Here is a 121,896-nt window from a genome sequence, read left to right on the forward strand (position 1 = left end):
AAATCAGTCTCAGGCCCAGTGTATGCAATAAAGTAAAAAAAGAAATCAAGCTGTGAGAATTCTCTTTTCTCTCCCTCAGAGAATTAGTGTTGAATAGAGATACTTTGGTTGAACAGCACTATTTTCTACAACACAAACATTTTATTTTTAATAAATATTTATGAGGAGTTGGCAGGGGAGAAAGAGGTTATATTTTGTTGATTAGAAAAAGCAGTGATTCAATAAATGACATTAAGCTACTGGCTTTCCTGCTTTTGTTTCAATACTATGAATATGCAGTGAGAGAGTGTGTGAGAGTGTGTGTGTGTGTGGTGTGTGTGTGTGAAAGAGAGAAAGAGTGTGAGACAGGTGGCAGTGGGGTTGCTATAGCAATTACGTGTCACTAATGATAGGAGGGTAATTACTGCAGCAAATTCCCACATAGCTATTCAGCACACAAGTTAGATTATTTCCCATCGTTTCTGTATTTTCAAGATTACCTTTTTCACCAGATGGCTACAGGCTACATCTCTAAAAATTTACAATAGTGTAAAACCAGAAGTTCATTAATTATGGTGTCACTGGAATCAGAATTTAGTCACTCCATCAATTTTGAAAATGGCAGTAAAGTTCTGTCTTTTGGGGTCTACTTTTCTTAAGAGACAACACAAAATTTTGTTCTTCAGAACTCTTTTTTAAAGTTCAATGTCAAAACATATTGAGGTCACTTTTGATGTTGCATTCGAGTAACCGAGAGTAGTATGTGATTGAGTCCGACTCATCACTTAATTGCAGAAGATGTAAGTCAGGGTTTTCTGCAGTGAACTAATAAAATTAAACTATTAATAACTGTGCAAACAACTACAAATCAGGCCATGTTTGAAGGAAAATAGACTCGAGCATTGAGAGAGTCATTGAGAGAGTTTCATTGCAACATGTTCGTCAGTAGAGTTTTCATTTCTTCTCTTTCCATTATTTGTAGCTTAACAGTGGCTTATCACTTCATGCAAATAAATTTTTAAAAACCATACGTTGAGTTTAATTTTTAGACTGATTCATTCTGCGTTTCTATAGGAATACATTTAGATGCAACTTCATTGCTAATAAAGGTAACAAAAAAAATTTTTTATGTAATCATCACTAATGAAATGGTCTCGTAAGATGTGTATCTCATTTCCACAAAAGCATGGTGTTACCTTGGCTACAGTATTTCCTAATGATTCTCTTTTCCATAATGATTCTCTTTATCCTTTTACCTGTCATTTGTTTACTAATGAAAATATGGATTACAGACACTACCTTATCATTAAGTGGTGGCAAATATGTGGAATTACAAACTGCTTTAGAGAGTTCATTTCCCTCCCTCCTCCAGCTGGGTGGACTGTGATGATTTGAAGGGATACACAATATTTTCTGTCTTTTCAAGAAGATGAAGTAATAGATTTCATAACTACAGGCTGTAAAGATAGCACCTAGGTTTCCTAGGTAGATGAGATTGTCTACTAGACCATAATTAACAAATGTTTGATGCATTGCAACTTGTGTATTTCTTTCTGACACATTTGTTAGAAAATTTAAAACTGTACATCTCTGGATACTGGTATTAAAAATAGTGCAAATCTGCTTACCTAAGCTTATTTCACTTTCTACCCTTCAGATAATTTACTGATAAATTCTTCTTTCCCTATTTTCATTTCCCCAACATTACATTTTATTAATGTAAAAAAAATATATAGCTGTTAGTTGGTGTACTAATATTGCTAAAAGAAAACCTTATAAAATGTAACTGTTTGGGGTGTTTTTTTAGTACAATGAATTATTTCAATTCACAGTTAAAACCAGGTTAATATGCTGGAAGATAAAATCCACTTGTCAGCTGGTGGCCTTGTACAGTAATTAAAATAATACTTGCTATAACAACACGAATAATTGTATGTTTAAAGAAGGATTTTTACAATTTCCTTTGCTTTGTTTATGCCTAAGGTGAACATTTCATAAATTGGAAGGTTGGTTTATAATCTGCTTCTAACGTGTGAATCAGTAAATCTTATGAATCAGTTTGTCCTCAAAGACAGTACTTGAATTCCCAAGGATTTCAGGAAAAGCATTTCCCATCTTTATTTCTAAAAATATATAGTTTGATGACAATTAAAATTCAGTGCACAGTGTATCCCGTAACCCTGATAATCAGTAAAAATATGTCAGAGAGCAAGATGGTTTTTCTAACTGAATGGAAATCTCAACAAGCAGTTAACCTACAATAGGAAGAAACTCATTACTGGGATAGCTTGCTGCCGTACAGCACTTGAAAAGCTGATTAAAGAAATAATGATGCAAAACTATATAAAATCCTGACAAAAGCAGTAGGGAGGATAATGACAGGTATTTCGGCTTGCACCAATACTTTCATGGCTCTGAACATGAAGATATTGATTGGACTGCTGCGTTACATTAATGTACAAGAATGACAATTTCTTCTACAAAACCCCACATTGTCTTTATTGTTTCAGCTCTTTGACTCTTGATGACTTGAGTTCAAGTCCCAGATGGACTTCTAATCAGCAGGGTAGTTGATTTCAGAGTAAAGAGAGAGAAAATGTGTAAACTTGGTGATGTTCTCCACAAGCTCCAGCTTGTAAACCTCACAGAGATTGCAGCCCATCCAGCTCACAAACTCTCACCTAATACAACATGCTGTAAGTTGTGAAGAAATGTGTTTAAGTATAAATAGTCTCTATTGGCTTCAGGAAGTAAAACTGTTCCCCTAGTTTAGTCAACACATTGCTTGCTGGGGAAGCTGAGAGGCCAATATCTTAGGCTCACCAGTGATTTCTCCCTGTAAAATGAAAGTTAGCAATAATTGTGTGTATAATATTGTCTATTAGGTGGTGCATAAAGGCTTGCATTGTATGTACATACTGTAGTTGTATAGAAAACATTACAGAGTGAGCCTGCTTTTAGCTTGATGCCTCATACAGTGGTAATTAAGGAGAACAGTCTTTTGATTTGCTGCTATTTGCAGTTCTGCAGGAAAAACTGAGTTTAGGCTATCTTGCGCTGTACATTGTTGCCTTGTTTAATCTTCTGATTTGCTAGGAACAATTACATGCGACACCTATGGGGAATTTAATCGCTTAGCTCCTGCCTCTATGGCAATTGTAATTATGGTGCAGTAGTATTTGGAAAAAAAAAAAAAAAGAGAGGAAAAAAGTGTGGTGGTTTTTAGAACATAGCACTGAGTAATACCAAGGTTACATTTATACAGCAGCATAGCTCCAAGAATTAGCCTCCAGATTTAACACTGTGTTTCTTTTGATGAGAGGCCAGGCAAAATAAAGCATTGGTTTTTGTAAATATCCTCATGTAAAGCTTTCTATTCAAGCCTATCAAATGCATTTATCCTCCCAATATATGTGGGAGTTAGCACAGCTTCTTTTTTTTTCCCCCTGGTCCTCCAGCTGAGGAAACTAAGGCACAGAAATGTTCTGCCTGATTTGTCTTTATGAAAAATCCAAAGGAGAGAAAATTAGCATGTGAGAAATTTTTAATTTCTCACATTTCCAAGCTCCTTTTACTTTTCAGGGATGCAGCTTTGAAAGAAACATAATGGACAAAAGAAATGCCTTTTTAAGCTATAAGCCTTAAAAAAAATAAATAAATGAATAAATGTTGTGGCACAGTATTCTGCCAATAATTCCTGTTGAACAGAGTTGAAGGTGTCGTTGTCTGAATCATCCTGCACGATCCCAACAAAAGGAAGTTGTAGACAGGATTATCCTACTGCATTCTGAGGCAAATTTGCTCCAAAGAGCACTACTGTATTAGAATTTCTTTTATTCCTGATAGAAAAGAAAGAATGATCACTGCTTCATTTGCAGTAAGGCATTTTTATTTCTTTCACCATCTAGATGATTTTTAGAACTGATCTTGATTGCAATTCAGATAGAAATAAAACTCTCATTGGGATGTTCTCCAGTGGCTTCGGAGTTAACACTCTTTTGGAAGTAGTGTACAGACCAAAATCAGGACCAATACTCCACAGAAGTATTCTTCTAGCTGAAGAGCTCATGTCATTTAATAGTAATGTTGCAGTTTATTTGTCTAAAATAAACACCAATAATACAGAAATGAAATTCACTCACAATTTTCCATAAGTTACCTCGTCACCTTCAATGTCTGCTATAGTCCTCTTCAAATGATATAAGAGATGGCCATGACCTATAGATAGCAAAAAGGCAACCCACTCCTTTGGTATAATTATACTGTACAAGAAATATAAGTTTAAGTTAACTACTAGGTTTTTCTCTTTGCAGCCCATCAAATGTAAGTTTAGTCATGCCAGAGAAGGTATAATGCTATAATTGCCTGTATGAATCTTGGTAGCATTTAGACAATGTGCTGCAGAAGTGAAGGTGTGCAGTACATACCTCTGCAGATCTGTTGCTGTGATTAACCTGAGAAATTTTGTATGAGAAAGGTAGTAACTATGAGAAATGTATTTTCTTCAGATAATTATTAACTTCTTTTGATACTGACATCAACAGAACTGACAAGATCTCTTTGAAAGTCAAGATTACTTTTCTGAAAGTTTTGCATTCTTTGTCATTAAAAGAAAAAATATCTACAGTGACATTTTAAGCTTTTCCCAAGTTTCATATTAAAAAAGCAAAGGAGTTGGTGGAAGATCCTCTGAAGGTCAAAGGGAACAAATCTCATACAAAGGCCACTTTAATTTTTATCACACAATATATCCTTTTTTTTTTCCTGTTAGTAACTACATATAGTTATGACAATAGTCATTTCAGCGAATCAGCGGTTCCATGTCTGAACTATCCATATACATTCTCTCCACTTTAAGAGGCTTCTTCTGAACTGATATGAGATAGTCATAACTGATAGTCATGCTTTCCACTGGGAACATAATCTGTGTGTTCAAAGCCAATGTAATAATCTCCCTGAGAAGTCAGCACATGGAAACTGTCATTTGGAGACCTGTATTTTGCCACCATCTGGCCAAACAACATTGGATAAGGGTACTTGAAGTCTGTTCTTCTAATTTCTCATTTGTAAAGATATTATCAACCAATATCGGCAATTTGCTTTGTGCTTCTGTTGTAGGTTTCAAGTCAATTTTGTCTTTACTGTACCTTAAAACCATGTTCTGACTTTGTTTACTCCAAATTTACACATCTAACCCTTAACAAACCTCAGGCTGGTTCCTTGTTTTATAATGTGCAGGCACAGTACAGAAGAGATTCCAAACAGTGAATCTGAATGCACTTTTAAACATGCTTTTACATTGCAGATATTTGTAAATGAAACTCTGTGATGCAGCATTTAATTCCCATGAGAAGTGCTATTCTCATTCTATCTTCTTTCCGTGTACAAGCTTCAGCCGTGTTACTTGTATTGCTATTTTCAGCAGGGACTCAGATGAGAGAAAGGATAGAAACTCAGACAGAATTACTAAACTGTAACACAAAGATAATGAACTCTAATGCAGTAAGACAGCAAATTAAAAGACTGGGGAGTTGTTAGTCCATGTAAAAATAGGAAGAAAAAGAGCTTTATTCCATACTTTTGAAGCATTCTTCAAAGCTCAGAGAACCTACTAAATGAAGCAGTCCAGTTAATCTGCCCAGAGCTCCTCAGTTTGGCTCTCTTTACAAAAGAAATCCAACCAGACATTTTTAAGAGCAATTATTTTTTTTATGAAAAGGAAATAACTAAGTCCTGGAAAGGCACATTAGGGGCTACAAGACACACCAATCAGGAAATGTTTTAAGATCTCCATTCAGCTCAATTTGTTTTAAAGTATTTCAAACCCCCTGAATACAGCAAATACTACGAATAGCCAAGTGGCTGGGAGACATAGTGCATATTGCCAAAGAGATTTAAATGCAAAACCAAGACTCTTGTTTCCCAAAGCTGTGGAAAGTGTTTATAACACTGTCTTGTCTTAAGTCTAGGTAGTCTCTGCTGTTTTTACGTATTTCCCTACCAGAGTCCTAACATTTCTCTTCTGTGAAAATATACCGAAGGAAGAACGAACCTAGACAGAAATTTGGTAGCTCCAAAAATGGCATGTATTTGTCAACATTATATCCTGGTTCACAAAGTTATCAACCACAAGCATTCAGGTAGCATAAAATAATTCTTATCCTTTGCTTTGGGACCAAAGTTATTGTTCAAAAATATGCATTTGAAAATAAATTTTATAAATATACTTTTCATTTTTTAATCTAAATCTGAAAGTCTAAATCATTTATTTATTTTTGTTTGAGAAACATGAATTCTAGGAATTTATATTTTTATTTAAACAAATCCTCAGTTTCCCCTCTATCTAAATAATTTTAGCAGCTGAAACATACAGAAATGCAACACCACCCAAGACCATGATAAAATCTGAAGGATGACAATGTTGGACCCTTGGGCTGAAGTTTACTTCTGTTGCTCCCGAAGTTTATGGGTACTGTCATGTGAAAACCTATAAACCTAGTGAAATCCTAATCTCTTCAAGAAACGCATTCTGCAAATGTTCTGACACTTCTAATTTATAGGATTGGGTGAATTTTCTTTTTTTTCCTAAAGAAAAAAAGAAAAAAAGCCATCTGAATCTTTTCCTCTGGACAGGAACTTGTGAATTTAAAGAAATTAAGGCGATATTTACAGATTTTTGTAGACAAAAGCACTACCACTCAGGAAATCAGATACTTAGCTGTGTCTCCAGGTTATAGAAAGCTACGATGTAATTTTTCAGGAGAATGAGATGTGCAAAGTCCTTTGCAAAGCCTTGCAAGGCAGAATAATTCAGAATATTTCTAACAAGACTATTGATTGCAAAAGCACATTTTCTTTCCACTTACCCACGTTTCTGATTTTAAAGGCCTGCACAAGAATGAAGTATGTGAAGCTGAAAAACCAGTAAAAGCTGCATGCAGAATCCCTGATATCTGATCAAAGACAAGCTATTTGAGACATTTCATAAGAAAACACCACTATATGAAGGATAAATTAAAGCTATCTACTGAGAGATAACATTTGAAACTATGTCTGTTAAATAAAAATTAATAGATGACCATTAAACCAGAATATGAATATAGTCAAATGGCAAAGACCAGATTGTTCAGAAGACACATGGAAACAATTTCAGAGATTTTCAGCAAAGCAGCACTGTAAGACACACAGTGAAAGAAATAAATTTCCAAGTTCAAGTACAAGTTGCACCACACAATGCAAAGAAAAGCAGAAGTGTATTAATAAGCATGTAACCAGAAGACAAAGCTGTTGTGATGAACATGGTCATGCAGGAAAAGATTCTTTCCCGGATCTCATAAAAATCTACAAAACAAAAGTGGCTTTCATATGACATATTCGTGATATTGGAAACAACATAATATTAAAGAAGAATTAGGAATGAATGCTGACCTGGTAGAAAAAATGTGAATTATGCTTCTGCTATGTGTAGGTGCATGTCGCAAATTCACAGTGGTATATTTCTGGAATACTAGCCATTCTTCAGAATGTGAGACAGAAATTTCCAAATGCAAAATCCAAAGGTGGGTTCTCATTTTCTGAAGACAGGATGGGAAAAAAACTCACTTAACCAAATGACATGCAAAAGTTATGGTGTATCGTAATACTGAAAACCCTGTGACATGCCTGTGCTACATATAAGATCTCATAACCATTCAGACCATGGTTGAATTCTGGCCATGATTGAATTCTCTGTCACACAGCTGAAATATCAGTGGTTACCATAATAAAGCAAAACTTGTTAGCTTGTGTTCCTTCACCCTCACAGTAAAGAAGTTTTTCCTTAAGTTTAAGTGGAACTTTTTGTGTTCCAGCTTTTGTCCATTACCCCTTGTCCTGTCACTGGACACTACAGAAAAAACTGTTGCCCCATCCTCTTGACATACACCTTTTAAATACTTGTTAAGTATTAATAAGCATCCTCTTCTCCGGGCTGAATAGTCCCAGCTATGATAGCTACTCTTGCAGATCAGTCTGGTCACACTCACATCTATGGATCACTCCTGCGAAAAGCACCAAATCTGAACAAAACTAAGGCTAATGCAAGTTTTCCACTTCTTTTGGGATACTCAAAATACTACTGTCTATGTTTCTTCACTGACAAATTCTCATCTAATCACTAATAGCAAAACTCATTGCACACACAGCGGACAAATGCTGAATTAATTGTTTGGATGGTAAAGTCCCAAAATTTTATGTTTAAATCTTATGAACAAAGGTCCAGTGAGACACAGAACCACTTTGGCTAAAAATTTGTCCATCTCCTAGTGTGCACTACTAAGAGATTTTATTTAGTATTCAGTGCTATTGTTATTTGGCATTATGGTGGGATTTTTTCATTTGCATTAAATGGTAAGCAAAATTAAGTCTGAACGTCAGTGTTTAATTAGTTTTATTTAAGCGTTAAAATAAATTACTATTTCATGGCTTCATTTGAGTCAGATTTTGTATCCTTTTTGTCAGTATCTTTTCCAATCCTTCAAAGAATGTTTCAAGAGAAATGTTTATAAAAATCTTTTTGTTTTGCTAACCCTGCAAACAAAACAGGTTTCATTTCTTTTTAAATTAAGTGAAAATTAGCCAGGTGTGATAGATAAGCTTTCTATACACAGGTCTAAATATTGACAAAAGGAGACATGTCATTGGAAAGATCATCAGTCTAGCAATTATCACATTAGCATGTTAAGTAGAAAAATATGTGAAACTTCCAAATGTGTCAATACAGATTATTTCATTTCTACCAGCTATCAGCTATACTGTGAACATCAGTGCCTTAATGTATACTCAGCAGTAGGTCAGCTTTTGCAAGAAAATACCTTAACATGGTATCCAGAAGTGTCACATCTGTGGCAAAATCACATATATACTCCTCAGAAATCATCTGCCAATCAAGCATTAGATAATTCTAGAAGGCCAGAGAGTACAGGGATAGACCCAAAGGACAGGAACAGGAAGAAGCAGTGAGCAAAGATTGTCTTTCTCACATGTGGCAGTGACTTTCAGGTCTGAAACTGGATGAAAAGGAACAGAGGAGAAGGAGCTAGTCACCATTTCCCCAGGAAGGAAGTAGCAGTAGATAAAGAAACATACTGAAACTCTTTTTAATTGTAGGTCCTGAACCTAGCTGAGATTTTAACGGATGGTTCTGCCAGACTAAATCTGATGTCCTTCAGTACAGTCCTGAGGCTCTTGCAATTGCCTACCCAAAACTTAAATGGTATTGGAAGCAGAAAAAGATAGCCTTTTCCTCACTTTCTTCCAACTTCTGCTGCTTATTTCAGATCCCTACATATTAATAATTTCTCAAAGAAGGAATGGATTTGCCATGTTCGTAACTTAGACTGTCAAATAACTTCAAATTGACTTTAACTTGTTCTATTGTTGTTGTCCATCAAAGAATTTTTCAAGAAGTTAAATTAACATGCCTTCATTAATGAGTATCAGACAAAGTGAAGAAAGAGGGAATAATGACCCATGTAATTAAAAGGAGTACATTTAAAACATATGCTTTTCCTTACAGTGTAAATAATTTAATTATTTCCAAGAGCCCAGAGCGGAGTACTGCCTACAGTAGGTTTGAAGTTGAAACTCTTTCTCTAGTGAATAATAGCAATGTCAATTTTGTAGCAGTTTATGAGAATCACAGGATGATAACTCTCAGGATACATTATTTTGAAGGAGGAATTTACAGAAAATTCTCACCCCAGTGTGACCTAACAGCATGAGAAAAATACCCTTGAGACCAATTAAACTTCTTTGAAGAGTGTCTCATAGTCTAAGATTTTTAAATACTATTTTAAGGAAAAAAAAATACTTTTAAAAAGCAAACATTACATGACGTGTGCTCAAAACATGAGACATTTGTGGTAATGATTTATCTGATAAGTATCAATATAAGGTTAGCAGCATGGGTAATGCCTCAACCAAGCCTACAGGGACATCTACAGAGCACTGATTTCAGTGACTTTGGATCAGACCATTACTTTATGACTCTGGGCCACATTGTGCAATTTGTATGGGTAGTTTTGTTAAGAGCTACAGTACATGACTATTGCCTTCTGGCTAAATTATGTCACATATTTGCAAACTCCTCTAGGAAGCATTGTAAAACACAAAGAGGTAAGACAGAATTTATGATGCAGCTTGATCACAGAAATCGAGCTACTAAGATGCTGACTTTGTTTATAGCAGCATTCATTGTACCACAGTCTAATAGACCTTTTTAGGTGAAGATGAAACAAAAATTTTTGGTACTGATTTTTCCTTAAAAGCTGTCCTATTTGAAATTGTAAGCCTCTTTTTGCCTCAGACATGCATTATGCAGGCTGGTGGTGGGGTAGTACAAGCATCACTTAAAGCGTGAAACTACTTGCCACAGAAAATAATCTGCAAGTGCTAATTTTAATAAGTGCTGGTGGATAATTAAGATGTATTACCTTTCCAGCTATTTCCTTCAAGAATCTTACTATTCTTTAACTTCTAGGCAAGAATTCCCAAGCATATAATACAGCAACAAAAAGATGACATTCAGATAAATATAACTATTTTAATGTAAAAAGCCTCTATGAACAAATAGTTTCTTCCTATTTTTCATTGCAAATAGTTTGCACACTATTAAAGGTATTGCAATCACCCCATTCATCCCTTTTACTGTGTTCTCAGGAGTCCAGGGCTTGCAATCTCTCAAAACAAATAAGATTTCAAGACATAATTTCAAGAGCTAACAAGAAAGGTATTTTAAGATTTCCTTTATGTCTTTTTTTACTCTCCCTTGGTGCTCAGCATCATGTAAGATTTGGCCCTAAGTCATAGAGATTTTAGGCAATAGATTCCCCATGCTGAAATTTTAAAAGTAGTTGCCATAGCAACTGCCAGACACAGCATATGGTGTGTCTGTTACCTCCAAGATAACAGAGCAATTTCTAAAGAATTTTCTTTACAATATGTTATGAACCTTTGTACATTTTTCAATTTTTCAGAGTGCAGTATAAGGTACTGTTGTTCCCTGACATTCTCTTCAAGTTGAATGCTCATTTTGTAACTCTCTCTTTCATATTAGGCAAATATTTCCCACTCTTCCCTGTCTTTCTATTCTCCCAATATTCAGCAAAACATGAAAGAATAAAGTTGGGAAAAGAAGACATCTATCAAGTTTTGTCTAAAGATTTTATTTAGTTTTGCTACAATATTACCTTACCTTCATAGTGACAATCCAAAAGACAAAACCAGAAAAACACAGATTAGAGAAAGAGACAGAAACCTTTCAAAAACTTCTTGAATCTATAGATGCTGGGCAGTCAGACATTTTGCAGAACTATGCCCAGCTTCACATCTCCAAGGATGAATATCTGTGCAAAGTGGCCTCAAAAAAGAGGAACTCAGAAATACACCTGTCACCACTTGTTTGGTAGGTAGCACATTCTCCTTGAATAGCAAAGACCAATTGTTGCAGACCCTCTTCCAAAATGGCTTAGCTCTACTGTGTGTAGCTCCTGGAAAGAAGTCCCATAGGATAGCTTAAGAGTGGGATGACAGTACTTTCCTTCCTCCACACACTTGAGAAGATTCCACTGTTCAGCAGAGCTCCCAACAGTTAAGCATCTCAGTGCTTGCTTACTTTGTAGAACCACATGCAAATCTGTGAAATAAGGGAAATAGGCCTTTATTCCTCCTTCTGCCCCTTTGTGGTTGTATAGGCTGAGACAAGATTAAAAGAGTAGTTACTAGGATACATAGTAATGTTCTGCTCTGTAATTCTCTGTCCCCTGAGTCCTTCATTCTGACAATTTTCTGCAGTTAAGGCATCTTCTTCACAAATCATCTAAAAAAATTAAAACTCCAGCAAAACTGGATGCAGGAGTGCACATTCAATTCTTCCCCTGAGGAGAATCTAAGAAAAAGAATGAACCACTCATTATACATTTATCTTAATGCACAGCTACAAGGTTCTGACACTGCCCTGATGAAGACAAAATACAGTGTAAAAACAGAAAATATTTTAAAGGGGACTTTGCATGATTAGGGTTTTTTTTCCTTTATTTGTTCTTCATTTATCATAGGAGTAATCATGCTGTAATTGGAAGTGCATGTGATTACCTTCGTGAAATACGTGGCCAAAAGTTCTGCAAAGAAATGCTTGCATTTAATTAACAAGCTGCATGGTTCACTGCAGCAATTCACAGGGAAGAGACATTTTTTTAAACCCTTCTTTGTTGCCTGGGTAAGGGGAGTACAAGCCCAAAGAGCATAGCAGCAGGTACTATTTTTGGGCAAGTGTAGCTTTCAGCAAAGGCTGAATGACTGTGTGATGGGAAAACCGGGAGAAATTTTTGCTCCTAAAGAAATAAAGGTAGCAGTATATTTTTTACAGGAAAAGCAATGGTAGTAACTTCAGGTTTTAGCTGTCAAATGACATGTCATAGGAAGAAGAAGGTATGTGTGCGTTTTATCTTATTGTAGTCATTATCAATTTATTACCCTGGAGCATTTACAAGACTAAAATTAGTTACAGTGTCCTAATTGATTGAAGGATGGTGATAAAATATGATAATTGTGTCAAATTAATAAAAATATTTTTTATTTGTTGTACATAGTTTAAAATTGTGATGAAATGAAAATTCTATCATGTAGGAACATATAGATGTCACACATCATGCTTCACTTTATACTGTAGATAATATCATAGTACATAGATAGAACATGAGTTAACGTCATTTCAACACCCATGAATGTGATGTTTCTCTTAAATTGTAATTTCATGGGTTCTTATGGCTTGGTTTTCCTTGCCAGCTCATGGATGGCATTATCTGTTGCATTAGACACTGTTGCTTGACATTAGGATCATCAAAAGTCCCTAAAGGTATAGTTGATCTCTTTCCTACTTGGTCACTTTTTTCTTTTAAATACAAACTCTTTATACTTAATCCCATTTTTTTTCTACTTCTGCTTTTCACAATCCATCACAATCTCCATGTACACTGGCAATCTGTACCAGCCAGACAACAGTCCACACTATGTACAAGAAGAGGCTGAAAAGAAGTGGGTCCATTCAGTCTTAAGAAGAATAAGCAAAGGGAAGATCATATTGATGTTATTGCTGTTTTCAACTGTCTGCTGGGAGGGTACTGAAGAACAGAGCTGAACTCCATCTAGGGTGCACAGTGATAGAATAAGAAGTGGTGGAAAAAAATTACAACATGCCAATTAGATGTTAGGAAAAAACTTTCACTATTGCCAAACAGTGGAACAGGTTTCCCAGTGAAGATGTGGCATCACCACTGCTCAAAAGCCAAACAAGCAAGGTATTGAGTAATCTGTTGGTCTTGCTTTGAGTGAGGCCAGATGACCTGAAAAGGTTGGTTCTAACCTAAATTATGTGGTGATTCTGTGATTCTACTCAATTCCAGTTCAGGAGAGTGCAACAGGCAGTGTTTGTCATTGAAGAATTCAATTTCTAATTGAAAATATTAGTATCCCTAAGAGAACAGGTCCTTCATATAAGAGAAAGGGTATTATTTCTCCGATTGTAGTTTGTGCCATGGAGGGAAAGTTTAGTATTGTTTCCTTTGGATATATCTTTTCTTTGTTGGTATGGAGCATGTTGACTTTAGTAGAGTTATTCCCGATGAAAAAACAAGTACCACAGAATCAATTCCTAAACACAAATGTACCAAAAATAGAATAAGTGATAAGCTTCCTTTCAGCATAGCTTATTCTGTTTCAGGAAGCAGAGAATCCAATAAGTTATATTCAAAGCCTCTCTACAATTAAGTGTAAGTGAAGTCTATCACTACAATGTATTAGTAAACATATTTTCCTCCTGAATGGTTATAAACAGGCACACTATAACCTCATTTTTAGCTTTTTCCACATTATAAATTCATTTTTCTCTTTGCAAAATGTCACTTTCTTTCCAGCAGGTTAATCCCAGGAGGTCTGGTAACTACAATTACTCTATTTAAATATTCCACATATCTGTCAAGTCTCAAAAGAATTCTGTAGTGTCAGTTTAAATATAAATATATATAATTCTAGTTAATAATCACGACTTCAAGTCTGTTATGAAAATGGTATTATTCATTCAGAGTGTGTGTGATCTTGTGTATGTATGCAGCATTTGTTGCAATATTTTCATTGATTTCTTGGTTAAAATAAAACAACCATACTAAGTGCAAGACATCAATGACATCACGCAGAAAACAATGCTTCACAAAGATAAATTTATCTATAAGTTTTTATTCTAATTACTTACGGAAAAAATGCACCAGAAATTTCTTAGTTTTTATACAGAGAAAACTGAAAATGTCTATCATACTGTAACAGTAAACAGTAGCAAAACATATTCAATGCCTTTCATTTCTGTATTGTTTCTAACCAAACATAATGTTGTTACTTAGCAGTGACCAGAACTTCTTTTTTTCTTTGTAGGGAGTAGGAAGGTTTGGGCAAGTTGACAGTTTACTGCCATCTTATAAATAGCCTGAAGCACTAATAGACCACAGTTTCTTTTCCTTAAGATGAATGTGCTCATCTGGTCTTTATTTACTTAGCCTGCTAGAACAGTCTTGCAATACAGGTAGAAGTGTAACTGGTTTTACAATGAAAGTTTCATAGTAGCAGAATGAATACCCTTATGCCCAGCAAACACAACTCCAACGAACAGTATTTCAAAGCTTTTAATCTCCATGACAACCCACTTCAGATTCTTCAATAAAATGCCACTTTACATGCATCATGCACACAAACATACTCATTTATGCACACCTACGAAGTGTTCATAAATATCAGCAGTTCTGTGCATCTTAAAACCACATATAATATCACTGATGTCATTCTTTTCGAAAACTATCAGTCAGCACGTAGCTAAAAACTTGATTCTATTAACTGTTGAATACACAAAAGGCAAAGAGACACCTACAAAATATAGCTAAAAAGTATAAAGACATACTTTGAGTTTTGGCAAGCATCAGGAGAAATACATGATATATAAATAAATCAGAAGAATTACTTCAAAGACTTACACAACAGAATCACAAATTGCATACCAAGATTATTCACAGTACTTTTTCTGTCTCAGAAAGGAAATAGTTGACTTAAAATATTATAAGCAGAGCACTCACTAAAATGCATAAGAATCTAATTATTGATATGAGTCACGTACTGATGTAAATGTGGCTCACATCTAATACTGGAAAAATCACGACAAATATTTTAAAAACTGTCCCAAGCACAAAGTTCAATCTAAGCCACTCCAGGAAATGGGATGTTACAGACATCTGCTCACATAAAGAAAACAGAGACTGGATGGCATTTGCCCAGCTTGTAAGAGTGAATTCACTGAATTCCTTAATGACAGTCCATGATGTTGCCTGTTTGGTGGTTTTAGGACTGGTTCCCTGAACTGCTCATGCTGCCACAGCTGTAACACACCATCTGGGTGGATGTACTGTATCAGTGCAGAATGGAGTATTGTTACAAATGAAACAAAAATGTGTGATGAGGCCTGGAAAAACTTTCACATGCATGACCTGAATGGTTCGCCATAGCTGCAACTTACATCCTTATCCAGTCTGTGGCTTCAAAAGGCTGCATGGCCTCTGCCCCCACCCTTCTGAAGCCTCCACTCTAGCAAATCTTGACAACATTTCCAAAATACCTGTTTTAACAAATTCTCATATCTAACACCCCTACTCAATCACAACAGGCTTCATTAGTCAGGGTTAATTGCACATATTTCAAGTACCATTTGTACCTCTTAAGCTACACTGTAACGTAATAACTGACAAACTGAACAGATCTTTTTCCTGCCTTCTCCCAGATTGTGTCAAAGGGTAGCCTAGCCATAGTAACAATTTTGGGAAAAGCACTTTTCTCCGCACATACAAAAAAAAAAAAAAAAGATAAAAAAAGTCAGAAGTAGCTTTCAGTTGTGGGAATAGACTTCTCTCTGGCATCCCAGGCCATCCCTCACCTTCTCATGAGTCTGCTCATCACAAGACCTCTTCTAACAACTAGTATGCTCAGAGTACAGCAGATGACATAAAACTCCTGTGAATCTCACTGCCAGCCTGGAAGCACAAGTGAGAAACTCAGCAGAGAGCTCTAAAATACCAGCAGGTATCTTTTGTGGTAGCCATGAACAGAAATTCTCAGCATGCTCCTTCTTCTCTGTTCCTTTCTTCCATCCCTGGACTGACCTCTGTACAGAACAACACTACACATGGGTTTATAGAGGAGCAAAGGCCACTTCAGCATACCTGTACTTCCATGGTATGTCACGGGACCTTAAGGGCTTAGAAAGGGCATGTTGAAGACCTTTAGTGTGCATATGAATGATTTGGTTAGTTGGCTCATGCTTTGCTAAAAGAGCATAACAGAATTTGTTTCACACAACATGAGTGGCCAGCACAGGGGAGACATTTTACAGTCTTTCAGTACCCAATGCTGGACTATCTGGATAAATCTGCAGGCATCTTCAAGCAATAATCTATCAAATATGTTAATCCTGCTGACTCATTTAAGATTAGCTGTGAACTATAATAAAAGTGACAGTTTTAATATCAGCACTAACTTTTGCTGTTGTCTTAGGTGTCCGACCAAAAAAAAAAAACTTTCTGCAGTCCAAGTACATCGCCCATAATATATCAATGCTAATGATGCTGTCTGTCCCAAAAGCCTCCAGTGTGGCCAGCTCTCTTCATATGACTGTCAATAATGAAAACATATTGTGTATTATAAAGTAGCGTTGCACTATACTATAAGATAAAGGTAACTTTCTTAAGTTTTATGGATAAATACCAAATTAAGTTTATTTTTAAACTTCAGTATACAAAGTCCATTTCACTGTAAGGCAACAGAATGAGTCTATCAAGATGTATTTCTCAAAATTTCTTGCTCAAAACTTTCTCAAAACTTCTTGTCGTGGTTTTGCCCAGCCGGAGCAAAGGGGAAGAAAACCGCGACTCCTCCCCCTCCCCCTCCCGACGGAATGCGGAGGGGATAGGAGAGGGAGAAAAGAAAAAAAAAAAGGTAAAAGAGCCCGCGTAAGTTGAAATAAGAACAGTTTACTGGGGAAATTGAGGAGTAACAACTATAACAAAGACAAGGGAATATTACAAAGAAAAACTGGTGAGTGATACAGTTGCTCACCACCCGGAACCCGACGTAAACGACCGCTCCCGACCGGCGACCGACAGTCCACACCACATCCCGGAAGAACTTATTCCGGGGCCAGCCCCCACCTGTACCCTGGGCATGACGGTTAGGATGGTATCGAATACCTGCTGGCCAGCCTGGGTCAGCTGTTCAGGCTGTGCCCTTTCCTGGTTCCTCACGGGAATTAACTCTACCCTGGCTCAAACCAGGACACTTCTTCATATAATACTTCCCCTGCTTGAGAAACTTCAATATGAATTCTTATTGAGATAGAAATTTGTCTGCCTTTTAATTAGACATCTACATTTGTGGCTGTTTAGTCTGAAGGAGACTGAGAAGAGATCTTATTAACATTTATAAATATCTCAATGGTGGGTGTCAGGAGGTTAAAACATCCCTTTTTTCTGTATTAGCTAGCAACAGGACAAGGGGTAATGGGATGAAGCTGGAACACAAAAAATTCCACTTAAATACAAAAAAAAATATTTTACTGTGAGGATGTCAGAGCAGTGGCACAGGCTGCCCAGAGGGGTTGTGGAGTCTCCTTCCTTGGAGATCTTCAAGACCCACCTGGACATGTTCCTATGCAATCTGATCTAGGTGAACCTCCTTCTGCAGGGGGGTTGGACTTGATCATCTCTAAAGGTCCCTTCCAACTCCTACCATTCTACGATTCTACATTCATTTTAAATCTGGTAAAATGACTGAAAGTCTGAAAGGCCATAACTGAATTATTTCCCTAAAGAAGAATTGAAATCTGCCTTGAGAAAAAAAATGCCTTTTTTTTCTAGTGTTTCTTAATTGATGGCCAGTTGCATCACTTTCCATTATCTTCCCTCTATTAAAACGGTCACCTAAGTTACCAAAAAACATCTATATTATACATAATCTTCTTTCATGCATGTTGAATCCTTTATGTAGTCTCAGAATACAAATGCTTGATTGTACTGTCTGTCTAGACTGAACATAAAAATTTCATAGCTAAAGCTTCCCCAAAATACTTTGTTTTGCAAACTGGTGTTAATGGTGACAGGAGCACAACTACATTTTTTAAGTTGTCATTACTCAAACACAACAAAAGGTAGGAGTTACCTTTTATCTGCATTTCTAAGAAGCAGAGAGCCAAAGGTTAGTCTGTTTACCTCTAGAGCACAAACCATTGAAGAACGTAAATATGCAAAGATTAACCTTATTCTTTTTTCATTATTCCTTAAAGGCACTGTTAAAATCAAATTTAAAAGGTGGTGAATTGAACTTTTCATGGTGTCTGGATATAATTCAGAGTAGATCAAGACAGTCACAAATTTAGAGATACTAATTCTTACTAATCATAAAGACATTTTTTGCACTACAGCTACCACATTGGTAACAACTTCATTTTAGATTAAGAGCCCTGTGAACGGCAGCAAAAACCTTTCATTGCCATGAGTGTTTCTGATGGAAATCTAATAGAGGGACCACAGATTCCACATGGAATTAGCAGAGCTTTTGGACTGTCAAGACTCAATGCAGTTTATTAGAAGATCTAGCCATGCAGCCCAGAATAAGCACCTTCTACCTACTGAATGAGTTTAAATGTTAAACCAATACTTCACTTAAAAAAAAAAAAAAAGTTTTCTACATTCATTTTATAACTATTGTATCAGGCAGTTACTTCTCAAGTCAAAAATATTGTTTGTCTATGATCCTAATGAAGTTTTCAGGGCCTACCATTAAATAAACACAAGATACTTTATCATCTCTCAACATCTTGTCCCTGCAAAAATTACATACTATACTTCTACAGAAACATATCTTTTCTTCTGTTTAGTTTATTATCTACAGAGAAGAAGTTTTAGGTATCTTTTTATGTCTTGTAGCTGTAGTCTCTAAACTATATGTAATTACTTGCAATGAAAAAAGAAAACTATAATGGGAACAGCTTTATTGTCATATTTTTACTAGTGGGTGTGAGAAGTGATTTAACCTACAGGTACTGATTATTTAATTGTATTGATACAGAGCATACAGCCTACTATGACTAGTGAATCATTCAGACTGACAAGAGGAGGTGTAAATCTCTTCTTGCTTCTATTTTGCCACATCTTTCCCATTTTACAAAGGAAAAAGCTTTATTCATATGTGGGGGTTAGTAAGCCATTAAAGTTCTTGATACAGCTATGAATGTATAAAGCAAACGCGTCAAATCCATAGGGTATAATTCTGAAATTAATTGGATAATGAAACAAACTATTCTGAGAGATGAGTGTATCAGCAGATACACAATATAGCTGACTCTGAGCCTACATATGGTTTTAAAATAATCTTTGTAAACTTTACAAAGTTAAGTTTATATATAAATTGCTTATTCTAATGTGTTCCATTTCATGTGTTAGTGTATGACCTTTATTCAATGCAATTGTTGCACAAACCCACCTACCTGTTTAGACATGAAAACACAACACAAACTAATAAAGCCTTAGCTACATTATTAAGTGTGAAAGTAATTGTACTGTGCATTTTTAAACCTGTGGCCCTGCAGCAGCATTTGATTAAAAGAATATTAGTCTGCAAAATAATTGTGCTTTGGACAATACTTGACCAAAAATAATTAGCAGAATTTAGATAAATTCTTAGTCTGGCTTTCATCAATCTGAACAGAAAAAGCTACCTATAGAGAGGATTAAATGTGACTGTATGAGTTCTACAGTAAAATTACACAGGCTGACTAGGGCTCAGATTTTAGATGTACAACAACGCACAGGCTTTTGGCTCAAAGGAGTGTGTTTTTCTTCTCTTCCTCATCAGTTTTGCGTCACAAAAAAATAGCATCATTTTTTACTCACCGAAAATCAAGTACGGGATTCACATAAAGTTATTAATTTCGTTTCAGTATCACTTTTTGACGAGGAAAATTACATACAAGATGGGAGTAATCAGTTTTTTTTAAATAGTTATAATTTTGTATAGTTACAGTTGGCAATAGATTTTAAAGTTACACTTTTTTTCATTGTCTTTCTTACAGTATTTAAATAACATATATCCTTCTGTTTGTGTCATTTTTTCACTATGTAGTATATGTATCCAAAACAGCTATTTTCTATTTTCGGTATCATTAATCATTCCTTTATAAGCATAAGTGAATATTTTAAGAAGATGGATAAAAGTAATATCCTGAGAGCATTAACTAGTTTACATAGTAAATATTTTTCTATTACTTTTTTTCTTGTTATTAACAGAAGAAAAGACAAGAGCTGTGTTAGAAGAGATCCAGTGCCAGTAAAAGAGTTCTGAACTGGTAATTGTATTCACTAAGCAATGAGAGAGTTCCTTTTAAGTAATGGCACTTGCTTGTTTTGCCAGAAATTAAGTGGTTTTCTTCAATAAATTAGTAAAAAACTGCATGGTACTTGTATTTCAAGAAGAGTAATGTTGTTGAAGGGAAATTTTTTCTCCTTATTTGTCCTATACCAAAGACAAACTCCATGGGTTGCATACAGGGGAAAAAATATTTTAAAATTAAGACACTGAGAATGGTTTTATTTTCTGCACAAAATCAGAAGTGACACATTAATGACCTATGGGAAGTGAGCTGGTATATCTGGACAACTCTTTGGTGAATACAAGTTATATTTTAAGAAAAAAAAAAAAAAAAAGAAACTTTTGCCTGGAAGCTATACTGTAATGCAACTTGGAAAAAATAATTACAATTTCACTTGGATGACACTTGAAAACAATCCTGGTCTAAGGTGGAGTTTGCATATCCTGACAGAAGAATCTTTGTGCTTGTAAATTTAGCACAGCTTACTTATGACAACTGAGATTTTGTGATTTTTTTATGATTTCCAAGTTGCTTTTCAGAACAGTGATAACAGCATTTTTATTTAAACATGAACTAAAAATTTTAAGTATAGCAATTCACCCTATTTATCAATTTATAATTACTAAAAAGGATGAAACCACTAGAATCAAACTTACCCTTTGAAATGATGAGATTGAAGAGAATCATAAGAACAACTTAGAGACCTGAACAGGGAATGTGAGCATTGAGGATGTCATAATTCCAATAAAGGATTCTATTAAAATACTGTTATTCAGCACCAAATTGTAAAAAATATTTTTAGATGAGGTGAAAAATCATAAAATTGTAAAGCTTAAAGAACAGATAATGCAATTATAACAAGATACAGGTGAGCTACTTAAATTATCATATTCCACTTAACAACTCAGTGATCATAATCATTTTGCAACTCTATTATATCGAGCTATGAAGAATAATTTTAAAAATCATTGACTCCATCTAGTGGTGATTTTCTGTAATTTTCACTTACAACTGCTGCAGTAGGGAACTCTACAGCTTTGATTATAACTTGCTACACTTCTAGAAACAACAGATAGCAACAGCAAATTGACTTGCTGTTGCTATCTCAGTCCACTTGACTGAGATGTGAAACACACTCAAACTTTTTATAATACTGAAGTTTCAAAACCTATGCTTAAGTCTATAAATTATAATCTTAGGGAAATCAATTGATAGTAATGCCCACATTTCTTCCAAAGAAAGGCAACATAAATTTTCATACACTACAGCTTGGGAAGCTGAGACAGAGGAAAATGAGACAGTTTTGGCCAACACCAGAATGTGAAGAAGACTCTCAGCCTCCCCAGACACTTGGCTCAGGGCTACTCCACAGAGAACCAAAACACAGGAGGCACAATCTCTCTCTTTGCAAATCTTTGGCTCAGATCGACACCAGACTAATGGTTACTAATACTCTAATGACGTTATGAAATGAAATGGTATTGTTTCTATAACTTAGAGAAGAGAGCAATATCACTGCAGCTACCAACTTATCCGTTAGAAGTAATCACATTCACAGACTGTTGAGATGATATAAAGACTTGGTCTTAAGAATGTGATCAGCTTACTCCGTCCCCAGGAGTGTACCATTGAATCAAAGTGGCAGCATGATATGAATAAATTTTCACTGCCACTCTCTGGCAATCTACCTGATTCCACATTAAAAACACAGGTCAAGTGCCCAGGGCAATAACTGTCATTTTTCAAAAGCATTTAACCCAGATGAAGTAATTTTGGATAGTCTTGTTTATATAACAACTAAAATGTCAGTTCTGCTTGCAAAGTTTGAGAGACTTGGAAAGCAGTATGCACCAAGTTCCCACATATTTATTCAGGGGTCATTGAAAGGAAAATTAAGTTCATAGTGATCAGAATCAAAGGAAGTAGAGACAAAAGTGATTTCAACATTATGAAGTTTTGGGGCATTGGGGGAGTGTGGACATCAAAACATCAAAAAAGGTTAATTTTAATTTCCATTGCCACAACAATACTGTTCAAGTAATATGGTGGACTTCAGGAAGGAGTCCCAGTATATTTCTCCACTTTCTATGACAGGGCAACAAAAATGTCCAAAATAGTGTTCTATTCTATGTAAAGTCAAATATATAACACTTCCCAATTAACAATTTGGAAATGTATCAATAAATTCTGAACTGGTCCACAGCTATGAGAAAAGTAACAACTATTGATATAAATAAACATCATTCCATAAGCAGGATTACTGGGGTTGAACTCTAGCTTGATCTGACTATCACTACCTTGGCAGTCATAGTCTGTCCACACAGCCATTAACACCTAGTATACTGACAGAAGGATTAGCACTATCATGAACTGTACTTTCAGGGACAAAACTTGAGCATTGAAAGCATTCACTGGTTAAATTATCCAAATATTATTTTGAGTGAGTAAACTTGGCAAAGAGGGTGCTCTCCTAAAAGGAGTATAAATAGTATATGTCAATAAAGAAGCTCACTTACCCTCTGCTGGTGTTAATCAACCACAGTTGATTCACAGAATTTGTACAGCTAAGCCCTCTCCCACTCAAACCTGTCTTCCTTTGACAAGAGTACTAATGAAAATTCACTGAATTGAAGGAATTCTTAGCTACTAGCATTCATTCTCTCAAATCATTATATGTGTTCAGTACACTGCTTCCAGGACAACTAGTATTCTACGTGCCATCCTTGTCAACACTCATGCATGAATAAAGCATCTTTAAACGAGTCTCTAGACAACTGAGAGTAACTCAGTAAATAAACAGGTTAAAAATGCTGGACTTTCATAGGACACTTAAATATACAGGATGATTCCAGGTCTTCAACTATAAACCATCTGCAGCCTAGCAAGTCTTTTAGGAGATATCACATCCTCTAACTAATAATTTGGTATAAGTAGTTGGTATGAGTAAGAGTTCACTTCTCTTCTGTCTGTTTGTAAATAAGATAGAGATCAACACAATAAATGCAGAGCTTGTAACAAATACAGTACTGTATTTCTCACATAAGTGATGCAGCAAGGAGAGGTATAAGAAACACAGCTTCATTAATGTATTTATAAGACCAATGTCATTTACTGGCACCTTTTCATTTGCTTTTTAAATTATACCCCAAAACTGGTCCCCAGTGCACAGTTCTAATACAGTGGGCTTATAGTTGTATATTAAAATCTTCCCCCACTAAACTGTTATCTTGGAAAAAGGAAAAATGCTTAACAGGTTTTTTTAATAGTAATAATTTTCCATGCTTCTGGTTTTAAAACTATCAATTTTATAATAAAATTCTGTATTTGTAACTATTTGCATATTTGAAAAGAATAAAGGCTGTACTCCCTTGATAGTGTTCCAAGAAAATAATGTGTTCAAGGAACTAAATAATCCCTTGCTATTTTTAATCTTTTGTCTAGCCAATTTTCAGATCTTGGGCAATTTGCAGATTGTGAAAAGTCTGGATAATCATGGATTGTGGTAGTGAGATTCAGCTCTATATTTCTGCAATGAGATAACACTCAACCAAACTTACTTGTGTTCTCCAAAGAACCTCTTCCTCTGTAGAATGAGAGGATAATAAATTAAACAGGATGCCTTCATAAGGATACCACAGTCAAATTCAGGTGCATAATATATCATAATCATTTTTTAAATCAATATTTCAGTTCGTCTAGCCATTTCAGAGCTCAGAATTTAACCTCTGCACCTGAGAAGAAATAATAAAGAAGTTCAAGATCAAATTTCCATGTTAACAAATAGAAAAATCAAGACTCATTTGTCACCAGTAAATAATGCTTCCTTGTCTGGTATTAGCTCATCTGTATTTTTCTTATACCTATGCACAAACTTCATGAGAACACTGCACAGTCTTCACCAGTCTTTTCTGATGGAATCCCTATATTAGTATGTAAATCTTTTGAAAAGAAACAAAGTGTTACAAACCAAACAGCAACAAGCATTCTGGATCTTAAAGCCAGGATCTTCATTCACAGTAATAATTCAAAGTAATTTGTGCAGCACAGGACAATTATCTACTCCCTCAGGGTACACCACCGGTTTTGGTCTTGGCTGGGTGTGATGAAAACAAAGGATATGCATGCGGGGTGCATTGAAGGATCATCTACTATTGACCAAGAAGTAAAAATTAACAATGATTGTCACAGGTAAACCCAAAAGTCTTTAAAAATATGTATTTTTAAAACCCCAAATTACTTAGATTTTCTAGGGCAGCTTCCTTTTCGGTGTGCAAAGCTTATTTATTTACAGATACAGTTTTTTACAGCTATATCTGTAAAAATTTTAAGTCTTAACCATCTTAGTTGTGAATAACGTTGAACATCAGTATCAAAGGAAAAGACTATTAGGTGAAAGAAATTTAATGTCAACTCTTAAGTGAAAGTCAACCCTCAATGACAATTGGGGGAGTTGTTTTCATGGTTTCCAACATCTAGGGCTCTTCTGACATCCTCATTAAAGATCAACAAAACAAGAACAAATCCTATTTTATTAAGAAAGAAAAACTAGTACTCATCATATCTTTTGTAGGGTTCTGCATGAGTTTTTAGCAGAAGTAATATGCTAAGGAGGTGACAGAAATCTTCAAATAATTGTAAAAAAAACCCACTTACTTCTACTTATTTATAAAAACTTTGAGATTTCCATAGTAAACTACATATAAAATAGCAGCCCTTAAAGGAATAACCACTGCTGACCTTGAAAATATGTATTTTATTTAAATTCTCAAGAAAGTGTTTTATATTCTACTGAAACTTTATAGATAAGATTCCTGCCTGAGGTGAGTTAGGAATTTCATAAGCAAGGCTATCTATCTCCCAAATTATGTAAAATATTTGTACACTTAACATAACATTTCAATAAACCTCCACCTGATTTAAAGATTTAAGAAATACTGAAGGACTTCAACATTCAAAGAATACCAAAACATTTCTTTTCCTTGAAGCTCCTTATTGTACAAAAAAAATTCAGTTTTCTTTTAGAATATTTTATACCTCTCTGAATCAAAAGAATTTCTTTTTTCAGAAACAAATTCAGAGTGCTGAAGAAGCTATATAAGATCATTTCTCTGCAAGACCTAACAGTGTTCTGTCCTTTAAAAAAATGGGATGTATCTTACTCTAAAAAGATATTGTGGCATCTTAATCAAATACCTCATGAAGTATCATCACCATCACCCACAATCTGCAATTAATAATTCTACAAAATGCTTTCTGCAAGGTCTGTATTAGCTGACATTTAAACATAACTTTCAAGCATAAAACAAAATATAAACTATTCAAGCAAAACAGCACATATACACCTTCAGGCTAGAGTTTGTGTGTTTGGTTTGGGAGATAAGAGGTTTCTTATCTTTCTAGGCTTTGTAAAGAACATTAGAAAGCAAGTGAAAAACCACAGATACATGAGTTACAGCTGGTCATCACAGGTAGAAAGGCAATTTTAAGTGCTTTCTCAGCTTCAGGAAGGGTCACAATGTGTGTAATCATGTTCACCTTGATCTGGTGGTGGTGTCTCTAGGGCTCATCCACACAAGGCAATCACCTTGCCCTTGGCAGAGTGCCAACCAGGGATACATCAAAAGAGAAGCACTATTTAAACTTTTATCTCGGGAAGGAAAAATTATAAGCAATTTAGCTGAAAGGCCAAAGAGGGGAACACAGTGGTATTGCATTTATATAGACACATTAAGCTCCTGGCCTAGAAGGAACAGGGCAATGCAGGTGCAGATGAGCTCTGCAGGGTGAAGCCACGCTGTCTCACAGCAGGAGAAATATCACCCCTAACTACCACTGCTCACATACCTGCTTATTATCCAAGCAACCCAGCACCAGCAGACCTAAAATTGCTATTTTGTGAGGAAATTCCTGCTGCCAAGAGGTGGTATGTTTGAGTTCAAAAGACACGAGAACAGTCAGAAGTGATTTCAGACCAAAACATTCAAACAAAGACCAGAAAAGATAACAGGGGAGAACTAGGAAAACAAACAAAAAAAAGCATTTTGGGGTAAATAGTGAGCTAATACTTTTCAAAGGGTTATGTGAAAACAAAGGAATCAAGAGACTCTGAGGTTTTTTTTAAAAAAAAAAGTAAGCTGGCCACATTTCTCAAAAAACCCCATATAAACAACACGGACACAATTAATTATTCTTTTAATTTTATTGATATATAACCATGCAAATTGAGTATAAAATGCTGCCATCATGGTTAGGTCACAAAAACTTAACAAGCTGTCCCATGACAGAACATCTCTATATGTGATTCTGAGTTCTAGATATCCAACCATGTTTAGATGTTTAGAGGCAGATGCTATTGCTTGTCAGAGTTTTACATAAATACAGAAGAAATGTTTAAGGTTGTCTTATTTAAAAAAAAAATCCTTTAAAAAGCAGCAGAACACACAGATACATTCAAATTTTAATAATTCTTTTAAAGTATTCTTCTTAATTTTAAATTCTTCTTTTGAAGTCCCTTTTGGGTAGGACTACCTGAATGACTGAAAAAGACTGGAAGAAAACAAAAATGTTCAGGCTTCTTCTGACTAATTACTTTAAAAAACATAACAAAATATATCAACTGACCCAACAAGGAATATTCTGTATTTGGAAATTATCAGCATACAGCAAAGGAAATAATGGCATATATTATGAAATATGGAGGTAACATAATGACAGACTGTTACTTGGGACATTTATCCAGAATGTGCCAAGTTGCAGTTTAACCTGACTCTCAAAAGACAATATTCCCACTGGCAGAATGTTCTACTGCCACACATGAAATTCCTTTCATGTATTACAACAGTCAGCAAGACAGACAGGGTATAGACAGGAATGATACTCTACACTTTTTGAAAATATTCAAATCCACATTTGTAGATTCAAATCCAGAAGCAGTGGGACAGCAGGGGCTAGCTTTGTGAAAACAAGCTGTCAAGTCAGCACACTTGCCTAGCAACCACCATCCCATGTAAACTTTGTGAGTCCCTCTAGCAGACTTCAGGCCAGAGTAACTAGTGGACAAGTGCTCTGACACCAAGCTGCTGGAGAGAGCTTGGGTCTAGGTGTCAGGTACTGCAGAGATGCTGGGTTTGATAGTCAAGAGGGTACACAGATCTGGATCAGGTACTAGAGAGACCCACCTGGGTAAAGGTAGATGAGGTGAGTGGATAGATGGGTGTTGCACCGAGGACACCCGCTCAACATTCCCACCAGCTACATCTTGGCCTACGGGGCTTGCCTGCATCGCCAAGCCCACCGGCCTGAGCTTCATTTTCATACAGCCCATCATGGCAGCAGCATTCAGATGGCAAAACATCAGCATAAACACCAAAAACAGAGCTCTACTTGTGAAACATGGCAGCCATTGCCGTTGTGTCTCGTCAGTTTCCCACCAACTACGGGAAAAACAGGCCAGCGCTGCGTCTTACAGTGAGATCGCCTAGGTCCTTTGAGAACAAGCTGCAACAGGTAGTAATTTACAAACAAAGACGCAAAGAAGGTGGACTTATCAGGCGGCGCCGTGAAAGCGCAGCAGCAGGACCGCTGTCCCCAAAGCAGAAAGGCCGGCAGCCACCACCGCAGCCGCAGGCCAGGCCGCGGGCGGCCACAAAGCCCCGCCCCGCGCCCGCCCGCCGGACCCTGCAGGTAAGCACCGATCGCCAGGATCGCGCTCCTGCTGCCGCCGGCCCGGCGAAGGTAGCCGAGCGCCGATGCTGAGGCTGGCGGGCGCGGGGAGGGGCGGAGCAGGGCTGTCTCCGCGCTTCCGGAACGGCGGCGGATGTTGAAGTTTGAATTGTCTGTCGGTTAAGGCGCGCGGCTTTAGCTTGGGGCGACCGCCGGAGCGTCTTGTCGGCGGGGCTGTCGGCGGGGTGAGTAATGCCTAAGGCGGGCTGGGCGTTTGCCCTGGTGCATCAGGGTTGTCTGAACGTGGCCGTGAGGAGGCAGGTGCCGCCTTACAAACCGGCGAGGAGAGGCGGACGCGGCGGCGAGTAGCTGAAGGGGCAGCGTAAGCTGCCGTGGTGGGGCAGTCCCCTGCCACTCCCTGAGGGGAGTCGAGGGGGAGGGCAAGGTGCGACAGCTTCCCGGACCGCGCTCTGGGGAGCAAACCGTGCCTGGTGTCCGCCGTCTGGAGGCAGAAGATAGCGGAATGTTTCTAAGAGAAACTCTTCCCTCTTCCTATTGCGCTACGTGAGGATAGCTAGCGGGAGGCGAGCAGCGTCCCAGGGAGACGTGCCCAATGGAGCCGCGGGAAGGAAGGTGGGAGGCATGACGGGAGCTGTCTGGGAGCCGCTTTCCGCAAACACTGCTGTGGCCCGCGTGCCTTTTAAAGATACCCCGGTCAAGTTTCGTGGTTGAACCCATGTGCAGCTCGGGACAGTAAGTGGACGCCTGGATATTCAGCGCTTGGGGTCCTTCGGAAGGCGATGGAAGCACTCCCGCCCTTGGAGGCGGCTGCTGAGGGACGAACTTCTTTCGGTACACGGCGTCGTGTTGTGAGCGGAGAACCCTGCCAGAGATGTGCGTTCAGGAGACGCAGTAGGAACGGCTGGGATCTGGGAGAGTTCCTTTGTTCGTATGCTAGAGAGAACGTGTACTTGAAATCTTGCCTCTGGGGAATGTTTCTTGTTCTTTTCTCCATTCTCTAGTCTGAAAAAAACTCTTTAAAGCACCCTATGTTCTGCAGCAGTAAAGAGTTGTAGAACTCAGGTATCCGCTCTGAGATTTCCTTTTTAGCCTATTTAGACAAAGTAGATACATTTCATTTACATTTCAGTTTTTATAAACACTGGGTGATAACGTGTTACTGTCTTGCAGTTAGACTGACGGAATTGCTTTGTTCCTGTAGAATGCCCCGTAGGGCTTATGCATGGAGTTTCAATGGCTGTTCTTCTGTACCTTTTAACTTGCAAATTTGAACTCCCAGTTCAGTTCCCCGAATTGTGGAAAGAATGGGGGAGGTAGCGATTTTTTTTGCCTGGTTTTCTGGAGCCATAGAAAATGATTTCTTGCTAACAGAGACATTTGTGATTTCTCTACCTGATGAGGTTTTTCTACAACACACGAAAGTGAAAATTTGGTCTTGCGTGGTTATATATATATTGTTTCTTTGTTGTATTATCCTAGAAGATTCGGGCCTGTGTGGCCAACACGGACTTTCCTTGGGAAATACCGAAGAGAAGGGAATGTGTATGAGCTGTGCTTTGTCTTTTGTGCCTCCTGTACGTGATTGGGACTATTTATTTATTTAGTAATTTAGAAAGAGGGAAGTGTGTTTCTTTGAAAATTGACCTGGACACAACTGTTTAACTGTCGGTGCGTTTTATTATTAAGAGTCTCTTGACCCAAGTTCATTGCCAGCATTGGTTATTTTTTATTTTCCGTTGAGACACTTTTTTTCCAGTAAAGGCCCTTTGTGTACCTCTACTCTACCTCTTTAACAAAGCGCAATGGCATTGGGCAGTTGTGTTACACCTAGACTTCTGCCTCCCTTTTTTTTTTTCTCTTCATCAACATAACTCCTTTCATAAACCTCCAGTTAAACGGCTGCAGTACTTTATTTGCTTCAGCAAATACTTCAGCCTTCAACTACTTCAGCCAGAGGTTTGTTCCTGAAGTCTATACCTGGCAGTCATCTAAACTGTACATATCAACCGGCAGCCTTCCTGCTAGCTTCGGTGTGTGTGAAGGAAGTTTCTACTAACCTGTGAGATCCAGTGTGGATCTGTAGGCATTCACCCAGGATTCTCTTCTCTTGAAAATGTATGCTAATGCTTTCCTTGGCTTCCCAAGAGAAGGCAAGTCATGGTCTCCAGATGTGTTCCTAAACAAGTCCTACTTTGCACTAGAGAAAGAATAATTATCCAAGTGCTGCAGTGGGTTTTTTAAACATTTTAGTTTAATTTTTTTTCCCCCTAAGATGGGCTGGGAGGCATGGTGTTGCACACAGTAAAGGCCAGCTGCTTGTTAATGTATCCTGAGGATCTAACTTTTAGGAGCATGTGATGCTTCAAAGAAATGTGGGGTAGATCAGTGTTTCTAAATAAATTACTCTCCACTTCAGAATGTAAAATACATAGTTCTAAATAGTGTCGGTTCCACTGTATGCCTGTCCTTGTTGCCAGGATCCTGAATTTTCTCCAGACAATTGAGACCCATCTTCATTACACTATCCTACACAGGTGTTTTGGTTTGTTTTCTAAGTTTCACACATTAATACAATCTTTATTTGAGCAGGAGTCACTGCCACTTCCTTGTCTGTCCCTGGATCATTATTTTTGATGTTTAAAGTAACTGCAAACTCTTCCATACAATGAAGTCTATACATAATTAGCTGTTGCACTGGACTTTATTTTCTCTTTTGAAAATAAAGCATCTTGTTTGATAGCTTGGGGAAATATTTAAAAGTTGCTACATGTTTCATTGATATGCAGTTGGTTTTTTGAACACTTGCATCCTGCCTTCACAATAACAGATGAATTGTAATATTCTTTTGTTCTTGATCTCTTTTACTTTAGTGAGTTTGGTGACTTTTTTTAATGGAAAATAAAATACAAAAACGGTATATAATGGTCATTGTTAATACATTATATGTATTTAACAGCTCTTTGTTTTTTTTGTGACAGCCAGCCAGAAGAACTTGGGATGAGTAAAAACAATTTTGATGTTCCAAGTCCATGTAAGTTAAAGTTTTTATTAAATTGTTATATGAAGATTAAAGAGTTATATATATATATAGTACCAATTATAACTTGCTGTATTTGAGCTCAAAGAACAGGCGGATTGGCAGTTATCAAATTGTGTCACTCATCTCATGGAATGAGAGATAATAAAACTTGTAAATGTCATTAGATTTGTTTGGTGTAATTGGAATATTTTAAAATAATCTTTTCTGCAGTTGGTTGTAAGAAAGTAACCTTGGCAATTCAAATGTCAAATCACACACAGGTGTGTTTGAGAAGTATCTTTCAGGACTTTCCTAGGCTGAACCAGTACCTCTATTCTTCTCATTGTAATGACTGTTCTTGATGTCAGAATATTGAAATGTATCATATATAGCTTTTGAGAATTGAAGAGAAGATACTAAATATCTGTGGAAGTATGTTAGTGGGCTAGGAACTGCAGAAATGGGGAAATCTTCAAGGTTATAGTTGGCTTTATGGATTCTAATATGGTGATGTCTTTATGTACAGTCATTATCTTTTAGGGTTTTGGGAAGAACATTTTAGTTGGAAGCACAACCAGCTTGTGAATTTAACTTAGGTGATAACCCTCTCCCGAGTTAGCAGGCACGTGGAACTGGTGAAGTTTTTGGTTTTTTATTTTAGCAATTAGAAAGAACAAATAGTTCTTTCTGTAGCTGTTCTGTATTTACTATTGAATGTAACATTAAAGAGAGAGGAGTATCTACTGTCCTTTATCTAGTAATCTACTTTAAGATGCATGTCATTAAAGTTACTGCTCTACAACCGATTCATAATTACAGTATATTCATTGAGTCACATAAATATGACTCTATATTTTAGTCTGTGTCCTCTGTGGACGGACAGATGACTGCCCTGAAAAATATGGAGAAAAAAGGACCTATGTGGAATATGATCTCACAGTTCATTATTACTGTTTGGTAAGTATGTGGTTTGATCTTGGAGCTTGTCTGTTTTAACTGAAAAAAAGAGCAAATGCAACAAGTATTGAATAGTAATAACCTGTCCAAACTGTTGTTGGAACAGTTTGTTGTTGTAAAGGCTTGAACTATGAGCTTTAACTTGTAGCCTTGAAGGCTTGTGTTTGTCAGGCGAAGCAGATGAAATAAATCCCGGCAAGCCTTTATTGAAAGTTAAATTCTGTTCATGATCCATTTACGTGAATTACTTTGTTAATTCTCCCAGCTTATCACAGCAATGAAGGGATATGTTAAGAGAAAGGGAACAGATTGCACCTACATATTCACTCCCGTTAGAGAAAAGTAGTTTCAAAACTTTGAATGTGAAAATTCCACTCCTTGTGGAAAGACTAGAGAAAAAGTTGTTTGTGAGTTTGGTATTTTAATGAGAACTGGTCCCACTTTTCAGCTCAGTAATAGGTACCCTCCTGGTCATGTACAGCTTCAGTACCACTAGTAAAAGCTTATAATTTCAACAAAGCTATAAACTACAGTTGAGTGCTCTTTATCATGCATGACACTTCCCAAGATTCATATTCTTAAGGGTATACTTAAATTACTTTTCAAACTATAAATCTTTGCAGGTCATTTATTAATGTTTCTTAATAGTTTGAATTTTTTCCCAAGTTTATAAAATAGAATATCAGGAGCAATTTAGGGAATTTGTTTGGATTTTTTTCTCAATCAATTCATTAAAGATTGTGTTGATTGCGGGTGGCTTAGTAGGTTGGATATTGAATCCTTTAAAGACTAGACACAGTGGAGATTTTTGTGAAGTTCATAAATATTGTTTTCTTAGATTTCCTTCCAGCTGCTTAAAATTCAAGTCTTTTTGTCATACATAAGGCCTTACAAAATGATAGGAAGAAGTCCTCTCCTGATGGAATAGAACATGGAGCCTTGTGATTTGTACGGTGCTTCTTGTGGTCACCTTTTAGTTTTTGGTCTGTGCTGCTTTTTAAAAACAAACAAAACACTGTGGTTTCAATAAAATATAGTGAATATTATATAAGAAAACAGCTAATTGAGAAGGAGGCCAGTTAGTAGTACAGTTTCATTTATCTTTGCCAAATGTGTCACATATGGGGCAAAAAAATATTATTAATTGGGTTTAGTATAAAATTTTACATTTATTTGATTAAAATACTGATAAAAATCTGTATTTGGAAAATATGCCATGTTGAAATTATAAAATGAGAACTGTAAAATAAGATTGTAAAGAATATAGGAAGCATCAAGTTGTGAAACTGTTCAGTTTAGAGTTTGTGATTAATTGCCTTACTATGTAACTTTAAACAAAATTATCATCAGACTTTTCTAATTTGCCTTGTTACTTGATCCTGGTTTTATTTAATTCTCCTCTAAAGTGATTTATTTTTTTTTTCTCTTGGGTTGCATTTCAGTACAGATACTTCCAACTGTGCTTCATTATCTCCATAGCACAATTGTCCTTCACATTAACTATGCTAATTAAATTTACTTCCTCTGAAGATATATATGCTGAAAGTAGTTGTTTGACATTCATCTCAATAGACCCTATACTTCAAAAAGGAAGGTAGAATACACATCTTGGGCTCTACCGTGCTACATAAGATGTTACAAGATATTTGGTTTTGTGTTATTAGTTACTTCTCCCTATTTTGTTTTATCAAACAAAATCTGATCCTTTTTAATCATCAAAATGCTCTCACACAAGCTTTGTTAGACTAAGGTTTTCTCTTACTTGACAAATGCAGTGTAGGCAATTTTGAATCATCAGGTAGGTGAATGTTAAAATACTTTGTTTTCATAGTTGATGTCAAGTGGCATTTGGCAGAGAGGGGAAGAAGATGAAGGTGTAGATGGATTCTTAGTCACGGACATTAGAAAAGAAGTAAATAGAGCTGCAAAACTGGTAAGAATAAAGTCTTTGGTATTTACAACAGGAAAAAAAGTAACTTGTAAGTCCATTTAGTGCATTTAACCTGTGTATTTAGTTTTATTTTTCCAACGAGCAGTGTGCTGAGCCCATTCAAGCATCTAAATTTTACATTTAACTAACAAGTATACTCAGTTTGTGGAAGCCCCAAGGGGCAATAAAACCTGCAGAAGTTTGCTAATGTGCTTATTTCCTGGGTATGTTGCAGATAAATGTATTAAGAGCAATTTACACATGCGTAATACCTCCTGGCATTATGCTGAGCCTCAAGATGACATTATATAGTTTTATACATGCAACTAAACTACTGGTACTGGTGAGGTGTCACAAGTCAACATGCATATAAAACAATAAATAGGTCAAGTCTGTGAAATAACTGTGTATCTTTATTCTTTGAAATTGACCTAAACCACAGTAGTCTTGTCACAGCCACAGTCTATTGGCCAATATTCTTTCTTACAGACTTCATAATTTTTCTGTTGGTTTAATTCCTGTAATTTTACTTGGACTTCAGCTATTAATGTTATTTCTAAACCAAATTATTTCTAGAAATGTAATATCTGTAGGAGAAAGGGTGCTTCAATTGGATGTGTAGCTCCCAAATGCAAACGAAGCTACCATTTTCCTTGTGGAATACAAAAGGAATGTATTTTCCAGTTCATGGAAAACTTTAGGTAAGTTTTGGTGGTTTGTTTCTTTTTAATTTTCAATGAATTGTATTTATACAGGAAGTGCTTTGTTTTTTCATGGGTTCTCATTACATAGGCTATTCATTGTAAGTGAAAACCAAGCTGTTATGAAATTTACTATGCTATCAACTCTGCAGAATTAATACACAAACTCAAAATTGCTTCTTTTAAAGTCATGGTAATATTGAAATGCAGGAAGAACTTGAGTTTCTAAGGACAGGACCAAAAGAAGTTTTGAAAGAAAGGAAGTGTATGATCTCTCTAGTTTACAAAGCATCTGTTGAAAATATACTGCTTCCTTAAATGTTGTTCTGTTGATTTGCTCTATTAGATACATAACTTGTTTACATGAGTGTTGTGATTGGCCTGTGATAGGCAGCAGAGCAGAGCCCCACATACCCACTTGCTCACTGCCTACCTGGAGTGATGGGGAGAGAATCAGAAAGGCAAAAGTAAGGAAACTCTTGGGTTGAGATCAAAACAGTTTCATAGATAAATCAACACCTGCAAGCACAGGTGAAGCAAAATAAGGAATTAATTTGCTACTTCCTGATGGGCAGGCAGGTAGCTGTTTCCACAAAAGCAGGAATTCATCATGCATAAGTTAGTTACTTGGCAAGACAAATGCCATAGCTCCAAATGTCTCTCTGTCCTCCTTTCCTCCAGTTTTGTTGCCAAGCTTGACATCTGGAACATCTCTGTAGTCAGTTGGGGTCAGCTGTCCCATCTGTGACCCCTCCCAGCTTGTGCACACCCAGCCTACTTGATTATGGAGTGGTATGAGAAGCAGAAAAGGCTTTAGCTCTGTGTTAAATACTGCGTAGCAAAAACCAAAACATCTCTGCCTTATCAACACAGTTTTCATCACAAATCTAAAACACAGCACTATACAAGCTACTAGGAAGAAAATTATCTCTTATCCCAGCCAAAATGTATCTGTCTTTTTAGCTTGTTGCACAGCATTTATTCATAAAGAACAGATGTAATAGAGAATTAAGTTTGAGGGAGGTTCTTAAAATTTTGTTTTAACAAGGAAACCTCAAATAATTGTTTTTAGATCTTACTGTTGGGAACATAAACCAGTCCAAAAGTTTCTGGATCAAGAATCTAGTGGAACTTCACAGTGTACAATATGCCTGGATTTGGTTGAACAGATTCCAATGTACACTGTATTGAAAAGTCCTTGCTGTAAAAACGCCTGGTTTCATCGAGAATGCTTGCAGGTAATAAAGATTCTCCCTTTCTTTTCAAGTCCACAGAGATCTCACTTCTGTTGTGTTTTACAAATAATGGAACAATTGCATAAATTGTGTGAAATTGCTTAAGGTTAATGTAGGTAGTAGGTATGGAAATAACACCAGGTTTGAAGGACAATACTAAAAGTGTGTTTTGAAGACTATCATCTTAAAAGAAGGATTTTTTTTACACTATTAATACTCTCACCATGTTTCTGCATATGTGATATGCTTCATGTCTTTACTTGTTTGTAGGAGCTGAAGTCCAGCCTAGATTATTGTCTTCTCGCAAGTCATTATGTGTAGAATCTAAATGCTAAAAATACCATTTATCCATTGTTGGCTCTACTGATGTTTACTCATCATTAGCTACTGAAGTCTGGAGCTAGAAAACCTCATGAAGTTCTCTGTAAACTCATTTCAGATCTGGAGAGGTTGACTGTAAAGGATTGTGGTTTTATTTAGGAACCTAATTCTAGCATGTGAGCTCTTGTTCTTTAAAGGAAAAGAAAATACTTGCCATTTGCTTCAATGTCAAGCAACAACATGATTGTCAGCTCTAGTGTCAGGACAGTATCCATGATTGTAATAGTTATAGATATTAAGGCATTATTTATTGACATCCTAAGGATGGTAGTAATTTAGTAATTCCTTTTTTGTTGTTGTTTGTTTTTCTTTTTTTTCTTGACACAGTATCAAGCTTTGAGTGCTGGGATATTTTTCTTTAGGTGCACAGTGTGTAATAATCAGGACAAATTTCAGGAGGAAATGTTGAGAATGGGCATACACATTCCAGAAAAGTAAGTAATTTTGTAAATCTCTTTCTTATAAAAACTTTGATAGGGTGTTAAAACTTTTCTTTTATTCTATAGGATTGCATCTATATTGCATCTATTAATTAGTTCTACCTTCATTGGTAGAATTGTCTGATTTAGTAAGGAGTGTAGCCTGTTTACTCTGTCATGCATGAAAATTGTTGAAGTCCAAAATGGTAATCTTAAACATAAAGCAAGAAGTTCTGAAAAGTCATTTTTAATGCCATGATTTGACCCAGGGGATTATTTAAAAGATAGAAACACTTCTTGGATCCAGTAATTTTGCATTAACAAAAAAGGTTGCTGAGAAGCCTATTTTCTGTGTCTAAATTTTAAAATTACCTGAATTTCTCTCTGTAGAGTATTGTAATCAACTGATTACTCAGCCATATGGCTTCCATCTTCTCCCAGGGGATTGCTAAGGATGTATTTAGTATCACAACCACTTCTAAAATTCTGAGCTAGTTTTTTGTAAGTTTACACCATTTGATGGGGCTCAAAATAAGACAAAATGATCAGATTAAGGTTTCTTAGTTAGAAATATTATTCTTTAATAATTGTTAGTCTCTTCAGAGACTACCATTAATTTCCTCTGGAAACAGAAATTCAAGATTTTGGAGAAGTGATAGGTTAAAGAGGTTGCCACGTTGGCCTATAAAATTCTAAGCTACATTTCATGGGACCATTTGCAGTGGTAACTTGAGTAGACTGCCAGAACAAATACCTGTGTCTGCTGTGAGAGAAAGCTGGAATAATATGAAACAGCAAATGTGCAATTAGGTCATTTTAAAAAGAAAAACAACATTGATCACAGTAACTGTACACAAGAAGCAGTTTTGTGTATTTTATAGTATTATTTTTGTTCTGTACTTTTTTCTTTCTCCTCTCAACTGTCTAGCTGTTTTCTAGTACATTACATGATTGAAATGTGGTTATTACATACATCTTTTCCAAAGACACAGTAACCTGCTTAAACAATCAGAAATACAATTGTAACAACAGATCTTCTGTCTTGTTTATAGGGATGCATCCTGGGAACTTGAAGAGAATGCATATCAAGACCTACTACAAAGCTATCAACACTGTGACATTAAAAGATGTCTCTGCAAGAAAGGAAGAGACTATAATGAACCTGACAGGTAATGACATGTTTGCAGGAAAGTATAACCTATAATGGCATAGTTCTTTTGATGGTGTGGGTTTTTTTAAATACTTTAGTACATTTCAGTGTCAGGTTTTAATGTCAAGCCAAGACAGTGTGTCCAAATGTCATGGTTTAGGCCCATCCAGGGGCAAAAGACTACAATTAGACTTAAGTACCACAGACCTTGGAACTCCTGAAGGACAGGGAGGGTTTAATTGCTACTTATGGTCCCAGACAAAACAGACCAGGCTAATCAGCTTGGGGAAGAAAACAAAACTTAGTTTAATCTGCCTCGAACTAAAACATAACATGGATGCATCAAGAAGAGTGTGGCCAACAGGCCAAGGGAGGTTCTTCTCCCTCTCTACTCTGCGCTGGTGAGGCCTCATCTTAAGTACTGTGTCCGGTTCTGGGCTGTTCAGCTCAAGAGGGACAGAGAACTTCTGGAGGGAGTCTCAACGCAGGGCCACCAAAATGATCAGGGGAATGGAACATCTTTCACGTGAGAAAAGGGTGCGGGAACTGGGGCTATTTAGTCTGGAGAAGAGGAGACTGAGGGGAGATCTTATTAACGTTTATAAATATCTAAAGGGTGGGTGTCAGGAGGTTAAGACATCCCTTTTTTTCTATAGTAGCTAGCAACAGGACAAGGGGTAATGGGATGAAGCTGGAACACAAAAAGTTCCACTTAAAAATAGGAAGAAACTATTTCACTATGAGGGTGACAGAGCAGTGGCACAGGCTGCCCAGAGGGGTTGTGGAGTCTCCTTCCTTGGAGGTCTTCAAGACCTGCCTGGACATGTTCCTATGCAACCTGATCTAGGTGAACCTGCTTGAGCAGGGTGGTTGGACTAGATGATCTCTGAAGGTCCCTTCCAACCCTACCATTCTATGATTCTATAACATAACAAACAGCAATATCCAACAGAAAAATAACACAGAGAAGGGCAAATGATTGTAGTGCAACCAGCTCTTTAAGATCACCTTTCCCCTACCCTTACACTGTTCCCAGGCTCAGAGCCCCGTGCCCAGTGTCTTTACCTCTTCCCCTCAAAAGCAGCACCAAGAGCATAGAATAGGGGGGTGCAATCAGTCCTTTCCTAATGTCTTGCCACTTACCTCACTCCTGAGACATACTTTATTCTGCTGTATCACTTGATTTGTGATTATAAGTTCATTTTCTGTATTGTTTTATTGATGTGCCTCTTAAATTTGTATCTTCCATTGGCATGAGTATACTTAAAGCTGTCAGAGCCTCTACTTTGAAGACTTGTTTCTGTTATACTGTGGTAGATTACCCTATAGACATTAACTTTACTTTGTACAGATTTGACCAAACTGCTTGATTCATTCATGGTATGTGTGCACCTCGGGATTTACTTTGCATTTAGGCTTCCGTTATTTGAACTAGTCACATTGTTCTATTTGTTTAAGCAAAACTGAAGAAATCTAGACAAAAACCTAACAGATATGCTGTATTTAATGAGTCTTATTCAGAATGTGTAAGAATAATCAGATATGCTCATTTAAAAAATTTACCATTTGCAAAGCCAAATGGTGGATACCCATAAAACAGAGGACGTTGCTGGCCAACAACACAAGGAGAAAGTATTGACCACAAGCTGTTGGCTTCAGAGCAGGGGGACACACAAATTCATAGCCCCTTTCAATGCAAGGTGCTGGAATATGGGTAGCTTTGATTGTTGCAGCCAGGAATTGTGAATACCTCTTGTCTGAGGAAGTGGTGACTTGCTATCTTGCTCATTTTATGCTTTGTTACTTTAGTGTCTGGATTATGCTTACTATTGGATTTTTCTTTAATTAGCTTCATTCTACTGTCTAAATACAAAAGTTTTTAATTTTAGTAAGTGGGAAATAAAGCGTTGTCAGTGTTGTGGTTCCCGTGGAACTCACTTGGCCTGTTCATCTATGAAGTCATGGGAGCAAAACTGGGAGTGCATGGAATGCAGAAGTATATTTGCAAAATCAGGTAAAGTTATGGATATGACAATGACTTCTTAAAGGGATTCATTTTAATACCATGCAAGTTACAGCTAGCAAATCAATAAATTTAATATCATTTAATCATACAGGGAACTACAGCAAACAGAAAAAGCGTTCTTTGGCTACCTCTGGAAAAACAGACAGGAAAGCTCGTCTGCTGGAAGAGCCATCTCCGAAGTGCCCTCGGCAGTCACCTGGATCTACAGGCAGTTTTCTTCTCCAGTGTGTCATTTTCTATTTTCAAGGAGAAACTGAAAACTAAATAGTATTTAAACATGAGCAGGTGGTGACTTATTCTGTAGGAGAAGCTTCTTACACTAATTTGTCAATTGAAAAAAAATTGGAGTGAAGTTTAGTGATTGAGGTTTTTTGAGTAAGCCATGAACTCTGTAAATTTCTTGTAGTACTCGCATTCAGTGGCATGTAAACCAGTTTGTAGTTTGATAAAATTAGATCCTTGTAAAAGGAATCCTGACAATGTAGAAAACTTCAAATGGCAGAACTTACAGATAAGGTTGCTTACCAGTACTTTTTTCCATGTTAGTAGTGTGCTAGAAATCTAGCTTATAGAGAGATTCATACAAATAATGTTTTGCTCTGCTGTAATAAAGAATTTGCAAGTCTGCAGAATTTTTTTGTTTGTTTGTTTTACCCTATTTTATCAGTTAGGACTACCATCTCATGTGTGGGATGCAAGTGAAAACAGATCTTAAAACCACCACATAATGAAATACGGAATAAGTATTTTAAAAATTGTAGTTCAGGCACTGATGAGGTTCCTGTAAATAAGCATACAATTGAGATGCAGTACTGAAATAGGGGGAAATGATATTGCTGCCTCAAAATAAGAAGTGATTGTGCATTTTTTAATTGTAGCACCTCTTAAAATACTGTTTTGTCTTATAGATCACCAAAGATAAGGTGCCAGAACAACTTGTCCCCATGTTCACACCTAGAACTTCCAGCATCCAACAGAATGACGATGTCCCTGTCTCCACTGATGTCAGAAAACAGGAACTGGTTCCAGAGGAAAAGGTATCTTCTTCTATTTTTCTTATATTGAAGAATAATCTAGCACATGGCTTCATGTTATAGTTCCTACAGAACATGATGGGTGGGGGGTATATATATATTGTGGCTATATATTTGTGCATACAGTCACTGGGAATGAGTACACTCAAGAGCTGTAGTTGTAACTTCATCAAGGCTTCAGCTGTTTCTAAATGCTAGAGGGGAAGTGAGGAGAAAAGAATGATACCTATTGAGAATCTTTAAGTTGGGTAGTGAGGGGATCAAAACCCAAGAACATATTTGTCCTAACTGAACCAAGGCTAGCCATTCTTTAGGATTCGTTTGATTCCTTTTCTAACTACTTTGAATTAGGTATGTCCTGAATTTTAAGTATTTTTGCAATTCTACCATAGGAGTAATTCATGATTATGGTGAAATCAATGATAAAATAACACATTTTCATGTTTAATATTCAGTTTAAGGGTGCAAAATGCTTTGTCTTGTTGTGAGTACTTAATTTATGAGTTCTGCCTGTAATGTGCTAAAAATGCTGATTTGGGGAATTTAATTACTTGTGGTAGGTAGGGTATTGAAAATAGTTTTGGTTGCAAGTTCGAAAACAAAGAAGAGGTCTTATTTAGACTGGGGTCTTGATGGTGTGAGAATTGTGGTGCTATGTTGGCGTAATTGAATTAAGAAAATAAATATTCATTTTATGCCCAAGAAGTTATTTCTACCTAAATTTCTTCTGGCTGCTGGAGATTTTTTTAAAAAATTGCCACTATGAAGTTAAAATTTGAAGAATCTATACTGTATAATTTAGACAATGCCTATAGCCACTAAAGTGTTTAAAGAGATATTTTTCTTAATAGATTTTAGGCTGTTTCCTGTATAACTGTTGCTAATTACGGATCACAGCTTTCATCTGATGTGTAATTTTCTTGTAGGCATTTAAGAAAACAAAGAAGGGAGGTTTCTAATATACTGAAGGAGTTAAAGCTACAAGTTAATACAAAAAGAACAAGGCTTAACATCAATACAGAAAATATCTGGAAAAGTGCTTTAAAAGGATTTAGACAGTGCAAGTTTAATCCTAGAAACACCATTCAAATAAAGTTCACAAACTGCAAAAATAGATTAAAGACAAATATTTCTGCTGCATCAAAACACCGTTTCTTTCAACTGCTAATGCTTCACCTTCAGAATTCATCATTGTTTGAGGGCTCTTCTGCAAAGAACCTGTCCTTTGATTTTCAAGGTAATTAAATGCTTTCTTCAAAAATACATTAAGAACTGTGTAACTTGAAAGGCTTAAAAAACTTCAGCCAGTGTGATTGTTAGTTCACAATTATAGTTCTGATAGAAATTGGGGAGGTTTTGTAGTGTGGGGTTTGGGACTGGTTTTTTTTTCACTTTTCAATGCTAAAGGCCTGGAGGGCGTGCAGGGAGTGTGTATTTATAACAAAGGGGGGGGAAAAAAAGGAGGGGTAAGCTGGAAAAGCTAATGACAACCAAGAAAGAAATGCAGCATGTAATTAGACGTGGAACTTCTTAATTAGTGTATCTGTTCACTACAAGTGAATTTATTCTTCATTCCCCTTCTCTGTTACTCATTTTCCTTTCCTCAGATTTCTAGAGCAATATCTCTAGTAACATGCTCCCTAAAGACCCAGAGTTAGCTTGAGTTCTTACACTTCAGATTTGAATATGCTATTGTGTACAAAGTGGAAGAGGAAGTTACATCCCCTCCCAAAAGCTGATAGTGGCTGAACAGTAAAAGAATCTAATACTCCTGTGTTTAAAAAAAAAAAAAAAAAAAAAAAAATTCTAATCTTACTGTTTAAACCAGCAGGAGATGGCAAGCCTCATTTGTGGCTTCTCCTAAAGTAAGAAGGAATTGTGTTATGAGATCTATTACAAATTGAGAATCAAGAAGTACTTGTATATATTTATAGTAAATATACTTTTTTCATTTGCAGCTGTAAAAGAGAATCTTTATTTTGAAGCTGGTAAAATGATTGCAGTTTCTCTGGTTCATGGGGGCCCATCTCCAGGCTTCTTTTCCAAAACACTGTTCAATTGTCTTGTCTATGGTCCGGAGAATGTGACGCCAGCTTTGGAAGATGTTGCTGATGTTGATGTAGCACAAACAATAAAAATGGTAAATAAAAACTGAACTTATTTGCAAATTCCTGTTCAAACCTGTACTGGGAAATAAAAAAGGACTTGATGAATACAACTTGTTCAGATTTTAAAAGCTTATTGAGATATATATAGTAGTATATACCTAGTAGTAAACAAATTCCTATCTTTTATCTTCTGATACAGATAAAATATGCAAAAAGTCTGTCTAGCCTACAGTCTACAATACACAACTCTTATGAATTCCTTGCTGCTGCTGGATGCTTAAGACCTGTAACAGCTTTGTGTGATAAGAATGTGCTGGTAAATGACATATTGATCCATCATGTAATCAAGAGAATTATTTCACCCTTAGAAAGGTTTGTTTTGAGTTTTCAAATTTACTGTTTTTCTCCTCACTGAAATACTAAATGCTAGCTTTCACATGTTCTTACTTATTCTCCATTTAAAGCAATGAAATGTAGTGTCACTGTCAGTGGATTAAGTAGCAACTGTTAACTACTTAGTTAAACTGAAAGACTGAAATAATTTCTCTATATATCCACTCAGTTCCACTTAGTTGCATTTCTTTTTCAACCTTATGAAGCAGGCAGATGGACAGTTGTAAACTACAGCATGAGAAAAGACCTTTCAACTACAAAATCTCTCTCCCTTATGTACACTTTTAATTCTGAATTGCTAAAACAGAATATTTCTATTTTAGCGTTAAACACCGGTTTAGCATTTAAGTGAGTTTTCCAGAGATTTAGTTTGGGAGTTTGTATGTGCTCATTAGGAGGGTGACAATGTGCACAAGTATAAGTTAGCCTACTTAGAATGTAAGCATTACACAGATGTTTCCTTGAGGGACCAATGGCTTCAAATAGCTGGGAAAGTTGCAGTCATTGACTATTTTTCAGTCAGTCTCTGGCTTTACTTCCTATTTGCATTCATCTGCTCAGTAAAAAGACATTTGATGCTGGGTTTTTTTTTTTCAACAGTGTAGTTAACTTACACTTAACATATTTCTAGTGGGTTTTTTTTGACAAACTTGAGTCAACTGAATCTTCAAGGAGCTAATTTTGAATGTGAGGAATTGTTTTACGAAGTTGAGAGTAATTAGTCTTTTAGTTAAGGCCCTCTGTGACGTTTGACCAATCTATATTGTGTTTTAAAACTAGTCAGCTAAGAAGTCAAAGGTAATAAGTAGTCTGCTTGTTTATGGGAAGATGTGGTTTTGTGTGTAAGTCCATTTGAGATGGACTTAATGTGCAAAAGTGAGTAGAAGAAGAATTTATCAAGGACTGGAGTAAAGCTTTTAATTTAGCTGTTCATGTTCTACACCAGTGACTGTACACCTTGAATACATTCTAAGTTTTGATTCAGCTTATTGATAGCTAAGAAATCATGAGTAAACAAGTAAAATTTTAAAATTTCACATGATGGTTAAATTGGAAAGCCAAATGTTTGACCCTTTGTGCCCAAGAAGGCCAATGGCATCCTGGGATGCATCAAGAAGAGTGTGGCCAGCAGGTCAAGGGAGGTTTTGCTCCCCCTCTATCTACTCTGCCCTGGTGAGGCCTCATCTGGAGTCCTGTGTGCAGTTCTGGGCTCCTCAGCTCAAGAGGGACAGAGAACTTCTGGAGAGAGTCTAGCACAGGGCCACCAAGATGATCAGGGGAGTGGAACACCTTCTTTATGAGGAAAGGCTGCAGGAACTGGGGCTGTTTAGTCTAGCAAAGAGAAGACTGAGGGGAAGATCTCATTAATGTTTACAAGTATCTAAATGGTGGATGTCAGGAGGTTGGGACATCCCTTTTTTCTATTGCACCTAGCAACAGGACAAGAGGTAATGGGATGAAGCTGGAACACAATTTAAATGTAAGAAAACTATTTAACTGTGATGATGATGGAGCCCTGGCACAGGCTGCCCATGGAGGGTGTGGAAGTCTAAGACCCTTCCCTGGATGGGATGTCTAAAACCTCCTTCCCTGGAAGTCTAAGACCCGCTTATTATTATGTGACCTGATCTAGGCAGACCTGCTTCTGCAGGGGGATTGGACTAGATGATCTCTAAAGGTCCCTTCCAACCCTACCATTCTATGAAATGTTCTTATTCAGAACACAGTAACTAGTGATTTTTTTTTTTAACCTGCAGTACTATTTCAACAAAAGAAAAACAAAATTCAAAGCACAGAACCAGATTGGTATGTAGGTTGTAAAGGAGTCCTGAAAGTCATCTTGTCTACCACTCCGTGTTCAAGCCAGGCCACCTAGAACTAGCTTCCCAGGACCATGTCCAGATGGCTTTTGAATACCTCCATGCAGGGAGAGTCTACAACCTCCCTGGGGATCCTGTGACAGTTACCCTCCCGGTGAAAAAAGTGTTTCCTGATGTTCAGATAGACCCTCTTGTGTTTCAGATTGTGCTCATTGCCTCTGATTCAGTCACTGGATGCTGATGAATAGAGCCTGACTCTTAACTTCTTGGCATGCTCCCTTTATATACTTCCATACACTGGGATCCCCCTTCAGCCTTCTCATCTCCAGGCTGAACAGTCCTAGCTCCCTCAGTCTTTCCTCCCAGGGTTATGTTCTAGTCTGTTCATCATCCTCATGGCCTTCTGCTAAGCTTTCTCCTGTATGTCTGCATCTCTCTGCACTGGGGAGCCCCGAACTGGCTATGGCATTGCAACTGCCTTTACCAGTGCTGAGCCAAGGTTGGTCCCTTGACCAACCTTCTGGCACCATGATTCTTGATGTAGCACAAGGTACTGTTATCTGCACTTGTCACAGGGAGAAGTGATAGGATGTAAACAGAAGCAGGCTGCACAAGCCAAGTGCAGACTGTTTTCAAGATTACTAATTTTTTTCATTTTGCCTAGGGACAGGCAAGTTGAGTTTTAAGAAAGAAATCCAGTGTATTCTTACATAAAAACTAAAAGTAAACCATATTTATTCAGCCAAGTACTAGAAAATAATTTCTGGATATCACCGGTCCATGTGTCCAAAAAGCTCCATAGAAACAGTTACATTGTTAAAAATGAAAATTAAATGCATTTTCCAAGATGAAAATAAAATGGGACTTTTATGTATACCTTATTGGTAAGGCTTGAAAACTGCAGGTGGGGACACTATGTCCTGTCTTAGAACTTCGTGAAATGCAGAGTACAATTACTTTTTGGATTTCTAATGTATGCTTGTTCTTATTTGATTTGTTGTTTTGTTTTTTTTTCTTTTTCCCCTTCCAGTTTTAGGCAAGGTTTGAAAACTCTGGGTGTGCTAGAGAAAATACAAATGCATCCAGAAGCATTCTTTAGTATATTGTGCCACAAACCTGAAAGCCTTTCAGCGGAAACTCTCTGTGATCTCTTTACAATCCATTCCTTGTCAGATGTAAACAAAGTTGAAGGTGCTGATTTTTGGATAGGTTATTTGCAAGAGGTGGAAAGTAAGTAATTTTTTTCTTAACTTTGTTCTCCTTTTCCTGTTCAGGGTATTTAGCTGCTGATACACATACAAGATTTGTTTTTTAGAGTTCAGCAGACAGTAAATGAAGGTTTTAAGGTCACTCTCAGTTCCTAATTGTTCTTCCTCCTCTTTCTTACTAATTATTTCTGAAACTATAGCCCAATTATGATCAAACTTGAGAAGGATAAATATCTCAGGGATTGGTACTAGGAACTCCTGTGAAGTGTTTTTTGTTAAAAAGCAAAAGCTTACTTTGGCCATATAATTGCATACACTTTCAGCATGTTGATCTGGAGTTTACTGATTTCTGAAGTGTTTTTCCCTGTAATGCTTAACAAGGACAATGATTTATGGGTTATAGGCAATAAATGATACAGCCTAATTCTGTCTTTTTAGGTGGTGAGTCTGTAGTGACATTGGAGGATATTCTGCTCTTCGCAACAGGCTTTTCTTCTATACCGCCTGTTGGTTTTGATCCTGAACCTACTATTAAATTCTTGCATAGAAGGTATCCTGTTGGAAACAGACTCCTTAATTGTTTAGAGCTTCCTCTAACAAAGACATATGAGCAGTTTAAAAAGAAAATGGAGTTCACCATCAGAAACACACTTAGAGTCGAAAGAGAGTAAATATTTTTGCTACTAAACCAAATGTTGGAGACTTCAGATTTATACAGGAAATGTCTGCTTGCAAATGGCTACTGTGTTTTTGGACAGCATGCTCTCAGCCTTTTCCCACATTTCTCTTAAAGATATGCTGAAAGTAGTAATCTTGTAAGATGGAAAACAATTTTCAAGTGAAAATACACTCTCATCTGTTCAATCATCTTCCAGTTTAAAGTTGGCTTTAAGAGTCAGCAGTCTCTTGCAGAAGTACTTCAAATGTCTACTTTTGCTGTAGACATGTTTGAAGTGTTACGGGTAAGTATGTTGATTGTATTACATACTTCAGTAACTTATTTGTCAAAGTCAAACCAGGTACATTTTGAAGACAGGTGCTGTAGAGCTTTGTCTCAAGTAAAACTGTGATGCAGTTCTTCAGTTGTTCCGCATATATGTTTTTCAGTAATTGTTTTTATATTGATGTTCCATTTGTGTTTTGATGATTCATACAGATCGATGAAAGTTAGGCAACTTGGGAGTTTTAAGGTCATTGTGGTTAGTGCATTAAATATAATTAGGGTCTGGAGAAAACCTAGGCAGAATAATAAGGCTGAACTTGAGTTTCTGACATTTGCACATATTTCTGCATTCTACTATACATTAATTTTTAATTACACATATAGTAAAAATAGTAAAAGCTAGAAGTAAATCTTAAATATGCAACCATAAATGTTCTATCCACATGAAATATGTTAGACAATGTTGTTGAATAGGAAAGAATAAGAATTTGTGGCTCACTAAAACATGCAACTTCATCTTCCATGGAAGTCAGTATTTTTGTAGAAATACGCACTAAAACTATATGTTAAATTAAAGGCAATCTAATGTTAGGCTTGTTTCAAAGCATTTTTATAGTCTTTAGTCTAAATTCTTCAACTTTAGGTGCAGTCTTCAACTGTATAAAGTACATTTTTAATTTTGCAGTTTTTGTGTAAATACCATTAAGCCATAAAAGATAAGTAGGGAAAATGCCTACATGGTAACACTTTAGTAACATTAACTATTAAAACTATGAAACTAAAAGAACATTTAAATACAGTTTTTAAAAACTTATTTAAGTTATCTCTCTTGAAATTACCGTTTCCTTACTGTCAGTTTACGGTTCACAGCAAATATTCATCTTAACACCATACTACTAAATGCTAATTGCATAGCAGTATACTGCATCTCAGGAACAGTGGAAATGGCAGCCAAGACTCACTTAATTTGAGACTATGCTAGGAAAGGTTAAAGAAAGAGAGGCAGATATAAATTATACAGTTCATTGAACACTATGCAGGTATTTTGAAATCTTAAACTGCTATAGTTTATTTCCTTCTTGATCTTGGCATCTTGATCTTTTTTAATACAGACCTATTTGCATCACTGGGTAACAGAAGCATACATAGAATCATAGAATCGTTTTGTCTGGAAGAAATCATGGAGTCCAGCCTTTGTCCCAGCACTATCAACCACTAGACCATTTCCCTAAGTGCAACATTCACCTGTCTCTAAAACACCTCCAGGCATGGTGACTTTACCACCTCCCTGGGCAGCCTGTTCCAATGCCTGACAACCCTTTCAGTGAAGAAATTATTCCTTGTATCCAGCCTGAACCTTCTCTGGTGCAACTTAAGGCTGTTTCCTCTTGTTTTATTGCTTATTACCAGGGAGAACAGACCAACCACCTTTCAGGTAGTTGTAGAGAGTGATAAGGTCTCCCCTTGAGTCTTCTTAGAAAAGGCTAGACAGCCCCAGATCCCTCAGCAGTTCCTCATATGAGACATGCTCCAAATTCTTTACTTGTAGCTTGCCTCTGGATCCTCTCCAGCACCTCAATGTCTGCTTTTAAAAAAAAAAACCTTTTTTCTTTTTTTTTTTTTGATGTCAAGCTCTCAGATTACTGCAAAGCTTAGATTGGGCATTGCTCACTACTTTCCAATCAAGTCTTGTAAAAGTCCTGTCATTAGATATTTGAGGCTATTTAAAATTAAGACAGAGGTAATGGTGTTTTTCTGGTTCTGAGCTAAAAGCATATTCTAGTCTCCTTTTAAATAATTCTGTGAGCTCTTGGAGAATTGTCATTTGACTTGCTTATATACCAAGCATTTTCTCATTATCTTCTGATTTTTTTCCTCCCATAATATTCCGTGTTTGTGATATTTGTATAATTTCTGAGTGTCATACTGCCAATAACTTCCTTATAGTCTTCAGAACAATCTGTTACCATTATAAGGCACGTGGTTTGTTGAAAACTTATTTGTATTATAAAGATTCAGTTTGTATATTTGTATTTTTAAAATATAGCAATGCGCCTCTTGCATATAGAGTGGTTTTTTTTTTTTTTTAAATGGCTGGTGTACTCAGTGCAGTATTCCTTTTTCTTGCCTAGAGGTAAGTGTCTCTGTAATAGTATGTTACTTTTCTGTATGGGAAGCACAGAACTTAAAGAAGTATCAAGCAGAATGTGGATCATTTTAAAAGAGGATTATTGGAGTCCGTAACTACAGTGGCAAGGGAAATGGTTTAGAACTTGGAACTAAATAAACTGCATTTAAAAATCTTCAATGGAGAAAGAAATAATATGGTAATAATTAATATAAGGCTTCAAAAAGTGGCTGAGAATAATAAGCAGTAAATGGTATAAACCTTATTTTTTTCAGCAGTTGGTAGGTTTTTATATCAAGGTAGAACTAACCTATTTTTCAGCTGTAAGAAAAGTTAACTTTAAAACTATCTGCTATACAACACTGTATCAAACCATGGAATTAGTAAAATCCTCTAGTTTCTGATACTGTTTAGAAAGATTTTTCTTACACAGAAGTTGTTCCAGTTTTCTAATATGTACACACCCAGGACAAGTTGTCTTTCCTTTCTTGTCCATTTGATTAGCTTTAGACATTCTAATATAGTGCTTCATATATTCAAGTTGTATGCTCATTCAGAAATTTACTGTAACTGTTCTTTAAAATCCCATTGAATAAGCCAACTTCCAATCCATCAAAATACAGAAAGGTCTCTTCTGGAAAACATAAGAGCAATTTCTGTACCTATGATCATCAACTGTAGCAGATCACTGAAGTGCAATATTATCTGATTGTCATTTTACATACACTTGAACCTGAGGCACACCTGGAAATTAGGAAAGCTGTTTACTTGCAGTATTTCTGTAACACAAGGAGAATAATTGCGTATACATTAGTTATTGTGTATTTTTAAATATTTTTCTAACGTTGCATCTTGTAATGTTTGTTAGGGCCACAAGAGAACTATTGCAGTCCTCTTTGACTGTGATCGGCCAAAGAACTTCACCCCGGAGTTTTTGCATCAGACCCTAAGCTTCCATCTAGAATTAGCACATCAAATAAGCTATTTATTTTGTAGTAAACAATAATAGATTAGCATTAGTGGATTTAGTATGATCTCCTTAAATAAAGCACATGCAATTTTTAAAAACCCCCGGAGTACTTTAGACCTATGTTTGAAAAAAAAAAAGAACAAGGAATAAGAAAATTCTGTGATTCACTTTCAGCAATGCAAAGGGTCCTTGCTTGAAAAAGCTGTTAGCATTTTTAACTGGTTTATGAATGAATTATAGTCAAAAGGAGTTTATACTTGGTTTATATTTAAGGTCTAAATCATCATGTACTGCAGCTCTGACTTTTCATTAGGATGTTCAGTCTTGGGATTAGAAGACTGGAGGGTGGATCATTAATTCCCATTCACATTCTGCATGTGCATCTTGTGAAAAGGATAAACAAATTCTTTAAGTAGAAGGAAATTCAACCCTGGAGGATACAAAATATGGTTTTAAAGTTTATCTTAATTCTGTATTAAATGGTAAAGCATATTAAAGCTCAATATTTACTTTTTACTTAGGGGAATTGCTAATTGGATGAAAAACTAAATTGCAAAAACTTGAAATGTCAAATTATGTGTATAAGGAAAGTCGTTGTCAAAATAGTGTTTGCAAAACTGCAACAGTCTGATTCTTGTATTGCATAAACAATGTTACTTTCTAACGGTAATTAGAATATTATGCAAGACTACAATTCTGTAAATACTTCCAGCTCTAACTTGAACTGCAGCATTACTGCCTGAAATGTTGCATCTCAAAGCAACATTATATTTGACAAGTGTAGCATAAGTGTTGAAATAAGTGTTGAAATAAGGAGTAATTGTGGGAAATAACGGCCATCTGTATGTTCAAAGTGCAATAAACGGTTAAATTTTGGTTGGAACAAATATGGAACTTCTTCAGTGTGCTTCTTTTGGTGACTTAATTTGGTTTTAGCTCTGCAAGTGTTAGTATGATTTCTTTTGTGTTCCTACATGTACACCTTTACACACATCTCGGATACGTCTGTATGCAAAACAGTGCATCTCTCCCCACTGAAGGGCATGGACAACTAAAAGGTGTCCCGCTTTGCTGCCCGAGGCAGCAACGCTCCCTCTTGCTCTTGCCTTTTAAGCCCGTTCCCAGAGAGCAGCTCACGTCTCTGGTCTTGGGAGACCCACTCTAAGACTACAGCAAAAACATAGCTTTTCAAAACCATATAAATGACAGCTCCTTTAATAAGAGTGGGGCCTGGGCTGGGGAAGAACCTACTGTCCGCGTTGCGGCTCGCCCGTGCGAGAAGAGAGCGGAGAATCGTCGCGGAAAGCGGACAAGGCGGCCCCATCTGCTGCAGTCACCGGAGAAGGCAGCGAGGCGGACGCACCTGCGGCGGGGCGGGGCGGAGAGAGGCGGCCAAGACGCGGCCGCGCCGCCCGACGAGACGCCACGTCGTCCGGCGGCTGCGTGCGCGGCGGTGGGCGGGGTGCTTCGGCTTGGCTGGCGGTCACGAAAATGGCGGCCGGTATCCGGGAGAAGCAGACAGGTAAGCTACTCCCCGCGGTCTGTTGCGCGGCGCGGCAGCTACCTTGCTCGGGGCTCGGGAGGGAATGAGGTCAGCCTTGTAGACGGGGGTTCCGCCGAAGGCAAGTGCAGGATGAAGCAGACGGGACCCAGGGGCGGGATGTGGCGTCTCCGCGCCACCTCGCCTCAGTCGGGGCATTCCAGTCCTCTCAGCCGACTCAAATCTCCGGGCAACCGGACGGCGGCCTTCTACTGCCACCTCCCCCTGGGGCCACTCAGCTGCCTCTGCAGTGGTGGGCCAGGGAGAGTGGGGCTCCAGAGTCCTCTGGCTGCAGCTTTGGCCGGGGTGGCCTGGCTCAGCTGTGGGGCACAGAGCTGTGCGTGCGCCCTGCCCGGGCGGCAGCGGGCCCAGGTCCGGGCCCGAGCCCTTAGGGATGTGACCGCAGATGCCGCCGTGGTGAGAGGCCTGCATGGTCCTGGAGTTCGAGCAGTGCGCGTCCTCTGTGGCCATGCGAAGCGCGCTGCGCTGTCTTGTTCCGTTTCGACTTGCGTTGTGCCCATGTGTAGTGTTTTTGCCAGGGCCAGGTTTTGGTAGCAAGGGGGCTACAGAGGTGGCTTCTTTAAACAAACATCTGCCAGAAGCTTCCCCTGTAGCCGACAGAGCTACTACCAATCAATTCTAAGGTGAACCTCGCAGCTGACCAAGGCCTGGCCAGCCACATCTTGTGTCCAGTTTGTGGCTGACTGTACAAGGTGTTAATGAGCTCAGCAAAGGAGTACCAAGATGGTCAGGGGCTGAAGCATTTGCCCTGTGAGGTGAGGCTGCAGGTCTGGGGCTTGTTGAGCCTTGGAGAAAAGGCAGCTCCTAGGTAGCTGGTGGGGGGGAGTATTGAGACGATTGATCCAGGCTTCTTGGGGTGGTGTATGGCAGGAGGGTGAGGAACAACAGGCCTAAATTGAAATGAGATATTAAAACTGGATATGAGGAAAAACTTTCTTACCACGAGGTCACTCACTGCCATAGGTTGTGCAGGGTGGTTTTGGTATCCTTTGAGGTTTGCAAGACTTGGCTGGATAAATCCCTGAACAGCTTGGACTGGCCTCACAGCTGACCCTGCTTGAGCAGGAGATTGGACTGGAGATATCTCAAGCTCTTTTCCAGCCTGATCTGCTAGAAGTTAACCTTTTTTGCTCTCCATTTGTGAGCAAAGCAGTGTACATTGCCTTGATTTCTGAAAGTTCCTCTTTGCAAAGGTTTGCGATGATTTTTGTATATGAGTTCAAAGAGAACAGCCACTAACTTGTCTTGATACAAATTATCTTTTGCTTCTAGTCAAAGACAGGAGAACAGCACATAGTGTATGGTTTAATCAGATAAATAAGAAAGGACTCCTTAATAGATTTTTGAGTTAGAGGCAGGTGGAGGAATCTGCTTTGCTTCCTGTGTTGAGTAGGAAGTGAAATGAAAGCTCATTCCTGTTTCAAGGAGTTTTCCTAAGGCAAATTTGGGGTTATTTTTGTACCACTTCAAGCAGCAATCTCTTCCTGTGAGTTCTCAAAATGTTTTGAAAAGTGTATCAGTTTCAGTCAGGTAAAAAGGTATTTTTTTGTTTGTGTGTATACTTTTGTCTCTGTGGGTAGGAAAGCAGATCATGGGAGTAAAGTAAACTAGGTCTTACTGTACAGTATGCACCTTCAGAAAGATACTGAAACTATTTTTGAAGCAAAACTGAATATAGCCCATATAACTAAAGAGAGATTCTTTCTTCATGATTTGGGACTTGGTTCTTTACCGTTTGCAGTATCTTCTAAGGCACATAGATTCTAGCTGACATGTGCCACTTGTCAAAGTTGCATACAGATAATGCAAATGTGACATATTGCATTTATATTTTATTATGATTTTCCTGTCAAATTATACCTATAATAAAGTCCTGGTAATGTGTTTAATTTCTGTTGTTGAAATGAAAAGAGAGTAAAGCATTTTTCTGCTTTATTTTCCAGTGGCGTTGAAATGTATGCTGAACTTCAATGTTCCTCCTGTTAAAAACAGCATAGGAGAGCCAGTATGGAAGGTACGAACTATTTGGACAACAATAGGGGAATTTTATTATGTTCAGAAAAGTTCAGATTTTCAAATTTCAGCTAACTCTTATTCTTCTCTGTTTTTAAATTGCACAAAATAACTCTTCCCATGTGTTATGAATATACAGAATTGAATATCAGAATTGCTGAAAAAAACCCCATAAGTGAGATACTGACTGCTGGAAAACACAGTGGCTGTTTCTTTAGGCAGTACTTTCATGAGCAACTGAGGAGGATGTTTTGAAATACATTTGGGTCTTGTTGACACCTGTTGGCAGGGACTTACGTGATACCTTACAAGTGAACTCACAGTCAGAAAGAAGCTCATAGAAATGGAAAAACTGTTGATAGACTTAAATTTTGGACAACTGAGCTCAAGCTATCTTAATAGCTTTAAAAAGTAAATAAATTGTGCAAGCTTTTGCTACTAAAGAGCATATATTCCGTCTCTTCTTCCATTCATTGTCTTTTTTTTTTTTGCTAGTTCCTTTTTTCCTTTCTGTTTGTTTTCTTTCTTCCCAAATGCAGTCAGAGAAATTCTATGCTTAGAGTTACAAACTTCTGACAGCAGATTCCTATTTGACTGATACTTTTTAGGAGATAGAAATGATGAATTTATTTCCCTTTATCATTAAGTTTCTTTTTTTTTTAATTAGTAAGCACAAATGTAAGTCCATGACAAATTAATGATTTGTTATAAACTGGTAAATGTTTAACACTTCAGGTTAAGACAGTAGTTCCTTAAACATGAATTCCTGTCTTCTATATGTCAACTTTTTACATAACTTTTTAAAAAGATATATGTCTATTTCAGGTTCTCATTTATGACAGATTTGGCCAAGATATAATCTCACCTTTGCTGTCAGTGAAAGAGCTGAGAGATATGGGCATCACTTTACATCTGTAAGTAAAAAAAAAAAAATCAGGAGGTTTTTTACTAAGATGAGGTTTAATGTTTAATATTGTCCCCAAATCACAAATAAAACATTGAAAATATTATTCTGAATCAGGGAGTGAAAAGGTCATTCCAAACACCGTTCAGCAGGATTTCTTAATAAGTAAAGGAGGTTCTTGCTCAAGTGAAAGAATTATCCAATGGATGTTTTAGGGAAGCTGTCTGTACACTTCCCTCTGTATTCATATGCCTTAAAATATTTTTGGCACAAACTGTTTCATGAGACAGTGCTTATTCTCTGCTTGTCTTTTTGCACATAGATTTTAATTTCTTGTCAAACACAGAATTTTGTAAGTATTATTTTAAGAGATTTCCCATTTCTCTCTCTCCAGATTGTGTTCATTTAGTTCATTGTCAATCCTTAGCTATGGTAACAGTCACAGAGGATCTCTGAAGATATGTTTATTCTTTTGAAAAGTTTATTAACTTTTAGAAAGTGAAGGGTGGAAATGGAAACACGGTTTAACATGTTGTATCAGCAGAAATGTGAGATAAATATATAAGCGCTTTCTCTGTCTTTGTTTTAGTGAGCAGGAAAGGCAAGTTTAAGAGAATGAAGTATGAAGGGTTTTTTATGTCAACAATTAATAATTAGAATGATAGAATAAGATCATAGAATCATTTCAACTTGAAGAGACCTTTAAAATTGAGTTCAGCCTTTGTCCCAGCCCTATCCACCCCTAGACCATTTCCCTAAGTGCAACATCCAACCATCTCTTAAACATCTCCAGGGATGGTGACTGCAGCACCTCCCTGGGCAACCCATTCCAATGCCTGACAACCCTTTCAGTGAAGAAATTCCTCCTCATATCCAGCCTGAACCTCCCCTGGTGCAACTTGAGGCTGTTTCCTCTTGTTCTATTGCTTGTTACTACAGAGAACAGACCAACCCTTGGCTTGCTGCAACTTCCTTTCAGGTAGTTGTAGAGAACGATAAGGTCTCCCCTGAGCCTTCTTTTCTCCAGGCTAAACAGCCCCAGATCCCTCAGCTGTTCCTCATATAAGACGTGCTCCAAATCCTTTACTGGTTTGGTAATTGTTGTATGTGCTTTCTGGATATAGTAATTTACTTTCGTCTGAACGTGTTAGTCCATTTTTTAAGATTCACAAAGTCTTTACTCAAACTTTGAATAAACTTCAGAGACCTCTGTTAATATATTAGTCAAAAAGTAATACAAATATGATTTTGCTGTTTTTTTCATGTTTTGTTCTTGCCGAAATCTAGCTAAATATAGGGGGAAAATATAGGAAATTGAATGTTTCTGGATGAATATTTAACTTTTATAACTTGACAAAAATGAGAGGGGGAATGCATTAGGGATGTATTTTTATTTCCTTCAGGCTTTTGCATTCAGATCGGGATGCTATTCCAGATGTTCCAGCTGTTTACTTTGTAATGCCAACAGAAGAAAATATTGACAGAATATGCCAGGTGACTTGCATGCTTAATATTTCAAATGAGCGGATGCAGCAGACTTTGAGTGTGTGAAGTAATCCCATACTCCTCAGAGCATGACTGTTCTGTATCTAGTTGTTGTGTGTGTCTGAATACCTTCGCTTACATTTTTTTTATATATTAACACGTATTTGTCAAAACAGTATTACTGCAAATTTTTAGATGCAGATCTTCAGTTTCCCAGAAAACGGAAGGGCAAATACACCTTCTGTAATTTGGAGAGAAAGTTTGGGGAGTGAAAAGACAAAGAGACAGTGGGCACAAAAGAAAGTGTAGGCATTCCATTCAAACAGAAGAAAAAGCTGTTTTAATGAGGGTAGCCAAATGCTGGAATGGATTCCCTGGAGAGTTTGATTAGTCTCCACCTTTACTGATGCTTAAAACTCATCTGGACACAATACTTGAGCCACCTGCTCTATTTGACTCTGAGTGAGGGCTCAGACTAGGCTAACCTCAGTTTTTCACATTATCTGGGAGGAATTGATTGAAGGTCAAAATCTTCACCAAGGGAAGGAAGAAGAGTGAGGGTTACTTCTAGCCAGTGCTAAGGTGTGGAACAGTACCTGCTATCTGATAGCATAAATTTTATTTCTACTTTTTGTGGTTCTGTGTTACATTACTTATGTCTAGTTCTGTAACCAAAAGGCTGTATGAACAGGGTTGTATGAACAGCTAAACACATCAAAAAATTTATTTTGATTGTGGATAATTGGAACATCACATAGTAAGACTGCTTTTTTAATTAGTCAGAAATATATTAGTACTTATCCAGGAAAAAAGGTTGTGGCTTTCCTTCCTTTTAGGATCTTCGAAACCAGCTTTATGAATCTTACTATTTAAACTTTATTTCTGCCATTTCGAGAAGTAAACTGGAAGATATTGCAAGTGCTGCCATAGGTGCTAATGCAGTAACTCAGGTGGCTAAGGTAAGAAAATCCTGCAGTCTCTAATGTTAAAGGTACTGCCTTTACAGGTGTTATTGCATTCTTACGTGGCCACTTCAGTGTAATACACAGCTTTTCTGACTGAATCGTGAATAAAAGAAATGTTTACCTAGATTCAGTGTCAGGCATAGATTTATTGGAGGGAAAAAAGGGAATGGGCAGTTAAGTCAGTACAGTTTAGTGCTACACATCAGCTCAGTCAGAAGTACCAAGTCCTGCAAGACATTTTTGCTAAATGATAAGAAGGGTAATGTGGTAATTTCAGGGTATTCCACATCTTGTCAGCGTAATGAGTACATCCAGGACATGTAAAAGGCGTGAGGTTTTTAGCTGCTGAATTTATGAAAAGTGCAGTGTGAGTGCAGTTGTCATTTTAAATAGTCAAGTGTATGGTAGAGGTGGATGTTTCATACATACTGTTATTTAGTACGCTCTATACTTTTATGGTCTGCAGGCAGGTATATACCCTCTTGTTTTTGTTCATTGCCTGTGCCAAACCTTATTTTCATATATACTTAAATACATTTACTTTTTCTCACTCCTATTAGGAAGTACTACTGGTATAAGAGAAAGAAACTTCTGAAATGAAATGAAAACTACTAGTATTATTTAAGCCTTAGATCTTTAGTAGGAGTAAATTGGTGTAGCACTGTGAACTAACTTTCTTAAATCTATTTTTCTATTGTTGTGTCCCATTAACAGTTTATGCTATAGAGAGGTTTAATTTTGTTCCTGAATGTCCAAGTGTGTTACAGAAAATTACAATTCATGAGCTATAACCTCAAGTTGTGTAGACATTGCCCTCTTTTCTCTCTCATACCTGAGAGATCAACACTGTTTATATTGTAGTCCTTTATATTAATAAAAAATAAACCTATAATATTATCATCTCCTCCACATGTGTTTTTAATGATGACTGACTACTAAAAATTTGTCCACAGAAATACTTGAGATTGGACTTCTTTATTCTAGTTCTTTTCAGGGTCTCTAATGTTTTGTGTTATCACTCAATCTTTATACAGGCTTTTTAATTCCTGTACTGTATCTTGCAGTAATAGGTGGTTCTGTAGAAGTTTCAAGAAGAAGTAGCAATAAATGACAGATAGGTTTTCCTGTCCTTCACGCTGCACTGTTCTGACCGTTATTCCTTGGTTTCTAGGTGTTTGATCAATATCTTAATTTTATTACTTTAGAAGATGACATGTTTGTATTGTGTAACCAAAACAAAGAACTTGTTTCATACCGTGGTAAGTAAAATTTGGATAAAAATTATACCAGAATGTCTAAAGCTGAAATTTACTTTTGAAGTTACCGCTAATACCAAGCAATGATTTTATTTTGCTTTGATCTGTGTAGAATTTGAGGTCATCTATTATGTAGTTTAGTCATAAAGGAAGCAGTTCTTCGATACTAATTTTAGCTACAGTGCTACAGCAGCTCAAGTCAACATATGTACTTGTTGTTGTTATTGTCCACATGGTTTTCCTTCCCTATTTGAATCTACTTTTTCTACTTTCCTGACACATTCAATACATTAAATCAGCAGAGAACTACCACCCTGCCTCTCCTGTCCCTGTTACTCAAATGGCTAACTATTACAAGGTGGATTGTCTTGCTGCCCCTGCTGTAGTTTCCCAGATATTCTCGTTTTCATAGAATCATAGAATGGTAGAGTTGGAAGGGACCTTTAGAGATGATCTAGTCCAACCCCCCTGCTCAAGCAGGACAACCTAGATCTGGTCACACAGGAACATGTCCAGGCAAGTCTTGAAGACCTCCAGGGAAGGAGACTCCACACCCTCCCTGGGCAGCCTGTGCCACTCCTACCTCACTGAGAAATAGTTTTTTCTTATGTTTAAGTGGAACTTTTTGTTTTCCAGCTTCATCCCATTACCCCTTGTCCTGTTGCTACATGCAATAGAAAAAAGGGATGCCCCAGCTTCATGATACCCACAATTCAGGTATTTGTAAATATTAATGAGATCCTCCCTCAGTCTCCTCTTTTCTAGACTAAACAGCCCCAGTTCCCACAGGCTTTCCTCATATGAAAGATGTTCCAGTCCGCTGATCATCTTGGTGGCCCTGCGCTGGACTCTCTCCAGCACTTCCCTGTCCCTCTTGAGCTGGAGATCCCAGAACTAGACACGGGACTCCAGATGAGGCCTCACTAGGGCAGAGTAGAGTGGGAGCAGAACCTCCTTTGACCTGCTGGCCACACTCTTGTTGATGCATCCCAGGATGCCTTTGGCCTTCTTGGCCACGAGGCCACATTGCTGATTCATGTTTTAAATTAGAACCAGTAATCTTGGAGCTACACTGTGTTTGGTCAGTTGCCTCATTCCATATAAAATAGCAGCTTATTCATGTGATCCAAAAATCCAGTGCAAGGGAAGCAGCAAAAGTGTAAGTCAGAAGCAAGATAGCCTTTTTTTAGCAGCAGCTCCTCATTACTTTAGTCCCAGTGTCGACACACAGTGTCACACTGCTATGACATATTTGGATGCACAGAATACTCACCAGGTACAGATAAGAAGTCTCTGTATGCCTCACTTAGCAGAGAGATTTTTCTCCTTTCTTGTCCGATTTCCAAAATCGGTATGTTCCTTTATGTGTTTCCATAATACTGAGTTCCATCTTGCATAGGGGATTGATTCCATTGTCAGGATGGAGGACCCTTTACTTTGAGAAGCAGACTTTTTCTTCCCGAAACTGACTCTTAAAAACACATCACAGAGCAATTATTGCTAAAACTTGACCAGCTCTCGTAAGATTCCTGCTAGCTAACAAGGAATTTGAATTAAAATTACTGAAAATGTTTTGCACCCACCAGTTTCTATGTGGATTGTTTTCTTTACTTGGGCCTCTGAAGTTTGCCACATGACGTGTGGTTTCACACTGTGTTTAAACCAGTCTATAAGTGGGCTGTTTCCAAAAGCTGATCGAATAGAAATCACATCTGCCGTAGAGAGGGATTAGTTTTCCATTAAAGCACTGAGCCGCTGATCACCATGTGAGTTTGAGGTCTGACACAGACAGGCAGTAGGAGTGCATGGATGAATAAGAAGTGATGAAGGTCTTTTGCCCTTGGAAAGTAACCCTAGTAGGAGACTAGCAGTTTGTATACAGTGTCGTCATCTCCAGAAGTCAGTGTAAAGAGGGCTGCTGTTCTTGCAGCTGCGTTGTTGTGTGTGGCCACACATGTAGCTGAATGGATGAACTAAGAATAAATATAAGAAAAAAAAGTCAGTTTTCAGTTTCCCAATTTCCTGACTGTATGACTACATTTACAGAGAGGTGATGTCAGGACAAATAAGCATGATAACATGCTTCAGTTATGTAAAAGGCTTTCACAGACAGAAAGGAGATAACATACTCTCTCTGTCCATGTGGTAATGGACAAGAAGTGATAACCTTAAATTGCAACAAGAAAGTTTCTGGTCAGATATTAGGAGCACTTTCTAACATTAAAGGTAGTGAAATATTAGAATAGATTACCCATAAACATTATGGCATTTTCATGTCTGGGAAGCTTTGGGGATTGGTTTAGACACAGAAATAGCGTAGGTTTATCTTGTCTTTGGGCAAGAGCAATGGCTAAATAATCATTCAGGCTCCCTTTAGGTCCCATTTTTCTGTGACTGCATAGAAGGAAGAGTATATGGCTAATACTAGTATACAGTCGATGTTCATGGCATCCTGTTTGAATACTTCTTTACCAAATTTAGATCAATTTTGTAAAAGAACAAGAAAATGTAGGAGATTTAAGCTTACTTTTCTATAATAGATGCATCCTCAATAAGCTTGTTACAGTGAAAAGATAGTAATATATAGAAATCAATTCTAATTAAATTTTTTAATTGAGGAAGACATGGGAAAGAAAGAAAGGTTAGTTTCCTCCTGTAAACTGAGAGACCATTACTTAGAGGTCACTACAGAACTGTAGCCCCAGTTAATTTCAAAGCTTTGTTATTACAGAAAAATACAGACATTGGGAACAATCTGCCTTTGTTAATGCTGGTATTTCAGAAACCTGAACTCAGAATAAAAAAAGGATGCTGGAGGAGGGTGCTTATATTGCTGCTCTCATCTGATTAGCCTGGTAAAAAGTTTTACTTAGTAAGTATAGCTGCTGATAGAAATTCCTAAATTAATCCACCTGTCTGAAGTTCTTAGAGGGCAAAAGCTGTGGAAAAAAGCAGCTTTAAAGTTAGAGAATGATAATGACTGGCCACATATAATTTTGAGATGGAAGGCTTGTTAAGGTTCAGAGCTTTGAAGTTTGTTTTTGAAGAAAGAGTACAAGACAGGTAATTTTTACAGCTAAGATAAAGGAGAACGGGAATTATGGCATGAGTTCTGAGGTCCTGCTTGACTTGAGACCTATAATAAGATTAGATTGATGTTTCCTGTTCGATGGTATATTCTTTTCAGTATTAATTGTTTAATAGAAGTGTTGCTACATGTCTATTGTACTGACATAAATATATGAGGGAAATATATCTGTAGTGTGAAATGGTTTAGAACTTGGGAGTTATCCCTAACCTAGAGCCTGACAGTAATTTTTTTTTTTTTTTAAAAGGAATCTCCATCACAAGAGGTGGGATTTAGACTCTTTAATTATTGATAACTGCATACTGTAATTCTCTTTTAATTACACAAGTAATTCTGGAGAATTTTCTCTCTGCAAAGTGGTTTCCAAGTGGATCACCATTTCTGTCCTGCAACAGGGTTGTCTACAAGATTTTTAGTAATGTAATGCTAACACAATTTACAGTATACAGGGTCAGAGATAATTTGAAAAGATTATGTAGTGTTTGACCATATACAGTGAGCAATAATTAAGTTCTCTCATTTTTTTGCTTAAAAATTTTAAAAAAGGAGAAAAACTAATGAATGTGCTAAAAGAGGCATTTCACAGTTTTATTTCTTCTGCAACAAAAGCTGTTGGCTATTAACAGTAGGTAAGAGGAGGATTGCTTTCTTAGTATTAAAGTGGCATAAACTGCATTAACCCTATTCTTAATTTTTTTCCACATTATTCTAGCCATTAACCGACCAGATATAACAGACACAGAAATGGAAACTATAATGGACACTATTGTTGATAGTCTCTTCTGTTTCTTTGTTACACTTGGTAAGTTTCAAATTCTAGAATATTTTCCATAAGTTTTCTTTTTAGATAAGATCCATATTCAATGAGATGCCTAGAAGTTTAGTAGTTTCATATAGAAGATTAAGGGCAACATTAAATCTATCACAGAAGTCTTATTAGTTTGTGCAGTGGGTTAATGATCTTGCTCAAATTACTGCTCTACATCTCTGTGAAAGACAGTAAAGGCTCTCCTTCATGAGTGTCGTGTCTTAGTCTTCAGTATCAATGGAAGAAGAATACAAAATGCAAAGGTTTGGATTCACTGTTTTTACAAAATTCTCTTGATGATTCATTTTACAAGGAAGATCGATAGTACTTTGTAACGCTCAAAATAACCCACACAGAAAAAGAAGAAAAAAGACCCCTCACACAAACCCTACAAGCGTTAAACTGAAATATGGAATAGGATGGTATATTTAATATACTTATTGTGAGTTTTCTCGAGAGTTTTCTTGATGTTTAGCTCAAGGTTTTTTTGTAGTGATGACATTTAATCTAAGTTCTCACTGAAATCCATCAGTCTGAGGTAGCATAAGAGGAGCTAGGGATCACTGTGGGACAGACTATTCAAGAGAGACTGTTGGACCTGTTCACTTCTGTCAAGTATTAGCATGATATAGTCACCTAAACTCTATGATAATGGAATGTTCATATTTATATACAGAAGTGAGAAACAGTAGCTGAAGATTTTGAAACCTGAAAGCCTATGTAAAAAGTGCTTTTGAAAACATTACTCTGCAGTGAGTTGTAACTGTCTTTTATTAGGAGGTATTCCTATAATAAGATGCTCAAGAGGAACTGCAGCTGAAATGGTGGCAGTGGTAAGAAACTATTTTCTAAACAAGTATTATTGTTTTAAAACTTTCCTAACAGCTTTCCTAACAGGAAATAAAACTGGAAAGGAGATACACCAGTTTTCCTTTCTGATTTCAATTCCATGGAACTCATCTGTAGAAACTGTAATCTTATGGACTCATCTGATGAGAAATTTAAACATTAATTCTTAGTGTAGAACTTATCAAGATTTTCTGAAAGGCATTGTGATTACAACTGTTATACTATATATACACTGCTGAAAAAGTGGCTGCCTGGACTGCTGTTTTTATGTGTGTCTTAGTAAGAAATGTTTATCTTCCTGGGAAATGCTGTCAGCACAAGACATCTTTACTATATCAAGTTAAACTGACGTTGAACTTGATCATCCAGTAGGAATTAGGAGAGGGTACTAATTGCTTGCAGGGAGATTAGTGAGCATAAAGGAAACATCTTTGTAGTCCTGAATATAGGTATAAATGCTCAAGGGAGAAAACAGAACAAAAACCTTACTTTCTTTCCCATGTGCAGTGGACCTAGACTTCCAGAGGTAGGGCATTTATAAACTACAAAACAGCACAATAGATCTTTAAATGTTGATCATATAAAGAGGTTAGGAAGCTACTGGTTTGTTAAAAGGTGTTTTGGTTTTTTTTGCCCCCCCTCAGAAATTAGATAAGAAGCTCAGAGAGAACCTAAGAGATGCCAGAAACAGTCTTTTTACAGGTGACACGCTTGGAGCTGGCCAGTTCAGGTATGGTCTTAGTAATAACTGTGTATTTTTATTTTTCATATTTCAGTTGTCTGAGATTTCTCATTAGGGTAAGTCACCACTGTTCTGAAAACTGTATTTACAAGAATTTGGTTTGAATTCTATATTAAAAGAATTTATATACTCTTAAGGAAGTCTTCCAATGTCTTAGTGTAACCTGTTTGAAAGCTTTCATAGTTTTCATTTGCAGTCCTAGGACAGTGAGACAAAAATTACTTAACAAACCAGGTAATTTTGTTCAACCTCTAAACCCAGCAAGAACAAAGCTCCTGCAAATACACTCATTTTACAGGACCATGATAAGCAGCTGAATACATACCAGAGTGTATGTATTAGAGATTTGTAGCCCATTAGAAAGAAAGAAATTCCCATGTTGTCACTTACAGGCACTGTTATCTGTTGCAGTTATGTGAAAAGCAGGTATTTCTCAGCTGATGCCTGTATCTAGCGAGGAGGACTGCTTAAGGGTTCCTGTGGATGCTTCCCCTCTGTGTTGCCCCCAGACAGCTGAATACTGCACATGCTTCTTTAGACAGGTGTATTACAAAAGTTTACACTGTACATGAAAAGGTAAGGAGATGTATTGGGAAGACTGTAGCTGAAGGAAACAGTTATGATCTCCTAACAGGATATAAAATAGTAATGATATCTTTGACTGAGATGAAGAACAGAACTTGAATGAAAGACAAAAAAAACCCATTAAAGGTGGCAAAATTGAATGAGATTGAAAGGTGTTAGGAGAGAATAGCTATGAAGTACCTGTTCACTCATATTGATGGGAACTAAATTGTAACCACTGTTTTTTCTCTTGTGAGAGGTGGCTTGTTTTCCTGATAGTACAGCATTATTAGCCTCAGGAAACAAAAATGCAGGGGAAGGGAAATGTGGGAACCTTTAACCAGTTAAACAACTTCTGATCTTTAGTCCGATTTTCATAATTTTGGATTTTTTGTAGCCATAATTCAAGACATGTAGACATGTCTGCATTCTTTCTCTACAAAATTGAGTATTGATGGAATTTTACCATAGTTCATTTCAGAAGTTCCATCATTTTTTTCTCACTGGACTTCATATACAACCAAAGAGAAAAATGAAATTAAAAACCCTTGAGAGTACTGTTTTATATTTGAGTTTCATAGTGAGGATTAAGGTCAAATATTAACCATTCGAAACAGTTGTTTGGAACTCAGACATGTATCCACACAGAGAAATAGCAGCTAATACTTAAAAGGCTAGGTAGTGTTTACTGTTTTAATTTCTTCTCTATATTTATACATTGACATTTGACTTAATCCAAAACAAAATAATCTTTTTATTGTGACAAAGCCAGTGATTCATGGAGTTTCTGTCAATGACCAGCCCCAGATGCTTTGGGAAAGGCTGGAGGAGTTCTGCAGTAGGTAGTTAGGCTTTTAACTTAAAATATTATGGAGAAGGTGACATCACTCAGCATATTGCTGGAGTGTTCTAAACATGTTTAAAGAAGTACTAATACAATGTCATCTTTTCAGCTTTCAAAGGCCCCTATTAGTCCTTGTTGACAGGAACATAGATTTAGCAACTCCTCTACATCATACTTGGACGTACCAAGCTTTAGTGCATGATGTTCTGGTAAGAAAAAATCTGATTTTATTATCAAAACTATTTCACTCAGTTTGTTATTAAACTAAATACAAATGTCTCTTTTAATCCAAAATCTGTCTGTTTCATCTGTTTTATTTGGAATTTGTTTAGTAAAAAAACAACTTGGAAGATTTTCTCCAGAGGTTTATTTAGCAATAATTTCTAAAATGGTTAAAAAGTTGAATTCTTGATAGTATCAAGAGACAGATAATTCAGCAATCCTAGCTTTTTCTTCAGTAGTTCATCATCTTTTCTGTTATGTAAACTCCAAACTCAATATGTTGTGCAGTTGAGTTTTGAAAAATAATTGCTTTTATTGAGTTTTTAAACTGCTTTTAGTATTAGTTTGAATTTCTAAAAGTATCTATTTCTGATTTTCTCCACAAGGTGGTGTAGGTGTTCGGTACAGAGATATCAAATGGAAGATGTCCCTACTGTGAGGAATCTAAATAGATTTTTTTTTTTTTTTTTAATTTAAGTAGCCTTAAACCACCTTTAGTCCCTCAAATTTATTTTATAAAACCAGAAGTAGATATGTACTTGAGTAAACGCAAATATTATTTATGTAATATTTCTGCATTTTGCCATCTAGCTACGGGAGTAAATAATAAAAGATAATGTGAATAAGAATAATTACTGTCTGGAGGCTTTTTTACACTGTAGAGCTAGTCATGCAAATGATTTCAATATCTAGCATGGAGAAATATTTTGGTTTTATTATTGAGACTGTTAGAGGAATACGTAAAATATACATGTGCACAGTAAGTGTTTGTATACAAAGTTAGTTGTGAACTGTTAGTTGTGAATAGCCATACCTACCTAGTGCTGTCCAGAAACATATATTGCTACAATGATAATATTTTAGCACTAATGGGATGTTTTGGGACATTTCAAAATGTAATTTATGTAATAAATCTATTACAAAAAGTCCCTTTCTCTTAAGGATGCTTTGTACAAATAAACTTTGGCCAGGTTTCTTTATGAAAACTACATAAGAAAAAGCCACGGTTTGCACCAATAACTGTTGACCCAGCTTAGAGACTTGCAAATAGAAGTGCTGATTTCCTACAGGCTTCTTTTGAAAATCAGTGAAAGAGTAGGGGACAGTGACCCAAATTAGAATTTTTACAGATATAAATGCTGTTGCACAAGGTCTACACTCATTGCAGTTTGTTACCTGCCAACCATTTAATCAGCAAATGCCCACTTACTAAATAGTAAATACATGCAAAACTCCATGTAGATGTCTGCTCCTCAGCTACTAGGGAGAGAAGGTAGTGTCAGGTGGCCTCAGACACGTGTTGGGGTCGGACTTTGGTGCATCAGGTTGCAAAAGGATCAAAGATGTAGTGGAAGCTGAGGACAACTAGAGCTACAAACAATGGAGGTGTATGAGTAACGCTAGAAGAGTGATTTGAGGATCCTTGGATGTATATCTGTATTGCATGAGGTTTCAGTAGTTTCTCTGAAGCAACTCTTTAAATATTGCAAGTTGCATCTAATTTTTGACAGAGTTTATAGGATTATGAATTGACTAGTGAAATTGTAACCAAGTGACCTGTGGTTTCATGTCAAGAGCAAAAGTTTAATTTCTAAACCAGGCAAGTTACTGATCTGAAAGGGAAGCGCATGCCAGGTTCCTCACTTACAGACCGTAATATTTCATGAAATAACCACTGTAGCCTTTTAAAAGGCCATAAATTGTACCTATGAAGTTGTTACCAAAGTAATGATTATGTAAACTGCACTTTCAGATTTTTTTTCGGTTCTCAGTTGCAATACTCCAGGGATTCTGTGGGGTGTTGAACTAAATGTTAACCCAGCCACAAAGTTGTGTGCTGTGTCCTTTTATATTATAATGGTCATGTTTCTACACATAAATAAGCTTGTATGAAGAGATTCCTGTTTCTGAATAAAAAAGCTTTCAGGAGTGGATACAGAAAATGGGAAGCATGGGTAGAAAGCCTTATAAAGAGAAAATCGGGAAGTGAAAGAGAGAATAATGATGGATAAAATAATTTTGGTGAAACTCCTTGTAAATGCCAAAACTAACTTGGAAACTCAGGCCACTGGTGAGTTAGATGTAGCCAAAACATAGATCTCCATTAAAAATTATAGCTAAATTTGGAAACAAATGATTTTTTGTCCTTAGAAGTTTTTATTGAACATATGTACTTGATTTTTTTTTTCTGAAATATTAAATCTGTCTTGTAAGATGAGGTTTGTGCTCACTAACTGCACATGGTGCCTTTGAGTAGCTACCTGGTTTTGTTTCTAATGTGGCATGAATCATTTCTAGTATTTAATTTTAAGCGTGAGCTCTGCCAAGCGATAACTAGACACATTTTAAAATGTTATTTGACATTGTTACTTACCATGATCTAATATCTGTTCTAAAAGATGCATGGAAAATTTTATGTGGTTGAAGATTTGTCTCTTTTTCATTATTTGTCAAGCAAAGAGCAGCTTTGAAATTTTAAATGTTCTTGAGAAGAGTTAGAATAAATTCAGCAAGTGGAGTAGTTGTTAATCTTTATTAAAAAGCAGAAGGAATATGCAGAATGAAAAACCTTGGAAAAAGAGATGAGGGAAAGAACCAGAAGGTACACAGGGAGCAGTGTGCTGACATTATGTGAGCATAACTGTCATCTAGGAAAACAATTTCTACATTTGTGCATCTGTGGAAGAAGAAAAGCCATATGGAGAAGTAATAGCTTTGTTGCAAACTGTTGCTTTGTCATGCAGTCAGTATTTCACTAGTATATTGAAAAAGTAGGGAAAGAGCTGTGAAGGAGTAATTAGCTAAACAGTCCTCATAGCAGATATTCATGTTGCTGATGTCATGAGCTTCTTTGCAGCTTTGATGCATTTGCTCTAGTTGTGTAAGTGAAATTCAGCCTTGGAAACATGTTTTTGTCTGCAACTCAGAAACCTTTGTTACTGAATACTTTAGTTCAGTTGTTAGAGCTCAGTTATTTCTAAATATTTTCCATACAGAAAAGGTTGTGCAGAGTTTGCTGTCAGAAGACTGCTTATATATGAGGCAATCAGATATCTTTGCTTAATACTTATTGCATTGTTTGGTATTTTATCAATGGGGCAGTCATTTTGGAGTTCTTACTTTGCTGTCATTGTTATCATTATGTTGTTATTATAGTTAGTAAACTGTTCCCTGCCCTCTTTTAAAATTCCAATAATAGCTGTACTGGTATTTGTAAGAAAATATTTAGAAGGCAATTGGTTGACTGTTTAAATAACTTAAAATTGTCAAGATCTTTTTTTACATAAGATTCCTCTGTTTTTTTAGGATTTCCATTTGAATAGAGTTAACTTGGAGGAATCAACAGGAACAGAAAGTTCTCAAGCAGGTGCTAGACCTAAGAAGAAAAATAAGAAGTCCTATGATTTAACTGCATCTGATAAATTCTGGCAAAAGCATAAGGGCAGGTAAAGTTGAAAGACGAGTTTATATTAATTTAGTCGATATAAATTCTATATATTCTTCAAGTTGTGGCAGTTTTGTTTCTAAGCTTCTTTGAAAATATTTTTGAAGTTTGCGGTTATTTTAAGGAATGATAATTGTCAGTATTCGTTGTCCTTATTAATTGTGTATTAGCTTTTTGTTACAGAGCACAAAATTGTTATCAAAATTACCTAAAAATATAAAAAGTAATTAATATATCTGAGAAAGTTTAAATTATTTAACTTGCAGTAAGATGTCATTATTGTCACTGATTTGACACTGCTGCATGATTTGAGTATTGCATGTTTCTGAAGATGTCTTCATGATCTTCTTGATCATGTAGCCAGTCTGGTTCTGCTGTTTCAATTTGTTGATGTAGCTGAGCATAATGCAGAGTATTGCATTAGTCCTTTTCCAGAGGTAGCAGAATCTGTTCAGCAAGAACTGGAATCCTACAGGGCCCAAGAAGATGAAGTCAAAAGACTTAAAAGTATCATGGTAAGTTTTATCACCCATATGTGCTTTATGTAAAGCATAATAGGACTTGTAGAAATATGTAGGCCACTCTGCCATCCCCCACATAAGAATTATCAGCACTTGCTGAATTTTAGGCAAATTGTAATAGTAGGAATAGAAGTAACACCTTTCATGGAAAGGTTCAATTTCTTGCATTTATTGACATTATATTTATAAAACTTCCATAGTAACTGTATAACACAATTCAGACATTAAAACCATGATGAGAAAAATAGTTCCAAATGCACTGACCTTATTTGCATGTGTGATCTTTGTATTTATTATGAATCTTTTTATTCCTCTTTCCAAACCTTTCCCCAAAACCCAGGGTATAGAAGGGGAGGATGAAGGAGCAATAAGTATGCTTTCTGATAATACAGCTAAGCTAACTTCAGCTGTCAGGTAAGTCATAAATATTGCATTATTGTTTAATTAATTTGGAACCATTTCTAATTCTTTCTGTCATTTCCTTTTTATTATGCTTTGAAATAAATAGCTTTAAAAGTAGAGTGTTCAGCTCAGTAAGAGTTAAAATGCTTTATAATTCTGATGAAGTTTAATGCTGCGTCCTAGACAAGTTCTTGCATGTGTAACCTCCACAGCGTGAGCCCCGTGTGCGTGGCTTCAGAGTGTCTCCTCAGCAAAGCTCAAGAATCTAAGTGCATCAGAGATTTGCTTACACTCTACCACCAGAAAACTCAGCTACCTACCTCTGCATTCCTTCAGTAAAAAAGTTAGTGAAATCCACTTTATGAAGCGTGTACTTGCTTTGCACAGTGTGTAATTAATTACATTTTGATTAATGTAGTTACTGTAACATATGTTGTCAAGATTATAGTCATTAAGAGCTGTGCATGGCAGATTTAATCTCCTGCTTCTGGAGAGACCTAGCCACCATGGATGACACTGAAAGTCTAAGATTTAGACTTGTCCCTCATTTTAAATCTGTTTTTCATTCCACTGGTGCTTTAGAGAAGGAAGATATTCAATTTGCTGCCTTTCACTGTGACCCAAATCAGAAGGAGGAAGGAATGATGTTTATTAAAAGGACTGATGGGGTGATATGCCCAGTGTCGTGCAAAGTCTAGCGTGTGTCTGCATTAGTTTTCTCTCTCTGAGTTTCAAAATTTGTTTTGTATACTGTGCCTTGGTTAGAATTTGATTGGAATTACAAAGAGTGTGTGATGGATAAGTCGGTTTCAAAAAAGGGAGCAGATGTTTCCAAGCTCCCCCTGAAAGATTTTAAAAAGTCCTCTTAAACTTTAAAGTTCTCAAGATGTTGGTTTTCAGGTTAAGACAGCAAGGAATGAAAGTGCTAAGCATCAGAACCTTTAAATTGCTAGGAAAAAAAAAAAAGAAAATCATGTAACTAAAGCTTCATCAAGGTCTTTTACTGTGAGGTTAGCTTCTGAATGACTGTTGTCTGTAATCCAGCATTATTAAGGAAGAGTTTGTCCGCCTTCAGAAAAGTGTATAATACCGTAAGCTCTCCTATTGCAATGTTTCAGCTCTAGTCTTTAGGATTATGCTGAGAAGTCCAAATACTGCTACTGTCTTCCATGTAGGCGTGTTTCTGCTGGAAGAATTAAACTAGGCATTGCAGTTTTGTTATCTGTCATCTACTAGCAGTAAGAAGATCTGCTTCAGAGTTGTCTTAGGCTTTACAATTTCTAGAAAAGTTTGTAATAACTATTAGTAATTAAAAAACAGAAGTTCTAACATAGAGGACCTCCTGTCTTTTTTTTTTCCTTTTTTTTAAATGCAGTCCTTTACAAAGGCAGTACTGATCACCTTCCAGTTACAAGGCCATTAATGGCCAATTATCATAGGTAACATTGATTTTATAATTGCTTAAATGAGGAAAGTATGGTTACTTAACTTCACACAATGTCATAAGTGGCTTCTGATCTGCTGGTTGTTAAACTGAGTAGGACATCGACTGTCTGGAGTGCTGTTGGCTATGAAAGTGTATAAGCTCTGAGCAGTCTTTTATACCTGTGATGCCCAGGGTCCAACAGTGAAAATCATATAGATTGCAACATCTAAATTTTCAATTTTTCAACAAAGTAAACTTCAACATTCAGTTTCCCATTTCACACAAAAGGTTTCAGTCATGAGTCCTACACGGAGAATTGTGTTCTATGCAGAAGCACTTGTGAAAAATTCCAGGATATCCAGACCTTCTGTGTTTATTTGACATATCTTTATTGTTACTTAATATTATTTCATAAATATTTGACATTATTTGATATTATCAAATTATGCCAGATACCATCATTTGGCAGATCCTGACACTTTTATATGCATCAGACATGAACTAAATGTTGATTATATAAGCCCTAATTCTGGTACGTAATTTGTTTTGGTAAGCAGAGTATATATCTGCTGTTGATCACAAGCTTGCAAAAGGAATATTAAATTATATCATGTGTATTTTTTTTTCTAGTCAAGGTAAAAACCTGTTTTGACACATTACATGTGGACAGCATACTTCTGTTATATGAATTACTTGGTCTGTACTTCATCATTTTTTAGTTCCCATCCTACCGTGTTCTATAATTTCAGATTTTAATCATCTTTAAAGGTCACTTCCAACCCAAACTGCTTTATGATTCCATAAATTTTTTGGCACCAACTGTAGGCAGTAGACAATTCAACCAACTGTAACTCAGCAGGTTAGTTTGTATTTAATCTCTTCAGCTCTCTTCCAGAACTTCTAGAAAAGAAGAGGCTCATTGATCTTCATACAAATGTTGCAACAGCCGTTTTGGAACATATAAAGGTATGATTGCTCTCCAGCTTCAGTTTTCTATCAATAGTGGTCTTCACCTGGAGAAGTAAATTTTAGCAGGTGAAGTAAGATAAGACAGTGAGCCTTGCCGATTGTGCTACTTTTTACAGAAATCACTGTATAACATTGGTTAGTTTTGAAGGATGAGAAGGAATGAATCTTGAATGCCTCTGCATGGAAAGCAAAGTAAACATAGCAATTTTTTTTCACATCAGAATTTATTAGTATGCTGTTTTTCTGTTTTTATGATGGCCACAAGCTTTATTGTGGGTTGAAGTCTTTCTAAAATAAGTTTGTGATAGAAATGATTCATTTACTTCAGATGTGCGTCATGGCACATTATGACTTCAGTCTAAGAAGTTTTCGGTTTTCTGTGTGTTTACCAGAAGGGTACTGTTCAATGTTGACTCATGAAAATGATACCCAGAGGTGTGGCAATGATGATACAAGTTACTAACCTGGTCTTTCCAGCAGGGTCTGAGTTAGATGTCGTGTCCATAATTTAAGCAGAAGGATTCTTGTCCTCTTTTCTGTTTAAGTCTTCTGCTCTTTTATCAGAGAACTTGCAGACAGTTTCAGTAGCAAGTAGAGTCCATGGTTACTACTAGGATCACTTGGAAGATAGATCTGTTTTCACAGTATGAAAACAAATTTTAGATGAGGCTTTCAGAAACACTGAAATTTTGGTTTTGGAAGTGATTCAAGCACCAAGTGTCACTGAAAATCAAGAGTTATAGAGTTTTACCCCTTGCTGTTTATCACTCACTGAAAGTGATGGGTTTTGGAGCGAACTTTAACATTTGTAACGTGCATAAATTTCTATCCTCAGTTACGGCTGCTACTGAATTTTTTAAAACTAAGTACTATAAGTGAACAAAGGATTCATTCTGAAGGTTAAAGAATAATTTTCAATAGTTGTAAAACAGAAGGGGAGATTTGTGTCTTTATGTTTGGCTGATTACTCTAGGGGCTAGTTTATGTACTTTTGCAGTACTAGACATGTCATCTGGCAATTGAGAAGTAGTACATAAACACCACGGGGAAAAAAGTAGAAGCTCACAATGTTATTTTATTTTAAACTCTGTCTGTAAATTCACTTTTCTAAGACAGATACTGAGAAAGTAGTGGCAGGCCTACACCAGTGGCATTTTACTTATTATTTGTTGAGTGGAAGCCAGGTTTCAGAGCAGGATGTGGAATGGCAATAATGTAGTTTAGGTCACCAATGTCCTCTTGGCAATAGGCTCAAGTCAGATGCACTTGTTTTTTCTCCATTAGTGAGATACTTTTCTGTTACCCAGAGGTGGAAAGATTTACCTGAGAGTACCTCTGCTATAGCATTCTACTAGCCCGTAGACTCTCTCCTCTGACAGGGAGCCTGCCATTAGAGAGTTCCCAGGGAGTGGTGATCCCTTTCTCCAGAAATGACTTAATTCTGCTATCACAAAGTGCTCAGGTTCCTTATCTTCTTATTGTACAGCTGTCAAAAAAGATAGTGAGACAAATGAGCATGCTGTTTCTTCAGTACGTTGATTATATGTGCATCTCTATCATCTTGTAGTTTAATTTCCCTTCCTTCATCTCCAGATATTTAAGAAAGTGTTTTAAGCTAATGCAGATGCCCATGTTTTTTCTATTGGAGTCTACCTACACTAAAGCCATTTCACTGAGTGAATGTAACATTTTTTCCACAGACTCTGTCCTGTCCATTTTCTCTCCTCTTTTCACTCTCCAGTGTTTCCAAAAAGTAAATTTTTGCCTCGAGCTGTGGAATTTTAACATGCAGGATAATATGTTACCTAATGGATTCCTCGAAAATACTCTCAAAAAGGGCAATGTCTCATCCAGTACTTTTTAAAGAAGTGCTGATGGTACCTTGAGACTATTGTTAATAAGTTTTATATACAGATGAAGAATAAAACCAGCTTAGGAGAAGAGAGAATCTTTTTGGCAAGTTGTCCAGTCATGAAAAGCTAGTAAGTCACCATTTTCTTCTTCAGGGTACTATATTTTCAGTTTTAAAATAATCTGGAAGTGTATTCATACTTTAAAATACACTCTTTGCACTATCCATTATGGGTTTTTGCTACATTAAGTATTCGAGCATTATTCTTCTCTGCATATATGAGAAGCCATGCAAAGAATACTACAAGACCTGCTTTGAATATACTAAGTAAATGTAACTTTTTTTGTGGTTGTATTTTAGTGTTCAGTTTACAGCTGCTTTCCACATTCTCGTGATGATTTTCTAAGACACAGTAAGAGGAAACCAGAAATTAATCACGTACTCAGGGGTCCTGACAGGTTTTTGGCATATCGAAGTATTTAAGCGAAATAATGGAAAGAATGCTTCACTTTTTTTGTGAAGTGAGCCATCGAGAATTTATTGTCAGTGCTTAGAACAAATGAATCCTTGTTTTGCACTGATTGTTTTTTCTCTGAAGAAGCTGTTAACTGAAGGACTGTACCCAACAGATAACAGATTTAGGACTAGAATTATGAATAATATCTTTCTAGCTGCTCTAGAGTTTCAAGTAATGCTTATCTTCACTTATCTTTGCATGTCATTCTGATATGAAATCTGGAATTACTGAACTATGCTAAATTGTGGTATATAAAAAGGACTATATGTCCATTTTTCTAAAATGATTAATTGGAGAGTGGTAGACAGAATTCTATACATATGAATTTAAGTGTCAGATTTTTGTGTGAATAATTCTCTCTCTTGAATTACTTACACTTATATGGTTTAGAGTTTTTTGTTTCATTCTTTCATAATTTTCTTACCATGTATCTCTAATTTTGCTTGACCTCAAGGTCTGATACTTTGACTCTATTATGGGGACTGTCAATAGCCTTTCAAATTACCTAATTCACATTTTGTAAAGGATTTGGTAGCTACTGTTTTATATGCGCTTCCATTTTTGTCTTAACATGTGAACAGGTACAGTATGTGTTCATGAAATACATACCACAGTGGTCCAGGCTGCTTTTCTGTAGTTCAGAACTGATAATTGAGTAACTTTCCAGTAAACAACAACCTTTTCTGATTTCAGTTACAGTGACCTTTCTGGCATCATTCTGTTCACTTCACTAGACTAGAACTAGCTGTAGCTGCCACTTTCAGCCTCTGCCAGAGTTTCTCTTCCTCTTGATTAGGAGCACATTGTAATTACCTGACTAACCGTCCTCATTCTGAGGCCTGTTATTTCTGGTTGTTTTCTGTCAGTATCTTTGAGAAATTCCTCCCAGTAATTTCATAGAATTTTTTTCTCCCTTTTCCTGATTCTTTTCTCTCTCTCTCAGGAAGAACTTCTGTACTGTAAAGACAATAGGAGAGTCTTCAAAAAGTGCTTACAAAAATGACCCTCTAAAAGATTTCAGTGGATCCTGCTTCTACTCCTTTACGTGAAAAAGAGGGAATTTTCTGTTTGTTTTGCAGTACTCAGGTAGAGATTCCCATGCACTTCAGTAATTTTTCCTAAAATACATTCATATCAGTTTAAAGTTTTCACAAATATATTTAAGAAAAAAAAAAAGGGAAGCTGAAGTGTAACATTTTGACTGCAAATACAGATCCTGTCCCTGAGGTGGCAGCCAGAAAGGTCTCCTGAATGAGATTGGTGTTTCATAGTAGGAAATCAAGAGCAGGAGGCAGAACTGTAAATCTTGATTTTATTGTGTTTTATTATTTTTCTTCACCTTGCTTGCGAGTTTGACACCTGTAAGAACCTATTCTTTGCTGTCTCTTGTTATTGAATCTACAGGATTGTTTAGCTTCTATTCCCTATCTTTTCTTCTTGACATGTCTTTGAGTTTGCCATTGAGTGAGCAAAATTGTACTTGCTTAAATGTGACATCTGCTTCTTATCAACACATCTTAGATAAGTTTACTCTTTGGGAAGTACATGTTTCATTGATGTGGTATATGTGGGAAAGCTATCAAAAGATAACTAGTAGTGTTTAAGGTTGTTCAGTAATCTGTATGAAATTTGACTAGGTGTCCATCTAATTCCTGTCAAACCAGTATAAGAAAAATACTGCCTAATTAGCATTTTTACTGGCAGCCTTAGTTACCTAGTGAAGAAGCAGCTGAATAGACACACCATATTGATCCATCTATTTAGTTTGTGCTTTTGTCACATCAAAAAGAGAGTCCTGGCAATTTTATATGTCTGCTTACCTATGATGTCCTTGTTGTCTATAGAAATAAAGGCCCTGAAGTTTTAGGATTTTCAGTTTGTTGAGTCTTTTTTTCTCAAAGAATGCTAAGTTCACACTTCAGAAGTAGTAGTCCAAAATTTTTGAAGAGAGTGTGCGTACAAGTACCATTAATGTTTAGTTTAGGCTCAAAGTATAGCAAATACATGCAAACAGTGAGTTTTGTTTGCTGCAGTTTGTTTTGTTCGCAGTCTTAGTCAAACAGACAGCCTCTTCAAGGACCTGCTTGGACGGATCTCATGGGATAAGATTCTAGAATGTAGAAGTGCCCAAGAGAGCTGGTCAGTCTTGAAGCACCACTTCCACCAAGCCCAGGATCAGTGTGTCCCAACACGCAAGAAAGGAGGAAAAGGAGGTAGGAACATTGCCAGAGCATGCGGAGGTGCAGCTAGGAAGGCTAGAGTCCATCTAGAATTAAACTTGGCCAGGGATGTTAAGGACATTAATAAGGCATTTTTCAAGTACATCAGCAGCAGAAGGATGATGAGGGGGAATGTGGGCCCGCTGCTAAACTGAGGGTGCCCTGGTGACCAAGGATGCAGAGAAGGCCAAACTACTGAATGCCTTCTTTGCTTCAGTCTTTACAGCCAAGGCAGCCCTTGTGAAACCCAGTCCAGCAAGGATAGTAGAATGGCCTAGACAGCAGAGGATTTGCCCTGGGTTGAAGAGGAAGAGGTTAGACTTGTTGGCCAAGCTTAAGGCTCATAAGTCAATGGGTCCTGATGGGATGCATCCTAGAGTGCTGAGGGAGCTGGCTGATGTGGTTTCTAAGCCTCTCTCCATCATTTTTGAACAATCATGGAGGACAGGCGAATTGCCTGAGGACTGGAGAAAGGCTAATGTCACTCCAGCCTTCACAAATTGCAGGAAGGACAAGCCAGGAAACTACAGGCCAGTCAGCCTCACCTCCATCCCTGGAAAGGTGATGGAACAACACATTCTGAATGCTGTCACTAAACATATGAAGGAAAAGGTGGTTATCAGAGGGAGTCAACATGGATTCACTAGGGGGGAATTCTGTCTGACCAACCTGATAGCCTTATATGAGTGCATAACTGGCTGGCTAGATGAGAGGAGAGCAGCAGATGTCATCTACCTTGACTTCAGCAAGGCTTTTGACGCTGTCTCCCATAACATCCTCATCAGAAAGCTCAGGCAGCATGGCTTGGCTGAGTGGACAGTGAGGTATATCGAGAGGTGACTGAATGTCAGAGCCCAGAGGGTGGTGATCAATGGCACAGAATTGAGTTGGAGGCCTGTGGCCAGTGGAGTTCCACAGGGATCGGTTCTGGGGCCAGTCTTGTTCAACATCTTCATCAATGACCTGGCTGAGGGGACAGAGTGTACCCTCAGCAAGTTGGCTGATGACACCAAACTGGGAGGACTGGCTGATTCCCCAGAAGACCGGCTTGAGAGTTGGGCAGAGAGGAACCATGAGGTTCAACAGGGACAAGTGCCAAGTCCTGCGTCTGGGAAGGAACTATGCACCAGTACAGTCTGGGGATTGACCTGCTGGAGAGCAGCTCTGCAGAGAGAGACCTGGTAGTCCTGATTGATAATAAACTAACCATGAGCCAGCAAATGTGCCCTTGTGGCCAAGAAGGCCAATGGCAGCCTGGGATGCATCAAGAAGAGAGTGGCCAGCAGGTCAAGGGAGGTTCTTCTCTCCCTCTACTCTGCCCTAGTGAGGCCTCATCTGGAGTACTGTGTCCAGTTCTGGGCTCCCCAGCTCAAGAGGGACAGGGAACTTCTGGAGAGAGTCCAGTGCAGGGCCACCAAGATGATCAGGGGACCGGAACATCTTTCATACAAGGAAAGGCTGCGGGAACTGGGGCTGTTTAATCTAGAAAAGAGAAGACTGAGGAGGGGATGTCATTCATATATACAAATGGTAGATGTCAGGAGTTTGGGGCATCCTTTTTTTCTGGTGTATCTATCAACGGGACAAAGGGTAATGGACTGAAGCTGGAACACAAAAACTTCCATTTAAATATAAGAAAAAACTATTTTACTATGAGGGTGACAGAACACTGGCACAGGCTGCCCAGAGGGGTTGTGGAGTCTCCTTCCTTGGAAGTCTTCAAGACCCACCTAGACATGTTCCTATGCGACCTGATCTAGATGACTCTGCTTCTGCAGGGGGGTTAGACTAGATAATCTCTAAAGGTCCCTTCCAACCCCTACCATTCTATCATTCTATAAAGGTGCACATGGTTGAGAAGAATTTTACCTAGTCTGTGCTCCAAGTAAGTTAACAACTGTAAATCTGTTCTTACAAATTAAAGTATCTCATCATTGAATTACATAATTTAATTTAAAAGTTGATCTGTAAACAAATACAGTAAATTAGTGTTTTTTTTAAAAAAAATTGTACATGCCACCTGAATAAGTTTGTCTTAAACAGATCACCAGCTAAGATAATATGGGCATTGCCAAATTCAACAGTAATATATTTATCTTATTAAGTTTCTTCTTTTCAAGACAGTCCTTTGTTTATTGGATGCCTTTTATCTGGAAAAAAAAAAGAAAACCATTTAATTTAGTGGCATGTAAGGAGATAGAAATATAGTTAAAACATACAAAGCAAGTGAATGTAGTGGAAAGGCTAGAAAAAATGTTGTGATTTCTTTGTAATTGTTTATCTCTAGAGAGGGTTAACACAGGTAGCCTCCAAAGTGCTATAGAATTGAGGTCACAGAACATATCTGATTAGCCAAATACCAAGTTGCATCTCAAGTAAGGACTTGGGAAAAGGCTGGTAGTTCTATTTAAACTAGTCTAATGTAAACACTGATAATGACTTAAACTTTGGTTAAATACAGGATTAATCCAAGGTTTTATAGTAGTCTGACTACCAAATTTTGTCTGTGACTACTCTCCTAATGTGAGCTCAAGTTAATTATAGCTTGAAAGAAGCTCTAGCTGTACAGCAAGTAACTGCTCTTCTCTATGAGGTCAGTAGATGGTGAATGAGAAATAGAAGTCTTACATAGCTACCTGCATCATAAGCTGATTGCCAAAGGCTTTCAATATGAAAATATCTTGTGACTTACCTTGTAGCTTGTACTCTCCAACCTTTTTTTTGATGAACTTAGAATACTTGGAAGGTGAAATATCCTAATATTCCTAGCCTAGAGAAGTATCTTCTTTTTTTTTTTTCCTTTTTTGGATTGGCAGGGAAATAACTGCGGGGGTTTTTTTTAAATTCCATTTTCTTAGTTATGATCTCAAGAATAGCTTTAGTAGCATTCAAAAACATGTGAAAAACAGACTTGTACAGTTTTTATATTCTTGTTACGACAACAACCACTGAATAGCAGTTTTGCATGTCTCAGCATTATCAGGCAAAATTTCCTGAATCTCTTCACCCCAGAAAAGTGCCAGTGACATTTGCTTGACTCTGGCGATATCATTTCAGTCTCCCAATGGGTATGATGTGGAGCTGAAACACTTTGAAGACCACAAGAGGGATATGTACTCTGCCAGTCTCCTCTTGGAGCCAATACGTAGCTGGGTGTGTGCAAACACCAGGATTTAGTTAGTTACCAAATACTAAGGTTTTATGAACTGAGTAGTTGTAACATTTGTTGTCATGCTACATATTAATGTTTGAGCATTTTTTTAGATCTTAAGTTTGTAAGTTCGTGGTATGGTGGTTGAGGATGCAAAGCTTGGCTGTTTGTGCAGAAGTATGGTAATCCAGTCATTAGATACATCACAGTGTGGTGCCTTCCATAAAGCTTTTGCCTTATTAAATTGTGTAGCCCCTCTGCCATCTTCCCTAAAAAAGGAATTTCAGAACTTATCTTTCCGTATGACACTTGTAGATCTTGTCTTCCTGTGTTAGCTAGGTGATATACTTCTTATATCCACCGTCTTCAATGTGAATGAATTACTGCAGGCCTTTGGTCTGAGGCAATTTCAGTATCAGCCCAAGTTAGTATCTGGGATGGTGCCTTAAGGTATTTAGGAATTTGACACTTGAGTAGTTGCCTTGTTGACTGAGAGACTTGAGGTTGAGCATTCCTATTACAGCAAAACACTATATATGTGGTGTTATGCTGTAATAGGAATGTACATGTAGTTTTTAGCTATGACAAAACCATAGTTGAAAACAAAGCTCCTCTTTCATCTTGCCGTCTGCATGTCAGACATGCCTTGCTGAAATTGCATTTTAATTTTTAAAATGAGAGTTACATAAGCATCAATGTTCTGAGTTAATAAAAGCATATTATAATGCAAGTGTTAATTATTTTTACTGAGAAATTTTATTTAAAAATATTTTTTTAAAGGATCTTGATTTTAAAGAGGAAATAATTATTCTTTCAGTGGTAAGATTTAACCCTAACACTTACTCTTAAATAGAGTCGAAAGCTGGATGTGTATTTTGAATATGAGGAAAAAATAATGAGCAAATCCACTCTGGATAAATCTCTTCTGGACATGATTTCTGACCCAGATGGTGAGTACTTTAAATCTGAACTTGGTATAAAATGTGTTAAGATAGACAATCAAGCTGTACCTGCTTGGACTTCAGAGTTAGAAAAGAGCTTATATGCAACCTCAGCAAGATTTGTAAAGAAAACAACTTTTTATTGGTTTTTAGTAGCAGTCTAGAGAGTGTAGTATTTCAGTTGAGTAATATGCAAAATATTGGCAACTTTTGCATCTCCGTTAAAATAATTTCCTGGCTCTTTGTTTCTGAAGGTCAAAATGTTTTAACTTCCATGCTTCTCCAGTATTTATTAGGGTAGCATGGAATTGCGTGGTCTGAATACTGATTCTTTAAAATCCTACTGCACATTTTATAACACATACCTCACAAACAGAATGGAAAAGGGCATTTCATAGAAGGTGGTTGGATCAAGGGGCTCTAACATAGGTAGCTCTTGCTTGTGTGAGGAGGAAAATGGATGGGAGAAGATGGAGAGAAAGGGAAGCAAGATGTAAGTTGGCCATTTCACTGAGACTCACCTGAGGTTCTGCATGTGTCGACCCAACTGTGACATGTCTGTTTTCACTAAGAGCAATGCATCCCAGCTCCTGTTTCATAGATGCTTCACACATAATGAAGCTTTGCACACTGAGTGATACATTCTCCATTAGCAGAAGTCAGTAGGGATCTTTCTGTAAAAGGCTGGGACCAGGATGTGTTCTTAGATTTTCATAGTATCCTAGCATCAATTCTCACTTCCATCACTCCCAACCTGAGGTATGTCGTAACCCACTGACAGATTTCAATATGATCTGATACCAATTGTCTGGAACAAAATAACCTGCAGAGCAAGACTGTAAAACTGAAGTTATGAGCACTGGCCTGTCTGTATATTGGCAAGCGTATTGGCAGACCTCAAGCATTTAGAGACCCAGGGTTCCTGCTCTTGTCCCAGGACACTCTTTAAGAAAATGTTTTGTCACTGCATGCTTGTGTGTGTAGTCTTGTAGCTGCATACTGGACATATAAGGTGTGCTTGGAGTTTGTGTAACGATTCATATTTATAGAGTATACATAAATTATGCTGACTTCTTAAATCTTTTATTGTTTTTGCTATAGAGTAAAAAATCAGTAGAAGAAATAGTACACGGTAGAAGTAAGTCTGTAATTCAGAAGAGGCATTCATTGTTAATATGAAGCTAATAAGAATAGGTATACTTTTAAGCATTGATACAAACTTTTCCCTTTTTCTTGCTCAGAATTAACTGCTCTTCTACTCTTGATTTCAGCTTTTATGTTTGCATGAACTTGGATATAAAACCAGAAATTCTCAGACTTTATAGGATTTCCTACTGAGTCAGTTGCTTTTTACCTGAATCCAAATGTTTAAGATAAATCTATAGAAGTTAAATCATGGCAATTATTGCTGAGCATGCCATCTTGTGAAAACTTGCTAGCTTTCTATGGGGTGATTCACTGTGAAATACCAGCAGAAGATATTTTGAAGGAATCACGCATTGAGTCTTTTAGTGCATTCAGTGGTGAGCTACTTGTTTGCACTGTCTGTGGGGATACTTGTTTTTGAACAATTACATCTGCAGAGCTCTTCACAAATTACACTTCAATTTGACCACTTAACAACTTCAGGCTTCAGCCTCCCATTTCTTTCTATGTTCTACTCATCTACTGCTCAAGGCTATTAGCTCTCTCCCAGTTTGGTGAATATTAATATGTCTTGGAGTAGTGATAAAACTGGAGTTAATGGTTTCACTTTGTTCTTGTAGTTAGTATCTCTGAAGGCTGCCTGCTGGATTTTGAGTGGAAAATAAAACTGCCCTGTTGTAGGTTTACCAAATTAGGTCTTCCTCTGAATATTTAGGACTCCCCATCTCTATACTGTCACAGATCATAGCCTAGGAAAAAAGAGTGAACATTTTACAGAAAACTGACCTGAGTCCTATAGCTGTTTCTCACAGCTATGGTTTACGTCAGTAGTATGTCAAGAGTAGAGTACTTCTGCCAAACAAAATGTTTTTCCTAATATTTAATAAAATACAATACTCTGAGAATTAAAAATAATATTGTCTTTTAGTAAGACAAAATATCACTTACATGCACATGTAAGGGAGACCACATAAACTCCTCTGAGCACAGACCTTCTAGGGGTTTCGTAGAGGTGGTAAACAGGCCCAGCAAGGGAAATGCCATGGAGTGCCAGCATACTCCAGTTGAAACTGAAACTTGGTAATCTGCAAAATACAGAAACAACCTATAAACTGGCAAGCTGGAAACCAAGTTTCTGACGGTTATAGAAACCAAACTCAGTTACACTGTATACTTAGAATGTTTAAATGCTTTTCTTACCCAAGTGAACTCCCAAGTTAGTGTCTGCTTTGAAAGCTGGCTTTTAGGTTGGATAATACAAATTTTTTTCAGTTCTTGATCTTTTGGCATACTGGTAAAGGTTGATAAAAGTTATTTACCAAAAAAAAAATTGTACCAAGTCATAAATGTTCATTATGACAGCACTACTCTTAACTTCTACCAAACTAAATATACGCTCACATACAAACAGAAATCACAAAGTAGACGAGATGATCCCCTGCTGACGTGATCCACTTTCCGTAGTGGGCGGGGGGGATGGGAAGTATTGGATTGTGAATTTGAAATATTTGTTTTGAGAAGATGTACTTCTGAAGTCTTCATTTGAGACTAAGGTCTTCAGTAGTAGCGATTCTCTAATAGAAAGAAGTAAATTATGTTCAAAATCTTCGGTAGGGTGGCCACGTCATCATTTGACCTGGCAGAGGTTGATTTTAGGCACCATTGATAAAGCTACCCAAGAATTTGTAGTAGTGAGTTTACCCGAGTGGTGATATATAAGGTGATTGAGGAGGTGAAATCCTTCCTGAAGGCAAGTTGGAAGTTGAGGATTTTATTCCTGACCAGGAGTTCATGTAAGTGCTTTTGCAGCTCTCAAGCATTCAGTACAGTCAACTGTAGAGCTGCATAAAAGAATTGTAGAGCTAAAAAATGTGCTGTGGCTTTTACTTTTATGTTTTTTTCTTTAGTCTCCTCTTTAATGGATCTAATCTCTACTAATGTTTGCAATCTCCAAATAAATAAGACATAACGAAACTACGTAATTTAATATTTATTTGAAGAATAATATTTGCTACAAGCAAAAGGAGAGGTATAAGTAAACTTTCAAAAACAGTAGGCTGATCTAACCCAGCTTCTATATGTGTATGTCTTATACACTGAACAAGGCTATGGTTATAGGTAACAATTACTGTCATAACTGAAGTTATGAATACACATAGATATTATTACTGAAAAGCAATTAACATAGCAGCATAGCTAAAATTGTAGTTTCTTAATTATTGGGTTTTTCCACTGCAGCGGGAACTCCAGAAGACAAGATGCGATTATTTCTGATCTATTACATAAGCTCAGCTCAGGCACCCTCAGAGGTATGTATGTTCCTTACAGTTGCCATCACCAAAGTCTACCACACAGGATTTTTACGTATCGTTTCAGAATTACATAAGTATTTCTGCTTTTTTCTGACATATGAAAAGCCAAGGAAATAGTAAAAAATTTAATAAACATTGTAGAATTATCAAGGAGTCTGTTCACAAGGCTTTAGGCACCATTTCAAAGGATATGAATAACTAGTGAGAACGAAGATTATATTTTGAAAATTTAGTTCAGAGTTACTACAAGACAGACCTTGGCATGCTTGCTATTGTTCTGCTCAATTGCTCAATAGAAGTATATAAACCAGAATGTTGATCTGACTCTTTCCACTCTGTCATTGTGTATTTGAGAAAAATTGGGTTAGTTAATTAGCAGGTGAACAAAGCAGAAATACTTCTCGTGCCAATATCTAAATAGTTCAGTAAGCAATTTTTAATTATTTCTTTTGAACTTATGACAGTTAGTTTCAAGGAAGATTATTATATTGTAGAAATAGTATGTGTTAGAAAAACATGTGTTACACAAACAGAAATTATTCTTAAAAATGTATATTAACTGCTTTTCATTTTTATTATTTACTGCTGTGACATTGTACAGAAACCAGTATTCTGTCAGGTTTTTAAAAGACGCTGGTATAAAAGAGTCTTCATATCTGAAAGTGCACAGGATTTAGCTCCACAAATACTGCTAAGTTTGAAGAGAGCAGCTCATAGCAAATCACATTTTAAGTTACATTTTCATACTTAATAGGAGATGGGATTAAGACTTAAATTACTTTTTCACTTTGGTTAATGCTTTAACTTTACTTATTTAATATTTTAATAAAGGTATCTTGTGCTTCCATATAAAGAGAGTTAAGAATAGTTTCAACCTTTCACAATTCTCCATAATTTCAGATTGATTTGGAGCAGTACACAAAAGCGTTGATGGATGCAGGTTGTAATCTTGCTCCTTTGAGCTACATAAAACAATGGAAGTAAGTAATTTCTTTGTTGTCCTCCATGATGCTATAACTGGGTGATTTTACAGAACTCAATGTTGTTGCCAAAGAATTATGTGCTACTTCTCACATTGTAAATTATCTTTAAACATTCACTTAGCATTATTTTTTGCTGCCATTCTTATGATAATATATGCAAGTGTTATTTCAAAGCTAAATTCCAGTAATGCCAGGACACTTTTTAACATGACATCTGGTAGTGTACTTAGTGATCTGAGACAGAAACAACTTAAATGATTACATGAAAAGTTGTGCTGGTTCAGACTTCAAATTTTTTGCTTCATACGAAGGGCCCTGCTGCCTGTCAGTTATTCTAGTTTTACATGGTATCAATAAAGTCGTTGTCTTTTATGTATAAAATTTGATTCCTGTCAGCTCCTTAACTTGTATTCCTAAACAAGGGTAATACACATAATAAACAGTCACTTCCTGAAAGAGTTTGAGAAGTATACGTATTTTCACTTTCAGATGACCAGAGTGGAACACTGTACAACAGAGATGAGATAAGCATTTGATTTCTATTCCTGCTTTCACAGGGCTTTCACTAAGATGGCTTCAGCTCCAGCCAGCTATGGAAACACTACACCTAAACCTTTGGGGTATGCTTTTTATTACATTTACTTAAGCCTTTGGATTCTTTTAGCTTATTTTAGTAGCACTGAAACTGCGATTAGTGCTATACAAGCCCAGAATAAAACATTTCCCTATTTGTAAGAAAGTGTTAGGTTACAGATAATTACAAGCACTCATCTCCCTCTAACAGTGCATAGGACATACACACAGGCAAATAAAAGGATCTATGACTAAATCTACAAAGTAAGGTAATATAGTGATACCTGCACGTGAAATGTACTCTCACAGAAGAAGAATTCAGCACCAGGAAATAGATCTGTGACAGCCATCATCATCAAGATGAGAATAGCCCCATGTATTCAAAACAGGTTCTCCCCAGGGCCTGAAGACTGTCGGGGATGCAAGAACACACTACTTTTTCATTAGGATGTCCTGGACTGGGTGTTTACCTGCTTCTTGAAAGATGTAGTTATTTCAAGACATTAAGAGACAAGATAATGACTGTACATAGGTCTGTCATGGTTTAAGCCCAGACAGCAACTCAGCCCCACACAGCCTCTCACTCATTCCTCATCCACCCCCGCTCGCTTGAGATGGAGGGGAGAATCTGAAAACAAAATTTATGAGTTGAGATAAGAACAGTATAATAACTGCAATAAAATAAAATATAATAGTAAAGTGTAATGGTTGCAGTGAAAAGGTATATAACAAAAAGAGAGAGAAACAAATCCAAGAGAAGATGAGTGATGCCCAGTGCAATTGCTCACCAGTCACTGTGGCTGATGCCTAATCAACCTCTCTCACCAATTACCCCCCAGTTTATACACAGGATGTGATGTTCTGTGGTACGGAATAGGCCAGTGAGTGGTTGTGGTCAACTGTCCTGGCCATGCTCCCTCCCAGCTCCTTGTGTCCCACAGCCCTTGCTGGCAGGGCAGGAAGAGGAGCAGAAGAAGCCTTGGCACTGTGCAACCACTGTTCAGCAGTAACCAAATCAACGCTGTTCTTAACACAAAACCAAAACATAGCTCGTTATCAGCTACTAGGAAGAAAATTAACTATCCCAGTTGAAACCAGGATGATATCCCATACAGGACATGGGACTTGAGACTTCCCACACTTGAGAGGATTTGAGTCCTTATTGCCAACTTAACTTGCAGGATTGAATTGTCACTATCATAAGGAAACCATGGTGCAGGATGGTTAGAAAGAATTCCAGTGCTTTCTCTCTTGGAAAAATTACTGGTTGGTTGGAGACACTGAGCATCTCTGTTAACTCAGGTGATTGGGACACCCACTTGAAAAAAGGCTCAAATCCATGTGTTACTGAAGCTGTAAAATAAACTGTTCAATAGATTAAAGTCTAGAACTCAAGACACCTAACTGCTAGATTATAGATGTATTCCCATACACTTAGTTGCTGTGTAGTTTGAAGAATATATTTTGTGACGTATTGAATGACTTGATACTTAAATCCTATCAACTTTAATGGCAATTGTACGTCAGCATAAAGCTTAAGAAAGCAAATTGAAAAAAAGAAGCTCTTAGACATCCTTTGCTTTATTTTTCAGTCTGTTTTCACGTGTTATGAATACAGGATCACAGTTTGTAATGGAAGGAGTGAAGAACTTGGTACTGAAGCAACAAGTGAGTTTAAAAACCAGTTACCAAAGAAGTCTGTCATATGAGCATTGTGAACACTTGGGAAAACAACTTTTGGTGCCACTGTCATATTAATAAAATTAGTTGTACAGTAGAAAAACAAACATCATCCTCTGCTGTTGGATAGATCTATCACTTTGTAGCTTTCCGTTTTTAGGCAAGTAACAGATAACGTTCAAATTTTCTTTACCTTCATTTGTAAGGAATTAGATTCCAGTATCTGTGGTAAAGGCTGATTTCAGCAGTGTGGAGCAGCTGTGGAATATTCAAAATAGACCAGGCCTTCCTAAACAAACAAAAAACCCTCTTCCCTGTATTTACTTAGAACAGTATGTATTAAATGCATCTATTCCAGAGAAATTGAAAGGCTGAAAGTGTTAATTCTCTGTTCAGCTACAAGTCAAGTATTTCTAATTTTCCCATGTAAGTAATGTACAGCTACCATAATCTTGAAATGTCCTTGAAAATCAAAATGTATTTATAATGACATGGGTACCTTCAAATATTCACTTAACTTGGGAAATATTTCTGAGAATAACTTGCCTGCAACTGTTAATGTACACACCCCAAAAGAAAACCATCAGCAAAAAAAAGACACAAATTGTATAACTTGTAGCTGAAATTTTGAATTGTGGTTCCAGCATCTTGCTGCCCTGTAGTGGATGCTTTATTTTCTCCAATGTGCACTGTCATTAGGTGGCAATAAATAAATATTTACAGTTAAAAATCTTAGTTCTGAAATATTTTGACATCAAGATTTCTGAGAAAAAGATCATTTGTCATACTATAAGTCTCAGTGGAAGCATGAGAGTTTAATTTAAAAATACAGTACATCAGAACTAAATAAAATGAGAATGTGCGTCTCATTGGTGTAGTTGATATTAGCCATTGTTTGTCTAGTTTTCTGTTATACACATCATTTTTGCATGAATCACATAAAAGTGTTTTAAAATTGTGTCTGTGGTTTTTGTAGGGTAGTCCATGAGGTGAATTCTGGGGGAATTTCACTATGACTAGGTACAACAGGTTGCATTGTGGAGTTACAAATCAGTGGTATGTCATGAGATAGAGTTGAGGAGACTTAAATATGCAACTTGTCTATGTATTTTTCAGAGAGATCTTCAGATGAGCTATGACTTGTAACGATAGATGATAAATATTTTCTAAATGAGACTTCTTGTATTAAACATTTTGTCCTCTTTGTTTTTTTAATATGTGTCTTTTAGAAGTCAGTACTATTCTTGACAAAATGCTTTACTTTGGTTTGGGGTCTGAGTGAGTAAGATGCCACAATGCTGATGTTTGGTGGGGGAGTAGCTCTGGCTTTTGATTCCTTCTCCAAGTGTTTTGGTGTAGCCAAATAAAATGCTGTTCTTCCTCATATTTTTAAGCCTAGGTCTGTGGTATTTCTATTAAAGTTAACTTTTTGTTTCTTATTCAATCATTTGGGAATTTACACTGGTTTTTTACTTGGCATTTTCCAGTGTTATTTGTAGATGATCCTTTGGAACATCCCTTGTTGATATATCCTGTCAACAAGATACATTTTCAATTCCGTTGCTATGTAAACTCTCCCTCAACTGGAGTGTTTTGACTGTTCAATACTTCCGATCTTTTGTCCAAGCTAGCATTTCCTATCTTAAATAAGGAAAAGTCATCTTGAATCTCACCTCAGTTTATTCCTTTCCAGATCACCCAAACATTTGTTGCCAGGATTGCCTTTTTTTAACTGGTTTGGTTTTTTTTTTACAGCATTAGTTCTTTTTTTAGAATCACACTCTTCATTCTCATTTCCAGCTTTAAAATTGTATACTTAAACTGTGAAGTGTTTTTAAATAAAAATTCACACATCATCTCACGTCTGCATATATTGGTAATACCCAAATACAACTCCCTTCCTTTTATCACACTTCTTTTTTTCCACTTTCTATTTGTCTGCTAGCTAAATGCTCCTCAGACATTTGCATTTCCTATAGAAAGGTAATTTAGGTGATGATTAAAATACTCAACCTTTACAAAACATGAGAGGAATTCTGTTTAAAGTAGTCTTTCAAATACTCTGTAGACTACTCCATATATAATAGTGTGCCTGCAAATAATTCTTAGTAAGCAGTTCAGCATCCCATTAATTTCACGTTGTGTTTTGCAGAATCTACCAGTCACCCGTATATTGGACAACCTTATGGAGATGAAATCAAACCCTGTGAGTATAACTGCCTGCATGTGGGAAGAGGTGGAACAAATTAAATCCCGAGGCTGTGTTGTGCATTAGCCATGGCTTTTTTTTTCATGATAATGCAGTTAAATATAATCATGTTCTATATCAGGAATTAAACCATTTTCATAACTATTTCTTAGGGGTTTTTTTTCATAAAAATAGTTTTTAAACAAAGACAGCTTATTCTGTGTCACTGGAATGAGTGTTTCTGAGGCTTTTTCTGTTCTAAGCTTTTATTCCTCTTGTGTTATACAGAGTATCCGTTGCTCCTAAATTTTGAAAAGTTAAACAGTGAAGTGAAATTTTCTTTGCATTAAGATGACTTTATTTTTTTAAGAGCAGAGTTTAAGAAGCAGAAGTAGTTAGAGAGGTATGTTAGAGGAAATTTTCCACATCTTTAAAGCTTTGCTGTTTAGAGAAAAATATTTGAGTACTTGGGCAGTCTTTCAGTTTTCAAGCAGAGTTGGGTTTGTGTCAGAGAAGTCCTCTTTTTCCCTTGTTTCTGTGAAAACTTATCCAGATTTACATGTTACAAACTTGTGAAACACTTTAAATGTTAGCTAAATAGTCAAGATATTTCCTAAAAATAAGCCAAGTCTTTTTCCGCCTAGTGTATAGTCCAAGCAGTCTTTTTTTCTCTATATGTATTGTATTCCCTTAGAACTCTGACATATGACTCTTCTGTGCACAAAATTGTTGCAAAAAATGACCTGTTAAAAGTCATTAAGCAGCTGTAATGTGTTTGCCACATCGTATCGGTGTTCCTGTTTTAATGATACCAGCAGAGAGATACAATTGTAGTATCTCAGGCGGCTTGGTAGATTTAAAACTTTCTGAGTCTGTTTTTGTCTTTAGATATTAACTATACATAAAGGGAGATAAATAATGGTAAAATATGAAAATGTAAGTAATCCTGTCTTTTCTTAAACAATACTTCATAGATAATAAGTCACGATTGTTAGTGGAAAATTTGCTTTCTCTTAACAAGTAAAGAAATTGACACTGGCAATGGATTGTCCCTGTTTGCAAGAGTTGGAGAAGATGTACAGGGCTAATTTTATGTAGTCAGCCTGTAGAGGTCACTTGGAACACTTAATACAAAAAGCAGAAATTAAAAAATACAGATAACTTAGGAGGTAAAAAATTAAAATAATTTCCTAAAAATAAACACTCACTTCCTTGGGCTGCAAGTTTAGGAATTGATTTGGAAGAGTTTACAAGTCACATCAGGGTTTTTTGCTGAGTTGATGTTGTCATGTTTCACTTAACAGAAAACAACCAAATAGAACAGTTCTCTAGATTGTTTAACTGTAGTTGCACTTACTTTATAGTTATTCAGAAACGTTCATCAATGATCTTAAAGTAATATGTTACTTGGGGATTTTTTAATAGTAACATTGGTCAAAGCAGACTTTTAAGCAATTGATTTTGGGATTAGGCTTTCATAAAGGAATGTTCTGTTCATAAATCTAGTAACATAATTGCTTTGTTTTGATATCACTAAAGAAAGATTCATTAAAACCTTAGATCTTCTTAATACACACAAAAAACCCCCATATTGTCAAATCTACATAAATTTAAACCCATATATATGAAACTGGCTACCACTTATTATAGAGTTGCGGAAGTTCTTTTAAATACCTTGCACAAAATGGTTTGATTCTTGAGTAAGAATAGTCTTTGATAAGTAAACCTTTAACATTTTTATGACAAAGTCCCAAAGGTGTTTAACTTCTGTCAGTGCAGTATGTATATTTAGAATGACCTAAGAGAAAGATAAATCTTATTTGTGATCTGGATGAATGGAATTGCATTTTGGTTAATATCCCTTTCAGTAAATGTGGTTTCTTTCAGGCTTGAGATATACTGTCTGATTAGCTTTCATGCCTTACAATGAAAAATTCTAAAAATGGGGTGTTTCCTTAATCCAAACTAGTCATGTAACTTCTGCAGAAAACAAAATAAGGACCAAAAGTTAAAGGTTTTTGGGGTCCATGGGTTTTTTCCACTTCAATTTTGAATCTTGAAAACTAAGTTTAAAAATTCAAAAGTATTAATTTTATTCTTGCATTGCTTAGAGAGCCACAAACTCACTCGTGTGTAAGAAAACTGCTGTACAATTGATTTTATTGGAAGATTAGCCATTTCTTAAAGCAAATAAAATCTTGTACAGTTTCTTTCCCTGCACCCTGAGAACCCATTTCAGCAGGAATGGCGTATTTAAACAACAAGAAAAATGAAGTGGCTTATCATATTTCTATTACTTTACCAATTTTCATGTGTAGACTCACACAAGCCCCCAGTAATGAAAAACCACAGCAATACATTCAGTTTTTCAATTTTACTTTTGGCACTATTCTGTCATTCATTCTAACAAGCAGGGAAGCTGCAGCTCTTCATCTGAGGTTTCTCAAGTACTTCTCAGTTTAGTCTTAACAGTATCTATCCATCCCACAATGTCATTCTACCACCTTTATGTACAAGACTGATAAAATAATGAATGTTGGTACATTTAAAAATGCATTTGGAATTCCCAGTGGAGCATATCAAAGCATTTCACAGAGGTTCAGTATGAAATGAGATCTAATTTAAATTTTTTACAAAGACAAACTTTGGGAAAAGAGGCTTATTTTATGTAATTACATAAAATCCTTAATATAAAATAGATTTCTTTTCTGCGTGTACATGTTTTCACGACATGTAAACTAATTCTTTGTAGTATTGGAGATAGTTGTGCTTTGTTGAGCTCTAATAAATTCCCCAGATAACCTGTCTGCTACTCAAGAAAAGTCATTTCTACTCTACGGTATCATCAAAACTCTTGCATGGAAGCACCTAGATGAAATCGGCTGTAGTCCTGCATGCAATTTATCCACAAACTAAACATCACAAGTACCTGGATGAAAATGTACTATAGAAACAGAAGAAAAAGCCAAGTAGTTGTCAGAAGGAGTTACTAAGAAGTTTTGTTTTTCATCTGTAATAATTGGCAAAAATCCTACTTGTTGCCAGTAAAAACATTGGAAGCGCCTCAGTGATTTGTGTGAAAAAAAAAAATCTGTATAGTTTAGACAGACTTTTCAAATTCTTGTGGAACTTATTTCTACTTTAAGACCTTAATTTTGGTTTAATAGTAGTCATAAATCATGAAATTAAAAGGGTAGGTTACATAACAGTAGCAGATTTTGATCTATCTTCTATTTAGCATTCATTGCCATAGAAATGTTTTGGTTTATAGTATCGAATTAACAGTAGATCTCTGCAACCTGGAAAATGTTAGTATTTATAGCTAACCCTGTGATGTTCCTCTGAAGCTGGTAACACCTCAGGTTTTTTTTCTACAGGCTGCCATTCTGTTGGGATTTATTAAGCAACCAATGTATTTTTTGGAAAGTACGATAGTCAGTTTCAGATGAACCACAAACAAACAGCTCAATAGCATCCTTCATAGCTCCTTCACTGTTGTTTATTTTGTACTGGTTCAGTTATATACAAGTGCTACAAATGTTAGTGGACACCACAATTAATTCTGAGTGATGTGACTGCAAAATGGGAAATGGTGTTCTTCGAATGAACTTTAAGGTAATAGATACAAGCAGATATTTGTAAGCCAAAATTCCGATCTTTTGAGATAAAACCGTACTTTTTAATAGGAGACAGATGACTACCGGTATTTTGACCCCAAGATGCTACGAGGCAGTGACAGGTGAGTTTACTATTGAGTTTTGCTTTTTCCTTGTATCCTGTGAAAAACCTAACATAAGAAATCTGGATTTATTTTAGTTGCTGACTCCAAGAAGTTGATTTTAATCAGTTCTAAGTCAAGACAGTTGGATAAATGTTCGTAACATTGAAAAAAAAAAGTTTGTTCCAGTGAGTGAACGTGTGCTAATATTTAGCAATAAGGAATGTTAGAATTTTTTTATAGTTGCACTGCTTGGTTGCTTTGAAAGCTTGTGGTTCTTCATTACTTTTTTAGTACAGCCCTTCTTTAGTAATTTGTTAATAGCTTTGAAACAGTCATCAAAAATTGGCTGCATTTGCTCTTGTTTAGGCAGGTGCATATTGTATATTGGTATGCATATGAAAGGAGAGTTGGATGTACTTTATTTTACCAATAAGAGAGGAGGAGGAATTGCACTAGAAGTTTAGAAATCTACGTCTTTTTGCTTTATATCTCTGACCAATAACTGTGGCTGATAATCTCACCTCTGAGATCCTAGAAACAGAACAAATTGTTTAATTGTAATGTACCTTCTAAAAACAATTTTCATCAAACCTGTGGGAAAAGAGTCAGCTTCTTTTAATTGCAAGGGTATATTACAGGACAAATATGGACAAAGTAAGTCCAGACTTCTAGTTATCTTCATTAAAATGTGTGCCTGCTTCCTCTATTCTTGAAACATGGAAAGTATATTTCTGACAGCAGAAGATAATATATATGTTTTATTGGAAAATATTATTACAGACTATATGGTTTCACAGATAAGCAGATTTTGAAAGCATCAGAGGAAAATAGCCAGTATTTTATGTTTCATTTTAATTGTAACTGTCATTCTTTTGTTATACTTTTGTAGCATTTTTGGAGGATTTTGTGCAAAGACTTGTTTTGCTAAAGCCAAGGGAGATTTCTCAGATAACTGTGCCTTTTTACCCACCCCATGTAGTTCCTATATTGCTTTAAACAGTGTAAAGATATGCATTTACAGCAGTTCATAAATGTGCCATTCTGTGTACTTCTAATAGTTGTCATAGGGAAGAACTAACTTTTGATTGCTGGTTTGGGGTTTGTTGCGGGTTTGTACATAAGGTGCGTTCCTTAAGTCATACTTGAACATAAGAAAACTCTAGCAGAGCCATACAGGGAGTTGTATAATTCTCCCTTCAAATGTATATGTAAGTGATAAAAACCTATAGGTTAGTTGGCTTGAAGAAATATTACTAGTTTAAAATAACAACTGGCCTTTCAACCTATTATTTTTATAAAATAACCTGAGCTAAACCATGTCTTTGTATCTCATGTGAAGCCTATGTCAAGTATAAACAGACCTTGCCCTCTGAAAGGTTGACAAAAAAAATGTATGTGCATTTGCCGTAATTTATTCAAAGGATGAGAGAATTGGGCTGTTTCACTCATGGGCAGTCTGGAGTATTGACAGATGAGAACACATTAGAGATAGCCATTCCCTCTTTAAAACCTTTTTTTCCTGATACACTGGAATCTGTGTGGAATCAATTGTTGGATTACTCAAGGAAACTTCTTGAAATAAAAAGGAGTTAAAGGGGAAAATGCAGTGCTTTTTAAGCACAAGATGTATTGGACTTCCTGGGGCTGCAGGCCAGTAGGGGCAGGAAGGTAACAACAGTGTGCAAGCGAAGGGAAGGAGAGCAGGCTGACTCTTCAGACCTTTCTCTTTGCTTTTTTCCCTTCCTCCTGACAGTCCAAGATGATGCAGGAAAAGAGGTTTCACCCCCTCTCCCTGCCACCCAAACTAACAGCTTCCTCTTCCTCCTTAAATCATTTTAATCCTAATGTTGCTGTTGACACCTGACAGCAGAACACACACCTGCTGCCTAAAGGAGCGTTTGAGGTTAAAGCATCAGTCACTATATACACAGGCACTGACTAGCTACCTGACTAGCTTCCCTAGTTAAGATGCCAGTAAGCAGGATTTGTAAGTGTCAGCAGCTGTATTAATGGTGAGGAAATTTGTAACTCATTGTAGTTGTTCCTAGCTAGCAGCACTCTAGTTACAGCTTTTAAGCTCTAAAAGAACTATTGTCATAAAGCTTGATTCAAACAGCAACCTTAAAACTGATTAAATAGAACTCCTGTTTATTCGTGTATTCAGTCCTGTAGAGTGAATGATTTCCCATAACAAATCATTTAAATAAAATATTTGGAGAATCAATGTAGAAAGGCAATTATTGTTTTATTCTTTGTCTTTATGGAATACTGTGTACTATTAGACAAACATGATGTATATGTGATACCTATTTTGCTATTTATATTAATGTCATAATGTATAATAAATGTCATCTGTAATAAAATTTAAGTTGTAGTTTGTGTTTCTTTTTACAGCTCAGTTCCAAGAAACAAAAATCCATTCCAGGAGGTAAGTCACATAGAAATTAATTTTCAGTGTTCATGTGTTTAAAAAAAAAAAAATCCTGAAGTATCAGTCATTTCTGATTATTGTGATAAGAAAATGAGAGGTCTTGTTTGCACAAACCACTTAGACTAATTATATCTAGTATAATTATAATTAGCTGTTATTCTGAAGAAGTCCTTTCATCTTCAAAGGACTATATAAGCATTAACTAATACTGGAGAAAAAAATCTAGAAAGTTCTTATTGAGTTAATTACAGGGATTTATTAATATCATAATTGGGTACTGGCAATTTAAACCCTCATTTTTGTAACAAATCTTTAGAATGCTCTCTAAATTTAATCCTTTGTCTAGCCTTAAACAGCAGTGTTGACCACTAATGTAAGTGACAGTATTTTAAACAGTCTCTGCAATTAAAGGGAAAAAAAACAAAACAACAAATGTCATTTTATACACATTCCAGTAACATTTAGTGGTGTTCCACATAAATATTTGCAAATAGTGAAAGTCTTACTTCTCTCATCTTACTACCAAGTTTCGTAAGCAAAATCTTAGCCTTGGCAATATACAAATGTCTCAGATTTCACTAATTGTCCTAGTGAAAGAAATACCATGTAGTGTCATATACATGGCTAGCAGATGGTCATAGCAAAATGTTAGAAGTAACATGAAGTCTGTATAAAATTCCCATAGTGTAATCAAACAGTTTTGAATAGTGAACGTTAACAAAAATGATGCAACTGTGAAGTCTCCCTTTCTCTGTTCATTAATTATTCTCTGTTAAACATAGCCCAGAAAGTACTGATGGCCTTTACCTGTAATATTATAGATTATACCAGTAGTGAGAGGGGGGAAAATAAAGAAAATGTGTATTTCTTTGTAACAGAATTATTTTGTGTCCTGAATCAATTCTTAAGTATTCATGGAAATATTTTAACTGTTCCTATGAACACTGGAGACATTTCTGCACAAAGTAACATGTTGAAACTGCATTTCAAATATTTCTTAGTGGAAGATAGCGACATATTAAAAGCTCTCAGCTTTCTCTTTATCCTATTAAAACTCTTTATCTTATTCCAGGTAGGAAGGTAGTGATGCTGTATCCAGTTCTTATTGGACTGCAGTGTGATTAGGATTGTTTTTGCTATAGGTTTAATGATTTGGTACATATTTTACTAATGCAATGTTAAGAATTTGAATGCATACACTGATGATATGTGTGTTATCTTTTAGGCAATAGTGTTTGTAGTTGGAGGAGGCAACTATATTGAATACCAAAATCTTATTGACTACATAAAGGTATGTGTATTTCTGTCAATGTCAGTCTATAACTTAAAAGTAAAAAACAGGTTTAGCAGGCTTTCTGTAACATTTAGGATTTAGAAGATTAAGTCTGTGAAATTAGCTTTCCCATCCTTGTTATATACAGAGTCTGGGGGAAAAAGTATTTGAGAAATCGGTAGCAAATACAAATTACTAATTCAGACCAACAAAGAATTGCAGTTTCTGGCATTTTTGCTCATGTTGCACTTCTGAATCAAGTAAATAAACCATTATGTAAGAAGACAAAGCAGAATGTAGTTGAAAAGTGTCAGCAGATGTAGGTAACTGAATTCAGCTGTCTTCTGTAGTGATACATCAAATGCTATCAGATTGGCTGTTCATATTGTTTTAGAGTCCTCTGACTGGTTTTCATTTGCTGTTAAAGCAGCTGTAGCTTATTGTAGCCCTCAAAGTAAGGAACTGCTCAGAATTCTCTGGTTTTCATAAATCTCACAAAAGAGATACTACAGTGCTTTTTCAGAGGTGGTTTAGTAATATGAAGTCAGTCCAACACAAAGCCTACAGACAACAGTATCCTATTTTGCAACGATCTTACTTGAGCATGGTGTCTGTTGTTTCAGAAGCCTACATAATGCAAATACTGTGCTGTCAAAGCAAAGATTAGATTGGCATCAGTATTGTAAGCATGTATTAATTCCCACATTTAGGAGCCTCCTCTAACGAGTTAATGGAAGCTCATTCTTAAAATACTGCACCATTTCATTCTGTGGAGAAATACTAAGAGTTGTCATGTTCACAAGAAGAAAATAGGTAACCCAATTATGTAATGCTGGTGTAACAGATGGAATTTTCTCAGGTTCCAGCTGGCTGGCTCAGCAGAACACACATATACCAAAAATCAGACCATGGAGAAAAGTAGCCATATAATTACAATTCTTGGAGGGCAGGGGTGGGATTTCACACTTTCCAGAATTTAAAAAAAAAATATTAAAGGAACCTCAATAAAAAACCTGAAGTAGGTAATAAATTAAGAGCAGCAGCATCCCATTCTCCATCCTGACCTTGATGTTGTGGTGGACTGGGTTTTAGAACAAAGCAGATGTGGATAGAGGAAAGGAGAGAATGAGGAATGTAAGTTAAAAAAATTATTTAGGCTCAGCTTAGCACTTACCACTGTTGTTTATAACTAAGCATTCACCGAGGCATCTGCCTGTAGCAGAGTGCATCAGCAAACTTTCAGCTTGCTCTGTAGTTTACCCAAAGCCACTTCAGGTGCCATATCGATTCAAAAGCAGCCTAGCAACATCTGTAAATGTGATGTGTGTTTATTACCTACTAAAATAAGACTCTGAACCCTCTAGAGGTTAATACGTTTCTCGAATATGCAGCTGCAGACTGACAGAGCTGAGGTTTGTTGGATATGCATGGATGTCTTGTTCCAACCCCTGCCATTCTATGATTCTGTGATGTATATAGCATGTAAATGCTCTGTTGTCATTTCATACAGTGGCAGGAAGCTGAAGTTTCTGAGGAACAAAAGGGTAAACAGAAGGTCACTTGATAAACAAAGGAGAGGACAGAAGGAACTGAAAACTACAGGAATAGTCATGTTGGATTTTGTGGAGAGTCAGAAGTTGGATGTAGTTTTTCTTCTGGAACCTGTGGACAGAGGTTACTCCATCACCAGTTGTCCTCACTGAAGGGTGCTGCGTGTTTCTCTGGTCAGAGTGCATACTTGGTCAGCAGGAGAAAACCTCCCCAGGGAGAAGACTCCCTTGCCTGTATTCCACTTAGCTGTTTGCTCTTGAAAAACAAGAAAGGCTAATGAAAACATTAGTTGAACCTCCCACCCGCTGGAGACTTGTCTGCCTCTCCCACGTGACTCAACAGGCTTATCCAATAACGTTTGCTTTTCCATGTGGTGCACTTCCAGAATCTGTTTCAACAGATGTAGCTTATTAATTATTCTAATATTCAGTCAGTCTTCCACCAGAATAAAAAAGAGAAAAATCAACAGCTCTGTTCTTGCAAGCAGATACCACAAAGATTTTATTCACTGCTTTGTTTTCTTAAGCACTGTTTTGCCAGTTTGCCTCTGAAAGCACAGAGAAAGTCTTTTGAAAGTTGCTAAAACAGGAAGCAATGTTCATTCAGCTTTGATGTTCTGGGGTTTTTTGGTAGGAGAATTAGGAGGAACCCTCAAATCCATTACTTACAGTTAGATTGGACTATCACACATGGTCAAAAAGCAAATATTTTTAATGTCAGTAAGGCTGATTGTGCCTTAAAATAAATATATTAGCCAAGTTTAGTTCAACATGCTGAAAATGTGCCATCAGAATTGCAAACTTGAGGGAGCCTCCAAGAAGTGACTAACATACTGATTTGTATGAAAATTTAGCATGTCCTTTAATTTCATTTTGTAGATCTTTAGAAGGGTGAAACTAATATGTGAATGTTCCAGTCTACAGTCTATAATCTGTTTCAGTCTACCTGTGATAAATGTCTTGTCATAAATGATAACGTCTAATTCCAGGATAGTTTTAAGTCATTAAAAAATACTGAAGTTTGAAGAGTTAACTGGGGATATTTTATTTTTAGATATTAAGCAATTTCAACACTACTCCAAAAATTATTTTGAGAAATACCTCTTTGTTTGAATGGACTAAGAAATTAACTTGAAATAAAAGCGTAAATGTATTAAAAATTACACTTACAAGAATATATGCAGGACAGACTGGAAGAGAAGGTTCCTGTATCTCAGAGCTGTCCAAAAGGCAGCAGTCCCATTTCGTGATTGTTTGTAGAGTTTAAACATTTTTTTGGCACTGGGCAGAAACAAATGCTATTCAGTCCTACTAGCAAAAGTGGAGCTGCAAGCTCAGGATCCTACTCGGAGACAAGAATAGCTTATTAGTTTTGAATTATTTGTGCTGATAAAGATGAGGACTTGAACCAGGACTGCAATCTTCCCCAATGAGTGTGTGACCACCAGCTCAGGACTGTTTGAATCTGCTTCTGTTACTTTCTGCTCAAGTGACACTGCTGGTAATAGCTATGAAACAAAATAGTTTGTCAAGGTTTATGTTCCTGTTTCGCTCTTTAATAAGTAAGTTTTACGTAATATGAGAAAATGGAAAAAAAAAATTAACAGTGAAACAGATTTCTCAAGCCTATGCTTGAGTTTTGAGGAACCATGGGATTATTAGCCCTGCCCTGTAAACAAACTCAATCTGAAACTATGTAAATACTTATGCTAAGGTAGCACTTGGGTAGCCTCACTGCCAAGCAAATACTTTTAAATGCAAACTAGGTTTATTATGCATCTGATTGAGAGCAACACAATGTTTTGTTTCAGAATCCCTTCCCCAAAAAAGTTCTGTTTTAACATCATCATCTGGAAATGAATTACAAGTTGAAGTTTTCAGGCTCTGACAAAACAAAAAAGAGTAAATATGATGCTACTATTCTTAGTGCAGCACCCAGTTATTTTAGGGGGTCAGGTTTGCTGAAGTAAGGTTGTTCAGAGATTCATCAGAGAATTTAACATCCTAGTGAGCAAATGGGTAAAATGTCCCATTTTTTGTACTTCCTTTCTGCCTCTGGCCTCTCGTTTACGACTTCAATCACAGGGGTTTTTTCCCCTCTGGTGGAACAAGTATTCTTTTTCCAGATAAATGTGTAAGACTTCAACATCATCAAGGTTGTTTTGGGTTTGGTTTTTTTTTTTGCTATATAAGTAGTTTAAGCCACTTCTGCTATTCTCAAACATATGACTTCCTCTTGTCCTTTTTCTTTTTTTTTTAGGGCAAACAAGGCAAACACGTGCTGTATGGCTGCAGTGAACTTTTTAACGCTACACAGTTTATAAAACAAGTAGGTACCTTTGATAACCTCTGTAATATTTATGACTTCTGTAACTATGTGTTGACCTCTTTACCTTTACTTCTCTCCATGAATTTCTAATTTCACAAACTAACTTGTGAAAGTTTAATAGATCTGTGATTGAAACCTTAATAATGGAAAAAAAATGACTTAGTTGTTGGTCCTTTCACAAACAACATGTCTTTCCAGGCTATTCTGGCAACTTCTATTTGTAAATACTGGCGTAGTGAGGGCTTGGTGTTGTCCATATCTAAACTAAAAGTCAATCTTTTAGTGCTGATAAAAACATTATTATCACCATCACTTTTCCATACCTCCTTCCAATACAAATGCAAAATAAAAACTATTCACAGGAGTCAGCCCTTCAGTACCTATCACCACCTGTGATTTTACTTCCTACTAAGATAAGAATGAATTTGTTAGTCAAAAACTACATTTTTAGGAACTAACGGTAATTCTTGCGCTTGAAGGCAACAAATGATATTTACCAGCTTGTAACTCTTCAGTCAATGTAATTAACTTTTTTGTTGACTTGGCTGTGTACCAGAATGTGGACCTCTGAGAATCATTCAAATCTTAAGATTTAAGCCCAGATCCTCCCCTGTCAAGGTGTTCTATACCCCCATTCAAAGAGGACATTGAATATGCTATTCCCACCATAGTTTTGATTGTAGCTAATAGGACAGAAATACTTCCTGTAATGAACCAGATGTTCATTTGACTGAAAGAGTAAGATTAGCCAACCTAATGGTTTTCTCTCTTGATGTTTAGCTGTCTCAACTTGGCCAGAAATAAAACTGAAACTCCATTACCTGGATGACAACATGACAAGGGAGAATTGTTGCAAGATTCAGATATCTTCATATCTATAATTTTGTCATTATATTAAAACCTAAACTCATTTCTTTAATGTTACAACCTTTGAAAAAATATCTGTAATTAATATGATGTATATCAACATTTCAGAAATAAACCTTAAAACCTGTTATATTTTTGGTGAGGGTCAGTTTCGCATTTTTACATTCTAAATGCAGTAGTACATTTAGTAGTCTAAATGTCAGTGTTACATGACATAGATGGCTGAAAAGCATAGTGTTTTCAACTTCATTTTCTATAGTTTCCGTTACAGTAAACAAAGCAATAGCTTGAAGAAAAGATCAAATCTATCTTTAGGAGATGCATTCTGGAAAGCCAGACTGTCTTTATTTAACATTGAAGATGTACAAAACTGCCTTTTGGGACCACAGCCACACAACCCTAGTGCAAGAGAAACTACTACTTGTTCTTACCCTTTTGTTTTGCCAAGGTCATTATACTTTTACCTAGATTTGTGCAGTCTTTGCTTGATGGTCAAAGGATATAGCTGAAGATACTTTTGAGTACAAGTTTCCAAGATAGTAATTTATGTTTTCTGTTAAGTTGCTTGCCTACACCATCACAGTTTCAAACTGTAACACTCTAAAATCTGCACTTTTTATTTTAAGTGCTTTAACTGTTATATTTGGGAAGAAACTGGAACTGAGAGAGGGAGAAGGTAACAACATTCCTGCATAGCTGTAGGTGTCTGTCTCTAGAAATGAACTCTCTGGAAACAGCACTGCTACTGGGGAAGCAATAATATGTCTTCTAAATGAAGCCCAACAATCCAAAAAGTGAACACCACACTTGTTTATCAACAAACTGATATAATAAGAATTACTGACTTACTGTGAATTTTTCAGCAGTGTTTTTTGCAGTGTTTCTTCAGTGTTTAATTTTGCTCTTTTTTTTCCCCCTTAGCTAGATTTTTTTTCAGAGCATCTATGTGAGAAATGCAGTTAATCTATTCCTTAAAGGTATCACAAAAATATGCATAATCTAGACCATGTTGTCAAAAAGTAATGATGTTATTCAGTGACCTCAGCTGAGTGTTGTAAATTACTACACACAACTACTGTAAACTTCTAACTTTGCCAAATCAATAAATATATTTATTGTATTATAGTTGTTCTAAGTGAGCACTCTCCCATATGTCCAGCAGCAAGGACTCACTCTGTCAAATGCAGTTTGCTGTGCCAACACTTTTTGTGTTCCAGCTTCATCCCATTACCCCTTGTCCTGTTGCTAGATACAATAGAAGAAAGGGATGCCCCAACCTCCTGACACCCACCATTTAGATATTTGTAAATATTGAGATCTCTCAGTCTTCTCCAGACTAAACAGCCCTGGTCCCTGCAGCCTTTCCTCATAAGGAAGATGTTCCAGTCTCCTGCTCATCTTGGTGGCCCTGCACTAGACTCTTTCCAGAAGTTCTCTGACCCCCTTGAGCTGAGGAGCCCAGAACTGGACACAATACTCCAGACGAGGCCTCACCAGGGCAGAGTAGAGTGGGAGCAGAACCTCCTTTAACCTGCTGGCCACACTCTTCTTGATGCATCCCAGGATGCCATTGGCCTTCTTGGCCACAAGGGCACATTGCTGCCTCATGGTTTATTTATTGTCAACCAGGACTCTTAGATTTCTCTCCACAGAGCTGCTCTCCAGCAGGTCAACCCTCAGCCTGTACTGGTGCATGGGGTTGTTCCTCCCTAGATGCAGGACTCTGCACTTGTCCTTGGTGAACCTCATGAGGTTCCTCTAAGCCGAACACTGAAACCAGTCGAGATGCCGCTGAATGGCAGCACAGCCTTTTGGGGAATCAACCAGTCCTCCCAGTTTGGTGTCATCAGCCAACTTGCTGAGGGTACACTCTGTCCCCTCACCCAGGTCATTGATGAAGATGTTGAACAAGACTGGCCCCAGAACTGTGGAACTCCACTGGCCACAGTCCTCCAACTCGATTCTGTGCCATTGATCACCACCCTCTTGGCTCTGTCATTCAGCCACCTCTCGATCCACCTCACTGTCTACTCATCCAAGCCACACTGCCTGAGCTTTCTGATGAGGATGTTATGGGAGACAGTGTCAAAAGCCTTGCTGAATTCAAGGTAGATGATATCCACTGCTCTCCCCTCCTCAAGCCAGCCAGTTTTGCCCTCATAGAAGGCTATCAGGTTGGTCAAACAGGATTTCCCCTTGGTGAAGCCATATTGATTCCCCCTGATAATCATCTTTTCCTTCATATGTTTAGTGACAATAGGGTATCAATCAATCAATTCCCTATTGATACACCATATTTGTTAGTAAAAACAAGGTCCATTTGGTAAATAAAGTGACATTTAAGGTGTTTATTGCTTCCTGTGGGGTTTTTTTTTCCATTAGCTTGAAATAATCCATCCCCAAGAAAGCTGTGCTTTTTATGCAAAGAACTTCAAGCCTGCAGCTGACAACCAACTTCTACAAAATTCTGACTCCTTTTTGTCCAGACCTTTGGCAGCCTGTACAAAGATGGACCCTGTTCATTTAGGCCAGGAGCACTTCCAGATCACAGCTTACTACCATTTCAGTAAACTATGTAAAGATACCAGAAGTTACTTTGGTGACCATGTTCAAAAACTTCATTTGCAGTTTTAGCTTCTGAGGACAGGTTTCATTTGTGCCCAGCTCTGTTTTGTGAGCATGCACTGGTCAGTTCAGGTTTTGGGTATTAATAAGTACAATTTGAGTACTTCGAACATTCTTCTCTCTCCTCTCCAAATTAGTTTTCTGCTTTTGTTGTGTAAGTAGTTCTAAAGCTCTCAGTTAACCATTAAAATTTCAGATTTACGACGCAGTCTCTGTTAAGAGGTTACTCACTATGCTGCTTCCTTTCTGACACAACCTGAGTTATGATGTGCCCATTTCCATTAAGTGACTCTTTTCCCTAAATACCTATTATGGAATTAGGAATGTAGAAGGTTTTGTACAAAACATCTCCATAATTAAATCATAGAGGCAAACACTATTAAAAGCAAGCTGGCTATTTGGCAAGCTTATTTCCTTTCTAGCCAGTCACCGTGCCCTTCATGTCATCCAGGGTCTCTCAGAGGCCTATGCTTAAAGGAGAGCTTATGGCCTGGCTCAGCAAGTCTTAAGTAAACATTCATGTTGCTAGTAAGTATTTTAGATAACTGCATGGAGGACCAGGGAATTCTAGAACTTTTGTAGCGTCTTTGTCAACAAACCTTAGGCACAGCTAGCTGACAGGGCAGCGGTGGCCTCTGGTACAGCATCTCCAGTTTCTGTGCCTCAGAACTGACAGTTCTTCACTGGGATCTACCCCTCCATTTTGGTAAAAGCAGCACAAGGCCAAGTTCCAAGTGCTGTACTTGTTCTCAGGAAGAAAATAAGCAGTCTGGTCTGCAGCTCTGGAAAACTGGCGTGTCTGTCAATCAGGCAGTATAGACCAATCTTTCAAATGGTTGGCTGTACTTGTTACCTAAGAATTAATTCACAGTTTGAAATAATCATAATCATTATGATTGGAAAAGACTTTTAAGATCATTAAGTCCAGACCTTCCTTTCTTGTTTTAATGGGAAGAGTTTAGAGTATTTAGATGGATATTTTGTGAATTAATGATGAACTTAGGGCCTCTGTTTTTCAGAATTAGACACATCTATAAAGCACAAAGTAACAATAAAAAAGTAAACAATCAGAATGAGGAAAAGAAGCCTCTGGAGACTACCACTTGATAAGTGCCCTTTCTATTGTAGTGCTGCCTGATAGAAATCAGTATTTATTTCTTATATTAGAAGAAAATTTTGCTAATATCAGTAGTATTTACACCAAGCTGAATGGCATGTAAAATAACAGCTTTTTCCGAGAAACACATCACTGCTTCAGATCTAGGAAGGCTGCTGTCATTCACAGTTACAGAGCCAACTGCTGTGCTAGAAGCTCCATGGCTAGAGCTGAAAAAATGCAGCACACACTTAGTTTTTCAGTTAAATGATACAGTCCAAGATGGAATTGCTTGATGGTTAGTCCAGCATGTTGACTGGAGCAATCCTTAGAGTCAAAAGTTTCTATGTAGGTACATAGGAACTAACTTCAAGACTATCAGAATAACATTCTTCTCATCTGAAATAAAGCACATTAGGCCAAAACAACTTCCTATCCCTTGTTTACTGACAATCAGTGGAGATACCTCCCCACTTCCTTTGGCTGGATGACTCGTTAGTTGTTACTCTGGTGACATGGCTTTGGCTTAGAGAGAGACAAGCTTGGTCAGTGTTCTTGTGTTACAGAAAAATTAGCCACAGCGACAATGATTTTTCTGTACCTTCAGCGATCAGAGAAAATGTTAAAAATTTTCTTGCAGGAAATCAGTAGATGATTTGACCCCATTGTCTTTTGTTTGGAAATGGTTTAGTGACTCTACTCCATGTAGAAAATCTCAGTCATTTTCAGCAACACTCAAATACAATCTGCTCTTTCATGTGGTCACATGTTACCAAGACACACGTGTCATCCTTCAAAGGCATCCAAACATCTGCATAGTTAATCTACCAGTGCATCTTTTTTTCCCAAAAATTATATAAGCCCATAGGTAGTTCAATTGCCTAAAGAATTTAAAAAAATAATTATAAACTTTGTAATTTTCTCTTTATCTGCCAGTGCTTTTGCTTTTCTGAAAACTAAGCAGGACCAAATTTTACATTTAAAAAATGCTAATGTCATGGTTTAGGAAGGAGGTGCTTTTGCTTGGTAACAGGGGGAGCAAGTTGCAGAGAAGACCCAGTAAAGGGTTTTTGGACTCCCCCATGGCTCCTGGGTTCATACCCACTTCTGGCCCGGCTGGGCCAATCTGGCGCCTCTGTGATCACTATTTAGGGGACGGGAATTTGAAGCACTGGTAGGAGATGTAAGAGTGATACAAGATGGAGGTGACCACACAGACCCCACAGTCAGAGAAGGAGGAAGGAAGGAAGAGCACCAGACCAGAGACCCCTCTGCCATCCATGACAAGAATGCAGCTGTGCCCCCGCAACACATGGAGGGTAATGGCAGGACTGAGAGTCACCAGCAGCTCCAGGTGAGTGCACCCAGCTGGGCGAGAGACTCTGAGAAGGCGGCCGTGGCACAGGCCGTGCTGGAGAGCCTGCACACTGCAGAGCAGATCCACACAGGAGGCAGAGAGGAGCTGCAGCCTTTGGGATAAATACACGTCGGAGTGGCCCATGCAGGGTTGCCATGTTTGTGAGGTACCCCATGGAGGAGCAGGGAGGACTGGTGCAGAGCCCGCCTGCCCTGAGGAAAGGCAAATGGCAGAAGCTATCAGGAATAGAGTGACTGAAACCCCCACTCCCTGCCCTCCTGGGCCCTTCAGTGGAGGAGGAAAAAAAGACACCAGGATCAGAGCTCTGAGCCCAGGAAGAGGGGAGGGGTGGGGAGAAGGTGGTCTTAACAGGCTGATTGTGCTCTTCATTCTTGTATCACTCTGTGTTGTTTTGTGTTTGTTATGTTTTGGGATTTTATGGTTATGCTTTAGTTGGTGGTGGATTCAATTATTTTCTTCCCCAAGCCAAATAGCCTGGTCTGTTTTGTCCTGGACCATAAGCGGCAATTAAGCCTTCTCTGCCCTTTAGGAATTCTTAAGTCTGCAGTACTTGAGTCTAATCGTGGTCTTTTGTCCCTGGATGGGCCTAAACCGTGACAGTTACATTGAACTTAGGTTGGCTTTCTTGGTTTGGCAATAGAGGGGTGATCTTTATCTTGTGAAACCAAACATATCCCCCAAAGCCTCAGGACTATCAATCACAAATCCTTTGGTCTTCCTATCTCATACATGTGTTTTCCTATTTTCAGCACTATAAGGGGTAGATCATATGAATTATTCTTTTAAAGAAAAATGCTTTTCTTCCCCTGCAATACCTTCTCTCTATATATAGGCTTACAAAGATTTTGAAGTTACACTGAAGACTTAGTTTTAACAAATAATGGGATTACTTCTACTTCATTTGGGGAGTAAAATTACACAGGTCAGCTCAAATAACTTCTTTGCGCTGGATTTAACTGAGCTGTTTAATTTTTTACTCCCTGGAATGAACTCAGACCATTTGTACAGTCAGCTACAATGGCAAAGCTTTCCCAGTTCTTATTGCATCTCTAACAAGGAGAATTGCAACACCTGTACATGAATGACATTAGGAGCTCTGCTCTGAAATGTTTGTTACCAAGGAAACATAGTGTTTAGTGGATTTACAAATAGAATCCAAACATTCAACCTAATGTACGCCTCTAAAAAGTCTTTGAAAACCATAAATTAACACATACAGTTTCTGTATGTTTCAAATGCAAATAACTGTGTTTATACACTTTTTCTAGACCAGGTCACAATCTTAAGGATTGGAAGGGACCTCAAGAGATATCTAGCCCAACCCCCCTGCCAGAGCAGGACCATCTAGGTCACACAGGAACTTGTCCAGGCAGGTCTTGAAGACCTCCAAGGAAGGAGACTCCACAACCCCTCCCTGGGCAGCCTGTGCCACTGCTCCGTCACCCTCACAGTGAAACAGTTTTTTTCTTATGTGTAAGTGGAACTTTTTGTGTTCCAGCTTCATCCCATTACCCCTTGTCCTGTTGCTAGCTACTATAGAAAAAAGGGATGTCCCAACCTCCTGACACCCACCCTTTAGATGTTTGTAAATGTTAATAAGATCTCCCCTCAGTCTCCTCTTTTCTAGAGTAAACAGCCCCAGTTCCCGCAGCCTTTCCTCGTACGAAAGATGTTCCATTCCCCAAGTTCCAACTTGTACCCATTTCCCCTTGTCCTATCATTGTACACTATTAAGAACAGGCTGGCTCCATCCTCCTGACACCTACCCTTTAGATATTTATAAACATTAAATGAGATCACCCCTCAGTCTCTTCTTAAGGGCAACATTTTCTTCCATTCATAAATCTCTCATGATTGGTGTCTTCCTACTTGATTTGTTTGTTCTTTTTCGCATCGGTGTTTTCTGTTATGTATCCATGACAAAGACTCTCAGATCAGGTCGGAAAACCATATAAGGGAGAGATATCAGCCAAAAATGATGGATTATAACACAAAATGTTTCACAGGCAAGCACGTGATTTTTTTTGTGTGTGTAGAGCTTGTTTATTAGCAAAGGTAATTTATTATTGCCAGGTTTTCTGGCACTGAAATAAACCCTCTCTTTTTGTATGTGAATGAAGTGGAATGCTGCTGGTGCAATCCCTTACCAGTATATTCCTGTCATCTAGGAAGATCACTTTTGGTTCATTTTCCTGGAATTGCTGACAGCTACACTACTGAACTCCATCTGGGATGTGAATTCACCCCTAAACATGAATCCACTGCCCATAGATTGATTAATTTAATCAGCCATGGGCCTTGTTCATTCAGATATAGTTTGAACTGGTAACTCACAGTGAATGATGTCTCCCCCTAAATGTCATAGTCTGTCCAACTGCAATACTGAGGATGGTTTTTCTTCCCAGTGAAAAAAATCTTTGGCTAGCCAGACTTCCCTTGCTGTAACCATGCACTGATGAGTTCTTTGAAAGTAAACATCATGTGTCCAGTTCTGGGCTCCCCAGCTCAAGAGGGAAAGGGAAGTGCTGGAGAGAGTCCAGTGCAGGGCCACCAAGATGATCAGGGGTATGGAACATCTTTCATATGAGGAAAGGCTGCAGGAACTGGGGCTGTTTAGTCTCGAGGAGACTGAGGGGTGATCTTATTAACATTTACAAATATCTAAAGGGTGGGTGTCAGGAGGTTGGGACATCCCTTTTTTCTATAGTATCTAGCAACAGGACAAGGGGTAATGGGATGAAGCTGGAACACAAAAAGTTCCATTTAAACATAAGAAAAAACTATTTTACTGTGAGGGTGAGGGAGCACTGGCACAGGCTGCCCAGAGGGGTTGTGGAGTCTCTTTCCTTGGAGGTCTTCAAGACCTGCCTGGACACGTTCCTATGCGACCTGATCTAGATGACTCTGCTTCTGCAGGGGGGTTGGACTTGATGATCTCTAAAGGTCCCTTCCAACCCCTACCACTCTATGATTCTAAGATCCTCTAGGGTGAGGAATCTGTTCTGTTAACCTTGCCCTGCTGTTACCAGCTCACAGCTCTGAAAAAGAGCAAGTGCTCATGTCTTTAGCCACACTCACTCCTCACTGAAAGAGGTGAATTTCTGCAGGCTCAGCGTCCAATATGAAAACAGGCGAACCGAAAAGAGTCACCCTTCTGCAGAGCAAGTTCATTTTTCTTTATATTATAAAATCTCTCACTTAATGCTAACTATTCACTTTCTTTTTTTTGCTACCTCTTCGCCTCAATTCACTGCAATACTAACAATCACAACCCCTATACTTCAGGATAGGATCCAGCTTAGTCAAATAGTCAGTGAAAACCTGATGAAAACTGATGCAGTTGTATAGTTGTGGCAGTGGAACCATGAACACCAAATCTGTGATGTTCTCCAAATTGTTTTTCCTACTTTAGGTGTCATTAGCAATTTGGTTTGCCATTCTCCTGGCCTATCCTCCCTATGTGCAGTCTCTATCTGGTCAGGATCTGGGCTCCAAGTGCCAAGCTCACCAATATCCTAGCCAGGCATTCTACAAAGCCTGACAGTTTCTAAATTCCATCCATCAACACTGGCGTAAGCCCTAAATTACATAAGGGCCTTAGAAACCTGTTCCAGCATCCCAGCAGAGACAAGGATTTAGCCCCAAAATGCTCATATTGATACCTCAAAGGAAACAGCGAGTTCCCTTCCCAAACCCACAGAAATATTTGTGCGTCTAGAGTTCCTGAAGCAAAAACACATCAGATCATCAGATTTAGAAGAATCTTTTGGCACAAGATTACCTTACTTTCTGGTACCTATTTGTAATAAACACTCATTTCAGGAATGAAAACAGTGCTAAGAAAATAAATACAACCCTGGCTGACTTAGATCCAGGAAGGATGAAACCTGGACTGCATTCTTTGGAAATTTTCACAGTAAGAAATCAAAGACAAACGTCTCTATCATTTAGCTGATATGACATGTTTTGGTGCTGTTCAGATATATGTATACTTTCTCAATGACCGCAGAAAAGGTAACTGATCGCAAAGGGTTTTCACTGAAAAGCAAACTTACTCTAGTCTCCTCCTTCCTTTTACTTGAAAGTATCACATTAAAGAGATTCCAGTTTGTTCAGGTGTTTTTATGGATTCCCTAAAATTTACCCCTTCTATAGGCAGTATTCCAATTTTTCTGATCATGCCATGTTCTCTTAAATAGAAGAGGACTTCTACAGCTACATCCTAATGAAAGAAGTGTGTAAGTGAGCAGACAAAATGCCCAAGTCCAACTTCTCAAACAGGTTTGTTGTTATGGGGTTGTTTCCCTTCTCACAGTGAAGGTAAAACTGGAGAAGGATGGCAGGACTGACTGCAATTTACAGATGCATCTTGATTATCATAATAGTGTCTCTTGCTTATTGGAGGACTATTTTGTCTCTGTGACCTCAAAACTGCCAGAGCTCAAGCCTCAGTCTGGATCTCAGCTCTGCAGCACACAGATTGTCTATGATAAGGGCTCCATGGCTTCTCAAACCCCAGCACATCTGAAGCTTGAGGAACAGTGCTACAGCCTAAGCCAGAGAGCACAGAAAGCATTGCTGCCTGGACAAGGAACCTGGCTGGCATCAGTAAGGGCCAGGAGGGACTATGAAAGAGGCAAGTCCAGATAAGCCACCTTCCTTCTCCCAACTGAAGGCACAGATGAGAAGATGTTGGGATGACAAAAGCAGGAAGAGAGGTTCATGGGACTGGTAGGGTAGGGTTTGGTTTACAGAAAGCTGTGCAAGAGTCAAATATTACGTGCTCGTTGCTCTGTGTGAACACAGGGGAGGATTGGTAACAAAGGGAAAACAGAGAATCAAAGCCTTCCCAAGGCATCAAGATGTAGAGATCACTCAGGCAGCAGTGTGGGAAGTGGAAGGCATCATAAGAGGACTCCAGCACAAATCCGAGGGAGATTCTCCCCTAGAATGCAAAGCAAGGACAGAAAGTGATGCTCTTGGTCAGCAAGCCTACAGAAACACACTGTGCAAGCTCCCACATGCTTTCCACATTAGCCCTGAGTACAGGACCTGGCAATAACAGTGGGCCTCACCATAGGGGGTGGTCTAAGAATAGAAGCCATCTGTCTCCCTTCCTCCTCTCTCCTCTGTAAGAGGATGGCCAGGAGAAGAGCAGGGCAGTGAGCCATGAACTTCTGGTGACCACATCTGGCTGGTAGCATCTATCACCAAACAGAGCCAGGAAGGAGAAAATAGAATCCAAAACTGACATCCCACCAAGCTAGAGATGAGAGGTGGGGACACACTAGAAGAATCAGCTACCAAGGAAGTAGTAAATACAATCACATATTTAGGCACAGTACTGAATACCAGTAAAAATTAATAATGCCTACTCAAAGTGTGTTTGCAGATCTGTTATTGACAGGAGCTATAAGCACAAATAAAATGCAGTTCAAGTGACTACAGGTGGCTCCAAGATCTTGCACATTGTTGTCACAGCTACGGTTCCACTGTATGGAATTTTCCAGGTATAAAAAAGATTTAGGGGGTTGTCAATAAGTCACTGACAAAAATTTGGAAAGCCTGGGTTGGAAGGGAAACAAATCTTAGCAAGGTCTACATATCAGACAGGAGTTGGCTGTGAACTAAAGTAATCTTTTGCAATAAATACTACTACAGCTATCTTGACATGAAGCACAGGAAACCAGTTTATGCCACCCAGTGGCCTCATGATGTGTACAATCTGGTTCCCAAGTCTTTTGGAGAAACTGGCTGGTATCCTACAAGGATATGCAACTCTATGGGAGTCACATTCTTGAAGTGTAGTGAAAGACCAACAACAGTATCTTACACTGTATTCTTTTGTTCATCCCCAAATTCATCAAAATTCATGAGAAACGCTGGTACTTTATGTAGTACAATGGCAGATGTGCAATATATATTCCCACACATGTAAAGGCAGAAGCAAATTTCATGACTAAACACAAAACACAGATTTAAGATTCTTAACATTTTCCATCACAGTTGTAATTAGAGAAGTGTGTTGTCTTCCTTGTGCAAGAGCTTTCATTGCACTTGAGAGGTCTGAACGTCTCCAAATTTAAGAACTCAGTAGGCCAGTTGTTTTGAAATGGGAAAAGGCTTGGCATGATGATGTGAACTACAATAAAATTCTAACTAATCAAATGATATCAAGTTGTTCTACTTGCCATTTACTTTAAACATGAGTGGTAGGTGGGTATTATGTGCCATACTTAGATTTTTTTTTTATTTTAGTAAAAGTGTTTTTCATAACTCAGTGTTCCTTTTTGCTTTTCCCACTGTGATCAGAATTTAACTGTCTGAAAGTTGATCTGGCAGCAGAAATGTTATTTCCAGTTTGCCTCCAGACACGGTCATTTCTCAGGGGCTGGCTCATAGCAGACGCTTTTGTGGATACTCTTTAAACTTTGCCATTTCAGAGGCACTCTTGATCAAAGGATGCATAAAAAGAAGGAGATTGCTTCCCCCCTAACTACCTCCCAAAGGTCCTTTCGGGTTACGAGCTCCCTGATTCTCAAAGCTACCTTTAGTTTCTATTTTTGTCTTCTAAATTTCTAGACCTGTAGACCTAAAAGCAACTACAAAGCTTCCTCGTAGGATAGGTATCCTACATTTCATTTCACACACTGCTTTTAAGGAAAGAGGAAAGGGAGCTCTGGATGAAAGCCAATGTGGTAGCATAAGCACCCATTGGATGTCCATTGGATGTCCAATGTTGTAGCATAAGCACCCAATTGGATGTCCATTGAATGGTCCATAGGACAGTGTTGTTGCTCCATGGACTGCAGGAGGTATGTTTGTAGGATAAATACATGCTAGTTGCACTGAGAGCTGTGGATGAAGAACAGAAACTAGAGACTGGCAGACATTTAGCATGATGATACAAAAAGCTAGTGGGAAAATGCATCACAGCCACTCACATGAACACTGTCCTTTTTCAGAGGGTGAGGCGGGAGCATCAGTGCAAGTGAAGGAATGGGAAGTAAGCAAGGAGCCATAAGCACGGCAGGAAATAAATGGCTAAAGAGGGGTAAACAGCCACCATTTGATCTAGATTAGTTCTTAAATGGATTCTCTTAAAAGAGAGGAAATAAAAGAAAGTACAGGCATGCACCCATACAGAAATATCCTTGTTGGAAGAAAGTTTTTCCTACTGCAAGAGAAAAGAGCCCTATTCTACTGTAATGAAATACAGGCTATTTAACAAGACTTAACAAAAAAGAAAAATACCATCTGAGAACAATGCCTCTATTATAGTCTTGTTTTCCAGCAGATGTTTTGAGGTGACACAGAACAGCTTAGTAGCTGGGTGTTCTTTTTTAAAGTCCATGCTGTGAGTCGTTCCGGAACAGAGCTATTTTGGCTATACAGGGCTTTTAAATTACCATTTTTAAAGTATACTTAAGCTGGTAAGCTATGTGTAGCTAAAGTCTTTTGTTGGAGGAAGGACAGGAGGCCAAGAAAGGTACCTCCAAAAGGAAAATGGATCTGATTAAATCAAAGTGCACAAACAGTACTAATCTTGTATGGTTTTCATACATCACTCTGCATCCTTATTAAAATACTGTATTTCACCTGAATTCAAATCTAACACCTCTAGCATGTAGAAAAAGAGCTTTTGCTTTGCAAAAATATTTTTGCGGCAATCAGGTATCTGAATGCACTTCCCAAAGAAACAGCACCTGAGGGGAATAATCATGTTGTAAACTACGTTTGACCTTTAAACAGTTTCCATTTTGAAACAGGCCTTTGCTGAAGTAATGACACTATTCATTATGAAAAATTAAAGTTGTTCAGCATAAACATACTTTCCAGAAGTTTCAATAAATGGACCACTATTTAAATAGCAAGAAACTTCAGAATTTCCCTAATCTCATTAATTCTTCCTATCTGAAAAATGGCCTGGGACCAGCCGCACGGCCACTCTGTAGTCCACAGCTCTCAGTGCTCTCCCTGTTCCCATGGCTTGTGCTGCATTGTAGGCAGCAAAACACAACTTTGTTTTACTCATACCCCACTGTTAACATATGGCTGACAAGCCTCTATGCATGATCAGCAGCTGTCACATAAATGCAATTAAACAGTGCTTATCTTGTGCATCACTGCCTGGAAAACCCTTGCACCCCAAAAAAACCTGGTCCTAATGCTACTTGACCGTCAATGCTTTTGAACCTGCTTCTGCAGGGGAGTTGGACTAAATGATCTCTAAAAGTCCCTTCCAACCCTGCCATTCTATGATTCTATGAAATTAAAGTTAATTAAATCAAATCTCTCTACAGTACCAGCAACATTGGAATATTCAAAATCATAAGCTATAACTTAAAATGCATATTTGTGTTTGTGAAGAAAATTGCTTGTGACCAGCAATGGTAGCTGTTGCACTATTGTTTCTGTTCACAGCAAATACTGGACCTCATTTTGAGGTTGAACATGCAAAGCTGTGCCATGTTCAAACAGTATCCTTAGCAAAGGAGGCCCATACAGAAGTTGTTGAGCTGACTCTGAAGATGCTTAGTTTACTTAAATCCTGAATTAATAGTACAAGTTTCTAGAATGCATTGTGCTTCTAGTCCAAACATTTGAGAATAATCAGCTGAGCCAAATCTATTTAAAATCCCACAAATTACAACAACACAAGTCACGGGAGAAAGTTTTCTATAGTTCCTACCTGGAGAGGGAAGAGTCCCAACACAAACAGGGTATTGCCCAGCTGCTCTTCCACATGCCTGTGCTCCTGAGGAGACCCTACTTCCACCAGCTTCTGGGGTGAGCACCCATGCACACACTGCAACAAGGTTCTGGCATATGGTTGGCCAGAAACCACACAAGTTCATAAATTGCTGCATCTATTTAAATCTTTGATGGTCAGTGTAATTATTTCTGTCAACAATGATGAAGTCACAGATACCACTACTGACGAAAAACCCTCCAAACTATTGATATCTTTATAAATGGTTTGCTAAGAATATTTTAACTATCATCTTAAACATTTAATAAGACAATAGGGCACTTAAAACTGTTTTCAACCAGATCTATTGCATGTTTGCATTCCTTGTAACCAGGTACCATGTGAGGAATCGTGCTCTAAAGGCTTGTAAGTTGAGGTTAAAGTCAGGCATTTGCAAACTGCTTTGATTTTACTAAAACATGCACATGCTTTATATAAAAACAAACAGATTTTTTGAAAGTGCTCATTCTTGTCTTAATTCTGCTGCAAGTGAAGTCAGCAAAGCACAGGAAACAATAACAGTCATATAAGGAAGACCTGACACTACATCCAGCCCTGCACCCCCAGCATGACCACCTCTAGCAGCCTGAGAGACAGAACATTTCTGTATAGCCCGGAACTTGGTTCTAATGTAGATTTCCATCCACTATTGACTGATGGCAACAAATTAGTCCTAGTTATCAATATGCCATAAGCCATCATCAGAAACCTTGTCATTATAGAATCATAGAATGGTAGGGTTGGAAGGGACCTTTAGAGATCATCTAGTGCAATCCCCCTGCTCAAGCAGGACAATCTAGATCAGGTCACACAGCAACATGTCCAGGCGGGTCTTGAAGACCTCTAAGGAAGGAGACTCCATAACCCCTCTGGGCAGCCTGTGCCAGGGCTCCGTCACCCTCACCGAGAAATAGTTTTTTCTTATGTTTAAGTGGAACTTTTTGTTTTCCAGCTTCATCCCATTACCCCTTGTCCTGTTGCTAGATACAACAGAAGAAAGGGATGCCCCAACCTCCTGACACCCACATACCCTTTGTGAATGTTAATAAGATCACCCCTCAGTCTCCTCTTTTCTAGACTAAACAGCCGCAGTTCCCGCAGCCTTTCCTCGTATGAAAGATGTTCCAGTCCTCTGATCATCTTGGTGTCCCTGCTCTGGACTGTCTCCAGAAGTTCTCTGTCCCTTTTGAGCTGAGGAGCCCAGAACTGGACACAGGACTCCAGATGAGGCCTCACCAGGGCCGAGTAGAGGGGGAGCAGAACCTCCCTTGACCTGCCGGCCACACTCTTCTTGATGCATCCCAGGATGCCATTGGCCTTCTTAGCCACGAGCATTTGACCTCTTTGACATTTTACAAACGTGACATCTGCGTCCTAGCTTGCTTACTTATTTTTTTAGTCACAAGTTTAAGGGTAACAGCCCAATATGAGCCCTTCTTGAAAATTCTTAAGAAACACACATAGAACACAAACATTTTCTCCATGTAAAACCACAGTGCCAACTGCAAGTTCAAAGTTATGTATTTGCAAACACCGACGACAGTACAATATATATTATCTGCCCATGAGACAAGGCAGTGGGAGATCAACAGAACAAAATCCCAATCACCTCTCTAACTTCCTCCCAATTGAATAAAAAAGTAGAAATAACATGAGCCTTCTAAAAACCAAATTATTCGACTGCTAATGTGTCCTTCAGATATTGTTTACTACCATGACAGACAGAAAAGATTTACAGTTTAACTGCAAGTAAATATTTAGTGTCTTGAATATGCAAATTGCATATGCTTGTTAATCCTAGCTGTGGCTTCTATCATTTCAGCATGTATTACTCTGCTTCTAGGAAACTAAGGACACATACTAAAATTATTTCACTATTAATAGTAATAGTATCACCTGTTGCTGACTTGCTAATTTTCTTCAGAAAAATGACTTTACCAAGTTCTGTTTTCTGCTCTAATTTCTTGTCTCTGCTCGCTCCCCAGAGTTTTTTCACACACAGGTTTTCATTCTTACTTACAAATCTACACTTGGCATTTACTAAAATACTACAGGACGTAGTTAAAAGCCAGAGGATTAAAATCCATTTAAACTAATTTGATAGAAAAACAAGAACCTGCCGGCACGGGGAAAAGACATTGAACAATTCTCTACTGACCTAATGGCATCTTACCCCTGACAAGTCCTACAGATTTCAGGCAGATAATCCTCTCCCGACCCTTCAAGATCAGCCTTTATGTTCAGCAATATTTTTATTTAAATCTCTGCTAATATCTTACACATTTCAATCACATGAAATAGGAACCATTAGGCACAACAATCTTTACATACACCCTCTGCCTTCAAAGAAATCTCAAGCAAGCAGAAGCAACAGTGCATTTTTTGGCAGCTATTCTTTGTACAGCCATTGAAAGACAACTCTATCTGTTGCCAGACAAAGGAACTGGTCTACACTACACCAAGAGAACCTGTGACAATGAAATTTTCATTAAGGTTAAAGCACGACTGGTTTGAGATCACTTAAGTCTGAAGAGTGTTAGGTGCCAGGAGGTGCCATGAAGTTTTCGACTCTTGGCCTAAAAACCAGACTCAAAGTCTGAAAACCAGGCTCAAAGCCTGAAACCAGGCTCAAAGCCTGAAAAATGAACCAGACTCGAAGTCTGAAAACCAAGGCTCGAAGCCTGAAAAACCAGCTCCAAGCCTACTTCATACGGCGATCAACCCAGGGTCCGATTCTCAGCTGGGTGGGAAGAAATCAGTCCTACTCAATGTGAGTAATAGCAGAAATCTTCTTTATTGAGAGCAGGCTCTAACTTATATACACAGCAGCTTCAAAGCTAGCTCAGCAACAGCAGCTAATAGATTACACTTTCATGTTCATCCTACTTGCGGTTTCTGTGATAAGCAAGCTCCCTCACACTTTCCCATCTTGTTTTTCCCCAAAGTTGTTTACCACCTTTAGCCGAAAGCAGCCCGACCTTGAGGGAACAGAAAGCGGCCTGCTGTCTACGTGACAGCAACTGCTTTAACCATGGCTCTGACTCTGGTCTTGATTGTGCATTAAATTCATATAACTAGAGCCCAGGCTGCCTTGCCCCAACGGGCCTAACATTATACCCCGGGATCCATGTCCATGCTCCCTCATTTTTTCTCCACAAGAAGGGGAAGCATTTCTGCATTTTTTTTAAGCTTGAAAACATAACGAAGTAACATAACGAAGCCAGAAATAGGGACAGAAGAAGGGAATAGTTGAAAACTCTTTTCTTCCTCAAACCATTTAAATATTGAAAATGGCAATTGATTCATTTTAAAGTTACACTTTAAAAGTTTACACACTTTAAAAGTTACACTTTAAAATATTAAATGTAAGAAAGAAGTCTTTCTTGCTCCCCTCACTCAGTCAATAATGCCCTCTGGGCTTTACAAGATGCATCTGTGCTAGTCCAGAGTTGTGATGTTGCTACAAAATTCATCTTTCAGTAGGATGTCAGTTGTCCTGCCTGTTTGTTTGCTTTGCTTTGCATGCAAAAGCGTATGGTACAGCTGAAAAATTTAAAGGGTAATACTCACAAGTTCAGACCTGGAAGATAAAAGGTTTGAAAACTAGTAATTAAAAAACACATTGAAACAAAATTGTTTGACTTTTCTGCAGAATTTCTACATAATGACACAAAACTGAGTCAGATTACTGTTACTATCCATGGCTTTGTTTATAAGCATTTCAGAACCTTTCACATATGTGGAAAAGGTTCTAACAATAAGGTAATTTCAGCCACAACTGCTTAACCATTATCAGTAATGAGAGAGTCTACTCAACACTACTAGTAGTTGCCAAAGCTAACAGATTAAGTCAATGTACTCATCTGGAAGTTCTATACCGAGCTATTTTGGAGATATGATGAGCCAAGAGAGTTCAAAATCTCATTTTTCTGAAGCAGGAAAATGTCCCAAATGCCTTTTCTAATTTGTCTCTATTTTCCTAAAATAAAATTTTAAAAGGAATCCTAGTGACAGATTACAGATGTGCCAGAGTAAGGATTTTTGGTCATGATGGGTCAATGAACAAGAAAACTCAATTTTAAATGTGGAGGTATGGTCAATCTCTGAAAAACTGGGTGTGGAGGAAAAACAAAAGCAAAATTCTTTAGAAGCCTAAAATACTGCTCTAGATAAAAATTTCATACGTACCTACCCCAAACTATGGGAAGAGAAATAAGAGTAATTTCCTAGCAGGTAAGCCAGTGGAAATATTACAAGAATCAGATATTGTTTCCCTCTTGTCTTCCAAAATCATGATCTTACATGAAATTCAGGCTGGGAAAAGGAGAGAGTCATAGAATCGTGGAATTATAGAATGGTAGGGGTTGGAAGGGACCTTTAGAGATCATCTAGTCCAACCCCCCCCTGCAGAAGCAGGTTAAAGGACTGCAGGTTTCTGGAGGAAGAACTCCATATCCTCCTCTTCCAAAGGCATACATACAGCCTCTGACTTTTTGGGTCAGCCCTGTGGCAAGGAAGACTAAGCCCAAGAGTAAGTATAGAACAAATAAACACAGAGCTCTCAAAAAAATAATGATAAAATTCCATGTCCAGAACAAATCTGACGAGTAATTTATATGAAGAACAAAAGGGACATGTCTAGGCACTGAGAAGCAAAAATAAATGTTTAGTTAAATCAGAAAAGATCACTGACGAACAAACAGATGTTAAACTGGAATTGTGCTTAAAGTAAAGCAAAAGTGGCTTGGAGGCTGAAACAGTGAATAAAATCATTACTAAATACTGAGCAAACTAAACAACATTCCTAAATTTCATTTGAAATTGCTAAGCAAATTTTATCACAATGAAGAATTTTGCTCAACTCTTGCTGGAGAACCAGTTACTATCAAGACTGTCAGATGAGAAGTATTCTTCACATCTTGTTTGAATAGGATAGAGTTTATCAGTAATTTAATAACAATAATAACCTTGGATCAGTGTAATTCAAAAATTCAAATAAACTGTCACTAAGAAATGAGACAAAAAATCAAACAAACAATGCAATGAAATAAGGATGGAGAGCTACCTACATTTTTCCTGAAACATGATGTTTTTTGAATAACTTTTTTTTTTGGCTGCTCATGAATTTGGAGTTATCCACATCCTAAAAATGTTCTGTTTTCTATTAGTGGGCATAACAATAACTGTAAGTTTTTAATAATATGCACACTGAACATTGCAGCTAAGAACTGTCAGTGAATTTACTTGCCATTGTGAGATATTAAAACCAAAATATAAAAAAGCAATTTTATTGACACAAATGGATTTTCTTCAATCCCACCTATTTTTTTTCAGTTACAAGGTTGAAGGAAGATATTAAGGAAGATATAAGAAGAAAAGGGGATTTACATGACAATTCCACTGTTGTCAGAGGGCAATATTGGTATCAGTACATGGTAAATCTAATGTTTTCACATCACTTCCATTTCCAGACAAACTCTGTCGCTGCTGTTGTTCAACACACTCTGCAAAGTGCAGTCTTTTTTCCTCTAGTTCATTTGTTGTTTTTCTCCTATCTGATTTAACACCTAAACTATGAAAACACATACTTCCAGGCACTGTGAAGGACTTCCCCTTTGCTACATTCTACATTGATTCTCTGTTCTCTCACTGCTATAGCTCACAGTTACTAGA

At 37.3% G+C, this 121,896-nt stretch overlaps 2 protein-coding genes across 8 annotated transcripts; both read left to right on the top strand.

The window, feature by feature from the left end:
* Positions 1-28,116: 28,116 nt before the first annotated feature.
* G2E3 (G2/M-phase specific E3 ubiquitin protein ligase) lies at positions 28,117-49,452 on the top strand. 4 transcript variants are annotated; one of them, XR_009818990.1, is made up of 17 exons: positions 28,290-28,377; positions 31,132-31,184; positions 32,032-32,129; positions 33,961-34,062; positions 34,636-34,760; positions 35,833-35,998; positions 36,704-36,810; positions 37,848-37,964; positions 39,835-39,959; positions 40,063-40,195; positions 40,880-41,008; positions 41,932-42,242; positions 42,964-43,145; positions 43,313-43,485; positions 46,357-46,556; positions 46,973-47,496; positions 48,590-49,452. XR_009818990.1 is itself a non-coding variant. In XM_061998938.1 (16 exons), the coding sequence occupies exons 2-16, from the start codon at positions 31,151-31,153 to the stop codon at positions 47,203-47,205; spliced, it is 2,235 nt and encodes a 744-aa protein (XP_061854922.1). In that variant the 5' UTR covers positions 28,117-28,153; positions 31,132-31,150; the 3' UTR covers positions 47,206-49,452. The 4 variants fall into 4 exon arrangements, 3 of the variants coding, with proteins under 3 accessions (XP_061854922.1, XP_061854921.1, XP_061854923.1); XM_061998938.1 differs by lacking the exon at positions 28,290-28,377 and adding an exon at positions 28,117-28,153 and having other exon boundaries at positions 46,973-49,452; XM_061998937.1 differs by having other exon boundaries at positions 46,973-49,452.
* A 2,562-nt stretch (positions 49,453-52,014) lies between these two features.
* Positions 52,015-102,502, top strand: SCFD1 (sec1 family domain containing 1). 4 transcript variants are annotated; one of them, XM_061998940.1, is made up of 25 exons: positions 52,015-52,097; positions 54,080-54,150; positions 54,975-55,063; positions 56,457-56,547; positions 57,375-57,497; positions 58,675-58,762; positions 62,560-62,649; positions 63,433-63,488; positions 64,149-64,234; positions 65,764-65,863; positions 69,183-69,322; positions 69,746-69,836; positions 70,183-70,256; positions 72,555-72,636; positions 81,232-81,328; positions 84,704-84,774; positions 85,678-85,757; positions 86,318-86,380; positions 87,926-88,001; positions 90,166-90,219; positions 93,888-93,940; positions 96,317-96,350; positions 97,579-97,644; positions 101,437-101,505; positions 102,286-102,502. In XM_061998940.1, the coding sequence occupies exons 1-25, from the start codon at positions 52,067-52,069 to the stop codon at positions 102,307-102,309; spliced, it is 1,899 nt and encodes a 632-aa protein (XP_061854924.1). In that variant the 5' UTR covers positions 52,015-52,066; the 3' UTR covers positions 102,310-102,502. The 4 variants fall into 4 exon arrangements, with proteins under 4 accessions (XP_061854924.1, XP_061854927.1, XP_061854925.1 ...); XM_061998943.1 differs by lacking the exon at positions 57,375-57,497; XM_061998941.1 differs by lacking the exons at positions 101,437-101,505; positions 102,286-102,502 and adding an exon at positions 99,137-100,243.
* The last annotated feature ends 19,394 nt before the right edge of the window (positions 102,503-121,896 follow it).

The sequence above is a fragment of the Colius striatus genome, chromosome 6, assembly GCF_028858725.1.
Source record: "Colius striatus isolate bColStr4 chromosome 6, bColStr4.1.hap1, whole genome shotgun sequence".
In the NCBI taxonomy this organism is placed as follows: Eukaryota; Metazoa; Chordata; class Aves; order Coliiformes; family Coliidae; genus Colius; species Colius striatus.

Excerpts from the sequence above, each read along its gene's own strand:
- SCFD1 (XM_061998940.1), top strand. The coding sequence starts at position 52,067 with ATGGCGGCCGGTATCCGGGAGAAGCAGACAG. Across the intron at positions 96,351-97,578 it reads ACAAAAATCCATTCCAGGAG|GCAATAGTGTTTGTAGTTGG; the intron begins GTAAGTCACATA and ends GTTATCTTTTAG. Across the intron at positions 97,645-101,436 it reads ATCTTATTGACTACATAAAG|GGCAAACAAGGCAAACACGT; the intron begins GTATGTGTATTT and ends TTTTTTTTTTAG.
- G2E3 (XM_061998938.1), top strand. The coding sequence starts at position 31,151 with ATGAGTAAAAACAATTTTGATGTTCCAAGTCCAT. Across the intron at positions 34,761-35,832 it reads CAGTTCATGGAAAACTTTAG|ATCTTACTGTTGGGAACATA; the intron begins GTAAGTTTTGGT and ends AATTGTTTTTAG. Across the intron at positions 46,557-46,972 it reads TTATTTGCAAGAGGTGGAAA|GTGGTGAGTCTGTAGTGACA; the intron begins GTAAGTAATTTT and ends CTGTCTTTTTAG.